Consider the following 144179-nt stretch of genomic DNA (forward strand, 5'->3'; position numbering starts at 1 on the left):
AGGAGCCTCCGTCCTTGAATAAATGAACACCAGAATCCTGGACCTGTCCCTCCCCCTGCACGGTTCACATCACTGGAAATGAGACCATCTCCCATCTGAGCGCTGAGACCCCGATTCTAGTGTGGGGGTCACTTACTTTTCTCTTGGAGACATTTACATTTAATCCCTGGTTATCCTCCACGTTCTTGAGATGCTGCTGTGGTTGTTTGCGATTTTCCTCCATTGATCAGCGGGCGACGCTGCTGCTCATGACTACAGTGCAGCGGTGATACACAGGGGTTAATGAAAACTGCAAGAAAAACAATAAGTAAGTGACCCCGCGCCAGACCCGGGATCCGGCACTATTCAGATCGGGAGCAAGGACCTGGTGACAGGATCCCTAATTAATGAACATGCAGGAAAGTGAGCGCTGCCGGGAAGATCCGGCAAAATCCACAATCTGCACTGAACGTGGACGATGGTTAGATCCCAGCCCCCAGCTGACGGTTTCCATGGACTCACAGTAAGCAGAGATTTTGGAAATTCGTTATATTCGTGGATGAGGTTCATTACATTCCACAATGTGTTATCCTCCAGAGTGGCATTCACAATTCTGCTGTTACATTATACTCCCGCCAGATCACAGAACAAGTGACATGAGTTGGGGGGCTACAAACAATATGGCTGCTGCTGCCCCTGTTTTGTGCAGTGTTCATAGGTGAGTGACAGGAGGGGAGCAGTAGTGGCAGAACACGGATTGCTGCTCCTGTTACAATGTAGTGTTCACTATAAAGTCTGTGCATCCAGTGCAGCAGAAATCCCTCATGATGGATCAGATGCAGTCAATGTAATTGTCCCTGCGGAGGCTCCGCTGCTTGGCTTTTGGTGCGGGGTCCGTGCGGAGGCTCTGCTGCTTGGCTTTTGGCGCGGGGTCCGGGCACATGAGGATGCCACTGGATGGAGGCTGCACTTCTTTGATGGCGGCGGTCTCTGCGGCGTCAGTATGTGGGGGAGCTCAGGATGAACAGTTTCTCCTCCTCTTTGCGGATCCAGCGCAGGAGACGGGATACGCCATTCACAGCGGACGTCTTGCTTCCCAGGGGGCTGAAACAGGCGTAGAGTTCAAAGGCTTCGGTCACCTGCAGAGAGACGTGAGCGTGAGACAGAGGCGCTGCGGGAGTGAGTCAGAGGCGCTGCGGGAGCGAGTCAGAGGCGCTGCTGGAGCCAGACAGAGGCGCTGCGGGAGCGAGTCAGAGGCGCTGCCGGAGCCAGACAGAGGCGCTGCGGGAGCGAGTCAGAGGCGCTGCCGGAGCCAGTCAGAGGCGCTGCCGGAGCCAGACAGAGGCGCTGCCGGAGCCAGACAGAGGCGCTGCCGGAGCCAGACAGAGGCGCTGCCGGAGCCAGACAGAGGCGCTGCAGGAGCGTGGCAGGAGTCACAGCGACCACTGTCAGCAGCCGTGGATATTTTTCAGGTCAGAGCCTGCAGCCGCAGAGTCCGGCACTCGGGTCGTGCAATGCATGAAGCTTCACCATGGTCAGTGTCTCTACTTGCAGTGAGTGGGTGGGCACGATCCTGGTTACGGGGTCTCCGCGTCTCTTGCAGCAGGTGGACACAGCCAGGACACGGTTTTCAACCTCAATGCTCAAATGTACTGACAGCAAGCAGAGGTCTAACATGGTGAGAAGGCGACATAACTCGTCCTCTGAGGCTGCAGCAGTGGAGGCTCAGCCGGAGCGGCCCCGGGCCCCTGCTACTCACCCAGACCAGGACGTTCTCTCGGGGCCCCACGTGGTAGATGGTGGTGAGCGGGCGGGAGCTGCGGTGGGCGCGCCCGTGCAGGTGCTGGTACAGCGACACCAGGCGCTTCTGTTCTCCCTCCGTGTCGTACGGAGCGGCCATCGCCGGACTGCGGAGACATCAGGAACATTTACCCCGGTGTGGAGCCCTCTGACCCGTCTGTCTCTCCGCCGCGGCTCCTGACACTTTGTGCTTCGCCTCTGCTGCTGTCAGTGACCTGGAATATTTCCCTCCAGCGGCAGAAGCCAGTCCTGTGCACGGCTAGCCTGGATCCACCGCAGCGGCACAGGTCTGACGATAGCTTGTTACAATGTATCACTGCAATGTAGCCTCACAGAGGATAGCCTAGACTGATACAGTGTAACAAACCCCCAGCAGAGGGAAGAACGAGGACTGGACGGGTTCACAGCAAGCAGAGATCTTGACTCACAATGTATCAGAAAGCTGAGGATGATGAAGATTCAGAACATCCTGCCGAGTGCGGAGCTGCGGCTGCCGCCTTACACTGGGCGCCGCTGATCTCCGTCCTTCTCACCTGGTGAACAGCCCGGAGCTCTTGGATTTGTAGAGGAAGTGTCGGAGTTCTGGGATCCCGACTTGGGCGGCGTGGTACGGCGAGTTGGTCAGCGCCTCCGTCAGTGGCGCCCAGGTCCCGCGCTTCTCCAGCCGCTCCACGATCTTCCTCTTGCAGTCGGAGGCGGTGAAGAAGTCCTCGCGGTCGGTGGACACCATCAGGAGCAGCAGCTCCGGCTCGTGGCTCAGGTAGGAGATGTGAGTGTGGAAGAAGCCGGACGGGTTGAACTTTGGGAGACACACGGGCGTCCAGGCCTCGCCCTCCCGGAAGGAGCTGGAGGAGGTGACCAGGTTGAAGAGCAGGTGGATGTCGATGGGGTGCAGGTACTGCTCCTTCCTCCGGACCAGGGTGACCAGCTGCTGCTGGGACATCAGGATGGAGAACAGCAGGCTCCGGGCCTTGGCCTGCTGCAGACAGTAGGTGGCAGAGTCCCGCAGGGCGGGGGTCAGAGGAAGGCAGCGGACGGCGGCCAGGAGGAAGCTGGGGTCCGTGTCCATGGCGGCCAGCAGGTTGTCCGTGATGCGCTCGGAGCCGGAGAGCAGCCGCCGCAGGTCGTAGCTGGGTCTCTGCTGGAACAGGTGGTGGAGCTGCGTCCCGGTCACCAGGCTGACGACCTGGTAGTAAACGTAGAGCAGCTCCTGCGCCATCTCCTGCTCCGACTGCTGCGCGTGCGACACAGAGACCAGCACAAGCGGGGAGCGCCGCACAAACACCACCGCGTAGCCATCTGCGGGAGGAAAGCGGCACGTAACACAGGTACAATGCGGACCCCAGGATGTCAGAGCCCCTCCCCCACACACCTGCATGGATGGACCGGATGGCGTTCTTCTCAGTCTCCAGAAAGGATACGAGCGCCATCATGACCCCGGCCGTGCTGGACAGCGCCTCCTCTGACCGGAAGCGGGAATACACCGGCTTCCCTGCTTCGCTCAGCACAAACACGTGCTTCTGCTGCCGGTACCAGTCCTCCGCCGGCCGCGCTCCTCCGTCCCCCTCGTGGCTCATAGGCGGTGCGGAGTCCCCGGCGGTGTCGTCACTGACGCTCAGCTGCGTGCTCAGCTTACTGAAGTCATGCGTGATCTCCTCCATGCTCTCAGTGTCCCCCTCAGGCCCCGACCTCGCCTCCACCTCTCCGGTCAGGTCCTCGTAGGACTGAGCGTGGACAAACATGGCCTGGTCCTGGCCGGCCCCTGCGGAGAAAGTGCAGCCGTCAGAAAGGGCCGTCCACACTGCAGGCCCCACCCCCACGGAGCAGACACTCCCCCGCCCCACAGAGCAGACACTCCCCGCCCCCACGGAGCAGACACTCCCCGGCCTCGCCCCCGTGGAGCAGACACTCACCCGGCCCCGACCCCACAGAGCAGACACTCCCCCGCCCCACAGAGCAGACACTCCCCCGCCCCACAGAGCAGACACTCCCCGCCCCCACGGAGCAGACACTCCCCGGCCTCGCCCCCGTGGAGCAGACACTCACCCGGCCCCGACCCCACAGAGCAGACACTCCCCCGGCCTCGCCCCCACGGAGCAGACACTTCCCCGGCCCCACCCCCGCGGAGCAGACACTCACCTGGCCCCCGCCCCACAGAGCAGACATTCCCTGGCCTCACCCCCACGGAGCAGACACTTCCCCGGCCCCACCCCCGCGGAGCAGACACTCACCTGGCCCCCGCCCCACAGAGCAGACATTCCCTGGCCTCACCCCCACGGAGCAGACACTCACCCGGCCCCGACCCCACGGAGCAGACACTCACCCGGCCCCGACCCCACGGAGCAGACACTCACCAGGCCCCCGCCCCCACGGAGCAGACACTCACCAGGCCCCACGGAGCAGACACTCCCCGGCCTCGCCCTCACGGAGCAGACACTCACCCGGCCCCGACCCCACGGAGCAGACACTCACCCGGCCCCGACCCCACGGAGCAGACACTCACCCGGCCCCGACCCCACGGAGCAGACACTCACCCGGCCCCGCCCGCACAGAGCAGACACTCACCCGGCCCCGCCCCCACAGAGCAGACACTCACCCGGCCCCGCCCCCACGGAGCAGACACTCACCCGCCCCCACGGAGCAGACACTCACCCGCCCCCACGGAGCAGACACTCACCCGCCCCCACGGAGCAGACACTCACCCGGCCCCACGGAGCAGACACTCACCCGGCCCCACGGAGCAGACACTCACCCGGCCCCACGGAGCAGACACTCACCCGGCCCCGACCCCACGGAGCAGACACTCACCCGGCCCCCGCCCCCACGGAGCAGACACTCACCAGGCCCCCGCCCCCACGGAGCAGACACTCACCAGGCCCCACGGAGCAGACACTCACCAGGCCCCACGGAGCAGACACTCCCCGGCCTCGCCCCCACGGAGCAGACACTTCCCCGGCCCCACCCCCGCGGAGCAGACACTCACCTGGCCCCCGCCCCACAGAGCAGACATTCCCCGGCCTCGCCCCCATGGAGCAGACACTCACCCGGCCCCGACCCCACGGAGCAGACACTCACCCGGCCCCGCCCCCACAGAGCAGACACTCACCCGGCCCCGACCCCACGGAGCAGACACTCACCCGGCCCCACGGAGCAGACACTCACCCGGCCCCGACCCCACGGAGCAAACACTCACCCGGCCCCACGGAGCAGACACTCACCCGGCCCCACGGAGCAGACACTCACCCGGCCCCACGGAGCAGACACTCACCCGGCCCCCGCCCCCACGGAGCAGACACTCCCCACCCCCACGGAGCAGACATTCCCCGGCCTCGCCCCCGCGGAGCAGACACTCCCCGGCCCCGCCCCCGCGGAGCAGACACTCACCCGGCCCCGCCCCCGCGGAGCAGACACTCACCCGGCCCCGACCCCGCGGAGCAGACACTCACCCGGCCCCGACCCCGCGGAGCAGACACTCACCCGGCCCCGACCCCGCGGAGCAGACACTCACCCGGCCCCCGCCCCCACGGAGCAGACACTCACCCGGCCCCCGCCCCCACGGAGCAGACACTCACCCGGCCCCCGCCCCCACGGAGCAGACACTCACCCGGCCCCCGCCCCCCCGGAGCAGACACTCACCCGGCCCCCGCCCCCACGGAGCAGACACTCACCCGGCCCCCGCCCCCACGGAGCAGACACTCACCCGGCCCCCGCCCCCACGGAGCAGACACTCCCCGCCCCCACGGAGCAGACACTCCCCGCCCCCACGGAGCAGACACTCCCCGCCCCCACGGAGCAGACACTCACCCGGCCCCACGGAGCAGACACTCACCCGGCCCCACGGAGCAGACACTCACCCGGCCCCACGGAGCAGACACTCACCCGGCCCCACGGAGCAGACACTCACCCGGCCCCACGGAGCAGACACTCACCCGGCCCCACGGAGCAGACACTCACCCGCCCCCACGGAGCAGACACTCACCCGCCCCCACGGAGCAGACACTCCCCCGGCCCCCGCCCCCACGGAGCAGACACTCCCCCGGCCCCCGCCCCCACGGAGCAGACACTCCCCCGGCCCCCGCCCCCACGGAGCAGACACTCCCCCGGCCCCCGCCCCCACGGAGCAGACACTCCCCCGGCCCCCGCCCCCACGGAGCAGACACTCCCCCGGCCCCCGCCCCACGGAGCAGACACTCACCAGGCCCCACGGAGCAGACACTCACCCGGCCCCGACCCCACGGAGCAGACACTCACCCGGCCCCGCCCCCACGGAGCAGACACTCACCCGGCCCCGCCCCCACGGAGCAGACACTCCCCCGCCCCCACGGAGCAGACACTCCCCCGCCCCCACGGAGCAGACACTCCCCCGCCCCCACGGAGCAGACACTCACCCGGCCCCCGCCCCCACGGAGCAGACACTCACCCGGCCCCCGCCCCCACGGAGCAGACACTCACCCGGCCCCGCCCCCGCGGAGCAGACACTCACCCGGCCCCCGCGGAGCAGACACTCACCCGGCCCCCGCCCCCGTGGAGCAGACACTCACCCGGCCCCCGCCCCCGTGGAGCAGACACTCACCCGGCCCCCGCCCCCGTGGAGCAGACACTCACCCGGCCCCCGCGGAGCAGACATTCACCCGGCCCCCGCCCCCGTGGAGCAGACATTCACCCGGCCCCGGCCCCCGTGGAGCAGACATTCCCCGGCCTCGCCCCCGTGGAGCAGACATTCCCCGGCCTCGCCCCCGTGGAGCAGACACTCACCCGGCCCCACAGAGCAGACACTCACCCGGCCCCGCCCCCACGGAGCAGACACTCACCCGCCCCCACGGAGCAGACACTCACCCGGCCCCACGGAGCAGACACTCACCCGGCCCCACGGAGCAGACACTCACCCGGCCCCACGGAGCAGACACTCACCCGGCCCCACGGAGCAGACACTCACCCGGCCCCACGGAGCAGACACTCACCCGGCCCCCGCCCCCACGGAGCAGACACTCACCAGGCCCCCGCCCCCACGGAGCAGACACTCACCAGGCCCCACGGAGCAGACACTCACCAGGCCCCACGGAGCAGACACTCCCCGGCCTCGCCCCCACGGAGCAGACACTTCCCCGGCCCCACCCCCGCGGAGCAGACACTCACCTGGCCCCCGCCCCACAGAGCAGACATTCCCCGGCCTCGCCCCCATGGAGCAGACACTCACCCGGCCCCGACCCCACGGAGCACTCACCCGGCCCCGACCCCACGGAGCAGACACTCACCCGGCCCCGCCCCCACAGAGCAGACACTCACCCGGCCCCGACCCCACGGAGCAGACACTCACCCGGCCCCACGGAGCAGACACTCACCCGGCCCCGACCCCACGGAGCAAACACTCACCCGGCCCCACGGAGCAGACACTCACCCGGCCCCACGGAGCAGACACTCACCCGGCCCCACGGAGCAGACACTCACCCGGCCCCCGCCCCCACGGAGCAGACACTCCCCACCCCCACGGAGCAGACATTCCCCGGCCTCGCCCCCGCGGAGCAGACACTTCCCCGGCCCCGCCCCCGCGGAGCAGACACTCACCCGGCCCCGCCCCCGCGGAGCAGACACTCACCCGGCCCCGACCCCGCGGAGCAGACACTCACCCGGCCCCGACCCCGCGGAGCAGACACTCACCCGGCCCCGACCCCACGGAGCAGACACTCACCCGGCCCCGACCCCACGGAGCAGACACTCACCCGGCCCCCGACCCCACGGAGCAGACACTCACCCGGCCCCCGACCCCACGGAGCAGACACTCACCCGGCCCCCGCCCCCACGGAGCAGACACTCACCCGGCCCCCGCCCCCACGGAGCAGACACTCACCCGGCCCCCGCCCCCACGGAGCAGACACTCACCCGGCCCCCGCCCCCACGGAGCAGACACTCACCCGGCCCCGCCCCCACGGAGCAGACACTCACCCGGCCCCGACCCCACGGAGCAGACACTCACCCGGCCCCCGCCCCCACGGAGCAGACACTCACCCGGCCCCCGCCCCCACGGAGCAGACACTCACCCGGCCCCCGCCCCCACGGAGCAGACACTCCCCGCCCCCACGGAGCAGACACTCCCCGCCCCCACGGAGCAGACACTCCCCGCCCCCACGGAGCAGACACTCCCCCGGCCCCCGCGGAGCAGACACTCCCCGCCCCCACGGAGCAGACACTCCCCGCCCCCACGGAGCAGACACTCACCCGGCCCCCGACCCCACGGAGCAGACACTCCCCGCCCCCACGGAGCAGACACTCACCCGGCCCCGACCCCACGGAGCAGACACTCACCCGGCCCCCGACCCCACGGAGCAGACACTCACCCGGCCCCCGACCCCACGGAGCAGACACTCACCCGGCCCCCGACCCCACGGAGCAGACACTCACCCGGCCCCCGCCCCCACGGAGCAGACAGTCACCCGGCCCCCGCCCCCACGGAGCAGACACTCACCCGGCCCCCGCCCCCACGGAGCAGACACTCACCCGGCCCCCGCCCCCACGGAGCAGACACTCACCCGGCCCCCGCCCCCACGGAGCAGACACTCACCCGGCCCCCGCCCCCACGGAGCAGACACTCACCCGGCCCCGACCCCACGGAGCAGACACTCACCCGGCCCCGACCCCACGGAGCAGACACTCACCCGGCCCCGACCCCACGGAGCAGACACTCACCCGGCCCCGACCCCACGGAGCAGACACTCACCCGGCCCCCGCCCCCACGGAGCAGACACTCCCCGCCCCCACGGAGCAGACACTCCCCGCCCCCACGGAGCAGACACTCACCCGGCCCCACGGAGCAGACACTCACCTGGCCCCACGGAGCAGACACTCACCCGGCCCCACGGAGCAGACACTCACCCGCCCCCACGGAGCAGACACTCACCCGGCCCCCGCCCCCACGGAGCAGACACTCACCCGGCCCCCGCCCCCACGGAGCAGACACTCACCCGGCCCCGACCCCACGGAGCACTCACCCGGCCCCGACCCCACGGAGCAGACACTCACCCGGCCCCGCCCCCACAGAGCAGACACTCACCCGGCCCCGACCCCACGGAGCAGACACTCACCCGGCCCCACGGAGCAGACACTCACCCGGCCCCGACCCCACGGAGCAAACACTCACCCGGCCCCACGGAGCAGACACTCACCCGGCCCCACGGAGCAGACACTCACCCGGCCCCACGGAGCAGACACTCACCCGGCCCCCGCCCCCACGGAGCAGACACTCCCCACCCCCACGGAGCAGACATTCCCCGGCCTCGCCCCCGCGGAGCAGACACTCCCCGGCCCCGCCCCCGCGGAGCAGACACTCACCCGGCCCCGCCCCCGCGGAGCAGACACTCACCCGGCCCCGACCCCGCGGAGCAGACACTCACCCGGCCCCGACCCCACGGAGCAGACACTCACCCGGCCCCGACCCCACGGAGCAGACACTCACCCGGCCCCCGACCCCACGGAGCAGACACTCACCCGGCCCCCGACCCCACGGAGCAGACACTCACCCGGCCCCACGGAGCAGACACTCACCCGGCCCCACGGAGCAGACACTCACCCGGCCCCACGGAGCAGACACTCACCCGCCCCCACGGAGCAGACACTCACCCGCCCCCACGGAGCAGACACTCACCCGCCCCCACGGAGCAGACACTCCCCCGGCCCCCGCCCCCACGGAGCAGACACTCCCCCGGCCCCCGCCCCCACGGAGCAGACACTCCCCCGGCCCCCGCCCCCACGGAGCAGACACTCCCCCGGCCCCCGCCCCCACGGAGCAGACACTCCCCCGGCCCCCGCCCCCACGGAGCAGACACTCACCAGGCCCCACGGAGCAGACACTCACCCGGCCCCGACCCCACGGAGCAGACACTCACCCGGCCCCGCCCCCACGGAGCAGACACTCACCCGGCCCCGCCCCCACGGAGCAGACACTCCCCCGGCCCCGCCCCCACGGAGCAGACACTCCCCCGCCCCCACGGAGCAGACACTCCCCCGCCCCCACGGAGCAGACACTCCCCCGCCCCCACGGAGCAGACACTCACCCGGCCCCCGCCCCCACGGAGCAGACACTCACCCGGCCCCCGCCCCCACGGAGCAGACACTCACCCGGCCCCGCCCCCGCGGAGCAGACACTCACCCGGCCCCCGCGGAGCAGACACTCACCCGGCCCCCGCCCCCGTGGAGCAGACACTCACCCGGCCCCCGCCCCCGTGGAGCAGACACTCACCCGGCCCCCGCCCCCGTGGAGCAGACACTCACCCGGCCCCCGCGGAGCAGACATTCACCCGGCCCCCGCCCCCGTGGAGCAGACATTCACCCGGCCCCGGCCCCCGTGGAGCAGACATTCCCCGGCCTCGCCCCCGTGGAGCAGACATTCCCCGGCCTCGCCCCCGTGGAGCAGACACTCACCCGGCCCCACAGAGCAGACACTCACCCGGCCCCGCCCCCACGGAGCAGACACTCACCCGCCCCCACGGAGCAGACACTCACCCGGCCCCACGGAGCAGACACTCACCCGGCCCCACGGAGCAGACACTCACCCGGCCCCACGGAGCAGACACTCACCCGGCCCCACGGAGCAGACACTCACCCGGCCCCACGGAGCAGACACTCACCCGGCCCCCGCCCCCACGGAGCAGACACTCACCAGGCCCCCGCCCCCACGGAGCAGACACTCACCAGGCCCCACGGAGCAGACACTCACCAGGCCCCACGGAGCAGACACTCCCCGGCCTCGCCCCCACGGAGCAGACACTTCCCCGGCCCCACCCCCGCGGAGCAGACACTCACCTGGCCCCCGCCCCACAGAGCAGACATTCCCCGGCCTCGCCCCCATGGAGCAGACACTCACCCGGCCCCGACCCCACGGAGCACTCACCCGGCCCCGACCCCACGGAGCAGACACTCACCCGGCCCCGCCCCCACAGAGCAGACACTCACCCGGCCCCGACCCCACGGAGCAGACACTCACCCGGCCCCACGGAGCAGACACTCACCCGGCCCCGACCCCACGGAGCAAACACTCACCCGGCCCCACGGAGCAGACACTCACCCGGCCCCACGGAGCAGACACTCACCCGGCCCCACGGAGCAGACACTCACCCGGCCCCCGCCCCCACGGAGCAGACACTCCCCACCCCCACGGAGCAGACATTCCCCGGCCTCGCCCCCGCGGAGCAGACACTTCCCCGGCCCCGCCCCCGCGGAGCAGACACTCACCCGGCCCCGCCCCCGCGGAGCAGACACTCACCCGGCCCCGACCCCGCGGAGCAGACACTCACCCGGCCCCGACCCCGCGGAGCAGACACTCACCCGGCCCCGACCCCACGGAGCAGACACTCACCCGGCCCCGACCCCACGGAGCAGACACTCACCCGGCCCCCGACCCCACGGAGCAGACACTCACCCGGCCCCCGACCCCACGGAGCAGACACTCACCCGGCCCCCGCCCCCACGGAGCAGACACTCACCCGGCCCCCGCCCCCACGGAGCAGACACTCACCCGGCCCCCGCCCCCACGGAGCAGACACTCACCCGGCCCCCGCCCCCACGGAGCAGACACTCACCCGGCCCCGCCCCCACGGAGCAGACACTCACCCGGCCCCGACCCCACGGAGCAGACACTCACCCGGCCCCCGCCCCCACGGAGCAGACACTCACCCGGCCCCCGCCCCCACGGAGCAGACACTCACCCGGCCCCCGCCCCCACGGAGCAGACACTCCCCGCCCCCACGGAGCAGACACTCCCCGCCCCCACGGAGCAGACACTCCCCCGGCCCCCGCGGAGCAGACACTCCCCGCCCCCACGGAGCAGACACTCCCCGCCCCCACGGAGCAGACACTCACCCGGCCCCCGACCCCACGGAGCAGACACTCCCCGCCCCCACGGAGCAGACACTCACCCGGCCCCGACCCCACGGAGCAGACACTCACCCGGCCCCCGACCCCACGGAGCAGACACTCACCCGGCCCCCGACCCCACGGAGCAGACACTCACCCGGCCCCCGACCCCACGGAGCAGACACTCACCCGGCCCCCGCCCCCACGGAGCAGACAGTCACCCGGCCCCCGCCCCCACGGAGCAGACACTCACCCGGCCCCCGCCCCCACGGAGCAGACACTCACCCGGCCCCCGCCCCCACGGAGCAGACACTCACCCGGCCCCCGCCCCCACGGAGCAGACACTCACCCGGCCCCCGCCCCCACGGAGCAGACACTCACCCGGCCCCGACCCCACGGAGCAGACACTCACCCGGCCCCGACCCCACGGAGCAGACACTCACCCGGCCCCGACCCCACGGAGCAGACACTCACCCGGCCCCGACCCCACGGAGCAGACACTCACCCGGCCCCCGCCCCCACGGAGCAGACACTCCCCGCCCCCACGGAGCAGACACTCCCCGCCCCCACGGAGCAGACACTCACCCGGCCCCACGGAGCAGACACTCACCTGGCCCCACGGAGCAGACACTCACCCGGCCCCACGGAGCAGACACTCACCCGCCCCCACGGAGCAGACACTCACCCGGCCCCCGCCCCCACGGAGCAGACACTCACCCGGCCCCCGCCCCCACGGAGCAGACACTCACCCGGCCCCGACCCCACGGAGCACTCACCCGGCCCCGACCCCACGGAGCAGACACTCACCCGGCCCCGCCCCCACAGAGCAGACACTCACCCGGCCCCGACCCCACGGAGCAGACACTCACCCGGCCCCACGGAGCAGACACTCACCCGGCCCCGACCCCACGGAGCAAACACTCACCCGGCCCCACGGAGCAGACACTCACCCGGCCCCACGGAGCAGACACTCACCCGGCCCCACGGAGCAGACACTCACCCGGCCCCCGCCCCCACGGAGCAGACACTCCCCACCCCCACGGAGCAGACATTCCCCGGCCTCGCCCCCGCGGAGCAGACACTCCCCGGCCCCGCCCCCGCGGAGCAGACACTCACCCGGCCCCGCCCCCGCGGAGCAGACACTCACCCGGCCCCGACCCCGCGGAGCAGACACTCACCCGGCCCCGACCCCACGGAGCAGACACTCACCCGGCCCCGACCCCACGGAGCAGACACTCACCCGGCCCCCGACCCCACGGAGCAGACACTCACCCGGCCCCCGACCCCACGGAGCAGACACTCACCCGGCCCCACGGAGCAGACACTCACCCGGCCCCACGGAGCAGACACTCACCCGGCCCCACGGAGCAGACACTCACCCGCCCCCACGGAGCAGACACTCACCCGCCCCCACGGAGCAGACACTCACCCGCCCCCACGGAGCAGACACTCCCCCGGCCCCCGCCCCCACGGAGCAGACACTCCCCCGGCCCCCGCCCCCACGGAGCAGACACTCCCCCGGCCCCCGCCCCCACGGAGCAGACACTCACCCGCCCCCACGGAGCAGACACTCACCCGCCCCCACGGAGCAGACACTCCCCCGGCCCCCGCCCCCACGGAGCAGACACTCCCCCGGCCCCCGCCCCCACGGAGCAGACACTCACCCGGCCCCGACCCCACGGAGCAGACACTCACCCGGCCCCGACCCCACGGAGCAGACACTCACCCGGCCCCGACCCCACGGAGCAGACACTCACCCGGCCCCGACCCCACGGAGCAGACACTCACCCGGCCCCCGCCCCCACGGAGCAGACACTCCCCGCCCCCACGGAGCAGACACTCCCCGCCCCCACGGAGCAGACACTCACCCGGCCCCACGGAGCAGACACTCACCTGGCCCCACGGAGCAGACACTCACCCGGCCCCACGGAGCAGACACTCACCCGCCCCCACGGAGCAGACACTCACCCGGCCCCCGCCCCCACGGAGCAGACACTCACCCGGCCCCCGCCCCCACGGAGCAGACACTCACCCGGCCCCGACCCCACGGAGCACTCACCCGGCCCCGACCCCACGGAGCAGACACTCACCCGGCCCCGCCCCCACAGAGCAGACACTCACCCGGCCCCGACCCCACGGAGCAGACACTCACCCGGCCCCACGGAGCAGACACTCACCCGGCCCCGACCCCACGGAGCAAACACTCACCCGGCCCCACGGAGCAGACACTCACCCGGCCCCACGGAGCAGACACTCACCCGGCCCCACGGAGCAGACACTCACCCGGCCCCCGCCCCCACGGAGCAGACACTCCCCACCCCCACGGAGCAGACATTCCCCGGCCTCGCCCCCGCGGAGCAGACACTCCCCGGCCCCGCCCCCGCGGAGCAGACACTCACCCGGCCCCGCCCCCGCGGAGCAGACACTCACCCGGCCCCGACCCCGCGGAGCAGACACTCACCCGGCCCCGACCCCACGGAGCAGACACTCACCCGGCCCCGACCCCACGGAGCAGACACTCACCCGGCCCCCGACCCCACGGAGCAGACACTCACCCGGCCCCCGACCCCACGGAGCAGACACTCACCCGGCCCCACGGAGCAGACACTCACCCGGCCCCACGGAGCAGACACTCACCCGGCCCCACGGAGCAGACACTCACCCGCCCCCACGGAGCAGACACTCACCCGCCCCCACGGAGCAGACACTCCCCCGGCCCCCGCCCCCACGGAGCAGACACTCCCCCGGCCCCCGCCCCCACGGAGCAGACACTCCCCCGGCCCCCGCCCCCACGGAGCAGACACTCCCCCGGCCCCCGCCCCCACGGAGCAGACACTCACCAGGCCCCACGGAGCAGACACTCACCCGGCCCCGACCCCACGGAGCAGACACTCACCCGGCCCCGCCCCCACGGAGCAGACACTCACCCGGCCCCGCCCCCACGGAGCAGACACTCCCCCGGCCCCGCCCCCACGGAGCAGACACTCCCCCGCCCCCACGGAGCAGACACTCCCCCGCCCCCACGGAGCAGACACTCCCCCGCCCCCACGGAGCAGACACTCACCCGGCCCCCGCCCCCACGGAGCAGACACTCACCCGGCCCCCGCCCCCACGGAGCAGACACTCACCCGGCCCCCGCCCCCACGGAGCAGACACTCACCCGGCCCCCGCCCCCACGGAGCAGACACTCACCCGGCCCCCGCCCCCACGGAGCAGACACTCACCCGGCCCCGACCCCACGGAGCAGACACTCACCCGGCCCCGACCCCACGGAGCAGACACTCACCCGGCCCCCGCCCCCACGGAGCAGACACTCACCCGGCCCCCGCCCCCACGGAGCAGACACTCACCCGGCCCCCGCCCCCACGGAGCAGACACTCACCTGGCCCCACGGAGCAGACACTCCCCGCCCCCACGGAGCAGACACTCCCCCGGCCCCCGCCCCCACGGAGCAGACACTCCCCGCCCCCACGGAGCAGACACTCCCCGCCCCCACGGAGCAGACACTCACCCGGCCCCCGACCCCACGGAGCAGACACTCACCGCCCCCACGGAGCAGACACTCACCCGGCCCCGACCCCACGGAGCAGACACTCACCCGGCCCCCGACCCCACGGAGCAGACACTCACCCGGCCCCCGACCCCACGGAGCAGACACTCACCCGGCCCCCGCCCCCACGGAGCAGACACTCACCCGGCCCCCGCCCCCACGGAGCAGACACTCACCCGGCCCCCGCCCCCACGGAGCAGACACTCACCCGGCCCCCGCCCCCACGGAGCAGACACTCACCCGGCCCCCGCCCCCACGGAGCAGACACTCACCCGGCCCCCGCCCCCACGGAGCAGACACTCACCCGGCCCCGACCCCACGGAGCAGACACTCACCCGGCCCCGACCCCACGGAGCAGACACTCACCCGGCCCCGACCCCACGGAGCAGACACTCACCCGGCCCCGACCCCACGGAGCAGACACTCACCCGGCCCCCGCCCCCACGGAGCAGACACTCACCCGGCCCCCGCCCCCACGGAGCAGACACTCCCCGCCCCCACGGAGCAGACACTCCCCGCCCCCACGGAGCAGACACTCACCCGGCCCCACGGAGCAGACACTCACCCGGCCCCACGGAGCAGACACTCACCCGGCCCCACGGAGCAGACACTCACCCGGCCCCACGGAGCAGACACTCACCCGGCCCCACGGAGCAGACACTCACCCGGCCCCACGGAGCAGACACTCACCCGGCCCCACGGAGCAGACACTCCCCCGGCCCCCGCCCCCACGGAGCAGACACTCCCCCGGCCCCCGCCCCCACGGAGCAGACACTCACCCGGCCCCGACCCCACGGAGCAGACACTCCCCCGGCCCCCGCCCCCACGGAGCAGACACTCCCCCGGCCCCCGCCCCCACGGAGCAGACACTCCCCCGGCCCCCGCCCCCACGGAGCAGACACTCCCCCGGCCCCCACGGAGCAGACACTCCCCCGGCCCCGCCCCCACGGAGCAGACACTCACCAGGCCCCCGCCCCCACGGAGCAGACACTCACCAGGCCCCACGGAGCAGACACTCACCCGGCCCCGACCCCACGGAGCAGACACTCACCCGGCCCCGCCCCCACGGAGCAGACACTCACCCGGCCCCGCCCCCACAGAGCAGACACTCACCCGGCCCCGCCCCCACGGAGCAGACACTCCCCCGGCCCCCGCCCCCACGGAGCAGACACTCCCCCGGCCCCCGCCCCCACGGAGCAGACACTCCCCGCCCCCACGGAGCAGACACTCACCCGGCCCCGCCCCCGCGGAGCAGACACTTCCCCGGCCCCGCCCCCGCGGAGCAGACACTCACCCGGCCCCCGCGGAGCAGACACTCACCCGGCCCCCGCCCCCGTGGAGCAGACACTCACCCGGCCCCCGCGGAGCAGACACTCACCCGGCCCCCGCCCCCGTGGAGCAGACATTCACCCGGCCCCCGCCCCCGTGGAGCAGACATTCACCCGGCCCCCGCCCCCGTGGAGCAGACATTCACCCGGCCCCCGCCCCCGTGGAGCAGACATTCCCCGGCCTCGCCCCCGTGGAGCAGACATTCCCCGGCCTCGCCCCCGTGGAGCAGACACTCACCCGGCCCCACAGAGCAGACACTCACCCGCCCCTGCCCCACAGAGCAGACATTCCCCGGCCCCACCCCCACAGAGCAGACAGTCACCCGGCCCCCGCGGAGCAGACATTCCCCGGCCACACCCCCACAGAGCAGACAGTCACCCGGCCCCCACCCCCAGAGAGCAGACACTCACCCGGCTCCGCCCCCTGGATCAGACACTCACCCGGCGCCGCCCCCACAGAGCAGACACTCACCCTGCCTCCGCGGAGCAGACACTCACCCGGTCCCCGCCCCCACGGAGCAGACACTCCCCGGCCTCGCCTCCACGGAGCAGACACTTCCCCGGCCACACCCCCACAGAGCAGACAGTCACCCGGCCCCCACCCCCACAGAGCAGACACTCACCCGGCTCCGCCCCCTGGAGCAGACACTCACCCGGCGCCGCCCCCACAGAGCAGACACTCACCCTGCCTCCGCGGAGCAGACACTCACCCGGCCCCCGCCCCCACGGAGCAGACACTCCCCGGCCTCGCCCCCGCGGAGCAGACACTTCCCCGGCCCCTCCCCCGCGGAGCAGACACTCACACAGCCCCTGCGGAGCAGACATTCCCCGGCCCCCGCCCCCGTGGAGCAGACATTCCCCGGCCTCGCCCCCGTGGAGCAGACATTCCCCGGCCTCGCCCCCGTGGAGCAGACATTCCCCGGCCTCGCCCCCGTGGAGCAGACACTTACCCGCCCCTGCCCCACAGAGCAGACATTCCCCGGCCCCCGCGGAGCAGACATTCCCCGGCCCCGCCCCCGCAGAGCAGACACTCACGCAGCCCCCGCCCCCGTGGAGCAGACATTCCCCGGCCTCGCCCCCGTGGAGCAGACAGTCCCCGGCCTCGCCCCCGTGGAGCAGACAGTCCCCGGCCTCGCCCCCGTGGAGCAGACATTCCCCGGCCTCGCCCCCGTGGAGCAGACATTCCCCGGCCTCGCCCCCGTGGAGCAGACACTTACCCGCCCCTGCCCCACAGAGCAGACATTCCCCGGCCCCCGCGGAGCAGACATTCCCCGGCCCCGCCCCCGCAGAGCAGACACTCACGCAGCCCCCGCCCCCGTGGAGCAGACATTCCCCGGCCTCGCCCCCGTGGAGCAGACATTCCCCGGCCTCGCCCCCGTGGAGCAGACAGTCCCCGGCCTCGCCCCCGTGGAGCAGACAGTCCCCGGCCTCGCCCCCGTGGAGCAGACACTTACCCGCCCCTGCCCCACAGAGCAGACATTCCCCGGCCCCCGCGGAGCAGACATTCCCCGGCCCCGCCCCCGCAGAGCAGACACTCACGCAGCCCCCGCCCCCGTGGAGCAGACATTCCCCGGCCTCGCCCCCGTGGAGCAGACATTCCCCGGCCTCGCCCCCGTGGAGCAGACACTCACCCGCCCCTGCCCCACAGAGCAGACAGTCACCCGGCCCCCGCGGAGCAGACAGTCACCCGGCCCCCGCGGAGCAGACATTCCCCGGCCCCGCCCCCGCGGAGCAGACACTCACCCAGCCCCCGCCCCCGTGGAGCAGACATTCCCCGGCCTCGCCCCCGTGGAGCAGACATTCCCCGGCCTCGCCCCCGTGGAGCAGACAGTCCCCGGCCTCGCCCCCGTGGAGCAGACAGTCCCCGGCCTCGCCGCCGTGGAGCAGACAGTCCCCGGCCTCGCCGCCATGGAGCAGACAGTCCCCGGCCTCGCCCCCGTGGAGCAGACATTCCCCGGCCTCGCCCCCGCGGAGCAGACACTCACCCGGCCCCCGCGGAGCAGACATTCCCCGGCCCCACCCCCACAGAGCAGACAGTCACCCGGCCCCCGCGGAGCAGACATTCCCCGGCCACACCCCCACAGAGCAGACACTCACCCGGCTCCGCCTCCTGGAGCAGACACTCCCTGGCCCCGCCCCCACAGAGCAGACACTCACCCGGCCCCCACCCCCACAGAGCAGACACTCACCCGGCCCCCACAGAGCAGACACTCACCCAGCTCCGCCCCCTGGTGCAGACACTCACCCAGCCCCACCCCCCACAGAGCAGACACTCACCCAGCTCCGCCCCCTGGAGTAGTGCGGGGGCTGGGCTGTCGCTCCGCTCGCGGCCTCGCTCTGCCGTCCTCTCGCCATCCCAGCTCTTCTTCACATCAGAGGCCATAAACTCTGCACCAGAGACAGACGCCATTACTGCCGCGCCGGGGAGACGCTGTGCGCCGGACTACAACTCCCAGCAGCAGCAGCACCGCCTCCCCAGGGCCAGAACCAAGCACCCCGGGCTCCGCAGAGAGCACCACAAGTCCCAGCACATCCCCAGTTGTGGCTACTCAGGTGGGGACTTGTGGCGCCCCCACTGCCTGACATGCAGGACCCACAGACCCCTTATGACCGCAGCACATACACTGTACGGCCGCCCGGCGCCGCAGGGGCACTACTACTCCCAGCATGACGCGCACGGCCCTCACATCCTCCGGCTTCCGCCTCTCCTCCGCGGGACTACGCTTCCCGGCATCCCCCGCTCTTCCCCGCGCGCTGCATTTCGGGACTTGTAGTCCACACCGCGCCGCTTCCGTTGTTTTTGAAGCGTGAACACTGCAGTACCCGTGATGCATCGCGGAAGAAGCGAGTGACGTATTTCCGCTCCACAGCGGAAGTGTCTGTTGTCTGCTTGAGAGAGAGGGACGGAGAGGAGCGGAGGCGCCGCGGCGTGGACGGGTGATCGCTGCGTGTGCGGGGCCGCTGGGGCTTGTAGTTCTACCATCCAGGTGAAGCTGGCAGCGCCGCCACCGCCCGTATATCGTGGGTCAGGAGCAGAGGATGCTGGGAGCGCTCCCTTGCGTTGCTGGGACTTGCTGTCCTGTCACACATTACTTCTGGCTCCGCCCCTCGTCTGCCGCCATCTTTGTATTTGCTCCTCTCGTTCTCGCGGGTTTTATTATTTTTCTGTCGGTTTCAGCAGAATTCGGGGCTGGCAGCAGAGGCCTCCTTGGAGGGAGCCGCCCCCTTGGCGATTGTTGGGCTCCGCCTTCTTGTCTAGCGCTTGTGGGTGGGGGCTGATGTGGCTCCTCCCACTGTGTGGTGATGAGGGTGGTCATGTTGGTTGTCCGTGACGCGGCTCCGGTGATTCTGATTGGCTGCTGATCTGTCCGTGTTTTCTCCGCAGATTCACCTTCAGGACCCTCAGACCCGAGGATGTGGGACGAGCCGCGACCGCCGCCCGGATACCGGTGAGAGTCGGTGTCATAGGTGGTCAGTACAAGGAGCGGGGCCCTGAAATCCCACCAAGGGCCCAAACGCTGGGGTCCGGCATTAATACCGCATCTCCCCCGGCTCACTGCGGGGGTCTCTGGTGAAGCGATGACTTCCTGTGATTGCCTGCAGTGGTCAGGTGACCATAGAGCAGGAAGTCAACGCTTCCACCTGAGCGTCCTTTGCTGCCGCTCATCCAGTCACAGCCAGAGGGCGCCATTCTCTAATGTACTCGTAGGGGTCCGATCTCCCCGCCTGCAGCAGGACACGAGGCGGGAGCGGGGGACCCGTAGTGATATGATATCTCATGGATTGTCACATGCTGACAAATGTCTGATCAGAGTGGCCTGTGTGATCGGGGGGCAGTAGTGAGCCAGTGTCCAATGCTTCGTTCACACAGGGCACCTAGCAGCCCCCGGTCATGGGTTAGTTGGGCCCCCAGTGACCATAAAGTTAGTACATATCCCGTGGAGAGGTAATCTGTTTGTGGGACAACTCTTAAAGGAGCTGCTGACTTCTACAGTAGATAACGTTTCCCGATAAGTACAGTTTAACGAAAACCTGTGTTCTGTTCTCTGCAGGGCTGTGGAGCCGGTAACCAAACCGCCGGCTCCGACATTTCCATGACTCCGACCCCCTCATACACGGCTCCACGACCCCCTCATACACGGCTCCACGACCCCCTCATACACGGCTCCACGACCCCCTCATACACGGCTCCACGACCCCCTCATACACGGCTCCACGACCCCCTCATACACGGCTCCACGACCCCCTCATACACGGCTCCACGACCCCCTCATACACGGCTCCACGACCCCCTCATACACGGCTCCACGACCCCCTCATACACGGCTCCACGACCCCCTCATACACGGCTCCACGACCCCCTCATACACGGCTCATGTTTATGTGATGAATTTACTGCAGCCCAGATTCATCTCAGCTAAAGGTCCAGACCCTGAGATCAGGAATAGGAGGGACATTTATAGGACAGTTCAGAACTTTCCCCAATTCTTATGGAAAAAATATTCCCCACAAACTGCATTGATCTACTACACCCAATTTATTATATATGTTAGGAGTTGGAGTCGGTCCATTTTATACCGACTCCACAGCCCTGTTTCTCTTCCGCTGCCCCGATGTCCGTTACTTGGCTGCAGCAATGACGTCATGTCAACAGCGTGTTCAGTGATTGGCTGCAGCGGTGACGTCATGTCAACAGCGGGCTCACTGATTGGCTGCAGTGGTGACGTCATGTCAACAGCGGGCTCACTGATTGGCTGCAGCTGTGTCAATGTGACATGACACAGAGTAACAGAGAAAGGGGCTGGACCCAGGAGGTGGAGTAAAGCAAAGTTTGGGTTGTGTTTCTACAGTAAGCTGTGCAGATCAGGAAACGTCTTGTGCTCCGTGGTCGCCCCGTTGGCCACACGGTGCGATGGTGAAGGTGCTGTCTGCAGGCCCCGGGGCAGCTCCGCCATGTGGGCTGCAGAACTGATCCGGAGGACGTCTCGAGCGCCTCCTATCGAGCTCCCCGACACGTGATCTGAGGCAACAACTCCACTATCAACCCCCTAATATAATAAGGGTCTGCTCTTATGTACAGGTGACTGCGCCGCTCCCCGAAAATACTATTTTTTTTTAATGCAATTTTTGGCATTTTTTATTTTTTATACAGGGGGCACTTCGGAGAACCCATTCCACCCCTAATACCTCCAGGCTCCCAACCGAGAATGCGAGGACGCCCCCCGTTCCACTTCCAGGGTGGCTCCAGGATTTCTAATACTCGCTTTGATAACCCGGGAGCTGCAGTCATGCACAGAGACATGGACGGGCGCTGGGAAGAGGACACGATGGCGGAAGAGGAGCCGCATCTCTGGAGGGCGAGACCTAACATGGGCTACAGGGGCGAACACTTACAGAGGAGAGGAGGACGTGCGCTACAGGAGATGGGCGAGCCAGAGAATGAGTTCAGGGGCCATTTAGCCCCCGATATGGACTATAGAGAGAGGGACCAGAGAGGGCTTCCTGATGTGGACTACAGATGTGAGGAAGGACCCGCCGTCGCCTACAGAGACAGACATCAACCCCCTCCTCTATTTAGAGAGCGAGACAACATGGAGCACAGGAGGCGAGTGCTGGAAGAGATCGAGCATCGAAAGCAGGAGACGCTGGAGCACAACCGGAAGAGAGTCACGTCTGTGCTGGACATCTTACTACAGCAGCAAGAGAGAGAAGAGATGGTCCAGAGAGCGCGCCGGGACAGGGAGACCACTGACATGGCAATGAGGGAGAGGTCTGCGATGGAGTACAGCCAGAGGGGGGCTCCTTCACTTTACCAAGAGTCTGCGGACCGGGACTTACGGTTCAGGAATCCTGATGTGGATATGAGCTACATGGACCAAGAACGAGGCGTGGACTACAGAGAGCGAGTGGTCATCGACTACTCACGTGCCGAGGTGGCGGGGGATTATAATACCAGCCAGAATTCACAGCGCGCTCCTCCGGTCCTGCAGGAGACAGCCGGCGTGGCACGCAGGGGCCTGCAGACCACCGGGGCATCGCAGGCCGCCTATGATAATAGACACCTGGAGATCCCAGGGATAAGGAGAGACACCGACTACCGGGAGACAGAGAAATCCGATTCTGACTACCGAGGCCGGGAGAACACCGACTCAGATTACAGAGATGTGGAGACTGTGGACTCAGATTACCGGGGCAAGAAGAGCGCCGATTCAGACTACCGGGACCAAGAGAGTGCAGCGGCCGAGACCTCTGTGAAAAAGAGCGCAGCTGCAATGAAGACACAAGACCTGCCCAAGACGGCGAAAAATCCCAAGCCGCTCCAGAGTGTAATGGCCGCTCCAGCTCTCACCCCTCTCCCCAGCACCAGGCCGATGATGCCATTCTTGTCTTATGACAAACCACAGATGCCACCTCTGCGCAAGGTCAATGAGGCTCAGCAGCGGGCGCAGTCTGCCCCTAAGAGGGAGGTGCCGAGCGAGGAAAACAAGGGCAGCTTCCCCGGGAAACTGGACGTAGACTTCAGAGATCGGCCCAAGCCAGAAGCTCCGGCCCAAGAAAGCAAAGCGAGGCCGAGCAAGGTGATGAGATTCTCCGCAGACAGCAAGGAGCCCTGTCCTAGTGACCAAGACCTCCGCAGTAAGGAAGCCCCTCAGGGGGAGCGGATCAAGACTTCCGTACAGGTAAATACGTGCAGAAGGACGAGGACCTCCGGGCTGAGAAAAACCCCACCTCAGCGGACGACCTGCAGAACGCCCTACTCTTTGACTTCCTAAGACTGGCAGCCATGGAGTTAAAGCAGCAGCAAGAGAAAAGTCATGTGAGTGATGAGACCAAGGGGCGAGCGGCCGCCCATGAACCCCAGAAACCACCGGCGGCCAGAACATCTAACCCGGCTGCCAGCAGCGTTAAGTCAGCAGGAGCTGCGTCCTCCGTGGTGGATTTTCTGGGCCGGCTGGACGCGGACTACAGGAACAAGGACTTCAATGATGTCGACCTACGAGTTGGTCATGGCTCCAACAAAAAAACTCGTGAGGATCCACAGCCTGGAAGTAAGGTACGGACCCAAGGGTCACAGGGCGGGTATATATATGGAGAGGCTGGGGAGGGAACGATGGGTGTAGTAGTGTAACGTGCCGATGTGTTGGTTACAGTGGAAATATTGTGACACCGAACAGTGGGCTAGTATGGTAATGAGAGATGTAGAAAGGTTCAGCATGGTGGATGGAGTAGTAATGGCTGACTCTGGAGTTTCATCTAGTGCATTGTTTCCCTCCACAGGATAAAGACTACAGGCGGACGGCTGTCCCTGACGGCGCTACCCGGATAATTTGGCTGGACGGTCTTCCAACCGGAGCGTCTAGAGAAGATGTAAGTCTGGGTGATGGGGGGCAGGGTAATGTCCGAGATGTGGGTGACCTGTTCATGATGAGCCGGGTGTGCGGGGGTCTCCATCACGGCTTATGCCTGAGGAAGGACCCCGCTAGTGAGAACGAGGTAGGTACAATGGATGGGTCTGGCCCTAGTGCAGCAATGTCGTAGTCACCCGCAGTGAGCGACGATCCTGGGGGCACATGTGTAATCGTGAGGTCGTGGTAGCTTGTGCCGGGGATGTTGTGGGTTTTCTGGGGTCACTTGAGCCCCCAGTCACATCTGCACTCGCTGCTTCACGTTTTGCATCCGAGGCGCGGATCTCCATAAATGAGAGGTGTGACAGGGGGCAGGGATCTCCATAAATGAGAGGTGTGACGGGGGCGCGGATCTCCATAAATGAGAGGTGTGACGGGGGCGCGGATCTCCATAAATGAGAGGTGTGACGGGGGCAGGGATCTCCATAAATGAGGTGTGACGGGGGGCAGGGATCTCCATAAATGAGAGGTGTGACGGGGGGCAGGGATCTCCATAAATGAGAGGTGTGACGGGGGGCAGGGATCTCCATAAATGAGAGGTGTGACGGGGGGCAGGGATCTCCATAAATGAGAGGTGTGACGGGGGGCAGGGATCTCCATAAATGAGAGGTGTGATGGGGGGCAGGGATCTCCATAAATGAGAGTTGTGACGGGGGCGCGGATCTCCATAAATGAGAGGTGTGACGGGGGGCAGGGATCTCCATAAATGAGAGGTGTGACGGGGGCGCGGATCTCCATAAATGAGAGGTGTGACGGGGGGCAGGGATCTCCATAAATGAGAGGTGTGACGGGGGGCAGGGATCTCCATAAATGAGAGGTGTGACGGGGGGCAGGGATCTCCATAAATGAGAGGTGTGACAGGGGGCAGGGATCTCCATAAATGAGAGGTGTGACGGGGGGCAGGGATCTCCATAAATGAGAGGTGTGACAGGGGGCAGGGATCTCCATAAATGAGAGGTGTGACGGGGGGCAGGGATCTCCATAAATGAGAGGTGTGACGGGGGGCAGGGATCTCCATAAATGAGAGGTGTGACGGGGGGCAGGGATCTCCATAAATGAGAGGTGTGACGGGGGGCAGGGATCTCCATAAATGAGAGGTGTGACGGGGGGCAGGGATCTCCATAAATGAGGTGTGACGGGGGCGCGGATCTCCATAAATGAGAGGTGTGACGGGGGCAGGGATCTCCATAAATGAGAGGTGTGACGGGGGCGCGGATCTCCATAAATGAGAGGTGTGACGGGGGGCAGGGATCTCCATAAATGAGGTGTGACGGGGGGCAGGGATCTCCATAGATGAGAGGTGTGACGGGGGGCAGGGATCTCCATAAATGAGAGGTGTGACGGGGGGCAGGGATCTCCATAAATGAGAGGTGTGACGGGGGGCAGGGATCTCCATAGATGAGAGGTGTGACGGGGGGCAGGGATCTCCATAAATGAGAGGTGTGACGGGGGGCAGGGATCTCCATAAATGAGAGGTGTGATGGGGGGCAGGGATCTCCATAAATGAGAAGTGTGATGGGGGGCAGGGATCTCCATAAATGAGAAGTGTGACAGGGGGGGCAGGGATCTGCATAAATGAGAGGTGTGACAGGGGGGGCAGGGATCTGCATAAATGAGAGGTGTGACGGGGGGCAGGGATCTCCATAAATGAGAGGTGTGACGGGGGGCAGGGATCTCCATAAATGAGAGGTGTGATGGGGGGCAGGGATCTCCATAAATGAGAAGTGTGACAGGGGGGGCAGGGATCTCCATAAATGAGAGGTGTGACGGGGGGCAGGGATCTCCATAAATGAGAGGTGTGACGGGGGGCAGGGATCTCCATAAATGAGAGGTATGACGGGGGGCAGGGATCTCCATAAATGAGAGGTGTGACGGGGGGCAGGGATCTCCATAAATGAGAGGTATGACGGGGGGGCAGGGATCTGCATAAATGAGAGGTGTGACGGGGGGGCAGGGATCTGCATAAATGAGAGGTATGACGGGGGGGCAGGGATCTGCATAAATGAGAGGTATGACGGGGGGCAGGGATCTGCATAAATGAGAGGTGTGACGGGGGGGCAGGGATCTGCATAAATGAGAGGTGTGACGGGGGGCAGGGATCTCCATAAATGAGAGGTATGACGGGGGGCAGGGATCTGCATAAATGAGAGGTGTGACGGGGGGCAGGGATCTCCATAAATGAGAGGTGTGACGGGGGGGCAGGGATCTGCATAAATGAGAGGTGTGACGGGGGGCAGGGATCTCCATAAATGAGAGGTATGACGGGGGGCAGGGATCGCCATAAATGAGAGGTGTGACGGGGGGGCAGGGATCTCCATAAATGAGAGGTGTGACGGGGGGCAGGGATCTCCATAAATGAGAGGTATGACGGGGGGCAGGGATCGCCATAAATGAGAGGTGTGACGGGGGGCAGGGATCTCCATAAATGAGAGGTGTGACGGGGGGCAGGGATCGCTATAGGGGAAGGGTGTGACGGGGGGGCAGGGATCTCCATAAATGAGAGGTGTGACGGGGGGCAGGGATCGCTATAGGGAGGGGTGTGACGGGGGGCAGGGATCGCTATAGGGGAGGGGTGTGATGGGGGCAGGGATCTGCATAAATGAGAGGTGTGACGGGGGGCAGGGATCGCTATAGGGAGGGGTGTGACGGGGGGCAGGGATCGCTATAGGGGAGGGGTGTGACGGGGGGCAGGGATCGCTATAGGGGAGGGGTGTGACGAGGGGGCAGGGATCGCTATAGGGGAGGGGTGTGACGGGGGGAAGGGATCGCTATAGGGGAGGGGTGTGACGGGGGGAAGGGATCGCTATAGGGGAGGGGTGTGACGGGGGGCAGGGATCGCTATAGGGGAGGGGTGTGACGGGGGCAGGGATCGCTATAGGGGAGGGGTGTGATGGGGGGCAGGGATCTCTATAAATGAGAGGTATGACGGGGGGCAGGGATCTGCATAAATGAGAGGTGTGACGGGGGGCAGGAATCTCCATAAATGAGAGATATGATGGGGGGCAGGGATCTCTATAAATGAGAGGTATGACGGGGGGCAGGGATCTGCATAAATGAGAGGTGTGACGGGGGGCAGGGATCTCCATAAATGAGAGGTGTGACGGGGGGCAGGGATCTCCATAAATGAGAGGTGTGACGGGGGGCAGGGATCTCCATAAATGAGAGGTATGACGGGGGGCAGGGATCGCTATAGGGGAAGGGTGTGACGGGGGGGCAGGGATCTGCATAAATGAGGTATGACGGGGGGCAGGGATCTCCATAAATGAGAGGTGTGACGGGGGGCAGGGATCTCCATATATGAGAGGTATGACGGGGGGCAGGGATCGCTATAGGGGAAGGGTGTGACGGGGGGCAGGGATCTGCATAAATGAGGTATGACGGGGGGCAGGGATCTCCATAAATGAGAGGTGTGACGGGGGGCAGGGATCGCTATAGGGGAGGGGTGTGACGGGGGGGCAGGGATCGCTATAGGGGAAGGGTGTGACGGGGGGGCAGGGATCTGCATAAATGAGGTATGATGGGGGGCAAGGATCTCCATAAATGAGAGGTGTGACGGGGGGCAGGGATCGCTATAGGGGAGGGGTGTGACGGGGGGGCAGGGATCGCTATAGGGGAGGGGTGTGACGGGGGGGCAGGGATCGCTATAGGGGAGGGGTGTGACGGGGGGGCAGGGATCGCTATAGGGGAGGGGTGTGACGGGGGGGCAGGGATCGCTATAGGGGAGGGGTGTGATGGGGGGGCAGGGATCGCTATAGGGGAGGGGTGTGACGGGGGGGCAGGGATCGCTATAGGGGAGGGGTGTGACGGGGGGGCAGGGATCGCTATAGGGGAGGGGTGTGACGGGGGGGCAGGGATCGCTATAGGGGAGGGGTGTGATGGGGGGGCAGGGATCGCTATAGGGGAGGGGTGTGATGGGGGGGCAGGGATCGCTATAGGGGAGGGGTGTGATGGGGGGGCAGGGATCGCTATAGGGGAGGGGTATGATGGGGGGGCAGGGATCGCTATAGGGGAGGGGTGTGACGGGGGGCAGGGATCTCCATAAATGAGAGGTGTGACGGGGGGCAGGGATCGCTATAGGGGAGGGGTGTGACGGGGGGGGCAGGGATCGCTATAGGGGAGGGGTGTGACGGGGGGCAGGGATCTCCATAAATGAGATGTGTGACGGGGGGCAGGGATCGCTATAGGGGAGGGGTGTGACGGGGGGGCAGGGATCGCTATAGGGGAGGGGTGTGATGGGGGGGGCAGGGATCGCTATAGGGGAGGGGTGTGATGGGGGGGCAGGGATCGCTATAGGGGAGGGGTGTGATGGGGGGGCAGGGATCGCTATAGGGGAGGGGTATGATGGGGGGGCAGGGATCGCTATAGGGGAGGGGTATGATGGGGGGGCAGGGATCGCTATAGGGGAGGGGTGTGATGGGGGGGCAGGGATCGCTATAGGGGAGGGGTGTGATGGGGGGGGGCAGGGATCGCTATAGGGGAGGGGTATGATGGGGGGGCAGGGATCGCTATAGGGGAGGGGTGTGACGGGGGGCAGGGATCGCTATAGGGGAGGGGTGTGACGGGGGGCAGGGATCGCTATAGGGGAGGGGTGTGACGGGGGGCAGGGATCGCTATAGGGGAGGGGTGTGACGGGGGGGCAGGGATCGCTATAGGGGAGGGGTGTGATGGGGGGGCAGGGATCTCTATAAATGAGAGGTATGATGGGGGGCAGGGATCTGCATAAATGAGAGGTGTGACGGGGGGCAGGGATCTCCATAAATGAGAGGTGTGACGGGGGGCAGGGATCTCCATAAATGAGAGGTATGACGGGGGGCAGGGATCTCTATAAATGAGAGGTGTGACGGGGGGCAGGGATCTGCATAAATGAGAGGTGTGACGGGGGGCAGGGATCTCCATAAATGAGAGGTGTGACGGGGGGCAGGGATCTGCATAAATGAGAGGTGTGACGGGGGGCAGGGATCTCCATAGATGAGAGGTGTGACGGGGGGCAGGGATCTCCATAAATGAGAGGTGTGACGGGGGGCAGGGATCTCCATAAATGAGAGGTGTGACGGGGGGCAGGGATCTCCATAAATGAGAGGTGTGACGGGGGGCAGGGATCGCTATAGGGGAAGGGTGTGACGGGGGGGCAGGGATCTCTATAAATGAGAGGTATGACGGGGGGCAGGGATCTGCATAAATGAGGTATGACGGGGGGCAGGGATCTGCATAAATGAGGTATGACGGGGGGCAGGGATCTGCATAAATGAGGTATGACGGGGGGCAGGGATCTGCATAAATGAGAGGTGTGACGGGGGGCAGGGATCTCCATAAATGAGAGGTGTGACGGGGGGCAGGGATCTCCATAAATGAAAGGTGTGACGGGGGGCAGGGATCTCCATAAATGAAAGGTGTGATGGGGGGCAGGGATCTCCATAAATGAGAGGTGTGACGGGGGGCAGGGATCTGCATAAATGAGGTATGACGGGGGGCAGGGATCTCCATAAATGAGGTGTGACGGGGGGGCAGGGATCTCCATAAATGAGAGGTGTGACAGGGGGCAGGGATCTGCATAAATGAGAGGTGTGACGGGGGGCAGGGATCTGCATAAATGAGAGGTGTGACGGGGGGCAGGGATCTCCATAAATGAGAGGTGTGACGGGGGGCAGGGATCTCCATAAATGAGAGGTATGACGGGGGGCAGGGATCTCCATAAATGAGAGGTATGACGGGGGGCAGGGATCGCTATAGGGGAAGGGTGTGACGGGGGGGCAGGGATCTCTATAAATGAGAGGTATGACGGGGGGCAGGGATCTGCATAAATGAGAGGTGTGACGGGGGGCAGGGATCTCCATAAATGAGAGGTGTGACGGGGGGCAGGGATCTCCATAAATGAGAGGTGTGACGGGGGGGCAGGGATCTCCATAAATGAGAGGTGTGACGGGGGGGCAGGGATCTCCATATATGAGAGGTATGACGGGGGGCAGGGATCGCTATAGGGGAAGGGTGTGACGGGGGGGCAGGGATCTCTATAAATGAGAGGTATGACGGGGGGCAGGGATCTGCATAAATGAGGTATGACGGGGGGCAGGGATCTGCATAAATGAGGTATGACGGGGGGCAGGGATCTGCATAAATGAGGTATGACGGGGGGCAGGGATCTGCATAAATGAGGTATGACGGGGGGCAGGGATCTGCATAAATGAGGTATGACGGGGGGCAGGGATCTCCATAAATGAGAGGTATGACGGGGGGCAGGGATCTCCATAAATGAGAGGTGTGACGGGGGCAGGGATCGCTATAGGGGAGGGGTGTGACAGGGGGCAGGGATCGCTATAGGGGAGGGGTGTGACGGGGGGCAGGGATCGCTATAGGGGAGGGGTGTGACGGGGGGCAGGGATCGCTATAGGGGAGGGGTGTGACGGGGGGCAGGGATCGCTATAGGGGAGGGGTGTGACGGGGGGCAGGGATCGCTATAGGGGAGGGGTGTGATGGGGGGGCAGGGATCGCTATAGGGGAGGGGTGTGATGGGGGGCAGGGATCGCTATAGGGGAGGGGTGTGACGGGGGGCAGGGATCGCTATAGGGGAGGGGTGTGACGGGGGGCAGGGATCGCTATAGGGGAGGGGTGTGATGGGGGGGCAGGGATCGCTATAGGGGAGGGGTGTGACGGGGGGCAGGGATCGCTATAGGGGAGGGGTGTGACGGGGGGCAGGGATCGCTATAGGGGAGGGGTGTGACGGGGGGCAGGGATCGCTATAGGGGAGGGGTGTGACGGGGGGCAGGGATCGCTATAGGGGAGGGGTGTGACGGGGGGCAGGGATCGCTATAGGGGAAGGGTGTGACGGGGGGGCAGGGATCTCTATAAATGAGAGGTATGACGGGGGGCAGGGATCTCCATAAATGAGAGGTGTGACGGGGGGCAGGGATCGCTATAGGGGAGGGGTGTGACAGGGGGCAGGGATCGCTATAGGGGAGGGGTGTGACGGGGGGGCAGGGATCGCTATAGGGGAGGGGTGTGACGGGGGGCAGGGATCGCTATAGGGGAGGGGTGTGATGGGGGGGCAGGGATCGCTATAGGGGAGGGGTGTGATGGGGGGCAGGGATCGCTATAGGGGAGGGGTGTGACGGGGGGCAGGGATCGCTATAGGGGAGGGGTGTGACGGGGGGGCAGGGATCGCTATAGGGGAAGGGTGTGACGGGGGGCAGGGATCTGCATAAATGAGGTATGACGGGGGGCAGGGATCTGCATAAATGAGGTATGACGGGGGGCAGGGATCTGCATAAATGAGAGGTGTGACGGGGGGCAGGGATCTCCATAAATGAGAGGTGTGACGGGGGGCAGGGATCTCCATAAATGAGGTGTGACGGGGGGGCAGGGATCTCCATAAATGAGAGGTATGACGGGGGGCAGGGATCTGCATAAATGAGGTATGACGGGGGGCAGGGATCTCCATAAATGAGAGGTATGACGGGGGGCAGGGATCTCCATAAATGAGAGGTGTGACGGGGGGCAGGGATCGCTATAGGGGAGGGGTGTGACGGGGGGCAGGGATCGCTATAGGGGAGGGGTGTGACGGGGGGGCAGGGATCGCTATAGGGGAGGGGTGTGACGGGGGGCAGGGATCGCTATAGGGGAGGGGTGTGACGGGGGCAGGGATCGCTATAGGGGAGGGGTGTGATGGGGGGGCAGGGATCGCTATAGGGGCGGGGTGTGATGGGGGGGCAGGGATCGCTATAGGGGAGGGGTGTGATGGGGGGGCAGGGATCGCTATAGGGGAGGGGTGTGACGGGGGGCAGGGATCGCTATAGGGGAGGGGTGTGACGGGGGGCAGGGATCGCTATAGGGGAGGGGTGTGACGGGGGGCAGGGATCGCTATAGGGGAGGGGTGTGACGGGGGGCAGGGATCGCTATAGGGGAGGGGTGTGACGGGGGGGCAGGGATCGCTATAGGGGAAGGGTGTGACGGGGGGGCAGGGATCTCTATAAATGAGAGGTATGACGGGGGGCAGGGATCTCCATAAATGAGAGGTGTGACGGGGGGCAGGGATCGCTATAGGGGAGGGGTGTGACGGGGGGGGCAGGGATCGCTATAGGGGAGGGGTGTCCCGGGGGGCAGGGATCGCTATAGGGGAGGGGTGTGATGGGGGGCAGGGATCGCTATAGGGGAGGGGTGTGACGGGGGGCAGGGATCGCTATAGGGGAGGGGTGTGACGGGGGGAAGGGATCGCTATAGGGGAGGGGTGTGATGGGGGGGCAGGGATCGCTATAGGGGAGGGGTGTGATGGGGGGGCAGGGATCGCTATAGGGGAGGGGTGTGACGGGGGGCAGGGATCGCTATAGGGGAGGGGTGTGACGGGGGGCAGGGATCGCTATAGGGGAAGGGTGTGACGGGGGGGCAGGGATCTCTATAAATGAGAGGTATGACGGGGGGCAGGGATCTCCATAAATGAGAGGTATGACGGGGGGCAGGGATCGCTATAGGGGAGGGGTGTGACGGGGGGCAGGGATCGCTATAGGGGAGGGGTATGACGGGGGGCAGGGATCTGCATAAATGAGGTATGACGGGGGCAGGGATCTGCATAAATGAGGTATGACGGGGGGCAGGGATCTCCATAAATGAGAGGTATGACGGGGGGCAGGGATCGCTATAGGGGAGGGGTGTGACGGGGGGGCAGGGATCTCCATAAATGAGAGGTATGACGGGGGGCAGGGATCGCTATAGGGGAGGGGTGTGACGGGGGGCAGGGATCGCTATAGGGGAGGGGTATGACGGGGGGCAGGGATCTCCATAAATGAGGTATGACGGGGGGCAGGGATCGCTATAGGGGAGGGGTGTGATGGGGGGCAGGGATCGCTATAGGGGAAGGGTGTGACGGGGGGGCAGGGATCTCTATAAATGAGAGGTATGACGGGGGGCAGGGATCTGCATAAATGAGGTATGACGGGGGGCAGGGATCTGCATAAATGAGGTATGACGGGGGGCAGGGATCTGCATAAATGAGGTATGACGGGGGGCAGGGATCTCCATAAATGAGAGGTGTGACGGGGGGCAGGGATCGCTATAGGGGAGGGGTGTGACGGGGGGGCAGGGATCGCTATAGGGGAGGGGTGTGATGGGGGGGCAGGGATCGCTATAGGGGAGGGGTGTGATGGGGGGGCAGGGATCGCTATAGGGGAGGGGTGTGATGGGGGGGCAGGGATCGCTATAGGGGAGGGGTGTGATGGGGGGGCAGGGATCGCTATAGGGGAGGGGTGTGATGGGGCAGAGATCGCTATGGGGGAGGTGTGTGATGGGGGGCAGGGATCGCTATAGGGGAGGGGTGTGACGGGGGGCAGGGATCGCTATAGGGGAGGGGTGTGACGGGGGGCAGGGATCGCTATAGGGGAGGGGTGTGACGGGGGGCAGGGATCGCTATAGGGGAGGGGTGTGACGGGGGGCAGGGATCGCTATAGGGGAGGGGTGTGACGGGGGGGCAGGGATCGCTATAGGGGAGGGGTGTGACGGGGGGGCAGGGATCGCTATAGGGGAGGGGTGTGACGGGGGGGCAGGGATCGCTATAGGGGAGGGGTGTGACGGGGGGGCAGGGATCGCTATAGGGGAGGGGTGTGACGGGGGGGCAGGGATCGCTATAGGGGAGGGGTGTGACGGGGGGCAGGGATCGCTATAGGGGAGGGGTGTGATGGGGGGGCAGGGATCGCTATAGGGGAGGGGTGTGATGGGGGGCAGGGATCGCTATAGGGGAGGGGTGTGACGGGGGGCAGGGATCGCTATAGGGGAGGGGTGTGACGGGGGGCAGGGATCGCTATAGGGGAGGGGTGTGATGGGGGGGCAGGGATCGCTATAGGGGAGGGGTGTGACGGGGGGGCAGGGATCGCTATAGGGGAGGGGTGTGACGGGGGGGCAGGGATCGCTATAGGGGAGGGGTGTGACGGGGGGCAGGGATCGCTATAGGGGAGGGGTGTGACGGGGGGCAGGGATCGCTATAGGGGAGGGGTGTGACGGGGGGCAGGGATCGCTATAGGGGAGGGGTGTGACGGGGGGCAGGGATCGCTATAGGGGAGGGGTGTGACGGGGGGCAGGGATCGCTATAGGGGAGGGGTGTGACGGGGGGCAGGGATCGCTATAGGGGAGGGGTGTGATGGGGGGCAGGGATCGCTATAGGGGAGGGGTGTGACGGGGGCAGGGATCGCTATAGGGGAGGGGTGTGATGGGGGGCAGGGATCGCTATAGGGGAGGGGTGTGATGGGGGGCAGGGATCGCTATAGGGGAGGGGTGTGATGGGGGGCAGGGATCGCTATAGGGGAGGGGTGTGACGGGGGGCAGGGATCGCTATAGGGGAGGGGTGTGACGGGGGGCAGGGATCGCTATAGGGGAGGAGTGTGATGGGGGGCAGGGATCGCTATAGGGGAGGGGTGTGACGGGGGGCAGGGATCGCTATAGGGGAGGGGTGTGACGGGGGGCAGGGATCGCTATAGGGGAGGGGTGTGATGGGGGGCAGGGATCGCTATAGGGGAGGAGTGTGATGGGGGGCAGGGATCGCTATAGGGGAGGAGTGTGATGGGGGGCAGGGATCGCTATAGGGGAGGGGTGTGATGGGGGGCAGGGATCGCTATAGGGGAGGGGTGACGGGGGCAGGGATCGCTATAGGGGAGGGGTGTGATGGGGGGCAGGGATCGCTATAGGGGAGAGGTATAATGGGTTTCTGTGTGTCCTCTCATGGTTTCTCCTCTTCACAGATCCTCCATGCCCTGTCCGGCTCGCAGCCTCTGCCCGAGGACGGAGTGAACCTCATCGGATACATGCCCGGTGAGTGATGTCTGCATGTCACGATTCACCCACAAGTTCTGTGTCCTGACAGCCGGCAGCTCCATAGAAATAAAGGGACCTCCGGCCGACGGGAAATCATCGCTGTCGGCCCTGGATTTACACTGGACCTGAATAGGCTCGGGGGTCCGCCCGGCTCCTCCCCAGGCGGGCTGGCCTCCTGGCTGCACTTATCTGACCAGTCTACCAAGTAATCACAGGGGTCTTCAGATACCCACACCGCATCCTTTGTACCCTTTTACAATGACATCTGAGCCTGACATTTTGTATGACTTTGAAAGGGGTCTCTCGCCGCCTAATTAAAAATGGTTTGTAATGGTGTAAAATGCCAGTGGTAGTAACACTTCACTCCGTGCTGACGCTTTCCTGGTCCTCACCGCTATCCGTTCTTCCGGGGTCAAGAGATGATATGACCCCATCAATACATCATTGGTCCCAGTGCTGTCCACACGTGGTCTCTGCTGCCTGGGGAGGGGTCGGCACAGGACCCCCCCCCCCCCCCCCCCTACTAGCTGCATTATAAGCTCCAAGAATTAACTTTGGTCGTCCTGGGAGGTCGTCCTCTGCAGACGCTGGAGGTCCGGCTGCCTGTGCCGGTCATACTCCTTGGCTGCCGGCTGAGCCAGCGTCCCCCACATGCAGGCAGCTACATTTTCTTTATGGAGAGAGCAGAGTAAGCAGCTGCCCCCAGTGCTGGATTGCCCAATGCTTATCCTTACAGATGACGAGACCCCCATGTACCTTAGATGGTGGTCTGGCCAGGAGCTCACTATAATCTCCATAGAAATATCTTGAGTCTATGCTGCCCATATACATCATATCTGTGACGTCTGCAGAGCCCAGTGTCAGGGCAGCAGACGAGGACTGTGCGTACGCTGCCCCTTGTGTAGGTCCCCTCCCCTGGTGCCGACTGGCGGGGGTCCCCTCCCCTGGTGCCGGCTGGCGGGGGTCCCCTCCCCTGGTGCCGGCTGGCGGGGGTCCCCTCCCCTGGTGCCGGCTGGCGGGGGTCCCCTCCCCTGGTGCTGGCTGGCGAGGGTCCCTCTGATCTCGTGTAACTGATTACGGAGAAACAGATTATTCCTTGTGCAGATTCTGAGCACACATCTGTGTATATTCCCTGTGTCACCACGGTTGCAGGAAAAATAATAAATATATATATACAGATCAAAAGTTTGGACACACCTCATTGAAAGATTTTTCTGTATTTTCATGACTATGAAAATTGTACATTCACACTGAAGGCATCAAAACTATGAATTACCACATGTGGAATTATATACTTACCAAAAAAGTGTGAAACAACTGAAAATATGTCTTATATTCTAGGGTCTTCACAGTAGCCACCTTTTGCTTTGATGACTGCTTTGCACACTCTTGGCATTCTCTTCATGAGCTTCAAGAGGTAGTCACCGGAAATGGTCTTCCAACAATCTTGAAGGAGTTCCCAGAGATGCTTAGCACTTGTTGGCCCTTTTGCCTTCACTCTGAGGTCCAGCTCACCCCAAACCATCTCGATAGGGTTCAGGTCTGGTGACTGTGGAGGCCAGGTCATCTGGCGTAGCCCCCCATCACTCTCCTTCTTGGTCAAATAGCCCTTACACAGCCTGGAGGTGTTTGGGGTCATTGTCCTGTTGAAAAATAAATGATGGTCCAACTAAACGCAAACCGGATGGAATAGCATGCCGCTACAAGATGCTGTGGTAGCCATGCTGGTTCAGTATGCCTTCAATTTTGAATAAATCCCCAACAGTGTCACCAGTAAAGCCCCCCCACACCATCACACCTCCTCCTCCATGCTTCACGGTGGGAACCAGGCATGTAGAGTCCATCCGTTCACCTTTTCTGCGTCGCACAAAGACACGGTGGTTGGAACCAAAGATCTCAAATTTGGACTCATCAGACCAAAGCACAGATTTCCACTGGTCTAACGTCCATTCCTTGTGTTCTTTAGCCCAAACAAGTCTCTTCCGCTTGTTGCCTGTCCTTAGCAGTGGTTTCCTAGCAGCTATTTTACCATGAAGGCCGGCTGCACAAAGTCTCCTCTTAACAGTTGTTGTAGAGATGTGTCTGCTGCTAGAACTCTGTGTGGCATTGACCTGGTCTCTAATCTGAGCTGCTGTTAACCTGCGATTTCTGAGGCTGGTGACTCGGATAAACTTATCCTCAGAAGCAGAGGTGACTCTTGGTCTTCCTTTCCTGGGGCGGTCCTCATGTGAGCCAGTTTCTTTGTAGCGCTTGATGGTTTTTGCAACTGCACTTGGGGACACTTTCAAAGTTTGCCCAATTTTTCGCACTGACTGACCTTCATTTCTTAAAGTAATGATGGCCACTCGTTTTTCTTTACTTAGAATTTGTATTATGGCAAGAAAAAAGCAGCTAACAGTCTATTCAGTAGGACTATCAGCTGTGTATCCACCTGACTTCTGCACAACACAACTGATGGTCCCAACCCCATTTATAAGGCAAGAAATCCCACTTATTAATCCTGACAGGGCACACCTGTGAAGTGAAGACCATTTCCGGTGACTACCTCTAGAAACTCATCAAGAGAATGCCAAGAGTGTGCAAAGCAGTCATCAAAGCAAAAGGGGGCTACTGTGAAGACCCTAGAATATAAGACATATTTTCAGTTGTTTCACACTTTTTTGTTCAGTATATAATTCCACATGTGGTAATTCATAGTTTTGATGCCTTCAGTGTGAATGTACAATTTTCATAGTCAGGAAAGTACAGAAAAATCTGTACAGTCATGGCTGATAGTGTTGTCACCCTTGAAATCTAGTCCAGAAAATGCAGTATTTCACTCAGAATATTATTACAATTCCACTCGCTTTATTATACACGGGTTTATTTCCTTTGTGTGTTTTGGAACAACTCAGAAAAAAAGACCAATTAGAGATAATTTCACACAAAACCCTAAAAATGTTCCGGACACAATTGTTTCCCCCCCTTATTATTTGGTTGCGCCCTTTGGAATAAATCCCTGCGATCAGTCGCTTCCTATAACCATCAGCTTCTTCCTCCTCAGCTGGGGTCTTGGACTCTTCTTCTCATATGTGAAGACGTCTTCTCCCCACAGTAATTGTAAGATCTCTCCACAGGGGATCAATGGGGTTTAGATCCGGACACATCGCTGCCACTTCAGAACTCTCCAGCGCTTTGTTTTAATCTATTTCTGGGGGCTTCTTGAAGTATGTTTGGGGTCATTGTCCTGCTGGAAGAACCATGACTTAGGACGCACACCCAGCTTTCTGACAATGGGAACTACATTGTGACCCAAAATCCTTTTGGTAATCTTCAGATTTCATGATGACTTGCACACGGTCAGGGCACCCAGTGCCAGAGGCCGCAAGACAACTTCAAAACATTTGTGATCCTCCACCATATCTGACTGTAGGTAGTGTGTTCTTTTCTTTGTAGGCCTCATTCCATTTTCAGTAAACAGTAGAGTGATGTGCTTTACCAAAAAGCTCTGTCTGGGTCTCATTTGTCCACAAGACTCTTTCCCAGAAGGATTTTGGCTACTCACGTACACTTTGGCAAACTACAGTTTAGCTTTTTTATGTTGCTGTGTCAGCAGTGGGGTCCTCCGGGGTCTCCTGCCATAGCGTTTCATCTCATTCACATGTAGATGGATAGTTTGCACCGACACTGATGCATACTGAGCCTGGAGGACAACTTGGATTTCTTTGGGGCTTATCCACCATCCAGACTATCCTGCGAGCAACCTTTCATCAGTACCATGGGCTGTAAACTTTTTAATCATGTTGTGCCCTGTGAACAAAGGAACATCAAGATCTCTGGAGATGGACTTGTAATCCTGAGATTGTTGATATTGTTCAACAATTTTGGTCCTCAGACCGTTCTCTTCTCCTCTTTCTGTCCTCCGTGCTTAGTGTGGCTCACACACAGACAGACAATGCAGAGATTGAGGCAACTTCTCCCCTTTTTATCTGGTTTCAGGAGTGATTTTCACATTGTCCACACCTGTTACTTGCCACAGGTGATTCTGAACGAGCATCACATGCTGGAAACAAAGCTGTGGAAAAGTGCCAACAATTTTGTCCTGTCAGGTTTTGGGGTTTTGTGTGAATTTATGGCTAATTTGCCTTTTTTTTCCCTCTTGTTTTTTTGTGTTGTGGCAATTCACACAATGGAAATAAACCTGAGTATAACAAACCGTGGACTTGTGATAATGTTCTGGGAAAAATACCTCATTTTTTTTTTTAGCAATTTCAAGGTTGCCAACACTTTCAGCCATGACGGCCTATCTATGGACTGGGCCCCTGACAGGTCGTGTCCACAGTCCTGTCAGGTGACCCCACCGCTGCCGGGGGCCGATGCTATGGCCCGTGCTCCTCGGGGCGGAGTTATTATGGGGGGACGCTGAGACTCGTGTGGTGGGTGAATGTCGCCCCCTTGTCCTCTGTGTACAGTATTGTCTATGTGTATTTTGGGGGGAGGGGGGCTGGAGGTAAATACCATTTCTCTGGATGTAATACTGACTGACATCCCGTCTATCACATGCTGTCCCCAGGTTACAGCTCCGGCTCTGTCTGCGTGGAGTTTTCCCTCGTGGAAGAGGCCGTCGGATGCATGGAAGCCAACAAGGTTACTTCACCTGTGCAGCGGTGCCCTGGAAAGATGGAGGGAAAACGCGGGGTCTCCTATGGCTCCAGCAGACGTTCCACTAGTCTGTAGGGTGCAGCCGTTTACCTGCCCCTGACACACTATGGGAACATGTGCGCGGTATATAACGTGTGTGTATATAGCCCGGCGGAGGATGCGGTATACAACCTCTGTGTATATAGCCTGGCGGAGGATGCGGTATACAACCTCTGTGTATATAGCCTGGCGGAGGATGCGGTATACAACCTCTGTGTATATAGCCCAGCGGAGGATGCGGTATACAACCTCTGTGTATATAGCCCAGCGGAGGATGCGGTATACAACCTCTGTGTATATAGCCTGGCGGAGGATGCGGTATACAACCTCTGTGTATATAGCCCGGCGGAGGACGCGGTATGCAACCTCTGTGTATATAGCCCAGCGGAGGATGCGGTATACAACCTCTGTGTATATAGCCCGGCGGAGGATGCGGTATACAACCTCTGTGTATATAGCCCGGCGGAGGATGCGGTATACAGCCTCTGTGTATATAGCCCGGCGGAGGATGCGGTATACAACCTCTGTGTATATAGCCCGGCGGAGGATGCGGTATACAACCTCTGTGTATATAGCCCGGCGGAGGATGCGGTATACAACCTCTGTGTATATAGCCCAGCGGAGGATGCGGTATACAACCTCTGTGTATATAGCCCAGCGGAGGATGCGGTATACAACCTCTGTGTATATAGCCCGGCGGAGGATGCGGTATACAGCCTCTGTGTATATAGCCCGGCGGAGGATGCGGTATACAACCTCTGTGTATATAGCCCAGCGGAGGATGCGGTATACAACCTCTGTGTATATAGCCCAGCGGAGGATGCGGTATACAACCTCTGTGTATATAGCCTGGCGGAGGATGCGGTATACAACCTCTGTGTATATAGCCTGGCGGAGGACGCGGTATACAACCTCTGTGTATATAGCCCGGCGGAGGATGCGGTATACAACCTCTGTGTATATAGCCTGGCGGAGGATGCGGTATACAACCTCTGTGTATATAGCCCGGCGGAGGATGCGGTATACAACCTCTGTGTATATAGCCCGGCGGAGGATGCAGTATACAACCTCTGTGTATATAGCCTGGCGGAGGACGCGGTATATAACATGTGTGTGTATATAGCCTGGAGGAGGATGCGGTATACAACCTCTGTGTATATAGCCCGGCGCAGGATGCGGTATACAGCCTCTGTGTATATAGCCCGGCGGAGGATGCTTTATACAACCTCTGTGTATATAGCCCGGCGGAGGATGCAGTATACAACCTCTGTGTATATAGCCCGGCGGAGGATGCTTTATACAACCTCTGTGTATATAGCCCGGCGCAGGATGCAGTATACAACCTCTGTGTATATAGCCCGGAGGAGGATGCGGTATACAACCTCTGTGTATATTGCCCGGAGGAGGATGCAGTATACAACCTCTGTGTATATAGCCTGGCGGAGGACGCGGTATACAACCTCTGTGTATATAGCCCGGCGGAGGATGCGGTATACAACCTCTGTGTATATAGCCCGGCGGAGGACGCGGTATACAACCTCTGTGTATATAGCCTGGCGGAGGACGCGGTATATAACGTGTGTATGTAGCCCAAGAAGGGGGTGCAGTGTCTCCAGGTTATGTAGCGTCCCCTCCCCGTGGCAGCGGCGGCGAGCCTGTTGTCCCCTCCCCGTGGCAGCGGCGGCGAGCCTGTTGTCCCTCCCCGTGGCAGCGGCGGCGAGCCTGTTGTCCCCTCCCCGTGGCAGCGGCGGCGAGCCTGTTGTCCCCTCCCCGTGGCAGCGACGAGTCTGTTGGGAAAATTTTTAGCGGCGGGGACGCAGAATCAAGTTACTTAGAATGAGTAGAGGAAAGTCCTTGAATATGTAATGCTGCGCACACTGAGGGATCTCCTGCCGCTGCTGCTGCCAGGGCTGTGGAGTCTGAGTCCATTTTGGTGGAGTCGGTATAAAATGGACCAACTCCAACTCCTAACATATATAATACATTGGGTGCAGTCGTTCAATGCAGTTTGTGGGGAATATTTTTCCATAAGAATTGGGGAAAGTTCTGAACTGTCCTATAAATGTCCCTCCTATTCCTGATCTCAGGGTCTGGACCTTTATCTGAGATGAATCTGGGCTGCAGTAAATTTATCACTTACACATCCGCCGTGTATGAGGGGGTCGGAGCCGTGTATGAGGGGGTCGGAGTCGGTGTAATGGAAATTGAGGAGTCGGAGGTTTGGTTACCGACCCCACAGCCCTGGTTGCTACCATTGTAGTGAGTGCTGAGATCTGCCCCCCGAGAGCCTTAGATGGGGCCTGCACTTAGGGGGGCTCCAGCAGCCTCTAGATTTGGTGTCTGAAGACAGATTGTGGCGTTTAGATGGGGCATGGTCTCCTGGGATGTGATCCCTGCCGGTAGAGATGGTCTGGGGAAGGAGTTATCTCTGGTGGGTCCATTGGATGGAGCTGCTGAGGTGCTGTCGGGGCGTGGGCGCCGTGTGATGTCATCGGAGGGGCTCTTGCGTCTTAGATCTGCTGCTCTGGGCTTTGTAGTGCCGCACACTGGTGCTAGGGCCCCGCTGCGCACAGCTCTTATTATCAGTCGGTGGTCCTGCGCCTTCTCTGCATTTTTGGCCTCCTTTCTTTTGGCGCATTACTAGGTCGGTCGGTCATGGCGCTCTGCGGTGTAATCCGAGCACAGATGTTTTACAGATTAGTGACTGAGCAGCTGTAAACCTGCGGCAACCGTACTGCGAAATTTATGGGGCAAGAATCCTAGAGGTGATGATCCCCACAGTCCATCCATGATGGCGGGTGAGTGGCCTGATGGCGCCTGGGTCATTGTACCTGGCTGAGCGGCCTGATGGCGCCAGGGTCTCCTCCGTCCCTGGCTGAGCGGCCTGATGGCGCCGGGGTCTCCTCCGTCCCTGGCTGAGCGGCCTGATGGCTCCGGGGTCTCCTCCGTCCCTGGCTGAGCGGCCTGATGGCTCCGGGGTCTCCTCCGTCCCTGGCTGAGCGGCCTGATGGCTCCGGGGTCTCCTCCGTCCCTGGCTGAGCGGCCTGATGGCGCCGGGGTCTCCTCCGTCCCTGGCTGAGCGGCCTGATGGCGCCGGGGTCTCCTCCGTCCCTGGCTGAGCGGCCTGATGGCGCCGGGGTCATTGTCCCTGGCTGAGCGGCCTGATGGCGCCTGTGTCTCCTCCGTCCCTGGCTGAGCTGCCGGATGGCGCCGGCGTCTCCTCCGTCCCTGGCTGAGCGGCCTGATGGCGCCGGCGTCTCCTCCGTCCCTGGCTGAGCGGCCTGATGGCGCCGGCGTCTCCTCCGTCCCTGGCTGAGCGGCCTGATGGCGCCCGCGTCTCCTCCGTCCCTGGCTGAGCGGCCTGATGGCGCCCGCGTCTCCTCCGTCCCTGGCTGAGCGGCCTGATGGCGCCCGCGTCTCCTCCGTCCCTGGCTGAGCGGCCTGATGGCGCCCGCGTCTCCTCCGTCCCTGGCTGAGCGGCCTGATGGCGCCCGCGTCTCCTCCGTCCCTGGCTGAGCGGCCTGATGGCGCCCGCGTCTCCTCCGTCCCTGGCTAAGCGGCCTGATGGCGCCCGCGTCTCCTCCGTCCCTGGCTGAGCGGCCTGATGGCGCCCGCGTCTCCTCCGTCCCTGGCTGAGCGGCCTGATGGCGCCCGCGTCTCCTCCGTCCCTGGCTGAGCGGCCTGATGGCGCCCGCGTCTCCTCCGTCCCTGGCTGAGCGGCCTGATGGCGCCCGCGTCTCCTCCGTCCCTGGCTGAGCGGCCTGATGGCGCCCGCGTCTCCTCCGTCCCTGGCTGAGCGGCCTGATGGCGCCCGCGTCTCCTCCGTCCCTGGCTGAGCGGCCTGATGGCGCCCGCGTCTCCTCCGTCCCTGGCTGAGCGGCCTGATGGCGCCCGCGTCTCCTCCGTCCCTGGCTGAGCGGCCTGATGGCGCCCGCGTCTCCTCCGTCCCTGGCTGAGCGGCCTGATGGCGCCCGCGTCTCCTCCGTCCCTGGCTGAGCGGCCTGATGGCGCCCGCGTCTCCTCCGTCCCTGGCTGAGCGGCCTGATGGCGCCCGCGTCTCCTCCGTCCCTGGCTGAGCGGCCTGATGGCGCCCGCGTCTCCTCCGTCCCTGGCTGAGCGGCCTGATGGCGCCCGTGTCTCCTCCGTCCCTGGCTGAGCGGCCTGATGGCGCCCGCGTCTCCTCCGTCCCTGGCTGAGCGGCCTGATGGCGCCCGCGTCTCCTCCGTCCCTGGCTGAGCGGCCTGATGGCGCCCGCGTCTCCTCTGTCCCTGGCTGAGCGGCCTGATGGCGCCCGCGTCTCCTCTGTCCCTGGCTGAGCGGCCTGATGGCGCCCGCGTCTCCTCCGTCCCTGGCTGAGCGGCCTGATGGCGCCCGCGTCTCCTCTGTCCCTGGCTGAGCGGCCTGATGGCGCCGGTGTCTCCTCCGTCCCTGGCTGAGCGGCCTGATGGCGCCGGTGTCTCCTCCGTCCCTGGCTGAGCTGCCGGATGGCGCCGGGGTCATTGTCCCTGGCTGAGCGGCCTGATGGCGCCGGCGTCTCCTCTGTCCCTGGCTGAGCGGCCTGATGGCGCCGGCGTCTCCTCTGTCCCTGGCTGAGCGGCCTGATGGCCCCGGCGTCTCCTCTGTCCCTGGCTGAGCGGCCTGATGGCCCCGGCGTCTCCTCTGTCCCTGGCTGAGCGGCCTGATGGTGCTGGCGTCTCCTCCGTCCCTGGCTGAGCGGCCTGATGGCGCTGGCGTCTCCTCCGTCCCTGGCTGAGTGGCCTGATGGCACCGGCGTCTCCTCCGTCCCTGGCTGAGCGGCCTGATGGCGCTGGCGTCTCCTCCGTCCCTGGCTGAGCGGCCTGATGGCGCCGGCGTCTCCTCCGTCCCTGGCTGAGCTTCCGGATGGCGCCGGCGTCTCCTCTGTCCCTGGCTGAGCGGCCTGATGGCGCCGGTGTCTCCTCCGTCCCTGGCTGAGCTGCCGGATGGCGCCGGTGTCTCCTCCGTCCCTGGCTGAGCGGCCTGATGGCGCCGGGGTCATTGTCCCTGGCTGAGCGGCCTGATGGCGCCGGGGTCATTGTCCCTGGCTGAGCGGCCTGATGGCGCCGGGGTCATTGTCCCTGGCTGAGCGGCCTGATGGCGCCGGCGTCTCCTCTGTCCCTGGCTGAGCGGCCTGATGGCGCCGGCGTCTCCTCTGTCCCTGGCTGAGCGGCCTGATGGCGCCGGCGTCTCCTCTGTCCCTGGCTGAGCGGCCTGATGGCGCTGGCGTCTCCTCTGTCCCTGGCTGAGCGGCCTGATGGCGCCGGCGTCTCCTCTGTCCCTGGCTGAGCGGCCTGATGGCGCCGGCGTCTCCTCTGTCCCTGGCTGAGCGGCCTGATGGCCCCGGCGTCTCCTCTGTCCCTGGCTGAGCGGCCTGATGGCCCCGGCGTCTCCTCCGTCCCTGGCTGAGCGGCCTGATGGCGCTGGCGTCTCCTCCGTCCCTGGCTGAGTGGCCTGTTAGCGCCGGCGTCTCCTCTGTCCCTGGCTGAGCGGCCTGATGGCGCTGGCGTCTCCTCTGTCCCTGGCTGAGCGGCCTGATGGCGCTGGCGTCTCCTCCGTCCCTGGCTGAGCGGCCTGATGGCGCTGGCGTCTCCTCCGTCCCTGGCTGAGCGGCCTGATGGCGCTGGCGTCTCCTCCGTCCCTGGCTGAGCGGCCTGATGGCGCTGGCGTCTCCTCCGTCCCTGGCTGAGCGGCCTGATGGCGCTGGCGTCTCCTCCGTCCCTGGCTGAGCGGCCTGATGGCACCGGCGTCTCCTCCGTCCCTGGCTGAGCGGCCTGATGGCGCCGGCGTCTCCTCTGTCCCTGGCTGAGCGGCCTGATGGCGCCGGCGTCTCCTCCGTCCCTGGCTGAGCGGCCTGATGGCGCCGGCGTCTCCTCTGTCCCTGGCTGAGCTGCCGGATGGCGCCGGCGTCTCCTCTGTCCCTGGCTGAGCGGCCTGATGGCGCCGGTGTCTCCTCCGTCCCTGGCTGAGCTGCCGGATGGCGCCGGTGTCTCCTCCGTCCCTGGCTGAGCGGCCTGATGGCGCCGGGGTCATTGTCCCTGGCTGAGCGGCCTGATGGCGCCAGCGTCTCCTCTGTCCCTGGCTGAGCGGCCTGATGGCGCCGGCGTCTCCTCTGTCCCTGGCTGAGCGGCCTGATGGCCCCGGCGTCTCCTCTGTCCCTGGCTGAGCGGCCTGATGGCCCCGGCGTCTCCTCTGTCCCTGGCTGAGCGGCCTGATGGCCCCGGCGTCTCCTCTGTCCCTGGCTGAGCGGCCTGATGGCCCCGGCGTCTCCTCTGTCCCTGGCTGAGCGGCCTGATGGCGCCGGCGTCTCCTCCGTCCCTGGCTGAGCGGCCTGATAATACCGTATGTACAGACCTGCTTACTTCGGCTCTCTGCAGGAGAGGTCTGTACCCGAGTGCTTGTGGCTGAGCCTATATGGCGGCTTTATGTCACCGTAGACTGTGCTTCTATGGCAGAATATCTGATATTACATGGTGCAATCACCGGAGATTGTGTGTTACCGGGGCAGAGCTGATGTGTTGGGGGGCGGCTGTGCACAGGGGGGTCGTCTGCAGTGCTGTACATATCTGGAGATAGGCGAGGCTGCACCTCGGGGTGTACTTCTAGCTGTACAGCCACTCTCCGCTCCGGAGGCTGAGGTTGTGTGTGAGGAGGATCAGACCCAGTATTGGGGGTCCGGGGGGGTCTGATGGGTATGGCGGCTCCTGTACTCACGCAGTTGTACGCGGCGTCTCCTCGTCCTTGAATCTGTCGGTGGATGTGAGGAGGATGGCGGCTGCTGAGGAGATGAAGTCCGTCCTGTGACAAGAGATGGAGAGATCTGATCACGAGGGTCTCCGGGATGAGTCGTCCCCTCATGCTGGAGGCAGCGGCCGCTGGGACACGTCCTCTGGGTTCTGCAGACGGGTCGTAGACTTTCTATCCTCCTTCCAGAGAGCAGCGGCGCCGAGCGGCATCAGATTTGCTATCACCCGGAGAAGGTGATTGCCAGCGACTCCGGCCCGTGTACAATAAGACACGATCGGCCTCGTTTTTTCTTAAAGGGCCGGTCCAATCCTTGCACATTGGTCACTGTGTAATGCACGGTTCTCCAGTACAATTCCTCTCCATTTAGGAGATTGTGGTCTGTGAATTTTACACCAAAATCTGATCCTTGCACAACTCTGGGGTTGTTACAGTGTATCAGTGTAGGTGAGACCTTCCGCCTGTGTGCCAGGTCAGGGGAGAGGACGCTGTGCTGTGTCTTGTCTACACTGACCCATTGTAACGCGGTCAGGACCGAGGGTCCGCAGAGATCTTAGCGGTGAGAAGCTGAAGGCTCCAGAACTGCTCAGTACACAGTGATGGACGGCAGACGCCCCCGCGCGGACGCGTCCCTGGCGAGGGGCGCTGCACACCGTATATGCTGGGGGTCACTTAGTTTTTCTGACGCTTTTCGGTCAGTTTCTGCACAAGGAATATGTTGTCACCGCCTGTTCTGTGCTCGCTTCCCGCCTTCGTTGTTGTTTGCGGTTTTATATATTTGTTTCGGTTTTTAGGGCGTCCTGCATTTTAAAGGAAAGAAAGTCAATCTGAAGTATAAGCCCAATTCAGACCGGTGGGACTGTCAGCAGGTGAGCTGTGTGGCCCCGGGGCCGGCGGGACGTGCGGGCCCCGCTCCTCCTCTCATCTCCTCTGTTCTCTCCCGCAGTGCAAGGCAGTGAACGTCTTATCTAAGGAAAGGTGCTGGCAGTGCAGCGCGCTCCGGGCAGGTAGGTCACAGGCCGGACTATACTCCTCATTATCCTCATCTGCTGCTCTCCTACACTCTAGTAACATCCAGAGCTGCGCTCCTGTATACCACAGTTCAGTCCACAATGCACAGCAGCCGACAGCAGAGGTCCTGCAGCCTGAGAGGACCAGAAGCAGCTCTGGAAGTGACCGGAGTATAAGGGGTTATCCAGCGCGTCATACTGTATCGCAGCGGGTGGTGACCGGCGGGTGTGGCGCGTGGCCGGCAGGCGCGGGTGTGGCGCGTGGCCGGCAGGCGCGGGTGTGGCGCGTGGCCGGCAGGCGATGAGTGCTACATCAGCCGTGCCTCCCGATCCCAGAAGTGAAGGCCACCGGAGGCCTCAAAGTAGCTAAATATCATGTAAACCCTCCTCTTATCTAGGGTCCGACCACCTGCCTCTCCGAGATGCCCAGAAAGATGCTAAAGTGTCACCTCCTACTTCTCAGCGTGCCAAGAAGCGCGTTGCTAAACAGAATCGCTCTGACCACAGTCCTGATGATGAGAGAGGCTCCCCTGAGACCATGAATGAACAAACGGTCTCCAAGTCGTGCAAAAGTGAGTAACAGGCGGGGGCTGGGGAACACTGGAAGGAACGGGCAGGGGCTGGGGAGCTGTGGGAGGAACGGGCAGGGGCTGGGGAGCTGTGGGAGGAACGGGCAGGAGAGGAGCGGTGGGAGGAACGGGCAGGAGAGGAGCGCTGGGAGGAACGGGCAGGAGAGGAGCGCTGGGAGGAACGGGCAGGAGAGGAGCGCTGGGAGGAACGGGCAGGGGCTGGGGAGCGGTGGGAGGAACGGGCAGGGGCTGGGGAGCGATGGGAGGAACGGCAGGGGCTGGGGAGCGGTGGGAGGAACGGGCAGGAGAGGAGCGCTGGGAGGAACGGCAGGGGCTGGGGAGCGGTGGGAGGAACGGGCAGGAGAGGAGCGGTGGGAGGAACGGGCAGGAGAGGAGCGGTGGGAGGAACGGGCAGGAGAGGAGCGCTGGGAGGAACGGGCAGGAGAGGAGCGCTGGGAGGAACGGGATGAGGAAGTAAAGGTGGCTGGGAATTTAGGAGGCAGCGATCATGCTAGCCTCGAATTTTGGATAACTAGAGGAGGAAGAAGTTCGAGGACTCAGACTTTGAGGTTGGACTTCAGAAAGGCAGATTTTAATGGACTCAAAGAGGGTAAAAAAGGTCCAATGTCTGGATGTTCTAAAGCAGGGTTCTAAGGATTTCCTTCGTATTGCCCAGGTGATTGGATTATTGCCTGTGCAGGTTCTGCAATTATCACCTGTCCAATACTAAGGAAATCCTGAAAACATGACCTGTTGGTGGGCCTTCAGGACTGGAGTTGGGGGAACACTGCTCTAAAGGACAGAAATGTCCAAGAAGGATGGGAGATTTTGCTAAATGAAATTCTCACTGCACAATCAGTAACAATCCCAAAAAGAGGAAAGAACTAGAAGCATTTAAAGATACCAGGATGGAGGAACACAGAACTTAAACACTTGCTAAAAAGGAAAAAAGAAATGTATATCAAATAGAAAGAAAGCATATCTAAAGAAGAATATAATGCTGTCTGCAGGGAATACGGGGCAAGCGTTAGAAAAGCTAAAGCCAGTAATGAAGTGAAGCTTGCAAGGGAGACCAAAAGCAAAAAAGATTTTTGGAATCTGTCAAAAGTAAAAGAAAAGTCACAGATGCTATAGGATTTTTACAGGATGATAAGGGTGAAGTGGTCAAAAATGTTGAGAAGGTCGAACTTTTAAATTCCTATTTTGCATCTGTTCTCTAAGAAAGCAAATGGAACATCAACTGATCTATCGAAGGAATAAAAGAATCCACACTATCTATAAACAGATGGTGAGGGAATGCTTACAGTGGGGGAAATAAGTATTTGATCCCTTGCTGTTTTTGTAAGTTTGCCCACTGACAAAGACATGAACAGTCTATAATTTTAAGGGTAGGTTAATTTTAACATTGAGAGATAGAATATCCAAAAAAAATCAAGAAAATCACATTGTATAAATTATATAAATTTATTTGCATTTTGCAGTGAAAAATAAGTATTTGATCCCCTACAAACCATTGAGTTCTGGCTCCTACAGACCAGTTAGACGCTCCTAATCAACTCGATACCTGCATTATAGACGGCTGTCTTACATAGTCACCTGTATAAAAGACTCCTGTCCACAGACTCAATCAGTCAGACTCTAACCTCTACAACATGGGCAAGACCAAAGGGCTTTCTAAGTATGTCAGGGACAAGATCATAGACCTGCACAAAGCTGGAATGGGCTACAAAACCATAAGTAAGACGCTGGGTGAGAAGGAGACAACGGTTGGTGCTATAGTAAAAAAATGGAAGAAATACAAAATGACTGTCAGTCGACATCGATCTGGGGCACCATGCAAAATCTCACCTCATGGGGGTGTCCTTGATCATGAGGAAGGTGAGAGGTCAGCCTAAAACTACACGGGGGGAACTTGTTAATGATCTCCAGGCAGCTGGGACCACAGTCACCAAGAAAACCATTGGTAACACATTACGCCTTAAAGGTTTAAAATCCTGCAGTGCCCACAAGGTTCCCCTGCTCCAGAAGGCACATGGGCAGGCCGTCTGAAGTTTACCAATGAACATCTGGATGATTCTGTGAGTTATTGGGAGAAGGTGCTGTGGTCAGATGAGACAAAAATTGAGCTCTGTGGCATTAACGCAACTCGCAGTGTTTAGAGGATGAAGAAGGATGAGTACAAACCAAAGAACATCGTCCCAACCATGAAGCATGGTGGGGGAAACATTATACTTTGGGGGTTCTTTTCTACAAAGGGGACATGACGACTGCACCGTACTGAAGGGAAGATGGATGGGGTCATGTATCGCGAGATTTTAGCCAACAACCTCCTTCCCTCAGTAAGAGCATTGAAGTTGGGTCGTGGCTGAGTCTTCCAGCAAGACAATGACCCAAAACATACAGCCAAGGCAACAAAGGAGTGGCACAAAAAGAAGCACAGTAAGGTCATAGAGTGGCCTAGCCAGTCTCCAGACCTTAATCCCATAGAAAACTTATGGAGGGAGTTGAAGCTCCGAGTTGCCAAACGACAGCCTCAAAATGTGAATGATTTAGAGATGATCTGCAAAGAGGAGTGGACCAAAACTCCTCCTGACATATGCACAACCCTCATCATCAACTACAAACAACCTCTGACTGCTGTGCTTGACAACAAGGGTTTTGCCAGTATTAAGTGTTGTTTGCCAGAGGGATCAAATACTTATTTCTCTCTGCAAAATGCAAAAAAAAAATTATCTAATTTATACAATGTGATTTTCTTGATTTTTTTTTTTTTCTTTTGGGATATTCTAAATTGCAATGTTAAAATTAACCTACCCTTAAAATTATAGACTGTTCATGTCTTTGTCAGTGGGCAAAATTACAAAAACCGCAAGGGATCAAATACTTATTTCCCCCACTGTAGCTAATTTACATTGATTTTAAATCTCCTGGTCCAGATTACATCCCAGGGTACTGAAGGAGACGGCAGAGGAAATTGCAGAACCACTAGCCAGAATCTTTGAAAATTCCTGGAGAACAGGAGAAGTCACAGAAAGACAAATATTGTCCCTATCTTCAAAATAAGAAAAAAGATGGCGCCAGGAAATTATAGGCCAGTGAGTCTTGCTTCTATACCTGGAAAGATCTTTGAACAAATTATTAAACAGCATGAATATAAGTACTTGGATATGAATACAGTAACCAGAGCCTGCATGGATTTGTAGCAAACAAGTCATGTCATACTAATCTAATTTCCTTCTATGATGGAATCACTGACTGGGTGGATCAGGGAAACGCAGTAGATATAGTATATCTCGACTTCAGCAAAGCATTTAATAAAGTATCTCGTACGATCCTTATTGAAAAACTGATCAAGTATGGGATTGACAAGGCAACTGTTAGGTGGATTCATCACTGGCTCATTGATCGGACCCAAAGAGTGGTCCTAAATGAGGGCACATACAGTTGGAAGAGTGTTTCCAGTGGGGCACCACAAGGCTCTGTCCTGGGCCCAGTGTTCATGTTTATAAATTATCTAGATAAGGGAACTGAAGGTAAACTAATCATATCTGCAGATGAAGCAAAGCTAGAAGCGGACTGCAGACTGTCCTGCGAGGAACGGTTAGAGGATTTGGGAATGTTTAGCTTGGGGAAAAAAGAAGACTAAGAGGAGACTTAAAGGGAACCTGTCACGTCCTAGCTACTGTCTACACCGCCCCCATAGCGTTGTTAGTGATGAAATCTGCAATGTGCAGCACTACAAGCTTTTTTCATTAAAAAGCGGACGGACTTGTACAAATGCGCCTGCGCCCCACAATATTAGCGCTTGCTGGGAGCAATATTCAAATACATGGACGACGCCAGCAGTGACTGAATGTGAGGATCACACCCCTATGACTGAATACGAGCAGATAGGACAAAGTATATCAAAGGTTATAAAATCATTATACTACCAACAAATTTAATAAAAAAAAAAAAAGCTTGTAGTGCTGCACATTGCACCACTAACAACGCTATGGGGGCAGTGTAGATAGTAGCTAGGACGTGACAGGTTCCCTTTAGTAGCTGTCTACAAATATCTGAAGGGCTGTCACAGTGTAGAGGGATCAGCTCTATTCTCATTTGCACATGGAAAGACGAGAAGCAATGGGATGAAACTAAATGGGAGAAGACACAGATTAGATATTAGAAAAAAAAATTTGAGCGTGAACAATGAGTGGAACAGGCGGCCACAAGAGGTGTCGAGTTCTCCTTCAATGAAAGTTTTCAAACAGAGGCTGGACAGACATCTGAAATGGTTTAGTGATTCCTGCATTGAGCAGGGGGCTGGACACGAGGACCCCGGAGGTCCCCTCCAACTCTAACTTTCTATGATTTTAAGAGCATCGGGAGGATCTGGCAGGGGTGGGATGAAGAGCGCTAGGAGGATCGGGCATGGTTGGGGTGAAGAGCGCCGGGAGGATCGGGCATGGTTGGGGGTGAAGAGCGCCTGGAGGATCGGGCATGGTTGGGGGTGAAGAGCGCCGGGAGGATTGGGCATGGTTGGGGGTGAAGAGCGCCAGGAGGATCGGGCATGGTTGGGGGTGAAGAGCGCCGGGAGGATCGGGCATGGTTGGGGGTGAAGAGCGCCTGGAGGATCGGGCATGGTTGGGGGTGAAGAGCGCCTGGAGGATCGGGCAGGGTTGGGGGTGAAGAGCGCCTGGAGGATCGGGCAGGGTTGGGGGTGAAGAGCGCCTGGAGGATCGGGCAGGGTTGGGGGTGAAGAGCGCCTGGAGGATCGGGCAGGGTTGGGGGTGAAGAGCGCCTGGAGGATCGGGCAGGGTTGGGGGTGAAGAGCGCCGGGAGGATCGGGCAGGGTTGGGGGTGAAGAGCGCCTGGAGGATCGGGCAGGGTTGGGGGTGAAGAGCGCCGGGAGGATCGGGCATGGTTGGGGGTGAAAAGCGCCGGGAGGATCGGGCATGGTTGGGGGTGAAGAGCGCCGGGAGGATCGGGCATGGTTGGGGGTGAAGAGCGCCGGGAGGATCGGGCATGGTTGGGGGTGAAGAGCGCCTGGAGGATCGGGCATGGTTGGGGGTGAAGAGCGCCGGGAGGAACGGGCATGGTTGGGGGTGAAGAGCGCCGGGAGGATCGGGCATGGTTGGGGTGAAGAGCCATGGGCTCTCTGATGGTCAATGGAGCAGATCCGAATCTTTCCAGTCAGGGCCATATACTCTTAGGCTGGAATCATGTAGAATCCAAATCTGTGTCTCTTTGGTTAAAGCCTTGCTTCCAAGCTGATGGTCTGAGAGAGTCTCTTTGATTCTCCATATAAAGTCGGTTTCAATTCTCTGTTTTAAATCTTTTTGCAGTAGGATAGAAAAACCCTTTTTTATATTTACATATGTGGCGAAGGTCATCAGTCACAGGTCAGAGGTAAAGGTGCAGGGCTCAGGTCTCGTTGTTTAAGCTAATCAATTTACATAGTTGGTATAGCAGGGGGCACGCTTGTAAATAAAAATCTAGCTGGCCTTAGTATAATATGCAATTAGCATAGTAACAAACATCATTGTTTCACAAGCAAGAGAAGACAACTGGTTTGTCCTTCTTGACCAGCCATAGAAATACACATACATTTACAAGTCAACACAAAGATAATAGTGTATTTTCCTTAGATTTGCAAATCTAAAATGTCTCGCTGATTAAGGTGAAGAGTGCCGGGAGGATCAGGGAGATTGGGGGTGATGAGCGCCGGGAGAATTGGGTGTGTGGCGGGGGGGGGGTGATGAGCGCCAGGAGGATTGGGTGGAACACATCCATCTATCTCATGGTGATGGCCTTGTCAGCCAAAAAAAAAATGTTTCCCTGAGAAGACTGCGAGGTGAGACCAGGTCTCCTCATCAAGGATTCCTAATAAGCACACTGAGGGCAGAGGGGTACAGGGGGTTGTATGATCTCGGTGCAGATGATTATTATTTATATAGCGCCATTGATTCCATGGCGCTGTACATGAGAAGGGGTTACATACAAAATACTGATATCACTTCCAGTAACAATGATAGACTGGTACAGGGGGAGGAGGACCCTGCACTTGCCGGCTTACATTCTACACGATGATGGGGAAGGAGACAGGTGGGAGGTTGCAGCAGCTCCTGTGTTGGTGAGGCTCAGGTCCGATGTTGTTGAGGCTCAGGTCCGGTGTTGGTAAGGCAGCAGCTTCAGTGTTGGTGAGGCTCAGGTCCGGTGTTGGTAAGGCAGCAGCTCCAGTGTTGGTGAGGCTCAGGTCCGGTGTTGGTAAGGCAGCATCTCCAGTGTTGGTGAGGCTCAGGTCCGGTGTTGGTGAGGCAGCAGCTTCAGTGTTGGTGAGGCTCAGCTCCGGTGTTGGTAAGGCAGCAGCTCCAGTGTTGGTGAGGCTCAGGTCCGGTGTTGGTAAGGCAGCAGCTCCAGTGGTGGTGAGGATGCAGCGGGGTCATGGCAGGCTGTAGGCTTTCTTGAAGAGATGGGTTTTTAGGTCCCGTCTGAAGGATCCGGATGTGGTGGATAATCGGACGTGCTGAGGCACCGAATTCCAGAGGACGGGGGTTATTCGGGAGAAGTCTTGGAGGCGATTGGGTGAGGAACAATAAGTGTGGAGGAGAGAAGGAGGTCTTGGGAGGAACGGAGGTTACATGAGGGAATATATTGGGAGATTAGTTCAGAGATGTACGGAGGAGGGAGGTTGTGGACGGCTTTGTAGGTCAGTGTTAGTAGTTTGAACTGGATACGCTGGGGGAATGGTATCCAGTGAAGGGATCTGCAAAGGAGGATAGCAGAGGAGTAGCGAGGAGAGAGATGAACCAGTCGGGCAGCAGAGTTGAGGATGGACTGGAGGGGTGAGAGTGTTAGCAGGGAGGCCACAGAGGAGGATGTTGCAGTAGTCCAGGCGGGAGATGATGAGGGCATGCACAAGCAGTTTAGTAGATTGAGGGTTGAGGAAAGGACGGATCCTGGAAATATTTTTGAGCTGGAGGCGACAGGAGGTGGCGAGAGCTTGGATGTGTGGTTTGAAGGACAGGGCAGAGTCAAGGGTTACTCCGAGGCAGTGGATTGTCGGTACAGCGGAAAGAGTGATGTCGTTTATTGTGATAGAAAGATCAGGTGGGGAAGATATGCGAGATGGGGGGGGAAAGATGAGGAGTTCAGTTTTGTCCACATTGAGCTTGAGATAGCGGGAGGAGGAGAAGGAGGATATGGCTGATAGACATGCTGGGATTCTGGACAGCAGAGAGGTGACGTCTGGGCCAGAGAGGTAGATCTGGGTGTCATCAGCGTATAGGTGGTCCTGAAAGACATGGGAATTTGAGTTGTCCAAGGCCAAGGGTATAGATTGAGAAGAGTAGCACTCTGCTATGCACAAGAGGGGCGACTGCATCAATAGCTGATGCGAGAGTAGCAGATAGCCATGACCTCTTTCCAAAAGTCTCCAGTAAGAGGGCGATACCACATCGGGTGTATAAAATCTACCGCCTCCTTCCGGGTCCTCTGAAGAGCGGTCAGTCTGAGCCCACCATGAAGGATGCCAGATGGGCGTTGATGGTGGCAAAGACCTTCTGTAGGACCGGAGGCTGAACGTTCTAGAACATACAGGAATTCAGGGAGGACTATATCATTTTAATTACACGGACTCTCCCAGCTACTGACAGAGGGTCCCGTTGTACTAGTTTATTGAAGACTTTTCATCTTTTCAATCCACAGTCGTCATCATCAAGGGACTCAACGTATGTACGACACCGATGAATGTGGTGAAAGCTCTGCGGCCGTTCGTGCCATACCTGTTGGTGCGTAAGGTTGAAGTCGTGAAAAAAAAACGCCGGAAAAATCCGAATAAGATGGCCTTCGTTGAACTCAAGAGTCACAAGGTAGTGATCCCGGAGGGTGGCAGATGGGCGACTGGGATTATGGCCATCCTCCATGTGAATCCTGGATGTGGTCGGTGTGGACACGCGTGCTGGCCCACAGTCCATACCGTGGGTGTAAGCGGTGCCTTGTGCTCCAGTATGACCCAAGAGCTTGCATTTTACACCCCATTCCTCTCTCAACCAGTGTCACGGTCACACTGATATTCACCGCACCCCACCCTGATTATATGGTGTATGTAAATCAATCCTACCAAGAAGAATTATATTTCAGAACATTTTTTTTTTCCGCCCTTTAAAGTCGCTCATAATTTCTACATAATCCATTGAGAGACTGAAATCTAAAATAATGCAGTTGCATAAATCTGCACACCCGTACACTAATACTTTTAGTGCAGTCCCCTGTGAGTATTGGGCAGAGTCCATTCTTTTTGGGTCGGGGTCTTTCAGCCCGGCTCATCTAGGATTGGCCATCTTTTGCCGGCTCCACATCTGTCAGATTGCTGGGGCATGTACTGTGTACAGCGCCCTCTTCAGGTCACCACAGATTGCCCCTTGGGTTCAGGTCTGGGCTCGGCTGCTCCAGAACTTTCCTTCTTCTGGTGAAGCCGTTCTCTTGGTGATTTTGGAGGTCCTCAGAATCGTTGTCGGCTGAAAGGTGAAATTCCTCCTCCTCTTCTTCAGCTTTTGGATTTATGGCCATAAAGTTCCCCCTCGGTCTCATCAGACAGAACACGTTTCCTGCTTCTGGCCGACGTGATGGAGGTTCTGGCAGAACATCGCCGGGCTTAGCTCTTTGTAAGAAAAGGCTTCAAACTCCCCTTCCCTCCCCTCTTCTCCCCCGATCTCACAGGCCGGACATGCAGAATACAGGAGATTGTCACATGCAGCTCCTTTAATGTTGCTGTCGGCCTCTTGCAGCCTCCAGCTCCATTTTTCTTCTTGTCGTTTTCATAAATTTCTGAGGGACCGTACTCTGTAATGTTGTTCTGCCAGATTTCAGCCCCTTCTTGATGATGTTTTCACAGTGTCCATAGTAGATCTTATGCCTGTGAAATGTTTTTGTTTCTTCTCCTGACTGATAACTTTCTGCAGTGAGATTCCTTTGCTGTGTTGTCAGCTGTTTACAGACCAAAAAAATGTCAGGAAAATCCTCCTAGAGCAGCGACGCTTTCTATGAGAATCGCTGTAAATGATGGCGGCCGAGCGCTGACTACTATGTAACATGGGGGGAATGTGATCGGCTGACTGAGCACAGCCGCAGCCCCAGTAAGAGGGTGCTCACACTTATGCAACCATATTGTTGTAGTTATTTTTATTTTCCCTCCGAAATTATTTGTTTTTCTCGGTGGATTCGTGCACATTATGGGCGACAGTAAAGGAGGAAAAGTCCTGAAATGTTTCTTCCTAGTAGGATTCTTTTCCATGACAAATACCTGGGATTGATCAGGGGCGTGCAGACTTTTTATATCCCAAGTCCAGGCCAGTTTCTTGAGTTGTTTTTTTTACATTTTTTCTGAGCCCCATCACACAAGCAAAGTCTGATTCTCGATATTCAGTGAATTGACATGGCACATCACTTGTGTCGGTCTCGTTATTTCGGTGACCGCGGTGGGGTTTTCTTACTTTGTCGGTGTGTGTATATACCGTATACTCCTCTCTTGTAGGAAGCCGTCCGTCTCACTAGGTTGATGCGTGACCGGATACCTCCGCTCTCAATTGAAGGGATGCCGGTGACCGTGGATTTCGCTTATAGCGATAGGATGTGAGTGTTCGATAATAAGGGTCCGAGATCAGGAGAGCCACAAAACGTGGAGGATATTGGAGGGCGCCGGTCACGCGCCGCCCTCCATACACAACGCGCTGGCATCTGGCGGCACAGTAGTAAATATTCACCTCCTTTCCACCTCTCCACAGGGTCAATAAAAAGAAGAGCATTACACCTGCGACGTTGAGGGTGAGTACATGCCAACCCCCCCCCCCCCATCACCTGCGAACACCCTCGCAGCGGACCACCATAACCGCTTGTCTGTCTGCAGAGCTGGAAACGCGGAGCGCAGAAGAGACCTGCCGCTTACCCAGGATCCAAGGCGCACAGTAAGATCGGAGCGGGGAGGATTCCGGGGGGTGCTGATCCTTGCCGGATCCCAGCAGGAGGGGGCCGTTCTTAATTTTGACTTTGGGTAAGATTTTGACTTGGTTTGTTAATTATTCTTTTATTTTGCATCAACAGACCGTCGGAATTTTGAAGCCAGAACTGGCAGATATGTGAACCCCCAGATCAGTAACCTCAAAAAACAGGTACGCCTTGCACCCATCTTAGTCTAGGGGTACGTATTCTTCCACCTCAAGAGCGGCAGTCCCAATTCAAAACTGAAAGTCTCTGCACCAAAAGAGGGAGATAAACGGTCGTCCTACCCCCTGAAGGCATTCTAGTATCCCAGCTACACTGCCGGGGGTGGTCTGTCCACAAGCTTACTGACTGTTTCCAATAGCAGCAGAGTCGTGAGTGCAGCTCTGGAGTGTAAGATCTACGTGGGGCGTTTGTGAAGATCCGGGGTCTTCCGTGGGTGTAACGCTACTCAGACAACACAGGGTGCGGGTAAAACAGTGTGGCAATACTTTACTGAATCACAAAGCGGACAATAAACACATAGAACAGTCCCAGCAAATGCCCAAGATGGTGCAACATTACTCACTCACCCTTCCTTCTCCGCCCGCCTGGGATAGAACAGCTGCGACTTTGGGACTTCCAGGGCCGACTTCCTCAACCAGTGGCCCCCCGCTTCTGGCGGGCCCCCACAGAGAGAAGGTAGCGGCAAGCTTAGGAAGCTAGCAGTCCATCAAGGCACAAGGCCAGGAGACCCGAGGATCCCACTCTGGCCTCTCCGAGAGTTTCCATGGGGCCAGGTCACTGGTGGGTCCCTCCTGGTAACTCCAAATGTCTCCATGGGTTCTAGGCGACTGGTGAGCCCCCCCCCTAGCAACCCCAAAACAACATCTCCATGGGGCCAGGTGACTTCTTTGTCTTCTCCTGGATTCCCCAAAATGTATCCATGGTCTCTCTGATGGTCAGTGGAGCAGATCCAAATCTTTCCAGTCAGGGCCAATACCCTTAGACTAGAATCATATAGAATACAAATCTGTGTCTCTTTGGGTAATGCCATGCAATCCATCTGCTGTCCTAAAGGATGTCTCTCATTCTCCTTGTAAAGTCTTTCTGATGTTCATTGATTCTCTGTCCCAAGTCTCTCTGCTACAGAAGCACATGTCCTTTCTGCTTCTCTGGGCTCAGCCCCCTGAATGGCAGAACTGCTCTCACCCTCCCCCAAAGCTCAGTGTGCATTAGTGGAGGTATCTCTCTCAGGTGGAGTCTCATCATCTGGAAAATGCTTGCCCTTCAAAAATAACTTCATTGTTGGAAAGAGGTGGAAGAGGTCCGATGGTGGGAGGTCGGGTGAAAAAGGGAAGGGGGATGCGGTAGAATTTCAGCGCCACAGGAGCAGCTTCCATTTGGGCAACATGTGAGTTGTGAACTGGTGCATTGTCTCGCAGAAGGTGGAAGCCTTGGGGGAGCATGCCACGTCTCTTGGTTTTGATGGCCTCCCGCAATTTACGCAGCAGTGAAGCATAGTATGCCCCAATGATCATGGTACCCTCTGCTCGGAAATCCATCAATACTACTCCCTGCTGGTCCCAAAATACTGTGAGCATGACCTTACCTGCCGAGCGTTGGGTGCCTTCTTTGGAGGCGGTGAGTCTTGCTGCTTCCATTGCATCGACTGGACTTTAGTCTCTGGATCACAGTGATGGACCCCGCTTTCATCCGGTGTGATCAGTCTGTCGAAAGAGTCCTCCTGGTTTCACATAGTCAATAGACCCTGAGAGCATTCGACTCGTTCCTGCTTCTGGAAAGGTGCGAGCAGCCGGGGAACCCAGCGAGCGGATACCTTATGCATGTGAAGATGGTCTTGGATGATTTTTTCCATGGACCCCACACTAATCTTGACATTTTGGGCTAGGGGGCGAATGGTTATGTGGCGATTTTCCAAAATGGCGACCTCCACCTGCTGGATGGTGTGGAGCGGGGTCGCCCTGGAATTGGAGCGGTTTGCACCGAAGTGCGACCACATTTGACAACGCCAGTGCTTGACGACATCATATGATGGGGAACCATCACCGTAAACCTCTTTCATCTCATCGAACGTCTCCCTTGGTGTGCGACCTTTCAACAAAAGGAACTTGATGACTGCTCTGTATTCCACTGGGTCCATTATCCAACCTTGCACCACTTCAGCACCTGTAAAATCAAGACGGTTATCAGTTCTGAGCTGCAAATTGGCACAAAACCTATCGAGACCTATATCCTTACACATGTGACGTCTCAGCCATCTGTGATAAATAGAAGTGGGTCAGGGGAAATCTTTAATGAAAGCCCCTCGTACCTTTTGTAGTCACTCTGCTGCCCATGTAGATTTGGGCATCAGCTGTGGTGAATATACAGTACAGACCAAAAGTTTGGACACACCTTCTCATTTAAAGATTTTCCTGTATTTTCCTGACTATGATAATTGTACATTCACACTGAAGGCATCAAAACTATGAATTACCACATGTGGAATTATATACTTAACAAAAAAGTGTGAAACAACTGAAAATATGTCTTATATTCTAGGGTCTTCACAGTAGCCACCTTTTGCTTTGATGACTGCTTTGCACACTCTTGGCATTCTCTTGATGAGCTTCAAGAGGTAGTCACCGGAAATGGTCTTCCAACAATCTTGAAGGAGTTCCCAGAGATGCTTAGCACTTGTTGGCCCTTTTACCTTCATTCTGCGATCCAGCTCACCCCAAACCATCTCGATTGGGTTCAGGTCTGGTGACTGTGGAGGCCAGGTCATCTGGCGTAGCCCCCCATCACTCTCCTGCTTGGTCAAATAGCCCTTACACAGCCTGGAGGTGACTCTTGTTCTTCCTTTCCTGGAGCGGTCCTCATGTGAGCCAGTTTCTTTGTAGCGCTTGATGGTTTTTGCAACTGCACTTGGGGACACTTTCAAAGTTTGCCCAATTTTTCGCACTGACTGACCTTCATTTCTTAAAGTAATGATGGCCACTCATTTTTCTTTACTTAGAATTTGTATTATGGCAAGAAAAAAGCAGCTAACAGTCTATTCAGTAGGACTATCAGCTGTGTATCCACCAGACTTCTGCACAACACAACTGATGGTCCCAACCCCATTTATAAGGCAAGAAATCACACTTATTAAACCCGACAGGGCACACCTGTGAAGTGAAGACCATTTCCGGTGACTACCTCTTGAAGCTCATCAAGAGAATGCCAAGAGTGTGCAAAGCCGTCATCAAAGCAAAAGGTGGCTACTGTGAAGACCCTAGAATATAAGACATATTTTCAGTTGTTTCACACTTTTTTGTTAAGTATATAATTCCACATGTGGTAATTCATAGTTTTGATGCCTTCAGTGTGAATGTACAATTATCATAGTCAGGAAAATACAGGAAAATCTTTAAATGAGAAGGTGTGTCCAAACTTTTGGTCTGTACTGTATGTTGAGTCGGTCCATTTTATACCGACTCCACCAAAAATGGGCTCCGACTTCACAGCCCTGGTACCAGGTAACACCCTGTCCTGTCTGCGTCTCTGATAGTCCGCCATGTCTCCTCAGCATAAAAAGGACAATCGTAAGCAAACTCCAGGCACCAGCAGAAAGGAGCCAGCGAGCCGCCCGCCGAGGAGAGGCTTCACCGAGGAGACGGTGAGCGGGAGATGGAGTGCTTCCTTTCCGCCGCCTTGGGCTGCATGTCCTCCCCTCCGCCGCCCTATACCTCGCACTCTGCCTCCCCTCCCACGCTCTAGCTGCCTCCCCCTCGCCCTCCCTTCTGCCTCCTCTTCTGCGCGCTCGCCCTCCCCTCCACCGCTCTCCCTGCCGCCCCCTCGCCCTCCGCCGCCTCCTCTTCTGCGCGCTCGCCCTCCCCTCCACCGCTCTCCCTGCCGCCCCCTCGCCCTCTGCCGCCTCCTCTTCTGCGCGCTCGCCCTCCCCTCCACCGCTCTCCCTGCCGCCCCCTCGCCCTCCGCCGCCTCCTCTTCTGCGCGCTCGCCCTCCCCTCCACCGCTCTCCCTGCCGCCCCCTCGCCCTCTGCCGCCTCCTCTTCTGCGCGCTCGCCCTCCCCTCCACCGCTCTCCCTGCCGCCCCCTCGCCCTCCGCCGCCTCCTCTTCTGCGCGCTCGCCCTCCCCTCCACCGCTCTCCCTGCCGCCCCCTCGCCCTCTGCCCCCTCCCCTCCACCGCTCTCCCTGCCGCCCCCTCGCCCTCTGCCGCCTCCTCTTCTGCGCGCTCGCCCTCCCCTCCACCGCTCTCCCTGCCACCCCCTCGCTCTTCGCCGCCTCCTCTTCTGCGCGCTCGCCCTCCCCTCCACCGCTCTCCCTGCCGCCCCCTTGCCCTCCGCCGCCTCCTCTTCTGCGCGCTCGCCCTCCCCTCCACCGCTCTCCCTGCCGCCCCCTCGCCCTCCGCCGCCCCCTCTTCTGCGCGCTCTCCCTGCCGCCCTCCGCCGCCGCCTCTTCTGCGCGCTCGCCCTCCCCTCCACCGCTCTCCCTGCCGCCCCCTCGCCCTCCGCCGCCTCCTCTTCTGCGCGCTCGCCCTCCCCTCCCCTCCACCGCTCTCCCTGCCGCCCCCTCACCCTCCGCCGCCTCCTCTTCTGCGCGCTCGCCCTCCCCTCCACCGCTCTCCCTGCCGCCCCTTCGCCCTCCGCCGCCCCCTCTTCTGCGCGCTCTCCCTGCCGCCCCCTCGCCCTCCGCCGCCTCCTCTTCTGCTCGCTCGCCCTCCCCTCCACCGCTCTCCCTGCCGCCCCCTCGCCCTCCGCCGCCCCCTCTTCTGCGCGCTCTCCCTGCCGCCCTCCGCCGCCTCCTCTTCTGCGCGCTCGCCCTCCCCTCCACCGCTCTCCCTGCCGCCCCCTCGCCCTCCGCCGCCCCCTCTTCTGCGCGCTCTCCCTGCCGCCCCCTCGCCCTCCGCCGCCTCCTCTTCTGCTCGCTCGCCCTCCCCTCCACCGCTCTCCCTGCCGCCCCCTAGCCCTCCGCCGCCTCCTCTTCTGCGCGCTCGCCCTCCCCTCCACCGCTCTCCCTGCCGCCCCCTCGCCCTCCGCCGCCTCCTCTTCTGCGCGCTCGCCCTCCCCTCCACCGCTCTCCCTGCCGCCCCCTCGCCCTCCGCCGCCTCCTCTTCTGCGCGCTCGCCCTCCCCTCCACCGCTCTCCCTGCCGCCCCCTCGCCCTCCGCCGCCTCCTCTTCTGCGCGCTCGCCCTCCCCTTTGGCTCCCTGGGTCTTTGTACTCCTCCTCACTGCTGGTTTTTATTTTCAGGATTTGGGAACAGATCCATTTAAGATGCCGCTGCCCCCTCCAGTGACAAAGAAGGTGGAGCCGCCTCCAGAGGTAATTTCTGGCCACGTGTAATTCCTGGCGGTGCCTCGGCCGACCGATATCATCTCCTCATACTTTCTCTGCAGCCAATGGACAATCCTCTAATAAAGCTTCTGGGGGAATACGGTAATGACAGCGAGGAAGAGGAGGAAGAGCAGCCGCCTCCCCCACCGTCTCCAGTCCTCACTCCAAAGCCTGCCCCAAAGCCCGCTGCCCCGAAGCCCGCCGCCCTGAAGCCTGCTGCCCCCAGTCCCGCGGTCGCCCGTGACCAGGTGACAGATTGGAAGAAGATGGCTTGTCTGTTATGTCTCCGGCAGTTTCCCAATAAGGAGGCATTAATCCGGCATCAGAAGTTATCGGATCTGCACAAGGTAGGACCCCGCACGGCACAGTGTAACGCCACCGCCCCTCTACATATTGTGTGTAATGCTGTCCCCTCTCCACAGAAAAATCTCGCCGTCCAAAGGACCAGAAAGTCCCAGAACCAGCGGGCCTACCTGGAGCAGAAGGTAGGGGGCGCTCACAACACCTGCTGCTTGTTACGTACTAGACTTCTGCCTACATGTTGTTTCCTATTTCTCAACCAACATTGGCCCCCATGGAGGAGATTACTTCCCCCGATGTTGGCCCCCATGGAGGAGATTACTTCCCCCGACACTGGCCCCCGTGGAGGAGGTTGTTTCCCCCGACACTGGCCCCCGTGGAGGAGGTTGTTTCCCCCGACACTGGCCCCCGTGGAGGAGGTTGTTTCCCCCGACACTGGCCCCCGTGGAGGAGGTTGTTTCACCCCGACACTGGCCCCCGTGGAGGAGGTTGTTTCCCCCCGACACTGGCCCCCCGTGGAGGAGGTTGTTTCCCCCCGACACTGGCCCCCCGTGGAGGAGGTTGTTTCACCCCGACACTGGCCCCCGTGGAGGAGGTTGTTTCCCCCCGACACTGGCCCCCCGTGGAGGAGGTTGTTTCCCCCCGACACTGGCCCCCCGTGGAGGAGGTTGTTTCCCCCCGACACTGGCCCCCCGTGGAGGAGGTTGTTTCCCCCCGACACTGGCCCCCCGTGGAGGAGGTTGTTTCCCCCGACACTGGCCCCCCGTGGAGGAGGTTGTTTCCCCCGACACTGGCCCCCCGTGGAGGAGGTTGTTTCCCCCCGACACTGGCCCCCCGTGGAGGAGGTTGTTTCCCCCGATATTCTGGAGGATTTCGGGGTCACTGACCCTGTGTGTGGCCAGGGCTAGCAGAATTAAAGGCTCCATTGTTTACACTGAAAGCTGCTTTGAGAAATCTAGAAGACCCTTCACAATGAATGTTACAAAGTGATGACAGATCAGCTGTACATACAACCCCCATTAGAGCTGTAAGGATCCAGTAGCTGCTGTACCCCGTTGTGCATGTTTGGGGGCCACACATTGAATGTGGATGTTATTGGCAGGAGGATCAGGCCATACAGAGGAGGCTGCTGCAGGCCCGGAGAGAGCTGGAGAGGCTGGAGCGAGCGGAGGAAGGCGCGCAGCAGGTGACTACTCTGCGCACACTCCGGCTGCATGTCTCGTCCCTCCGGCTGCATGTCTCGTCCATCCGGCTGCATGTCTCGCCCCCTGTCATTGTGCCGCCCTCTGCAGATACAAGCAGGTCATGTGTTCTGGCAGAGCAGTGCGGTGTGCGCTCCGGTATATGGCGTCACCCCGGCCAGAACTTCCAGGGATTCATTTCTGGTCCTCTCTGGTGCAATGCCTTGCCAATACCAAGATCTCTGCTTACGGTCAGGGAATGGGAACGTTCCTGGTGCGTCCTCCTGTGCATCAGGAGTGGATTTCCCAGCCATGTCCTTCATGTCAGGCTGATAGTGAGGAGCGGTTGGCTGTGATCCTGAGGCTGGACATCTACTGTCCCCTGTTATCAGCCGCATATCAGTGTGTGAAGCATAGCGGGGAGACCCAGGATTAACTCCGCCTTTCCTAATTGGACATGGGTCTTCTGAGTTGGCGCTATGCAGTGGCGTCATGGCGCAGCGCCCCCTCTGTTTTCACTTGTGTGTCCCTCACTCCACCTGTCACTGCGTTCCTCACCATCTCCTCTGCTTCCATTACAGTGAACAGAAAGCGAAGAGCGCGTCTGGCGGGAGAAACGTACCGGGAGAACATGGCGGAATGGATCCCGGAGCGGTACAAGCCGCTGGAGTGAGCCCCTCCCCCGCCGCCCGGGTGTACCGCTGTCTGCGTACGCCGCAGCCGCCCGGGTGCACCGCTGTCTGCGTGCACCGCTGTCTGCGTATGCCGCAGCCGCCCGGGTGCACCGCTGTCTGCGTACGCCGCAGCCGCCCGGGTGCAGCGCTGTCTGCGTACGCCGCAGCCGCCCGGGTGCACCGCTGTCTGCGTACGCCGCAGCCGCCCGGGTGCACCGCTGTCTCTTTGTTGCTGTTATGTTTTTATAATAAAATGCAAAAATTATTGTTGTGAAACATCATTGTCCTTCAGTCACCAGCGCGGAGGGCGGATCACGCCGATGGCTCCTCCCACAGCATGGCAGCGTACCCTATGGCGTAACGTTGGGGTGTGACCGGATACATTGATATAATGGGGGGGGGGTGACTACATCGTGTTGGAGGGTGGGGGTGTATATTTGAGGTGTAGGTGAAGTTTTGTTGTACTCATGGACACTAGGGCTGTGTGCACACTGTGGTGAGGCCAGGGACTGGAAATTCATATTCCCAGTTATGAAGGTCTCAGCAGGAATGCTAGTCTGTCTGACTTCAAAGGACCTCAGGGGAAATGGTGTATTCCCCACAGTCAGGATATGACTTAATTACCATTACGTTACTATGCCGTCTCCAAAAGGCCATTACCAAAAGGATGCTATTGCCCAGGAGAGAATTGAATACTGGTCAGCTAGGATATATACCTTTGTAGTGCAAACGCCTATTCCTGACAAGAGTATGGGGGAGCTAATTGAATCATGGCAATGAGGAATAGCTAATTGAATTACCTCTGAAGTCAGGGGAAGCTCCTGTGTTAGATCAATTACCATGCGCACCTTACAATGAGAATATTGCTGGGAAATGGATTATGAAATGTCTGATAGAAGGGAAGAGGAGATTACATGTAAATCGCCTATTTTCTGCCCTGCCCAAGTTACGTATAAATGTGTCCCTCTGTGAGAGAGGAGGGGTCTTCTGTTGAGGGTCACCTGTCGCTACAGATGGGCAGAAAGACACAAGGAACCGCCCTGGGCCCATGACAGCAACCCTCCTGTCGTGTCCAGAGACCTTTGATGAAAGTGTGGTATATTCACTTTTATTCCTTTTAATTTTACTGTATCGTATTACTGCTTCCTTACTGCATTTGTCTGACTACTGTATATATATATATGTCTTGTAACCGCTTGTATATATTGTACCTAGCATCGCTCTTTTGAGTAAATAAATATATAAAATTTATAAGCTCGCTTCACATTATCCTAAACCCGGAACTCACGGAAGTTGTGAGGAAGGATCAGGGGCACGTGGCAGCGGTGGGATCTGGATATCTATGAACTGAGCTCGGTGCTAGTTAGTAGATCAGACATAGTATACAGTGAAAGCGTGTGTGCGATACTGTGCCCTTCCCCCTCTTAGTTTTCTGTCCCATCTTTTATTTGGCTACGGTCTGGTGGATGGCATACTGCCTCAGAAGCAAAGGTTCCCAGATGAGTGCTACCAGAGGGGACGCTGAGCAGATGGAAGGTGGCAGTGTGGTGCCAGTTGCTGACGAGACTGGGGTGTCAGAGGAGGGTGGAAGTGCCCTCGACACCCACGAAAATCCTGGACATTCTGTTATGCAATCCACAGCTCCAGCTGGAGGGGCCAGTAACCCGGCAATGGACGCTCTTATGCAGGCCTACCTCCAGGCTCTGAGAGATGGACAGCAGGAGCAGAGCGAGGCCGTGCTCCACATGTGGCAAGCTGAGCGAGATGCCCAGGAAAGAAAGGAGCAAGCTGAGCGAGATGCCCAGGAAAGAAAGGAGCAAGCTGAGCGAGATGCCCAGGAAAGAAAGGAGCAAGCTGAGCGAGATGCCCAGGAAAGAAAGGAGCAAGCTGAGCGAGACGCCCAGGAAAGAAAGGAGCAAGCTGAGCGAGATGCCCAGGAAAGAAAGGAGCAAGCTGAGCGAGATGCCCAGGAAAGAAAGGAGCAAGCTGAGCGAGACGCCCAGGAAAGAAAGGAGCAAGCTGAGCGAGATGCCCAGGAAAGAAAGGAGCAAGCTGAGCGAGATGCCCAGGAAAGAAAGGAGCAAGCTGAGCGAGATGCCCAGGAAAGAAAGGAGCAAGCTGAGCGAGATGCCCAGGAAAGAAAGGAGCAAGCTGAGCGAGATGCCCAGGAAAGAAAGGAGCAAGCTGAGCGAGACGCGTGGCAAGCTGAACGAGATGCCCGGGAAAGAAAGGAGGAGAGGCAGTACCAGCTACAGTTAGCCCAGCTGCGGAGCCGGCAGGACCCACCGGCTCAAACAGCACAGACTCCAGCAGCCCCAAAAGCTAAGCTGCGCTCAGAGGATCTGCCTGTCCTGGAATCGGACGGAGACCTGGACCCTTTCCTGAAAGGGTTTGAACAGGTGTGTCTCCAGTACCAGGTACCCAAGGCAGACTGGGCACGCACCCTGTCCACCCGGCTAAGAAGGAGAGATGAGAAGGCGTCCAGGGCTCCCCCTCTTAGCCTGGTGGACGGTGCGTGCCCTGGACGCTTTCTCGTCTCTCCCTGCAGCCCAGCACCAGGACTATGACCTCATTAAAGCTGCGCTGATCCTGAGGTACCGTCTCACGCCTGAGGTGTACAGAGTGAAATTCCGCAGCCTGAGGAAACGACCGACCGAGAGCCACCTAGAGACTCTGCTCCAGATGCGTGTCCAGCTTCACAGATGGGCAGAGGGAGAGATAGACAATCCCGACGAAGCAACCTTGGATCTGTTCCTCAAGGAGCAATTCTTAAACATTTGCTCGGAGGAAGTGCAACAATATGTCCTGGACCGGAAACCCCAAGATGTCAGAACTGCTGCGGAGCTAGCGGATGAGTACGTTGCCAACCGGACGTCGCGGAGACCCGTCAGCACCGGCTGGAGGGGGGGTAAGACCAATCCTGTTGAGGGTAACCCTGCAGTTTCCCCTGAGACTACCCCCGCCCGAAAACCTATGGGCTCCATTGTTCCCCCTTCCAAGCCCCAGGGAGGACCCCCTTGATGTCACGCCTGCAATCAGCCGGGACATTACAAGGCGAACTGCCCTAGACGGACGAGGAGCCCCCCTACTTCCCAAACCCCAGCAGCGGGTCCAACAGTTTATGTGGTGGGGAGGGGTGGGGCCAGGCCCAATGACAATCTCCAGCAAGTGACTGTGGGGAATAGTGGTTATGGGGCTAAGGGACACGGGGGCCGATGTGACCCTAGTACAGCCTGAACTGGTACCCCCGGAGAGTATCATCCCTGGAAAGACGCTGACCGTCAGCGGGGTGGGCACGGAGAAGATAACTCTACCCATGGCTTGTGGGCATCTGGATTGGGGTGCGGACAAGGGGCTGGTAGAGGTCGGGGCTACATCTCGTCTTCCTGCTAATGTCTTGTTGGGGACAGACTTGGGGCCTCTCACCTCTCAGTATGGGAAGAGAGCAACCCCACAGCCCCGTGGTAATGTATCTGTGATATTATACTTGGTGGTACTGTACATGCTGATCCTTGTAGTGATGTGCCAGCTGACAGGAGTGCAGCTGGGGGGGATTTAGCCCCCTTCCTGCTCTCTCAGCTGACATGTCCAGCTCTGAACTTTTCAGTGAGAATGCTAATGTAACTCATTGTCGGGCTAATGAACTCTCTGGCTTGGCTGAGGAGCTGGTGGGGGCCTTGCTTGCCCCTCCCAACTGTCAGCTTGCACATGATCCCTCCAGCAGCTCAAAACCTAGTGAACCTGTCAAGTGTGTATCACATGTTGGGGCAACCCACAGTGACCCCACAACCCATCCAGGTGAGAGAAGGGGACCTGGACTCCCTGAGGGGACCCCGGGCATTGCTGTGGTCACCCGCAGCAGGAGGGCTCAGAAGACAGAGGCCGCTTTGCACCCTGACTCCTCCACCCCATCACCTGGGACTGGGCCCACTGGTGTTAACCCCCCAGCGCCGTTCCCGGAGGGTTCCGGCGAGAGTGCGGCCTTCAGGTCCCTGTTAGCGGGCTCCAGCCAGGAGTTCCAGGCGGCTGTCCAAGCCGACAGCAGCCTTGAAGGAACGCGCAGGTAAGCCCCCCTTGGAGACAGACAAGGACCGCTTGTTCTGGGACCAAGGGAGGATGTATAGGGAAACACTGCCCACAGTTGGACGGGAAGGATGGCGCGGCGAGAGTCACCTAGTGGTACCTCAGCCGTACCGGGCTGAGTTGTTAACGGCTCGCGCATGAGATTCCGTTGGCTGGTCACCTAGGGGTCGCTAAGACCAAGGCTCGGCTAGCCCACTTGTTCTATTGGCCTAAGATGGGGACTGCAGTAGCTGCCTACTGCCGTGCGTGTGTCGCCTGTCAGAGGATGGGGAAGGCAGGGCCAGGCCCTAAAGCCCCATTGATACCTCTGCCCATAATAGGTGAGCCTTTCCAGCGGATTGCTGTGGACCTCATTGGGCAGCTGCCCATTCCCAGCAGCTCCAGGAAATGCTACATACTAACGGTAGTGGACTACGCTACTAGGTACCCAGAAGCTGTTGTGCTGTCCTCCATCCGGGCAGACGTAGTGGCCAAAGCCCTGCTGGAAATCTTCACCCGTGTTGGTTTCCCCCAGGAGATGCTCACGGACCGAGGGACCCAGTTCATGTCTGACTTGATGCAGAGCCTGTGTAAGCAAACAGGGGTGCAACATCTGGTGTCCAGCCCGTATCACCCACAGACCAATGGCCTGTGTGAACGGTTCAATGGCACGTTGAAACAGATGATCCGAATGTTGGTCGAGTCCCAGGGACGCGACTGGGAGTGACGCCTCCCACATCTGTTGTTTGCTTACCGAGAAGTGCTTCAAGCCTCGACGGGGTTCTCCCCCTTCGAGCTCCTGTATGGAAGACTGGTACGGGGACCCATCGCTCTCGTGAGGGAATCCTGGGAGGAAGAAGCAGCCACCCTGGGCGTTTCAGTCGTGGAATTTGTCTTGCGATTCCGTGACAGAATGCAGGCTCTGACGCAGCTGGTGCATGACAACATGGTCCAGGCCCAGGCAGAGCAGAAGCGCTGGTATGACCAGAATGCTCGGGAGAGGACATACCAGGAAGGGCAGAAAGTATGGGTCCTAGTCCCTGTGCCCCAGGACAAGCTTCAGGCAAGATGGGAGGGCCCTTATGACGTGCACCAGCAGCTCAGCAAGGTCAATTACCTGGTCACAATTGACCCGGTCCGGAACAGGCAGAAGGTCTTCCATGTCAACATGATGAAAGCGCATAATGACAGGGAAGCCTGTGCGTTTCCGGTGTGCAGTCTGCCGGAGGAAGGTGAGGAGGAGGACCTCATGGATCTGCTCGCACAGGTCCGTGCGGGAGGGTCCATGGAGGATGCCCCCATGAACATCCTTCTGTCTGAGGACCAGCAGTCCCAGCTGAAGGAGGTCATGCGCCCTTTCCCTGGCCTCCTCTCGGGAAAGCCCGGGCGGACAAAGCTGGCAGTCCACCGAGTGGACACGGGGAATTACGCCCCTATCCGGCAAACGGCATATCGCGTCTCCTTGGAGGTACAGGAGCAAATGCGGAAGGAGATTGCCGAGATGCTGGAGCTGGGGGTGATCCGCCCGTCCACCAGCGCATGGGCCTCACCTGTAGTCCTCGTACCCAAAAAGGAACGGACGACCCGGTTCTGTGTGGATTACAGGGGGCTCAATGCCATTACCGCCGATGACGCGTTCCCCATGCCGCGCATCGACGACCTGCTTGACCGGTTGGGCAAGGCTCAGTACTTGACCATCATGGACTTGAGCCGAGGATACTGGCAGATTCCTCTGTCCCAGGCACAGGAGAAATCAGCCTTTATCACTCCTTTTGGACTGTATGAGCCCACCGTCATGCCATTTGGCATGAAGAATGCCCCCGCCACTTTCCAGCGGATGGTCAACACCTTGCTGTCGGGGTGCGAAGGGTTCGCAGCTGCGTACCTGGATGACATTGCCGTCTTCAGCCCCACTTGGGAGGAACACCTTCGGCACCTGTCAGAGGTGCTGGGGCGGATCCACCGGGCAGGCTTGACCATCAAGCCGGGAAAGTGTCAGATGGGCATGACCGAGGTCCAATACCTGGGACACCGGGTAGGTGGGGGGGAAACTGAGACCAGAACCTGGGAAGGTGGATGCAATCACGACCTGGCCCACCCCAAGGACCAAGAAACAGGTGATGTCTTTCTTGGGTACGGCCGGGTACTATAGGAAGTTCGTACAGGACTATAGTGCCCTGGCCAAGCCCCTGACAGACCTTACCAAGAAGAAGCTGCCGCAAGCTGTCAACTGGACAGCGGACTGCGAGCGCTCCTTCCAGGCCTTGAAAGCTGCCCTGGCGGCAGCCCCTGTACTCCAGGCGTACGACGACTCCCGGCCGCTTGTAGTACAGACTGGCGCCAGCACCTACGGACTCGGTGCGGTGCTGAGCCAACCTGACTCAGCAGGTCAAGAGCACCCTGTTCAATACCTCAGTCGGAAACTTCTACCGAGGGAAGTGGCCTACTCTACTTTGGAGAAGGAATGCCTGGCGATCGTGTGGGTTCTGCAGCATCTGCAGCCATACGTGTACGGGCGCCATTTCACCGTGGTGACGGACAACAACCCCCTCACTTGGCTATCTCGAGTAGCCGGTGAGAACGGAAGGTTGTTGCGTTGGAGCCTAGCTCTCCAACACTACAACTTTGATGTTCGGTATAAGTCCGGCCAGGCCCCCGGTAATGCAGATGGGTTATCCAGCCAAGGGGAGGCAGCTGAAGTGCTTGCGGACGATGACCGACGAGGTCATCCTCCTGGCGCACTCTAAAAGGGGGAGGTGTGGTGAGGCCAGGGACTGGAAATTCATATTCCCAGTTATGAAGGTCTCAGCAGGAATGCTAGTCTGTCTGACTTCAAAGGACCCCAGGGGAAATGTGTATTCCCCACAGTCAGGATATGACTTAATTACCATTACGTTACTATGCCGGCTCCAAAAGGCCATTACCAAAAGGATGCTATTGCCCAGGAGAGAATTGAATACTGGTCAGCTAGGATATATACCTTTGTAGTGCAAACGCCTATTCCTGACAAGAGTATGGGGGAGCTAATTGAATCATGGCAATGAGGAATAGCTAATTGAATTACCTCTGAAGTCAGGGGAAGCTCCTGTGTTAGATCAATTACCATGCGCACCTTACAATGAGAATATTGCTGGGAAATGGATTATGAAATGTCTGATAGAAGGGAAGAGGAGATTACATGTAAATCGCCTATTTTCTGCCCTGCCCAAGTTACGTATAAATGTGTCCCTCTGTGAGAGAGGAGGGGTCTTCTGTTGAGGGTCACCTGTCGCTACAGATGGGCAGAAAGACACAAGGAACCGCCCTGGGCCCATGACAGCAACCCTCCTGCCGTGTCCAGAGACCTTTGATGAAAGTGTGGTATATTCACTTTTATTCCTTTTAATTTTACTGTATCGTATTACTGCTTCCTTACTGTATTTGTCTGACTACTGTATATATATATGTCTCGTAACCGTTTGTATATATTGTACCTAGCATCGCTCTTTTGAGTAAATAAATATATAAAATTTATAAGCTCGCTTCACATTATCCTAAACCCGGAACTCACGGAAGTTGTGAGGAAGGATCAGGGGCACGTGGCTCCGATCGGTAGTGTGACACACACGTTCAGGATTTGCAGCAGAAAAAGCCACAAATACAAGAAATGGTGTTGGCAGGAAAAGCGATGTGGAAAATACTTGCGGTTTTAATATTTTTTCCCTGTTTATTTGAATGGATGAAAAAGGCTGATAACGGAGGCCGCTGATGGGAGACCACAAAGAAAAAATGAGCATGAACGGCAGGAATCCCATTATGAAGACCCGGGGTCTCCAGTGGGCGTAATACTACTCAGACAACACAGGGTGGGGGTAATACAGTGTGACAATACTTTACTGACCCACAAAGCGGACAATAAACACATAGAACAGTCCCAGCTAATACCCAAGATGGGACAACATTACACAGTCTCACCCTTCCTTCTCCACCCGCCTGGGATAGAGCAGCTACGACTTTGGGACTTCCAGGACCGACTACCTCAACCAGTGGCCCCCCGCTTCTGGCAGGCCCCCATAGAAGGTAGCGGCAAGCTTAGGAAGCTGACAGTCCATCGAGGTACAAGACCAGAAGACCCAAGGGTCCCACCCTGGCCTCGCCAAGAGTTTCCATGGGGCCAGATGACCGGCTGGTCCCAATCTGGCTTCTCCGAATGTCTCCTTGAGTTCCAGGCAACTGAAGGATCCCACCTGGCAACCCCAAACAACATATCCATGGGGCCAGGTGACTTCATTGTCCCAACCTGGTCTCCCTAAAATCTATCCATGTCTCGCTCATGGTCCATGGAGCAGATCCGAATCTTTCCAGCCAGGGCCGTACCCTTAGGCCGGAATCAGGTAGAATCCAAATCTGTGTCTCTTTAGGTAAAGCCATGCTACCAAGCTGCTCATGTAAGAGAGTCTGAACCTTCACTCTCCCTGTAAAGTCTCTTTCCAATTTCTCTTTCAAGTTTGACTGCTACAGAAGCACATGCCCCTTAAAAAATAGTTATAGTTGTCCTTGCACGTACACATTTACAGACAGGTAAGGGGTTAGGGAGGGCATTACTCCCAGGGCTCAGCTATCATTGTTTGAGCTAATCTATTTACATAGTTGGTATAGTAGGGGGCTCTTTAAATCAGCATAATTGTTTCAGAATCAAAGAGGAGACAAGAATCAGGGTTATACAAATACTGGTCTGTGCTTGATCAGCCACATAAATACACATACACTATTATGTTTGTGTTGACTTGTAAATGTATTTCTCTTGGATTAACAAATCTAAACGTCTTGATTATTAAGATTATAGGCTTTATCGTCACACCTATTCACTGTGCTGGGACAGGAGAAATTTTTCATGGCAAAAACACAACATTATTTAGGTGTGAACATAACCTAAGGGACACGGCTAAATTTGTGAAGAGAAACTTGGGGATTGTTCATAGTAATTAAAAACAGCCCACCGCAGAGAGCCATCAACCAATCAAGTGTTTGGAGGCGTCTCCTTTCTTTGCAGCATTTCAAGTCTGTTGCTAGGGGTGGCTCCTTTCTTTACAGCACTTCAGGTCTGGTTGCTAGGGGTGGCTCCTTTCTTTGCAGCACTTCAGGTCTTTTTGCTAGGGGTGGCTCCTTTCTTTGCAGCACTTTAGGTCTGGTTGCTAGGGGTGGCTTCTTTCTTTGCAGCACTTCAGGTCTGGTTGCTAGGGGCGGCTCCTTTGCAGCACTCTAGGTGTGGTTGCTAGGGATGGCTCCTTTCTTTCCAGCACTTCAGGTCTGGTTGCTAGGGGCGGCTCCTTTGCAGCACTTCAGGTCTGGTTGCTAGGGGTGGCTCCTTTCTTTGCAGCACTTCAGGTCTGGTTGCTAGGGGCGGCTCCTTTCTTTGCAGCACTTCAGGTCTGGTTGCTAGGGGTGGCTCCTTTGCAGCACTTTAGGTGTGGTTGCTAGGGGTGGCTCCTTTCTTTGCAGCACTTTAGGTCTAGTTGCTAGGGGCAGCTCCTTTGCAGCACTTCAGGTTTGGTTGCTAGGGGTGGCTCCTTTCTTTGCAGCACTTCAGGTCTGGTTGCTAGGGACTTCTCCTTTCTTTGCAGCACTTCAGGTCTGGTTGCTAGGGACGGCTCCTTTGCAGCACTTCAGGTCTGGTTGCTAGGGACGGCTCCTTTCTTTGCCGTGTACTGCGCTTCTCTAATTATATATCAGTAATAGACACTCGGGGGCTGTGCGGCTGCCTGTTGTGGTCTATGGCTTCTTACGTGCAGTATATGCGTCTTTAAACTTGTATTAACATATACAGTCCTGGCCAAAAGTGTGAAATTGATCCAGAAAATGCAGTATTTCTCCCAGGACATTATTGCACTTCTAGATGTTTTGTTATACTCCGGTTTATTTCCTTTGTGTGTATTGGAACAACACAAAAAAAAAAACTGAAGGGCAAATTGGACATAATTTCACACACAGCCCCAAAAATGGACCAGACATAATTGTTGGCGCCTTTCCAAAATTGTGGGTTAACAACTTTGTTTAAAGCATATGATGCTCGTTCAGAATCACCTGTGGCAAGTAACACATGTGGGCAATATGAAAATCCTACCTGAAACCAGATAAATAGGAGAGAAGTTGCTGTATTCTTTGCATTCTGTGTCTGTGTGTGCCACACTAAGCATGGAGAACAGAAAGAGGAGAAGAGAACTGTCTGAGGACTTGAGAACCAAAATTGTTGAAAAATATCAACAGTCTTAAGGTTACAAGTCCATCTCCAGAGATCTTGATGTTCCTTTGTCCACGATGCACAACACAATCAAGATGTTTACAGCCCAAGGCACTGCAGCTACTCTCCCTAAACGAGGGCGGCAGAGAAAAATTGATGAAAGGTTGCAACGCAGGATAGTCCAGATGGTGGGTAAGCCGCCCCAATCAAGTCCCAAAGAAATCTAAGCTGTCTGCAGGCTCAGGGTGCATCAGTGTCAGCGCAAACTATCTGTCCACATGTGAATAAAATTAAACGCTATGGCAGGAGACCCCAGAGGACCCCACTGCTGACAGACATAAAGCTAGACTGCAGTTTGCCAAAATCCTTCTGGGAAAGTGTCTTGTGGACAGATGAGACCAAGATAGAACTTTTTGGTAAAGCACATCATTCTACTGTTTACCGAAAATGGAATGAGGCCTACAAAAGGTAAGAACACAGTACCTACAGTCAGATATGGTGGAGGATCACAGATGTTGTGGGGTTGTTTTGCTGCCTCTGGCACTGTGTGCAAGGCATCATGAAATCAGAAGATTCCCAAAGGATTTTGGGTGGCAATGTAGTGCCCAGTGTCAGAAAGCTGGGTGTGCGTCCTAAGTCATGGTTCTTCCAACAGGACAATGACCCCAAACATACTTCAAGAAGCCCCCAAGAAATGGATGGAAACAAAGCGCTGGAGAGTTCTGAAGTGGCAGCGATGTGTCCGGATCTAAACCCCATTGATCACCTGTGGAGAGATCTTACAATTACTGGTGGGAGAAGACGTCTTCACATATGAGACCTGGAGATGATTGTAAGAAGAGTCCAAGATCCCGGCTGAGAGGTGGAAGAAGCCGATGGTTATAGGAAGCGACTGATCGCAGGGATTTATTCCAAAGGGGGTGCACCAAATATTAAGTTCAGGGTGCCAATATTTTGGTCCAGACCATTTTTGGGGTTTTGTGTGAAATTACGTCCAATTTGCCTTTTCTCTCTTTTTTTTGTGTTTTTCTAATACACACAAAGGAAATAAACCTGTAACATAAGGTGTAATTGCAGTAATTGTCAGGTAGAAATACTTCTTTTTCTGGAACAATTTAAAGGGTGCCAACACTTTCGGCCACAACAGTATCAGTAATAGATGCTTGGGGGCTCTGCGGCTGCATGTTGTGGGCTATGGCTCCTTACATACTTAGTGTTCAAAAACATAAGTTAAGCACAACATTTTTCTGCTAGTTGTTATTTCCAGCATTGGGGACATCGCTCGCTGTTCTCTAATTCACAACATGAAGAGAAATGTAGATAATTAACTACTTAACATAAATAACAAAAAATGACCATTGTTCTGTTCTACAATACAGCAGTGTCCGCATTTGTCTTTACAATCTCACAATATGTCCTCTTCTCTCTTTTTTTTGAGTATTTTGCATTCCTGTGAATCACTAACCTAATAATTAGTTATATATCGTAGTTGTTTAGAACTGCTTCACATCTATGTTGCATAGAGTCAACCAACTTCTGGCCCCTGTCAGCTGTTATTCCAGCCCAGGATGCTTTCACTACATCCCACAATGTTTTGCCATTTGTTGGCTTTGCCTCAGAAACCTTTTTTTGATGTCACCCCACAAGTGTTCTATCTGATTTAAGGGCCCGGGATTGGGCTGGCCACTCCAGAACCTCAAGATTTTGCTCGTTTACTAGTGTGTTTAGGGTCCTTGACTTGTTGAAACACCCATTTCAAGGGCCCATCCTCTTCAGTGTAAGGCAACACATGACCTCTTTAAGTATTTTAATATATACAAACTGGTCAATGATCCCTGGTGTGCGGTAAATAGGTCTGACACCATAGTAAGAGAAACATGCCCATATCATGATGCTTCCACCATGCTTCACAGTCTGCAGGGTGTATTATGGCTGAATGCAGAGTTTGGGGGTCGTCAGATGAACTGTCTGCGGCCCTTGGGACCAAAAAGAACAATTTTACTTTCATCAGTCCACAAAATGTTTCTCTTTAGGCCAGTTGATGTGTTTTTTGGCAGATTGTATCCGCTTCAGTACATGTCTTTTTTGTAACAGTGGGACTTTGCGGGGATTTCTTGGTAAGAGATTAGTTTCACACAGGTGTCTTCTAACAGTCACAGTCCTCACAGGTAACTGGAGACGGTCTGTGATCATCCTGGAGCTGATCAGTGGCTGAGCCTTTGCCATTCTGGCTATTCTTCCATCCATTCGGATAGTGGTCTTCTGTTTTCTTCCACGTCTCTCTGGTTTTGCTTTCCATTATAAAGCATTGGAGATCATTTTAGCTGATCAGCCGATCATTGTCTGCGCTTCTTTATAAGTTTTACCCTCTCCAGTCAACTTTTTAATCAAAGTCCGCTGTTCTTCTGAACAATGTTTGGAACGACCCATATTTCAGGCTTTCAAGGAGAAATGCAGGTACGGGGCCTGGCCTGCTGCTGAGGAAGAGAGTCGCTCCCTGAATTAGGCTGAATTTAGCCCATTTAAAGGCTTTTTTTCTTTCCCATCTCAACTGCCCAGGGTCATATTAGAGGTCCCTGGACCCCTTGGTTGCAGACCGGTGCATAGGGGAGGCCGCCTCACTACCCGGTGAACCCTGGCTTACCTGGAGGCCTGAATCCGCAGTCTCTCCTCCCTGTGGGATCCGCGGCGTGCCCTGCTGTGACGATGGAGGAGCGCTTGTGGCCAACTGCGGCGGTCCCGACTTGCTGCTGCGGACTAAGACGGAGGCGTAGAGGCACACGGTGTGAGTCACCACCACCCCCGTGCCATGGAGACCGGCAACTACGGAGATCCAGGTACTGGTGCGGCAGAGTGACAGGCCAGTCGTGGTCACGCACAATCACAAAGAACTTACCGGACTGGACTCTGTGCTCACCGCCTGTTGCTTCTGCTGGCAGAACCGCGGTCTTCTCTGGGGGGGTGTCGCGGTGGTCCTGGGGGGGCGCTGGGCCCGTGATGTGGAGAGTCCTGCTGGAGCCGCCTCGGCCGCCCTGTCCCTGCCATCGGGGGCTTTCCCGCCACGGGGACAGCCGCCATCTTGCTGAACCTTCGCTTCTCATGTGGAGACACTGAAGCAGGAGCTTCAATCTGACTACGTCTCTACTAAATCTATTAAAAATCAGATAAAAATGCCGAGGAAGGGAGAAGTGTTTATCTAACACCTACTGAGAGCCGCAGATCTCTCACCCCGTAGAAAATCACCTGTTTTTCCACTGATTCACAGTAAATGACAAAATTCTCCAGTCTACGAACTATGAATCTTCCGGTTCAGGCGCCGACCGTGTGAGCTCTGATTAACCGTTCATGTTCACCCCCCCTGTACATCTACTCCGGGCTCCTGATTCTTGCAGCTCAGCGATTCTTCAAAACTTTCACGCAGCTGAAGGCCGTCTTCAAACAATATCATTGGCCTATATGGAGCGCTACCTTCTCCGTAGCCGGCAAAAAACAATCTACCTTTTCCAACCACTCTGACTTCTCCCATCTTCATAATATGGCTCCTACTTTTGACCAAGAGGAACATCCCGCCCAATCTGAGGGTGGAGAGGATTTGCGTCAACCCCCCTTCCTCCCCAAAATGCCCCGAAATTCTACTTCAAGGAAAGGGGAGACACAAGTAGACCCTTCAGAACTAGCGGCTGAGGTCACGGCTAGGTTATTACCCGAAATCAAAACCATAATACAATTCACACTAAACACTGCCCTGCTGGATCTACGAACCAGACGAGATGAACGAGCCGAACAGCTTACCGAATTAGGATCATGAATAACGAACATCGAGGATGATTCAAAAGAAAACCATTCCGAAATATCTGCTATCGCTCGTGAAAACATGATTTTGAGAGACCGTATAGATGACCTTGAGAATCGCTCTCGTAGAAGCAATCTGCGTTTGGTGGGTCTATCTGAATCGTATCTTCAGAACACCCTGAAACCCCTATACGAAAATGAAGTCCCAAAAGCCCTAAAACTACCTAAAGGTGGAAAGAGTTCACAGAATCGGTCCTCCACCTCCTATCTCTGGGGCCCAGGGTACAATCAGACCAAGACAGGTCATCATGAAATTTCTGGACTTCAATGATAAAGTGGACATTATCCGAGCATACAAACAGCTAAACCACCCATTGATCATTCAAGGCCATAAAATCTTGCTTTTCGAAGACTACTCCTTCGAAGTAACCAGGAAAAGGAAGTCCTTCAGCTTTCAGCTCCACTACCCGGCTACTCTACGCTTGAAGGACACGGATGGCTCTTTCCAGGAATTTATCTCATCTGTTAAAGCAGATACATTTGTCAGTAGTCTCCTGGGCCCAAAGGCTAGCCCTGAACAGATCCACCATGAGGATACTCCTTGCTCACGGTCCCCTAAGGGATCTACGAGGCGAGGAGACAGAGGAGGCCGGAGCTATAATAACCATTGATTCAGTGAGTTTCTCCTTTCATACACCTGGAGACACCGTAGTAAAGGTATTATGGAGGCAACTGCTTCCGACCGTCTCCCCTCTCAAACTTTTACAACTTTGACTAAAGTTATTATTTGCCATAATTGTGGCGGGAGGGGAGAATGGAATCAATAAGGGATCAAAATGGAAGAAAAATTTTGATGAAAAACAACATAGTAAAAGGGGGTTAAACATTAATTTGTAATGTTAGGGCAGAAGTGAAGCCCAGTGGAAAGTTTTTTTCCTAGCGAGCAGATACAAAGTGTCTACGCTCTTGCTAGGTCAGTGTAGCGCCAGCGTCCCTGCCCTCTGCTAGGCAGGGACGCTGTTCCCCTCACCTCCCTGCTCCGTGCCCGGCGTCCTCCTCCCGCTCTGCTGGCAGCGCGCGCTCCTTCCCGTCCACTGTGCTTAGGGCGCGCGCGCTCTCCCTCCCTCTTAAAGGGGCCGCGCGCGCCGTCCTAAGGAGTCCCCGGCCAATGGCCAGAGGACTTCACCATATATAAGGCACCTCCTCCAAAATGGAGGTGCCCGAGCAATGTTGTTGCACTGTTTACTACTCTGCTTCAGCCCTCAGGTCCCGTTGCCAGTTACCTACCAGATTCCTGCCTGATTATCTGCTACCTGCCTGCTAGTCTGAGGTCCGACGGTCTGCCTTACTACTCCTGTCAGTCTGTCTAAGGACCAGTCTGCCCGCTCACCTGGGAGCGCACATCAGCCACCTGCCTGCTTGCCCGAGGTCCGACGGTCTGCCTTCCAACTTCTGTCAGTCTGTCTATGGACCAGCTTGCCCGCTCACCTGGGAGCACACACCTGCTACCTGCCTGCTAGTCTACCTGGAGGCTCCGCCGTCACGTGCTGTGACCACCTGCCTGTCCAGTGACTCCTGCTCGCTCACCTGGGAGCGCTCATCTGTTGCCTGTCTGCTAGCCTACCTGGAGGCTCTGCCGTCACGTGCTGTGACCACCCGCCTGTCCAGAGACTTCTGCCCGCTCACCTGGGAGCGCTCATCTGCCGCCTGTCTGTTGGTCTTCCTGGAGGCTCCGCCGTCACATGCTGTGACCACCCGTTCATCCAGAGACTCTCGCCTGCTCACCTGGGAGCCCACGTCTATCATCAGCCGCCACAGGTCGTACCAACCCTTTACCTAGAGACTGCCCCGGTCACTTGCCGTGACCATCTGCCCGTTCATTCAGAGACTGCCCCGGTCACTTGCCGTGACCATCTGCCCGTTCACTCAGAGACTGTCCCGGTCACCTGCTGTGACCTCCTGCCCGTGTTCCCTGGTCGCCACCCGCTCCCTTACAAGGACTGCCCCCTTGTATAGTAGCTCAGAGGTTCCGCCTCCCAGACCCGTTACAGTTTGCTCGGGCCATGGAACCCGGTGGCACCGAAGCTCCCTCGCTCTCGGACCTGTGTCATGAACTGTCCCGTCAAAGGTCCCAACAGGAGTCCATCCTGGGTCACCTGCGGAATGTCAATACTCGCCTGGACACTCTGACTGCTCCACCAGCAACCTCCGCCAGTGCCATGTCTCGCAATCCGGCAGCTCCGCTGCCCACTAATACCATGGTATCCTACCCCGGACCCCGGCTTTCTGCACCTCCTCGCTTCGGAGGCGACTCCGCCCAGGCTCGGGGCTTCATAAATCAGTGCACCCTGCACTTTGAGCTATTGTCCTACCAGTTTAACTCCGACCGGGCCAAAATTGCATTCATCATGTCCCATCTCACCGGGGAGGCCCTGGCCTGGCTAAATCCTCTATGGGAGAGAGGAGACCCCCTGGTGTCCAACTTGCCTGCTTTTCTCACGGCTTTCCGGAAAGTCTTCGACGAACCCGGACGGAAGACCTCATCCGCATCATCACTGCTACGCCTCCGTCAGGGAAGTCTCACCGTGGGCCAATATGCCATACGGTTCCGTACCCTTGCCTCGGAGCTGGCCTGGGATAACGACGCTCTGGTATCCGTCTTCTGGGAGGGTCTGTCCGGCCGTATTAAAGATGAACTTGCCGGTCGGGACATTCCTACCACTCTCGATGACCTAATAACTCTTGCCACCCGGATTGACCTACGGTTCCAGGAGCGTGCCAAAGAGGTCACCCGTGAGAGGAGGTTTCCATGTCTAGCTCCTACTTTTCAGAAACCCGTCACTCCCTCCGTCTCTACCCAGGTACACTCTCCTGAGTCTATGCAGGTTGACCAGACCAAGATGGTCAAAACCCGTCAGGACTTACGCCGTGCCGAAGGGAGCTGCTTCTACTGTGGCAGTAAGGAGCACCGGATCCGTGCCTGCCCGGAGAGGTCGGGAAACGCCTGTGTCTAGGTTCGCTCAGAGAGGTCAACCTAGACAAGAATAAATCCTCTCCATCTCTGCTGCTGTCAGTCTCAATCGTCTGCGGGGAGAACAGTTATTTCGAACTAGCCCAACTTGACTCTGGAGCAGCCGGGAATCTTATTTCACAGTCCCTGGTAGAGAAATACCGCATCCCCACCAAACCTCTGGCTGAACCCTTGTCTGTTGCTGCCGTGGATGGGGGCCTCTTACCACGCCCCATCCAACTCATCACCGAATCCATTACTCTGCAGGTGGGAATGCTGCATTCTGAAAGTATCTCCTTTCATGTGCTGCCTGCACTCTCTCACGCCCTCTTGCTAGGCCTACCTTGGCTCCAGAGACATGCACCCGTGCTTGACTGGCAGACCGGAGAAGTCCTTCGCTGGGGACAGGACTGCCATAAGACCTGTCTGGTTCCCGTCCATCCCGTCCGTCCTTCTCCTACCCCAGCTAATCTACCTGGACTTCCGATTCCTTATTGGTCTTATGCTGATGTCTTTAATAAAAAGGAAGCAGAGACACTACCTCCTCATAGACCATACGACTGTCCTATCGACCTGTTACCTGGTACTACTCCTCCCCGTGGGCGTATTTATCCTTTATCCGCTGCTGAGACCCGGTCGATGTCCGAATATATTGAGGAGAATCTGGCCAGGGGATTCATCCGGAAATCTACCTCCCCGGCGGGAGCAGGCTTCTTTTTCGTCAAAAAGAAGGACGGCTCTCTCCGTCCCTGTATAGACTATAGAGGCCTTAACCAGATCACGGTGAAGAATAAGTACCCCCTTCCGCTCATTCCGGAGTTATTTGATCGTCTGAGGGGGGCTAGAATCTTCACCAAACTGGACCTCCGTGGGGCGTACAACCTGGTTCGTATCCGTCAGGGGGATGAATGGAAGACGGCATTCAACACCCGGGACGGCCACTATGAATATCTGGTAATGCCCTTTGGTCTCTGTAACGCTCCTGCCGTCTTTCAAGAGTTGGTCAATGACATCTTCCGGGACCTTCTCTACTCCTGCGTAGTGGTGTACCTGGACGACATCTTGGTCTTCTCTCCGGATATCCAGACTCACCGGAGGGACGTTCGTCAGGTCCTGCTCAGGCTCAGGCAGAATCACCTCTTCGCTAAATACGAGAAGTGCCTCTTTGAGCAGACCTCGCTTCCGTTTTTGGGCTACATTATTTCTCAGACCAGCCTACGAATGGATCCAGAGAAACTGTCTGCCATCGAGAAATGGCCTCGACCGGAGGGGTTGAAGGCCATTCAGCGATTCCTGGGCTTCGCCAACTACTACCGCCTCTTCATACCACACTTCTCTTCCCGGACTGCCCCAATTTCCGCGCTCACCCGTAAGGGTACTAATCCCAAAGAGTGGCCGCCCGAAGCAGAGGAGGCCTTTCTTTCCCTAAAACAGGCCTTCTCTTCCGCCCCGGTGCTGCATCGCCCGGACGGCAACAAGCAATTCTTCCTGGAAGTTGACGCCTCCTCCTCTGGAGCCGGAGCGGTACTTACCCAAAAATCATCTTCCGGGAGAATGGTAACTTGTGGCTTCTTCTCCAAACTCTTCTCCTCTTCTGAGCGCAACTATTCCATAGGAGACCAAGAGTTATTGGCCATCAAACTGGCATTGGAGGAGTGGCGTTACCTACTCAAGGGGGCTCTTCACCCGGTAATAATTTACACTGACCACAAGAACTTGGCTTACCTCCAGCATGCCCAGAGACTTAACCCGCGCCAAGCCCGGTGGTCCTTGTTCTTTGCTCGCTTTGATTTTGTTCTTCATTTTCGCCCGGCTGACAAAAACGTCAAAGCCGATGCCTTGTCCCGATCCTTTCTGGTGTCCGATCTCGAGGAAGAACCTAAACATATCATCGATCCCGCCAGAGTAATACAGGTGGCTCCCGTGAGCCTAAATCGTCTCCCTCCCGGTAAGACGTTCGTATCAGTACCTGATCGGGAGAAGATCCTACACTGGGGTCACTCGTCTAAACTAGCTGGCCACGCCGGTCAGAAAAAGACCCTCCAGCTTATTGCCCGGCACTACTGGTGGCCTACCCTGCACAAGGACGTAATAGACTTTGTTTCTGCCTGTGTGTCCTGCGCCCGCAACAAAGTCCCGAGACACCTGCCAGCCGGTCGCCTTCTTCCGCTTCCTGTGCCTGCTGCCCCCTGGCAGCATATTGCTATGGACTTCATAACTGATCTCCCCGTCTCTGCCGGTTGTACGGTCATTTGGGTGGTCGCTGACCGCTTTTCCAAGATGGCTCACTTTATTCCCCTGCCTGGTCTCCCGTCTGCACCCGAGCTAGCTAAAGACTTTATCTGCCACATCTTCCGTCTTCATGGCCTGCCTCTCCACATCGTGTCGGATCGTGGGGTACAGTTCACCTCACGTTTCTGGAGAGCCACTTGTAAACTGCTAGACGTCACCCTGGACTTCTCTTCCGCTTACCACCCACAGTCTAATGGTCAAGTGGAGCGGATCAATCAGAACCTGACCAGTTACCTCCGGCACTTCGTTAATACTCATCATTCTGACTGGGTGGATCTCCTACCATGGGCCGAGTTCTCCTATAACAATCACGAGAGCGAATCCTCCTCCAAATCCCCGTTTTTTGTAGTCTTTGGTCAGCATCCTCGGATTCCTTTTCCTGTCTCCACCTCTGTGGACAACCCGGCTGCGGAATCTCTCGTTAACAAATTTTCCTCCATTTGGGAGAGTACCCGATCCGCACTCCTCCAGTCGTCCGAACGGATGAAAAGACACGCTGACAAAAAACGCCTGGATCCTCCACAATTTCGTCCTGGAGATAAAGTCTGGCTCTCGTCTAAATATGTCCGACTCAAGATACCTTCTTACAAGTTAGGGCCTCGGTTCATCGGTCCTCTGGAGGTCATCAGTCAGATCAACCCGGTGGCCTATAAATTAAAACTCCCGGCCAACTTACGGATCCCCAACTCCTTCCATGTATCTCTCCTCAAACCTGTGGTACTTAACTCTTTTTCCAAGTCTACAGGTACGCCTCCTGCTCCGGTTTCTGCTGAGGACGAGTTTGAGGTAGAGAACATTCTTGCCACCAAAAGGGTAAGAGGAAAGACCTTTTTTCTAGTAGATTGGAGGGGGTTTGGTCCTGAGGAGAGAACGTGGGAGCCCCGGGAGAACATCCATGCCCCTCTTATCCTAGCTAAATTTTTGTCTGGCCTAAAAAAGGGGGGGCCTAAAGGGGGGGGGTACTGTAGCGCCGGCGTCCCTGCCCTCTGCTAGGCAGGGACGCTGTTCCCCTCACCTCCCTGCTCCGTGCCCGGCGTCCTCCTCCCGCTCTGCTGGCAGCGCGCGCTCCTTCCCGTCCACTGTGCTTAGGGCGCGCGCGCGCGCTCTCCCTCCCTCTTAAAGGGGCCGCGCGCGCCGTCCTAAGGAGTCCCCGGCCAATGGCCGGAGGACTTCACCATATATAAGGCACCTCCTCCAAAATGGAGGTGCCCGAGCAATGTTGTTGCACTGTTTACTACTCTGCTTCAGCCCTCAGGTCCCGTTGCCAGTTACCTGCCAGATTCCTGCCTGATTATCTGCTACCTGCCTGCTAGTCTGAGGTCCGACGGTCTGCCTTACTACTCCTGTCAGTCTGTCTAAAGGACCAGCCTGCCCGCTCACCTGGGAGCGCACATCAGCCACCTGCCTGCTTGCCCGAGGTCCGACGGTCTGCCTTCCAACTTCTGTCAGTCTGTCTATGGACCAGCTTGCCCGCTCACCTGGGAGCACACACCTGCTACCTGCCTGCTAGTCTACCTGGAGGCTCCGCCGTCACGTGCTGTGACCACCTGCCTGTCCAGTGACTCCTGCTCGCTCACCTGGGAGCGCTCATCTGCTGCCTGTCTGCTAGCCTACCTGGAGGCTCTGCCGTCACGTGCTGTGACCACCCGCCTGTCCAGAGACTTCTGCCCGCTCACCTGGGAGCGCTCATCTGCCGCCTGTCTGTTGGTCTTCCTGGAGGCTCCGCCGTCACATGCTGTGACCACCCGTTCATCCAGAGACTCTCGCCTGCTCACCTGGGAGCCCACGTCTATCATCAGCCGCCACAGGTCGTACCAACCCTTTACCTAGAGACTGCCCCGGTCACTTGCCGTGACCATCTGCCCGTTCATCCAGAGACTGCCCCGGTCACTTGCCGTGACCATCTGCCCGTTCATCCAGAGACTGCCCCGGTCACTTGCCGTGACCATCTGCCCGTTCATTCAGAGACTGCCCCGGTCACTTGCCGTGACCTCCTGCCCGTTCACTCAGACTGCCCCGGTCACCTGCTGTGACCTCCTGCCCGTCTTCCCTGGTCGCCACCCGCTCCCTTACAAGGACTGCCCCCTTGTATAGTAGCTCAGAGGTTCCGCCTCCCAGACCCGTTACAGTCAGTTTTCTAAAATTTTGGTTTATTGTTACTTAAATTTGTTACACATGTTTGAGCATTGTTCCTTTATTGTACAATCCAGTTACATGTCATCATTGTCTTGTAAGTATTTCACCAGTCATGCTTATTCTTACAGTCCCTGACTGTTTATCGTGTCATGGAATGTTAAAGGTTTGGGGTTTCCCCCAAAAACGAATGAAAGTCCTTAGACATTTAAAACGTTTAAAGCCCGACATAGCCCTCCTACAGGAAACGCATCTACCGGAGGCAGATTTCCCCCGGATGAAAAAATTATGGGTGGGTGGTGTCTATGGCTCATCGTCCGTGGATAGAAAAGCTGGGGTCTTAATCCTTATCAATAAACAATTCATACACCGGATCATAAGCCAACAACAGGATGGAGAGGGAAGATTGGTACAATTAACATTAACCACATCTTGTGGAACCTTCTCTATCTATAATGTATATGCCCCTAATATAGGAAACCAAATCCTTTTTCAAACAATTGGAGACGAGACTTTTGCTCGACTCCAATCCCAACAAAATAATAGGTGGAGATTTTAATTCGGTGGTTTCAGTCCATGAGGAAAACACTGCTGGTACTCCGCGATCAATGACCTCGCATGACAAAGCGCTGGCCCCTCTTATGTCCACCGGCCATTTAATCGATTCATGGAGGTTCCTGAACCCCAGTAATAGAGAATTCACGCGTTTCTCACACGCCAACGACTCGTGGTCTCGAATCGATTATATTCTTGTCTCTTTTTCTCTGTTGGCTAAATTGATATCTCTACACATTGATAACATTGTTATTTCAGACCATGCTCCAGTTAATTTGGAAGTATCGAAGAAATTCCCTCGGGGGCTCTGATTTCTTATGGAGATTTCCAGATTATTTTTGCAAAGACGATTCATTTATTTCCCCTCTCAAATTATCATGGCAGGAATTCTTGTCGGACAACTCGGCAAAAAACCAAAACGATCACACACTGCTATGGGAATCGGCCAAGGCGGTACTTACAGGGGAAATTTTGGCACATAGGTTTTCTCACAAAAAAAAATGAAACAAGTCGACACTACGTTTCTTCTTGACCCTTCCCCTTTAAATAAAACACTTTGGTCCCAAAAACTGTCTGAATTCAACCAATCCGCAGATATGAGAGAAAAGTTCCACTTATCCCAAACAGAAGAATATTTTTATAAGTTTGGCAACAAATCGGGGAGGATGATGGCCAATTTAGCAAAAGGTCTGAAAAAGCCTCAGGGAATTTTCCAACTAAGAAATATCAACGGGGAAATTCACACGAACCCTAAATCTATTAATGAGATCCTAGGCTCTTTTTATAAGGACTTATATAAAAATCCAAATCAAGTCTTGCCCCTCTCCGATACACTCTTAGATAGGGTCAAATTACCTTTATTCTCAGATGAACACAAATCAACATTAAATAAACCTCTCTCATTGGCAGAGATTACTAATACAGTCATGGCCAAAAGTATTGAGAATGAGACAAATAGTAATTTTTCCAAAGTTTACTGCTTCATTTTTTGTAATGGCAATTTGCATATACTCCTGAATGTCAAAGAGTGCTTAGCTTAACAGCAATTACTGTACTTGCAAAGTCAATATTTGCCCAGAAAATGAACTTTAACCCCCAAAACACATTTCTACACCATTGCAGTCCTGCCTTAAAAGGAGCAGCTAACATCGTTTTAGTGATTGATCCATTAACACAGGTGTGGGTGTTGATGAGGACAGGGCTGGCGATCAATCAGTCATGATTAAGTAAGAATGACATCACTGGACACTTTAAAAGGAGGCTGGTTCTTGGTATCATTGTTTCTCTTCAGTTAACCATGGTTATCTCTAAAGAAACACGTGCAGCCATCATTGCACTGCACAAAAATAGCCTAACAGGGAAGAGTATCGCAGCTACAAAGATTGCACCTCAGTCAACAATCTATCGCATCATCAAGAACTTCAAGGAGAGAGCTTCCATTGTTGTCAAAAAGGCTCCAGGGCGCCCAAGAAAGACCAGCAAGTGCCAGGACCGTATCTTAAAACTGTTTCAGCTGCGGGATCGGACTACCAGCAGTGCTGAGCTTGCTCAGGAATGGCAGCAGGCTGGTGTGAGTGCTTCTGCACGCACTGTGAGGCGGAGACTCTTTGAGCAAGGGCTGGTTTCAAGGAGGGCAGCAAAGAAGCCACTTCTCTCCAGAAAAAACATCAGGGACCGACTGATATTCTGCAAAAGGTACAGGGAGTGGACTGCTGAGGACTTGGGCAAAGTCATTTTCTCTGATGAATCCCCTTTTCGATTGTTTGGGACATCTGGAAAACAGCTTATTCGGAGAAGAAGAGGTGAGCGCTACCACCAGTCTTGTCTCATGCCAACTGTAAAGCATCCTGAAACCATTCATGTGTGGGGTTGCTTCTCAGCCAAGGGAATCGGCTCACTCACAGTCTTGCCTAAAAACACAGCCATGAATAAAGAATGGTACCAGAATGTCCTCCAAGAGCAACTTCTCCCAACCGTCCAAGAGCAGTTTGGCACCCAACAATGCCTTTTCCAGCATGATGGAGCACCTTGCCATAAAGCAAAGGTGATAACAAAATGGCTCATGGAACAAAACATAGAGATTTTGGGTCCATGGCCTGGAAACTCCCCAGATCTTAATCCCATTGAGAACTTGTGGTCAATCATCAAGAGATGGGTGGACAAACAAAAACCAACAAATTCTGGCAAAATGCAAGCATTGATTATGCAAGAATGGACTGCTATCAGTCAGGATTTGGTCCAAAAGTTGATTGAGAGCATGCCAGGGAGAATTACAGAGGTCTTGAAGAAGAAGGGGCAACACTGCAAATATTGACTTGCTGCATTAACTCATTCTAACTGTCAATATAACCTATTGGTCCTCATAATATGATTGCAATTATATTTCTGTATGTGATATAAACATCAGACAAACACTAATAAAAACCAGAGACCAGCAGATCATGTGAAAATATAATTTTGGTGTCATTCTCAAAACTTTTGGCCATGACTGTACAATTAGAAATTAGAAACCAAGCAAAGCCCCCGGACCTGATGGATACACTTCTGATTTCTTGAAATCCTTAAGGGAAGAGGTTTCCCCGTTTATTAGTTTCGATCTTTAACAAAATAACTAATGGCGATCCCATTTTCCCTTCCGCAAATATGGCTTACGTCAAATTATTACTAAAACCAGACAAAGATCCATTATCCCCCAATTCATGCAGACAAATTTCCCTCATAAATATCGACATTAAGCTATTGTCCAAAATAATGGCTGACAGACTGGCCTCCATTCTACCCCACCTTATATCCCATATACAAGCAGGCTTTAAGGGTCGCTCAGCCAGGCTAAATATTAGGAAAGTACTGTTGGCGCTGGATAAAATCCACTCTACACCTAATTTAAAAGGTTCCCCGGCGATTGTCTCCCTAGACGCCGAAAAGGCCTTTGATAACATTAGCTGGGATTGGCTATATAAGGTCTTAACCAAGATGTCGTTGGCCCCTTCTTAAATTATATAAGCAATTTATATATGTCTCCAAAAGCTCAGGTGTATACCCCAGGTTTTGTATCTACTCCCTCTTGAGAAAGGAACGAGACAAGGATGTCCTTTATCCCCCCTACTTTTTAACATAGCACTAGAACCCTTAGTCCGTATTCTATCGGACCCTAAAACTTTCTCAGGCCTCCAATTTAATAAGAAATCAATCCAGGCGGCTTTTTTTGCAGATGATATCATTCCGTTTGTCGGACCCCCATCCTGCATTTACCTCTGGTTATGGATTTACTTAAAGACTTTGATACTTACTCTGGGTTTAAAATAAATGCTAAAAAATGTGAATTACAACTATTAACTGAAAAAGGAATAAAACTTTACCCCAAAAGGATCTTTTAACGATATTACTATAGCTCCCTCTCATATCACCTATTTGGGCATCGCCCGCCATCCTCTTTGTACACGTTAAATTATCCCACCCTCATTAAAAAAAAATCACTAATCAATTGCAGTCATGGCAGGATTTGCCCCGGTATTTTTTGGGTCAAGATGATCAGTACTTCTAAAATTATGTATCAACTCCAAACTCTCCCATTACTACCGAAACACTGACGGGACTTCACTCAACAGGGTCTTCAGTCATTTTATATGGAGGGGAAAACGTCCCAGGATTAATCTAGACAAACGTATGTCACCCAAAGACGATGGAGGCATCAATTCTCCAAGTATCAGGAATTATAACCGCGCCTACCTCTTTCGCTACATAATAGACATACGTACTCCGATTACTCTCTGGAATCAGACTACGCGTACCCCTTAAATTTAACCACACTTCTACACTCTCGCTATACTCCCCTATTCCTACAAATCAAAAAATCAGTAACTTTTAAAGACCCCATTTCCGCATGGGAAGCGGTTAGGAAGTAATATGGCCGCTCAGTGTTTCTAAGCACCGGCCGCTATGGCGGAATCCAGAATTTCGAAAACAAATTACTTTTCAAATGGGAGCAAGCGGGTATAGATATATCTCACCTCCTCCACCCTGCCGATCAGAGATGGTTGACGTACCTAGGGTGTATGGGTAAGTATGCTCTACCTCTCCAATACGAACAAATCAGACTTTCCGTTATGTCAAACTTAAGGGGTGTTCCTTTCGAGACCTCCCAAAATGAATTGGACGTCATTCTACTATCCCCAACGGGCCCCCCTCAATATCTAGTCTGTATTCGGGTTATGAAATCTAATTTGTTATAGATACAACCTGACGTTTTCTTTAAATATTGGAAGCAACAATTGGAAGGAGTTGAAATTCCCATTAAGATCCGATTAGGCTGGAAGGTATTTAGAAAATTCATTTATAATGTAACATGGAGAGAAACTCGATATAAAATAATACACGCGGCCATATACGCCTTTAATATACCGAAAAAAGATCCATTATCGAATAGACTAATTGCATGCCCTAAATGCCGTCACCCCTACTCTGACCTCATGCATGGTCTATGGTCCTGCACCGATTCAACTGTGTATTGGGAACAGGTCTCAGATACGAGTCACACTATATGGGGTCCAGGGTTCACCCCCTCTCCATACTTAGCCCTACTACATTATTGGAGGAACCCAGAGAACCCCTACAAAATACCAAAAAGCAGATCATGAATGCGGGGTCTGGGGGTTTCTTACAATCTACTGCGCCAACTGGTAAATTGTGTGACATGCGGTGATAGAATTTATACCAAAACCAGCGATTAATCCGGTCAGTCATATTGGCTGCTGGTATTCTGAACACTATTGTACATAGGTTTAAAAAATAAATAAATACAATACTCACCTCTCCTCATTCCCCCGCTGCTGCGGCCTCTGCAGCGCCCGGACATCTCAGGGCAGAGGGCGCCATGTAGTGACGTCATCGCACTGATGGGAGAGGCAGCATCAGCTGATTCTCCCTCTCTTGTTACTTTCAACTGTAACCGGCGTCCGGGATGACGATACATTTGAACATGTGATGACAGGCGGGGTTCCCCCGGCTCACGGACCCTCATAGATGATTTAGTGACACAAAATTTTTATAATTGGTGGAGAAAGGGAGAACTTGATGGACCGAGGTCTTTTTCATCAGTGAGTACGTTGTGGTGACCATAATACTGTATGGAGGACAATGGGGAGTGTATTATACTATATGGAGGACTATGGGGTGCAGTATACTGTATTGGAGGTGCATTATACTATACGGAGGACTATGGGGTGCATGATACTGTATGGACTATGGATGACTGCAGTCCATTATATTGTGTTGAGCACTATGGGGTGCATTATACTGTATGGAGGAATATGGAGTGAATTATACTATATGGAGAACTATGGGGTGCATTATACTATGGGGTGCATTATACTGTAAGCAGGACTATGGCGAGTGCATTATACTGTATGCTGAGTTATAGGGAGAGAATTATACTATATAGAGTATTATGGAAAGTGCATTATACTGTATGGAGGACTATGTGGAGTGTACTATACTGTATGCAGGACTATGTGGGGCCATTATACTGTATGGAGGACTGTGGGCCCATTATACTGTATGCAGGACTATGTGGGGGCCATTATACTGTATGGAGGACTCTGTGGGCCCATTATATTGTATGGAGCACTGTGGGGCCATTATACTGTATGGAGGACTATGTGGGGCCATTATACTGTATGGAGGACTATGTGGGGCCCATTATACTGTATGGAGCACTGTGGGGCCATTATACTGTATAGAGGACTATGTGGGGCCATTATACTGTATGGAGCACTGTGGGGCCATTATACTGTATGGAGGACTGTGTGGGGCCATTATACTGTATGCAGGGCTATGTGGGGCCATTATATTGTATGGAGCACTGTGGGGCCATTATACTGTATGGAGGACTATGTGGGGCCATTATACTGTATGGAGGACTATGTGGGGCCCATTATACTGTATGGAGCACTGTGGGGCCATTATACTGTATGGAGGACTATGTGGGGCCATTATACTGTATGGAGCACTGTGGGGCCATTATACTGTATGGAGGACTATGTGGGGCCATTATAATGTATACATGGCTATGTGGGGCCATTATACTGTATGGAGCACTGTGGGGCCATTATACTGTATGGAGGACTATGTGGGGCCATTATACTGTATGGAGGGCTATGTGGGGCCATTATACTGTATGGAGCACTGTGGGGCCATTATACTGTATGGAGGACTATGTGGGGCCATTATACTGTATGGAGGACTATGTGGGGCTATTATACTGTATGGAGGACTATGTGGGGCCCATTATACTGTATGGAGGACTATGTGGGGCCCATTATACTGTATGGAGGACTATGTGGGGCCCATTATACTGTATGGAGGACTATGTGAGCCCATTATACTGTATGGAGGACTATGTGGGGCCATTATACTGTATGGAGGACTATGTGGGGCCATTATACTGTATGGAGGACTATGTGGGGCCACTATACTGTATGGAGGACTTTTTGGGGCCATTATATTGTATGGAGGACTATGTGGGCCCATTATATTGTATGGAGGACTATGTGGGCCCATTATATTGTATGGAGGACTATGTGGGCCCATTATACTGTATGGAGGCCTATGTGGGGCCCATTATACTGTATGGAGGCCTATGTGGGGCCCATTATACTGTATGGAGGCCTATGTGGGGCCCATTATACTGTATGGAGGCCTATGTGGGGCCCATTATACTGTATGGAGGCCTATGTGGGGCCCATTATACTGTATGGAGGACTATGTTGGGCCATTATATTGTATGGAGCACTATGTGGGCCCATTATACTGTGTGGAGGCCTATGTGGGGCCCATTATACTGTATGGAGGCCTATGTGGGCCCATTATACTGTGTGGAGGCCTATGTGGGGCCCATTATACTGTGTGGAGGCCTATGTGGGCCCATTATACTGTATGGAGGCCTATGTGGGCCCATTATACTGTATGGAGGACTATGTGAGGCCATTATACTGTATGGAGGACTATGTGAGGCCATTATACTGTATGGAGGACTATGTGGGGCCATTATACTGTATGGAGGGCTATGTGGGGCCATTATACTGTATGGAGCGCTATGTGGGGCCATTATACTGTATGGAGGACTATGTGAGGCCATTATACTGTATGGAGGACTATGTGGGGCCATTATACTGTATGGAGGACTATGTGGGGCCATTATACTGTATGGAGGGCTATGTGGGGCCATTATACTGTATGGAGCGCTATGTGGGGCCATTATACTGTATGGAGGACTATGTGAGGCCATTATACTGTATGGAGGACTATGTGGGGCCATTATACTGTATGGAGGACTATGTGGGGCCATTATACTGTATGGAGGGCTATGTGGGGCCATTATACTGTATGGAGGGCTATGTGGGGCCATTATACTGTATGGAGGACTATGTGGGGCTATTATACTGTATGGAGGACTATGTGGGGCCCATTATACTGTATGGAGGACTATGTGGGCCCATCATACTGTATGGCGGACTATGTGGGGCCATTATACTGTATGCAGGGCTATGTGGGGCCATTATACTGTATGCAGGGCTATGTGGGGCCATTATACTGTACGGAGGGCTATGTGGGGCCATTATACTGTATGGAGGACTATGTGGGGCCACTATACTGTATGGAGGACTTTTTGGGGCCATTATATTGTATGGAGGACTATGTGGGCCCATTATATTGTATGGAGGACTATGTGGGCCCATTATATTGTATGGAGGACTATGTGGGCCCATTATACTGTATGGAGGCCTATGTGGGGCCCATTATACTGTATGGAGGACTATGGGGAGTGTATTATACTATATGGAGGACTATGGGGTGCAGTATACTGTATTGGAGGTGCATTATACTATACGGAGGACTATGGGGTGCATGATACTGTATGGACTATGGATGACTGCAGTCCATTATATTGTGTTGAGCACTATGGGGTGCATTATACTGTATGGAGGAATATGGAGTGAATTATACTATATGGAGAACTATGGGGTGCATTATACTATGGGGTGCATTATACTGTAAGCAGGACTATGGCGAGTGCATTATACTGTATGCTGAGTTATAGGGAGAGAATTATACTATATAGAGTATTATGGAAAGTGCATTATACTGTATGGAGGACTATGTGGAGTGTACTATACTGTATGCAGGACTATGTGGGGCCATTATACTGTATGGAGGACTGTGGGCCCATTATACTGTATGCAGGACTATGTGGGGGCCATTATACTGTATGGAGGACTCTGTGGGCCCATTATATTGTATGGAGCACTGTGGGGCCATTATACTGTATGGAGGACTATGTGGGGCCATTATACTGTATGGAGGACTATGTGGGGCCCATTATACTGTATGGAGCACTGTGGGGCCATTATACTGTATAGAGGACTATGTGGGGCCATTATACTGTATGGAGCACTGTGGGGCCATTATACTGTATGGAGGACTGTGTGGGGCCATTATACTGTATGCAGGGCTATGTGGGGCCATTATATTGTATGGAGCACTGTGGGGCCATTATACTGTATGGAGGACTATGTGGGGCCATTATACTGTATGGAGGACTATGTGGGGCCCATTATACTGTATGGAGCACTGTGGGGCCATTATACTGTATGGAGGACTATGTGGGGCCATTATACTGTATGGAGCACTGTGGGGCCATTATACTGTATGGAGGACTATGTGGGGCCATTATAATGTATACATGGCTATGTGGGGCCATTATACTGTATGGAGCACTGTGGGGCCATTATACTGTATGGAGGACTATGTGGGGCCATTATACTGTATGGAGGGCTATGTGGGGCCATTATACTGTATGGAGCACTGTGGGGCCATTATACTGTATGGAGGACTATGTGGGGCCATTATACTGTATGGAGGACTATGTGGGGCTATTATACTGTATGGAGGACTATGTGGGGCCCATTATACTGTATGGAGGACTATGTGGGGCCCATTATACTGTATGGAGGACTATGTGGGGCCCATTATACTGTATGGAGGACTATGTGAGCCCATTATACTGTATGGAGGACTATGTGGGGCCATTATACTGTATGGAGGACTATGTGGGGCCATTATACTGTATGGAGGACTATGTGGGGCCACTATACTGTATGGAGGACTTTTTGGGGCCATTATATTGTATGGAGGACTATGTGGGCCCATTATATTGTATGGAGGACTATGTGGGCCCATTATATTGTATGGAGGACTATGTGGGCCCATTATACTGTATGGAGGCCTATGTGGGGCCCATTATACTGTATGGAGGCCTATGTGGGGCCCATTATACTGTATGGAGGCCTATGTGGGGCCCATTATACTGTATGGAGGCCTATGTGGGGCCCATTATACTGTATGGAGGACTATGTTGGGCCATTATATTGTATGGAGCACTATGTGGGCCCATTATACTGTGTGGAGGCCTATGTGGGGCCCATTATACTGTATGGAGGCCTATGTGGGCCCATTATACTGTGTGGAGGCCTATGTGGGGCCCATTATACTGTGTGGAGGCCTATGTGGGCCCATTATACTGTATGGAGGCCTATGTGGGCCCATTATACTGTATGGAGGACTATGTGAGGCCATTATACTGTATGGAGGACTATGTGAGGCCATTATACTGTATGGAGGACTATGTGGGGCCATTATACTGTATGGAGGGCTATGTGGGGCCATTATACTGTATGGAGCGCTATGTGGGGCCATTATACTGTATGGAGGACTATGTGAGGCCATTATACTGTATGGAGGACTATGTGGGGCCATTATACTGTATGGAGGACTATGTGGGGCCATTATACTGTATGGAGGGCTATGTGGGGCCATTATACTGTATGGAGCGCTATGTGGGGCCATTATACTGTATGGAGGGCTATGTGAGGCCATTATACTGTATGGAGGACTATGTGGGGCCATTATACTGTATGGAGGACTATGTGGGGCCATTATACTGTATGGAGGGCTATGTGGGGCCATTATACTGTATGGAGGACTATGTGGGGCCATTATACTGTATGGAGGACTATGTGGGGCTATTATACTGTATGGAGGACTATGTGGGGCCCATTATACTGTATGGAGGACTATGTGGGCCCATTATACTGTATGGCGGACTATGTGGGGCCATTATACTGTATGCAGGGCTATGTGGGGCCATTATACTGTATGCAGGGCTATGTGGGGCCATTATACTGTACGGAGGGCTATGTGGGGCCATTATACTGTATGGAGGACTATGTGGGGCCACTATACTGTATGGAGGACTTTTTGGGGCCATTATATTGTATGGAGGACTATGTGGGCCCATTATATTGTATGGAGGACTATGTGGGCCCATTATACTGTATGGAGGCCTATGTGGGGCCCATTATACTGTATGGAGGACTATGTGGGGCCCATTATACTGTATGGAGGCCTATGTGGGGCCCATTATACTGTATGGAGGCCTATGTGGGGCCCATTATACTGTATGGAGGACTATGTTGGGCCATTATATTGTATGGAGCACTATGTGGGCCCATTATACTGTGTGGAGGCCTATGTGGGGCCCATTATACTGTATGGAGGCCTATGTGGGCCCATTATACTGTGTGGAGGCCTATGTGGGGCCCATTATACTGTGTGGAGGCCTATGTGGGCCCATTATACTGTATGGAGGCCTATGTGGGCCCATTATACTGTATGGAGGACTATGTGAGGCCATTATACTGTATGGAGGACTATGTGAGGCCATTATACTGTATGGAGGACTATGTGGGGCCATTATACTGTATGGAGGGCTATGTGGGGCCATTATACTGTATGGAGCGCTATGTGGGGCCATTATACTGTATGGAGGACTATGTGAGGCCATTATACTGTATGGAGGACTATGTGGGGCCATTATACTGTATGGAGGACTATGTGGGGCCATTATACTGTATGGAGGGCTATGTGGGGCCATTATACTGTATGGAGCGCTATGTGGGGCCATTATACTGTATGGAGGACTATGTGAGGCCATTATACTGTATGGAGGACTATGTGGGGCCATTATACTGTATGGAGGACTATGTGGGGCCATTATACTGTATGGAGGGCTATGTGGGGCCATTATACTGTATGGAGGACTATGTGGGGCCATTATACTGTATGGAGGACTATGTGGGGCTATTATACTGTATGGAGGACTATGTGGGGCCCATTATACTGTATGGAGGACTATGTGGGGCCATTATACTGTATGGCGGACTATGTGGGGCCATTATACTGTATGCAGGGCTATGTGGGGCCATTATACTGTATGCAGGGCTATGTGGGGCCATTATACTGTACGGAGGGCTATGTGGGGCCATTATACTGTATGGAGGACTATGTGGGGCCACTATACTGTATGGAGGACTTTTTGGGGCCATTATATTGTATGGAGGACTATGTGGGCCCATTATATTGTATGGAGGACTATGTGGGCCCATTATACTGTGTGGAGGCCTATGTGGGGCCCATTATACTGTATGGAGGCCTATGTGGGGCCCATTATACTGTATGGAGGCCTATGTGGGGCCCATTATACTGTATGGAGGCCTATGTGGGGCCCATTATACTGTATGGAGGACTATGTTGGGCCATTATATTGTATGGATGACTATGTGGGCCCATTATACTGTGTGGAGGCCTATGTGGGGCCCATTATACTGTATGGAGGCCTATGTGGGGCCCATTATACTGTATGGAGGCCTATGTGGGCCCATTATACTGTGTGGAGGCCTATGTGGGGCCCATTATACTGTGTGGAGGCCTATGTGGGCCCATTATACTGTATGGAGGACTATGTGAGGCCATTATACTGTATGGAGGGCTATGTGGGGCCATTATACTGTATGGAGCACTGTGGGGCCATTATACTGTATGGAGGACTATGTGGGGCCATTATACTGTATGGAGGACTATGTGGGGCTATTATACTGTATGGAGGACTATGTGGGGCCCATTATACTGTATGGAGGACTATGTGGGGCCCATTATACTGTATGGAGGACTATGTGAGCCCATTATACTGTATGGAGGACTATGTGGGGCCATTATACTGTATGGAGGACTATGTGGGGCCATTATACTGTATGGAGGACTATGTGGGGCCACTATACTGTATGGAGGACTTTTTGGGGCCATTATATTGTATGGAGGACTATGTGGGCCCATTATATTGTATGGAGGACTATGTGGGCCCATTATACTGTATGGAGGCCTATGTGGGGCCCATTATACTGTATGGAGGCCTATGTGGGGCCCATTATACTGTATGGAGGCCTATGTGGGGCCCATTATACTGTATGGAGGCCTATGTGGGGCCCATTATACTGTATGGAGGACTATGTTGGGCCATTATATTGTATGGAGCACTATGTGGGCCCATTATACTGTGTGGAGGCCTATGTGGGGCCCATTATACTGTATGGAGGCCTAAGTGGGCCCATTATACTGTGTGGAGGCCTATGTGGGGCCCATTATACTGTGTGGAGGCCTATGTGGGCCCATTATACTGTATGGAGGCCTATGTGGGCCCATTATACTGTATGGAGGACTATGTGAGGCCATTATACTGTATGGAGGACTAGGTGAGGCCATTATACTGTATGGAGGACTATGTGGGGCCATTATACTGTATGGAGGGCTATGTGGGGCCATTATACTGTATGGAGCGCTATGTAGGGCCATTATACTGTATGGAGGACTATGTGAGGCCACTATACTGTATGGAGGACTATGTGGGGCCATTATACTGTATGGAGGACTATGTGGGGCCATTATACTGTATGGAGGGCTATGTGGGGCCATTATACTGTATGGAGCACTGTGGGGCCATTATACTGTATGGAGGACTATGTGGGTCCATTATACTGTATGGAGGACTATGTGGGGCTATTATACTGTATGGAGGACTATGTGGGGCCACTATACTGTATGGAGGACTTTTTGGGGCCATTATATTGTATGGAGGACTATGTGGGCCCATTATATTGTATGGAGGACTATGTGGGCCCATTATACTGTATGGAGGCCTATGTGGGGCCCATTATACTGTATGGAGGCCTATGTGGGGCCCATTATACTGTATGGAGGCCTATGTGGGGCCCATTATACTGTATGGAGGCCTATGTGGGGCCCATTATACTGTATGGAGGACTATGTTGGGCCATTATATTGTATGGAGGACTATGTGGGCCCATTATACTGTGTGGAGGCCTATGTGGGGCCCATTATACTGTATGGAGGCCTATGTGGGCCCATTATACTGTGTGGAGGCCTAGGTGGGGCCCATTATACTGTGTGGAGGCCTATGTGGGCCCATTATACTGTATGGAGGACTATGTGAGGCCATTATACTGTATGGAGGGCTATGTGGGGCCATTATACTGTATGGAGCGCTATGTGGGGCCATTATACTGTATGGAGCGCTATGTGGGGCCATTATACTATATGGAGGGCTATGTGAGGCCATTATACTATATGGAGGGCTATGTGGGGCCATTATACTGTATGGAGGGCTATGTGGGGCCATTATACTGTATGGAGGGCTATGTGAGGCCATTATACTGTATGGAGGGCTATGTGAGGCCATTATACTGTATGGAGGGCTATGTGAGGCCATTATACTGTATGGAGGACTATGTGGGGCCGTTATACTGTATGGAGGACTATGTGGGGCCGTTATACTGTATGGAGGACTATGTGGGCCGTTATACTGTATGGAGGACTATGTGGGGCCATTATACTGTATGGAGGACTATGTGGGGCCATTATACTGTATGGAGGAGTATGTGGGGCCATTATACTGTATGAAGGACTATGTGGGGCCATTATACTGTATGGAGGAGTATGTGGGACCATTATACTGTATGGAGGACTATGTGGGGCCATTATACTGTATGGAGGACTATGTGGGGCCATTATACTGTAAGGAGGCCTATGTGGGGTCATTATACTATATGGAGCACTATGTGGGGCCATTATACTGTATGGAGGCCTATGTGGGGCCATTATACTGTATGCAGGGCTATGTGGGGCCATTATACTGTATGCAGGGCTATGTGGGGCCATTATACTGTATGGAGGACTATGTGGGGCCACTATACTGTATGGAGGACTATGTGGGGCCATTATACTGTATGGAGGACTATGTGGGGCCATTATACTGTATGGAGGACTATGTGGGGCCATTATACTGTATGGAGGACTATGTGGGGCCATTATTCTGTATGGAGGACTATGTGGGCCCATTATTCTGTATGGAGGACTATGTGGGGCCATTATACTGTATGGAGGACTATGTGGGGCCATTATACTGTATGGAGGACTATGTGGGGTCATTATGCTATATGGAGCACTATGTGGGGCCATTATACTGTATGGAGGACTATGTGGGACCATTATACTGTATGGAGGACTATGTGGGCCCATTATACTGTATGGAGGACTATGTGGGGCCATTATACTGTATGGAGGACTATGTGGGCCCATTATACTGTATGGAGGACTATGTGGGCCCATTATACTGTATGGAGCACTATGTGGGGCCATTATACTGTATGGAGGCCTATGTGGGGCCATTATACTGTATGGAAGCCTATGTGGGGCCATTATACTGTATGGAGGACTATGTGGGGCCATTATACTGTATGGAGCACTATGTGGGGCCCATTATACTGTATGGAGGACTATGTGGGGCCATTATACTGTATGGACGCCTATGTGGGGCCATTATACTGTATGGAGCACTATGTGGGGCCATTATACTGTATGGAGGCCTATGTGGGGCCATTATACTGTATGGAGGCCTATGTGGGGCCATTATACTGTATGGAGGCCTATGTGGGGCCATTATACTGTATGGAGGCCTATGTGGGGCTATTATACTGTATGGAGGACTATGTGGGGCCATTATACTGTATGGAGCACTATGTGGGGCCATTATACTGTATGGAGGCCTATGTGGGGCCATTATACTGTATGGAGGCCTATGTGGGGCCATTATACTGTATGGAGCACTATGTGGGGCCATTATACTGTATGGAGGCCTATGTGGGGCCATTATACTGTATGGAGGCCTATGTGGGGCCATTATACTGTATGGAGCACTATGTGGGGCCATTATACTGTATGGAGGCCTATGTGGGGCCATTATACTGTATGGAGGCCTATGTGGGGCCATTATACTACAAGCCTTTTCTTCTGCTCTGAGCTGCTCGAGGTGTGAGATCTGTCACTCACGGCCTTTTGACTCTTGCCTGCCCCCTGCTGCTGCTAGCTGTTCTGTTACAATTGCTCACTGTAGAGGTTTTTATAATCCCATTTCAAATAGGACAGAAATGATTGACATGGAACTATATCTCCAATATTCTTCAGACACTGACTCTGAGACTCTCCACAGCCCTGATTATACTGCATGCAAGCAGTTATACAGTGTATAGGTTTATGTGGGGCCCATTATACTGTTTAGAGAGCTAGTGGCGGCCGTAATACAGTGTGGAGAGCTGTGGGGCCATTATACTGTATGGAGGACTCTTTGTAGCCATTATACTGTATGAAGGACTATGTGAGGTCATTATACTGTATGGAGGACTATGTGGGGCCATTATACTGTATGGAGGACTATGTGGGGCCATTATACTGTATGGAGGACTATGTGGGGCCATTACACTGTATGGAGGACTATGTGGGGCCATTATACTGTATGGAGCACTATGTGGATCCATTATACTGTATGGAGGACTATGTGGGGCTATTATACTGTATAGAGGACTATGTGGAGCCATTATACTGTATAGAGGACTATGTGGGGCCATTATACTGTACGGAGGACTATGTGGAGCCATTATACTGTATGGAGGACTCTGTGTAGCCATTATACTGTATGGAGGACTCTGTGGGGCCATTACACTGTATGGAGGACTCTGTGGGGCCATTATACTGTATGGAGCACTATGTGGATCCATTATACTGTATGGAGCACTATGTGGATCCATTATACTGTATAGAGGACTATGTGGAGCCATTATACTGTATGGAGGACTATGTGGGGCTATTATACTGTATGGAGCACTATGTGGGTCCCATTACACTGTATGGAGGACTATGTGGGGCCATTATACTGTATGGAGCACTATGTGGATCCATTATACTGTATGGAGGACTATCTGGGGCCCATTATTCTGTATGGAGGACTATGTGGGGCCATTATACTGTATGGAGGACTATGTGGGGCCATTATACTGTATGGAGGACTATGTGGGGCCATTATACTGTATGGAGGGCTATGTGGGGCCATTTTACTGTATGGAGGACTATGTGGGGCTATTATACTGTATAGAGGACTATGTGGAGCCATTATACTGTATAGAGGACTATGTGGGGCCATTATACTGTATAGAGGACTATGTGGGGCTATTATACTGTATGGAGGACTATGTGGGGCCATTATACTGTATGGAGGACTATGTGGGGCCATTATACTGTATGGAGGGCTATGTGGGGCTATTATACTGTATAGAGGACTATGTGGAGCCATTATACTGTATGGAGCACTATGTGGGGCCATTATACTGTATGGAGCACTATGTGGGGCCATTATACTGTATGGAGGCCTATGTGGGGCCATTATACTGTATGGAGGCCTATGTGGGGCCATTATACTGTATGGAGGCCTATGTGGGGCCATTATACTGTATGGAGGCCTATGTGGGGCCATTATACTGTATGGAGCACTATGTGGGGCCATTATACTGTATGGAGGCCTATGTGGGGCCATTATACTGTATGGAGGCCTATGTGGGGCCATTATACTGTATGGAGCACTATGTGGGGCCATTATACTGTATGGAGGCCTATGTGGGGCCATTATACTGTATGGAGGCCTATGTGGGGCCATTATACTGTATGGAGCACTATGTGGGGCCATTATACTGTATGGAGGCCTATGTGGGGCCATTATACTGTATAGAGGACTATGTTGGGCTATTATACTGTATGGAGGACTATGTGGGGCCATTATACTGTATGGAGGACTATGTGGGGCCATTATACTGTATGGAGCACTATGTGGGGCCATTATACTGTATGGAGGCCTATGTGGGGCCATTATACTGTATGGAGGCCTATGTGGGGCCATTATACTACAAGCCTTTTCTTCTGCTCTGAGCTGCTCGAGGTGTGAGATCTGTCACTCACGGCCTTTTGACTCTTGCCTGCCCCCTGCTGCTGCTAGCTGTTCTGTTACAATTGCTCACTGTAGGGGTTTTTATAATCCCATTTCAAATAGGACAGAAATGATTGACATGGAACTATATCTCCAATATTCTTCAGACACTGACTCTGAGACTCTCCACAGCCCTGATTATACTGCATGCAAGCAGTTATACAGTGTATAGGTTTATGTGGGGCCCATTATACAGTTTAGAGAGCTAGTGGCGGCCGTAATACAGTGTGGAGAGCTGTGGGGCCATTATACTGTATGGAGGACTCTTTGCAGCCATTATACTGTATGGAGGACTATGTGGGGCCATTATACTGTATGGAGGACTCTTTGTAGCCATTATACTGTATGGAGGACTATGTGGGGCCATTACACTGTATGGAGGACTATGTGGGGCCATTATACTGTATGGAGCACTATGTGGATCCATTATACTGTATGGAGGACTATGAGCAGGCTATTATACTGTATGGAGGACTATGTGGGGCTATTATACTGTATGGAGCACTATGTGGGTCCCATTACACTGTATGGAGGACTATGTGGGGCCATTATACTGAATGGAGCACTATGTGGATCCATTATACTGTATGGAGGACTATGTGGGGCCCATTATTCTGTATGGAGGACTATGTGGGGCCATTATACTGTATGGAGGACTATGTGGGGCCATTATACTGTATGGAGGACTATGTGGGGCCATTTTACTGTATGGAGGACTATGTGGGGCTATTATACTGTATAGAGGACTATGTGGAGCCATTATACTGTATAGAGGACTATGTGGGGCCATTATACTGTATAGAGGACTATGTGGGGCCATTATACTGTATAGAGGACTATGTGGGGCTATTATACTGTATGGAGGACTATGTGGGGCCATTATACTGTATGGAGGACTATGTGGGGCCATTATACTGTATGGAGGGCTATGTGGGGCCATTATACTGTATGGAGGACTATGTGGGGCCATTATACTGTATGGAGGCCTATGTGGGGCCATTATACTGTATGGAGGCCTATGTGGGGCCATTATACTGTATGGAGGACTATGTGGGCCCATTATACTGTATGGAGGACTATGTGGGGCCATTATACTGTATGGAGAACTATGTGGGCCCATTATACTGTATGGAGGACTATGTGGGGCCATTATACTGTATGGAGCACTATGTGGGGCCATTATACTGTATGGAGCACTATGTGGGGCCATTATACTGTATGGAGGCCTATGTGGGACCATTATACTGTATGGAGCACTATGTGGGGCCATTATACTGTATGGAGGGCTATGTGGGGCCATTATACTGTATGGAGGACTATGTGGGGCCATTATACTGTATGGAGCACTATGTGGGGCCATTATACTGTATAGAGGACTATGTGAGGCCATTATACTGTATGGAGGACTATGTGGGGCCCATTATACTGTATGGAGGCCTATGTGGGGCCATTATACTGTATGGAGCACTATGTGGGGCCCATTATACTGTATGGAGGCCTATGTGGGGCCATTATACTGTATGGAGCACTATGTGGGGCCATTATACTGTATGGAGCACTATGTGGGGCCATTATACTGTATGGAGGCCTATGTGGGGCCATTATACTGTATGGAGGCCTATGTGGGGCCATTATACTGTATGGAGCACTATGTGGGGCCATTATACTGTATGGAGCACTATGTGGGGCCATTATACTGTATGGAGGCCTATGTGGGGCCATTATACTGTATGGAGGCCTATGTGGGGCCATTATACTACAAGCCTTTTCTTCTGCTCTGAGCTGCTCGAGGTGTGAGATCTGTCACTCATGGCCTTTTGACTCTTGCCTGCCCCCTGCTGCTGCTAGCTGTTCTGTTACAATTGCTCACTGTAGGGGTTTTTATAATCCCATTTCAAATAGGACAGAAATGATTGACATGGAACTATATCTCCAATATTCTTCAGACACTGACTCTGAGACTCTCCACAGCCCTGATTATACTGCATGCAAGCAGTTATACAGTGTATAGGTTTATGTGGGGCCCATTATACAGTTTAGAGAGCTAGTGGCGGCCGTAATACAGTGTGGAGAGCTGTGGGGCCATTATACTGTATGGAGGACTCTTTGCAGCCATTATACTGTATGGAGGACTATGTGGGGCCATTACACTGTATGGAGGACTCTTTGCAGCCATTATACTGTATGGAGGACTCTTTGCAGCCATTATACTGTATGGAGGACTATGTGGGGCCATTATACTGTATGGAGGACTCTTTGCAGCCATTATACTGTATGGAGGACTATGTGGGGCCATTATACTGTATGGAGGACTCTTTGTAGCCATTATACTGTATGGAGGACTATGTGGGGCCATTACACTGTATGGAGGACTATGTGGATCCATTATACTGTATGGAGGACTATGTGGGGCTATTATACTGTATAGAGGACTATGTGGAGCCATTATACTGTATAGAGGACTATGTGGGGCCATTATACTGTATGGAGGACTATGTGGGGCTATTATACTGTATGGAGGACTATGTGGGGCTATTATACTGTATGGAGCACTATGTGGGTCCCATTACACTGTATGGAGGACTATGTGGGGCCATTATACTGTATGGAGCACTATGTGGATCCATTATACTGTATGGAGGACTATGTGGGGCCCATTATTCTGTATGGAGGGCTATGTGGGGCCATTTTACTGTATGGAGGACTATGTGGGGCCATTATACTGTATAGAGGACTATGTGGGGCCATTATACTGTATGGAGGACTATGTAGGGCTATTATACTGTATGGAGGACTATGTAGGGCTATTATACTGTATGGAGGACTATGTGGGGCCATTATACTGTATGGAGGGCTATGTGGGGCCATTATACTGTATGGAGGGCTATGTGGGGCCATTATACTATATGAAGGACTATGTGGGGCCATTATACTATATGGAGGACTATGTGGGGCCATTATACTGTATGGAGGAGTATGTGGGGCCATTATACTGTATGAAGGACTATGTGGGGCCATTATACTGTATGGAGGACTATGTGGGGCCATTATACTGTATGGAGGACTATGTGGGGCCATTATACTGTGTGGAGGACTATGTGGGGCCATTATACTGTATGGAGGACTATGTGGGGCCATTATACTATATGGAGGACTATGTGGGGCCATTATACTGTATGGAGGGCTATGTGGGGCCCATTCTGTATGGAGGGCTATGTGGGGCCCATTATTCTGTATGGAGGACTATGTGGGGCCCATTATTCTGTATGGAGGGCTATGTGGGGCCCATTATTCTGTATGGAGGGCTATGTGGGGCCCATTATTCTGTATGGAGGGCTATGTGGGGCCCATTATTCTGTATGGAGGACTATGTGGGGCCCATTTTTCTGTATGGAGGACTATGTGGGGCCCATTTTTCTGTATGGAGGACTATGTGGGGCCCATTATTCTGTATGGAGGACTATGTGGGGCCCATTATTCTGTATGGAGGACTATGTGGGGCCATTATACTGTATGGAGGACTATGTGGGGCCCATTATTCTGTATGGAGGACTATGTGGGGCCCATTATACTGTATGGAGGACTATGTGGGGCCCATTATACTGTATGGAGGACTATGTGGGGCCATTATACTGTATGGAGGACTATGTGGGGCCATTATACTGTATGGAGGACTATGCGGGGCCCATTATACTGTATGGAGGACTATGTGGGGCCCATTATACTGTATGGAGATCTATGTGAGGTCATTATACTGTATGGAGGACTATGTGGGGCAATTATACTGTATGGATCACTATATGGGGCCCATTATACTGTATGGATATGGAGGACTATGTGGGGCCCATTATTCTGTATGGAGGACTATGTGGGGCCATTATACTGTATGGAGGTCTATGTGAGGTCATTATACTGTATGGAGGACTATGTGGGGTCATTATACAGTATGGAGGACTATGTGAGGCCCATTATTCTGTATGGAGGACCATGTGGGGCCATTATACTGTATGGAGGACTATGTGGGGCCATTATACAGTATGGAGGACTATGTGAGGCCCATTATTCTGTATGGAGCACTATGTGGGGCCATTATACTGTATGGAGGACTATGTGGGGCCATTATACAGTATGGAGGACTATGTGAGGCCCATTATTCTGTATGGAGGACTATCTGGGACCATTATACTGTATGGAGGATTATGTGGGGCCATTATACTGTATGGAGGACTATGTGGTGTCATTATACTGTATGAAGGACTATGTGGGGCCATTATACTGTATGAATGACTATGTGGGGCCATTATACTGTATGGAGGTCTATGTGAGGTGATTATACTGTATGGAGGACTATGTGGGGCCATTATACAGTATGGAGGACTATGTGAGGCCCATTATTCTGTATGGAGGACCATGTGGGGCCATTATACTGTATGGAGGACTATGTGGGGCCATTATACAGTATGGAGGACTATGTGAGGCCGATTATTCTGTATGGAGCACTATGTGGGGCCATTATACTGTATGGAGGACTATGTGGGGCCATTATACAGTATGGGGGACTATGTGAGGCCCATTATTCTGTATGGAGGACTATCTGGGACCATTATACTGTATGGAGGATTATGTGGGGCCATTATACTGTATGGAGGGCTTTGTGGAGGTCACAGATGGGGCATCATACTGTGTTGGGGTCACAATTCTTTGTTGGGGGGATTGAGTGAGGGGGGTACAGTAGGGTCATCATACTGTGCTTGTGGAAGAATTCACTGTGGGGGCATCATACAGTCTTCGTGGGGCACTTTTGTTGGCATCATACTTTATTGGGGCAATGCAAAGGAATTTAAGACTTCAGTAGGAGGGAAAATTACTTTGTAAGGACTGCAAAGTTGTGAGATCTGCTCTTCTGTGACCAATTAAAACTTCTGCTATGGGACCCTATGATTTCTATGTACGCTCCCATTCCACAATGTTATTTCTGCTGAGGCAATCAACCCTTGTATAAAAGCTGTTATAGTGTCGGCCATTACTACCGCTTGACATTGGGGATTCTGTTACAAGTAAGTTGAGCAGCAACACTCAAAGTACAGATCCCTGCAGCTCCCCGCTGCTCCCGGTACAGATCCCTGCGACCCCCCACTGCTCATAGTACAGATCCCTGCGCCCCCCCCCCCCTGCTGCTCCCGGTACAGGTCCCTGCGGTCCCCCGCTGCTCCCGGTACAGATCCCTGCGGTCCCCCGCTGCTCCCAGTGGAGATCCCCGCAGCCCCCCGCTGCTCCTGGTACAGATCCCCGCGGCCCCCCGCTGCTCCCCATACAGAACCCCGCGGCCCCCCCACTGCTCCCGGTACAGATCCCCGCGGCCCCCCGCAGCTCCCCGTAGCCCCCAGCTGCTCCTCGTACAGATCCCCGCTGCTCCCAGTACCGGCCCCCACTGCTCCCCGTACAGATCCCGGCGGACACCCGCTGCTCCCGATACAGAACCCCGCTGCTCCCGGTACAGATCCCCGCGGCCCCCCGCAGCACGTGGTACAGATCCCTCCGGCCCCCCACTGCTCCCGGTACAGATCCCCGTGGCCCCCCGCAGCTCCCGATACAGAACCCTGCGGCACCCCGCTGCTCCCGGTACAGATCCCCGCGGCCCCCCGCTGCACGTGGTACAGATCCCTCCGGCCCCCCGCTGCACGTGGTACAGATCCCTCCGGCCCCCCGCTGCTTCCGGTAGAGATCCCCGCTGCTCCCGGTAGAGATCCCCGCGGCACCCCCCCGCTGCTCCCGGTAGAGATCCCCGCGGCCCCCCACTGCTCCCGGTAGAGATCCCCGCGGCCCCCCGCTGCTCCCGGTAGAGATCCCTGCGGCCCCCACTGCTGACTTTATCCCATTTACAGAATGTACCATTTATGACCATTTTGTTTCCTGTCTTTTAGCCAGTTCCTCACCCAACTGCATATAGTCCCCCCCCAGTCCCGGCTTCTGGAGCTTCAGTATAAGGCTGTTATGTGGTGCAGGATCAGAGTCCAGGTAAATCACATCCGCTGCATCCACCATCCAGATCTGCACTCACCTCCTCACAGACCCAACTGTTGTGTAGCAACTCACTCGGGAAAAATAGGTAACACACTAAAAACTGCAACTGACTCTGCCGGTTCCTGTACAGGCTAGAGATCCTAACCATGCAGTGGTTCCTGCGAGAGCTGAGATAGCCCTAACCACAGACTAGAAGATGGCAACTTGGACCAATGCTGCCTGAAAGGCTGTCGAGCGCTTCACGTTCCTCCTACAGAACCGGAGGGCAGAGCAGAGTATAAATTACCTACAGAAGAGTGTGCTGAAATAGAAAGAGATCCCAGAGTGAGTAAAACAAACCACGAAATACAAAATAAAGGATTAAGTACGTACTGTTAGAGAATATGCTGCCTACTTCCTAAAACAGAAGATAGGTGCAGGGAAAAGAACATAAACAGCAAAGAGATAAACCCTAGCTGGTCTTTCACTGACTGGCTGTAAACACCACTCAAGCTGTTTCTTTTTTTCAGCGCTGGAGTGGAGCTTTAAATTTAATTCCCCTGCCCCCGGTCACATACTCACCCTCTGGCGTCTTCACAGTTTTTTGGAACCGCTCCGCCCCCCCCCCCCCCCCGCACCATCTTGTGACAGTAGACGGAAGCTTAGTCATAAGCTCACAATACAAGTCTATGAGAGTGAAACACTGGAGCTTCCACCAGGTCACTTGTCGCTGGAGGCCGAAGATGAAAACGCCGGAACGTGAGTATCAGATAGGGAACTTACATTTAAAGCACCACTCCAGCGGTGCAATAAAAAAAAAAGCATCCAAATGAGACTATCACCTCCAAGAATTACCAGCAGGGGGAAGATACACTGCTCAAAAAAATGAAGGGAACACCTAAACAACACAATGTAACTCCACGTCAATCACACTCCTGTGAAATCTACCTGTCCTGTTATGAAGCGACGCTGATTGTGAATCAATGTCTCCTGCTGTTGTGCAAATGGAACAGACAACTGGTAGAAATGATTGGCAATTAGCAAGATACCCCCTATAAAGGAGCTGTTCTGCAGGTGGTGACCACAGACCATTTCTCTGTTCTCATCCTTTTTGGGCTGTTTTGGTCACTTTTGCATCCTGTCATTGCTCTCACCCCTATAGGTACAGGAGCATAAGATGGTGTCTACAACCCACAGAAGTTGCTCAGGTAGTGCAGCTCATCCAGGATGGCACATCAATGCGAGTTGTGGCAAGAAGGTTTGCTGTGTCTGTCAGCGTAGTGTCCAGAGGCTGGAGGTGCTACCAGGAGACAGGCCAGTACACCAGGAGACGTGGAGGGGGCCGTAGGAGGACAACAACCCAGCAGCAGGACCGCTACCACCGCCTATGTGCAAGGAGGAACAGGAGGAGCACTGCCAGAGCCCTGCAAAATGACCTCCAGCAGGCCACAAATGTGCATGTGTCTGCACAAACGGTTAGAAACAGACTCCATGAGGGTGGTATAAGGGCCCGATGTCCACAAGTAGGTATTCTGCTTACAGTCCAACATAGTGCAGAGCGATTGGCATGTGCCGGAGAACATTAAGATTGGCAGATTCCACACTGGCGCCCTGTGCTCTTCACGGATGAGAGCAAGTTCACACTGAGCACATGTGACAGACGTGACAGAGTCTGGAGACGCCGTGGAGAGCGATCTGCTGCCTGCAACGTTTGGCATAACAGACACCTTCTTAGATGCTGCCTCTAGGACCCAGCGGCTACCTTCCTCTGGCTAATTAACACCCTCACATGAGTGTATAAATACCTGGTGTGTCTTAGAGGGAGGTGCCAGCGATATTCATTACTACTTGTGAGGCTTTGCAGGAGCAGTACTTCATCCTCTCTGGAGCTTGAGGACGTGTGCGCATTTGTCTGGAGTCATCTAAAGCTAAGCAATTTCCCCGTTTGTCCTCCCTTGTCTTTAGTTTTCAGTGGGGATCGACTAGTGCTCATCTCCTGCCTTCCCTAGCCTTAGCCATGCGCCAGGGAAAGACAAAGCGAGGCACGCGTGCGGCGATTGGTGAAGTGCCAATATAGGGTTGTTATGGGCGGCGTGGCGATGCCGAGGAGCTGAGAGGGCGCAGGAGGTCTGAGCTCCCGCTATCCGGCTCATAATCCTCTACTCACCGGACCCTGAACTCCACTTCTGTGCCCTGCAGCACAGCTCCGGTGAAGCGGGGAGCGGCTGGGCTTCTGAGGAACTGCTACGGTGAGGGCTCCGGTCCGGCGCGCTCTGTGGACCCCGGCAGAGAAAACTATCGATTGAAGAAGGGGCCAGCATCCTTATCAAACAAAACAACGGATCAATGTAAGAGTCCATGTATCTGATGAGGAGGAGGGGGAGGGACACGAAGAAATGACCTTGAATCAAGTTGCTGACCAACTTCTACAAGATATCCACTTACAAGAACTCTCCGACTGGAAAGATAGAGGAGGTTGATTCAGATGTGGGTCTACTTCACCAAGACATGCAAACCATGAGGAAACGCGTCACTGAGGCTGAGACCAGGGTATCAGACCTGGAAGATGAACTGCCGCCTATTGTTAACACGTTGACCAAAGCGACTGGACCCATAAACGCCCGGCGCCAAAAAAGCTGACGACCTAGAAAATCGGATGTGAAGAAACAATATACGAATTATTGGTGTACCAGAAAGAACAGAGGGTCAGCATCCTGAAATCTATCTGGAAAACTGGCTGAAATCCACCCTAGGAGATGAATACACCCCGGTCTTTGCTGTGGAAAGGGCCCACAGAGTTCCAGCCCAACCATCCTGCTCGTCTCCGAATTGTTTCTGGAAACTCCTCTACTTTCTTTGCTGCCCCGGAGGAGGCGTTGGAGGGGCTCCAATTACACCCAGAGCCTGGAAAAGGGGAGACCGACACCTTTGTGCCGCCGTTCCTATATTGATTATTGGGTTTGGGGTGGTTTGACGCTCCTTTTCCATATGCGGGAGTTCAGACTTTGCATCGTCAGAGACAACATAATACCTCACACTGGGGTCACGTCTTGTCCTGGTCGAGTCTCGGGTCGTTGGTTAGAAGTTGAGCGCTGTCACAGTGATCAGCCCTGTTTGCTTTGTCTCCATGCAGTATAATCTGTTGGGTCCTATAGGGGCGATAGATCGACCCGCTGAGCCCCATAAATATATAAAATGGTGGAAATGATTGGATACGGCAAGCGGGAAATAACGACTATGAGCAGTAATGGTGTAATGGCCGCTTGTTTCTACCCCTCATATTTATTCCCATCTTCTTATATTAGGTAAATGGCGTCATAACTGAAATGTATGACAGGGAATATAAGAGGCCTCAAATCCCCGAAGAAGAGGGTTAAAGGATGCTCACAAATCAAAAATTACCAGGCGCATATCCTGGCTTTACTCGAAACTCAACTCACTAGAGATTCAGCCAGGAGGTTAAATAACCCTGGGGTCAATGGTCAATACACTCCTACCATACAAGAGGGAGGATAGGGAGGCCGCAGAGATTCAGCCAGGTGGCTAAATAAACCCTGGGGTCAATGGTCAATACACTCTTACCATACAAGAGGGAGGATAGGGAGGACGCAGAGATTCAGCCAGGTGGCTAAATAAACCCTGGGGTCAATGGTCAATACACTCTTATCATACAAGAGGGAGGATAGGGAGGACGCAGAGATTCAGCCAGGTGGCTAAATAAACCCTGGGGTCAATGGTCAATACACACTTACCATACAAGAGGGAGGATAGGGGGGCCGCAGAGATTCAGCCAGGTGGCTAAATAAACCCTGGGGTCAATGCTCAATACACTCATACCATACAAGAGGGAGGATAGGGAGGACGCAGAGATTCAGCCAGGTGGCTAAATAAACCCTGGGGTCAATGGTCAATACACTCTTACCATACAAGAGGGAGGATAGGGGGGCCGCAGAGATTCAGCCAGGAGGCTAAATAAACACAGGTCATTGGTCAATACACTCTTACCATACAAGAGGGAGGATAGGGAGGCCGCAGAGATTCAGCCAGGAGGCTAAATAAACACTGGGGTCATTGGTCAATACACCCTCACCATACATGAGGGAGGATAGGGAGGCCGCAGAGATTCATCCAGGTGGCTAAATAAACCCTGGGGTCAATAGTCAATACACTCTTACCATACAAGAGGGAGGATAGGGAGGCTGCAGAGATTCAGCTAGGAGGCTAAATAAACCCTGGGGTCAATGGTCAATACACTCTCACCATACAAGAGAGAGGATAGGGAGGCCGCAGAGATTCAGCTAGGTGGCTAAATAAACCCTGGGGTCAATGGTCAATACACTCTCACCATACAAGAGGGAGGATAGGGAGGCCGCAGAGATTCAGCTAGGTGGCTAAATAAACCCTGGGGTCAATGGTCAATACACTCCTACCATACAAGAGGGAGGATAGGGAGGCCGCAGAGATTCAGCCAGGTGGCTAAATAAACCCTGGGTGCAATGGTCAATACACTCCTACCATACAAGAGGGAGGATAGGGAGGCCGCAGAGATTCAGCCAGGAGGCTAAATAAACACTGGGGTCAATGGTCAATACACTCTTACCATACATGAGGGAGGCCGCAGAGATTCAGCCAGGAGGCTAAATAAACCCTGGGTGCAATGGTCAATACACTCTTACCATACAAGAGGGAGGTTAGGGAGGCCGCAGAGATTCAGCCAGGTGGGTAAATAAACCCAGGGGTCAAAGGTCAATACACTCCTACCATACAATAGGGAGGCCGCAGAAATTCAGCCAGGTGGCTAAATAAACCCTGAGGTCAATGGTCAATACACTCCTAACATACAAGAGGGAGGCCGCAGAGATTCATCCAGGTGGCTAATTAAACCCTAGGTGCAATGGTCAATACACTCCTACCATACAAGAGGGAGGATAGGGAGGCCGCAGAGATTCAGCTAGGAGGCTAAATAAACCCTTGGGTCAATGGTCAATACACTCTTACCATACAAGAGGGAGGATAGGGAGGCCGCAGAGATTCAGCTAGGAGGCTAAATAAACCCTGGGTGCAATGGTCAATACACTCCTACCATACAAGAGGGAGGATAGGGAGGCCGCAGAGATTCAGCTAGGTGGGTAAATAAACCCAGGTTGCAATGGTCAATACACTCCTACCATACAAGAGGGAGGATAGGGAGGCCGCAGAGATTCAGCTAGGAGGCTAAATAAACCCTTGGGTCAATGGTCAATACACTCTTACCATACAAGAGGGAGGTTAGGGAGGCCGCAGAGATTCATCCGGGAAGCTAAATAAACACTGGGGTCAATGGTCAATACACTCTTACCATACAAGAGGGAGGATAGGGAGGCCGCAGAGATTCAGCCAGGAGGCTAAATAAACACTGGGGTCAATGGTCAATACACTCTTACCATACAAGAGGGAGGTTAGGGAGGCCGCAGAGATTCAGCCAGGTGGGTAAATAAACCCAGGTTGCAATGGTCAATACACTCCTACCATACAAGAGGGAGGTTAGGGAGGCCGCAGAGATTGAGCCAGGTGGGTAAATAAACCCAGGGTGCAATGGTCAATACACTCTCACCATACAAGAGGGAGGATAGGGAGGCCGCAGAGATTCAGCTAGGTGGCTAAATAAACCCTGGGGTCAAAGGTCAATACACTCCTACCATACAAGAGGGAGGATAGGGAGGCTGCAGAGATTCAGCCAGGTGGCTAAATAAACCCTGGGGTCAAAGGTCAATACACTCCTACCATACAAGAGGGAGGATAGGGAGGCCGCTGAGATTCAGCCAGGTGGCTAAATAAACCCTGGGTGCAATGGTCAATACACTCTTACCATACAAGAGGGAGGATAGGGAGGCCGCAGAGATTCAGCCATGTGGCTAAATAAACCCTGGGTGCAATGGGCAATACACTCCTACCATACAAGAGGGAGGATAGGGAGGCCGCTGAGATTCAGGTAGGAGGCTAAATAAACCCTGGGGTCAATGGTCAATACACTCTCACCATACAAGAGGGAGGATAGGGAGGCTGCAGAGATTCAGGTAGGTGGCTAAATAAACCCTTGGGTCAATGGTCAATACACTCCTACCATACAAGAGGGAGGATAGAGAGGCCGCAGAGATTCAGTCAGGTGGCTAAATAAACCCTGGGTGCAATGGTCAATACACTCTTACCATACAAGAGGGAGGATAGGGAGGCCGCAGAGATTCAGCCAGGTGGCTAAATAAACCCTGGGTGCAATGGTCAATACACTCCTACCATACAAGAGGGAGGATAGGGAGGCCGCAGAGATTCAGCCAGGTGGCTAAATAAACCCTGGGGTCAATGGTCAATACACTCCTACCATACAAGAGGGAGGATAGGGAGGCCGCAGAGATTCAGCCAGGTGGCTAAATAAACCCTGGGGTCAATGGTCAATACACTCCTACCATACAAGAGGGAGAATAGGGAGGCCGCTGAGATTCAGCTAGGTGGCTAAATAAACCTGGGTGCAATGGTCAATACACTCCTACCATACAAGAGGGAGGATAGGGAGGCCGCTGAGATTCAGCCAGGTGGCTAAATAAACCCTGGGTGCAATGGTCAATACACTCCTACCATACAAGAGGGAGGTTAGGGAGGCCGCAGAGATTCAGCCAGGTGGGTAAATAAACCCAGGTTGCAATGGTCAATACAGTCCTACCATACAAGAGGGAGGTTAGGGAGGCCGCAGAGATTCAGCCAGGTGGGTAAATAAACCCAGGTTGCAATGGTCAATACAGTCCTACCATACAATAGGGAGGTTAGGGAGGCCGCAGAGATTCAGCCAGGTGGCTAAATAAACCCTGGGGTCAATGGTCAATACACTCTCACCATACAAGAGGGAGGATAGGGAGGCCGCAGAGATTCAGCCAGGAGGCTAAATAAACATTGGGTGCAATGGTCAATACACTCTTACCATACAAGAGGGAGGATAGGGAGGCTGCAGAGATTCAGCCAGGAGGCTAAATAAACCCTGGGTGCAATGGTCAATACACTCCTACCATACAAGAGGGAGGATAGGGAGGCCGCAGAGATTCAGTCAGGTGGCTAAATAAACCCTGGGTGCAATGGTCAATACACTCCTACCATACAAGAGGGAGGATAGGGAGGCCACAGAGATTCAGCCAGGTGGCTAAATAAACCCTGGGGTCAATGGTCAATACACTCCTACCATACAAGAGGGAGGATAGGGAGGCCGCAGAGATTCAGTCAGGAGGCTAAATAAACCCTGGGTGCAATGGTCAATACACTCCTACCATACAATAGGGAGGATAGGGAGGCTGCAGAGATTCAGCCAGGTGGGTAAATAAACCCAGGGTGCAATGGTCAATACACTCCTACCATACAAGAGGGAGGATAGGGAGGCTGCAGAGATTCAGCTAGGTGGCTAAATAAACCCTGGGGTCAAAGGTCAATACACTCCTACCATACAATAGGGAGGCGGCAGAAATTCAGCCAGGTGGCTAAATAAACCCTGAGGTCAATGGTCAATACACTCCTACCATACAAGAGGGAGGATAGGGAGGCCACAGAGATTCAGCTAGGAGGCTAAATAAACCCTGGGTGCAATGGTCAATACACTCCTACCATACAAGAGGGAGGATAGGGAGGCCACAGAGATAAAGCCAGGTGGCTAAATAAACCCTGGGTGCAATGGTCAATACACTCCTACCATACAAGAGGGAGGATAGGGAGGCCGCAGAGATTCAGCTAGGTGGCTAAATAAACCCTGGGGTCAAAGGTCAATACACTCCTACCATACAAGAGGGAGGATAGGGAGGCTGCAGAGATTCAGCCAGGTGGCTAAATAAACCCTGGGGTCAAAGGTCAATACACTCCTACCATACAAGAGGGAGGATAGGGAGGCCGCAGAGATTCAGCCAGGTGGCTAAATAAACCCTGGGTGCAATGGTCAATACACTCCTACCATACAAGAGGGAGGATAGGGAGGCTGCAGAGATTCAGCCAGGTGGCTAAATAAACCCTGGGTGTAATGGTCAATACACTCTTACCATACAAGAGGGAGGTTAGGGAGGCCGCAGAGATTCAGCCAGGTGGCTAAATAAACCCTGGGTGCAATGGTCAATACACTCTTACCATACAAGAGGGAGGATAGGGAGGCCGCTGAGATTCAGGTAGGTGGCTAAATAAACCCTGGGGTCAATGGTCAATACACTCCTACCATACAAAAGGGAGGATAGGGAGGCCGCAGAGATTCAGCCAGGTGGCTAAATAACCCTGGGGTCAATGGGCAATACACTCCTACCATACAAAAGGGAGGATAGGGAGGCCGCTGAGATTCAGCTAGGAGGCTAAATAAACCCTGGGTGCAATGGTCAATACACTCCTACCATACAAGAGGGAGGATAGGGAGGCCGCAGAGATTCAGCCAGGTGGCTAAATAAACCCTGGGTGCAATGGTCAATACACTCCTACCATAAAAGAGGGAGGATAGGGAGGCCGCAGAGATTCAGTCAGGTGGCTAAATAAACCCTGGGGTCAATGGTCAATACACTCTTACCATACAAGAGGGAGGATAGGGAGGCCGCAGAGATTCAGCTAGGAGGCTAAATAAACCCTGGGTGCAATGGTCAATACACTCCTACCATACAAGAGGGAGGATAGGGAGGCCGCAGAGATTCAGCCAGGTGGCTAAATAAACCCTGGGTGCAATGGTCAATACACTCCTACCATAAAAGAGGGAGGATAGGGAGGCTGCAGAGATTCAGCCAAGTGGCTAAATAAACCCTGGGTGCAATGGTCAATACACTCTTACCATACAAGAAGGAGGATAGGGAGGCCGCTGAGATTCAGGTAGGTGGCTAAATAAACCCTTGGGTCAATGGTCAATACACTCTTACCATACAAGAGGGAGGTTAGGGAGGCCGCAGAGATTCAGCCAGGTGGCTAAATAAACCCTGGGTGCAATGGTCAATACACTCCTACCATACAAGAGGGAGGATAGGGAGGCCGCAGAGATTCAGCCAGGTGGCTAATTATACCCTGGGTGCAAAGGTGAATACATTCCTCCCATACAAGAGGGAGGATAGGGAGGCCGCAGAGATTCAGTCAGGTGGCTAAATAAACCCTGGGTGCAATGGTCAATACACTCCTACCATACAAGAGGGAGGATAGGGAGGCCGCAGAGATTCAGCCAGGTGGCTAATTATACCCTGGGTGCAAAGGTGAATACATTCCTCCCATACAAGAGGGAGGATAGGGAGGCCACAGAGATTCAGCCAGGTGGCTAAATAAACCCTGGGGTCAATGGTCAATACACTCTTACCATACAAGAGGGAGGATAGGGAGGCCGCAGAGATTCAGCTAGGTGGCTAAATAAACCCTGGGTGCAATGGTCAATACACTCTTACCATACAAGAGGGAGGATAGGGAGGCTGCAGAGATTCAGCCAGGAGGCTAAATAAACCCTGGGTGCAATGGTCAATACACTCCTACCATACAAGAGGGAGGATAGGGAGGCCGCAGAGATTCAGTCAGGTGGCTAAATAAACCCTGGGTGCAATGGTCAATACACTCCTACCATACAAGAGGGAGGATAGGGAGGCCACAGAGATTCAGCCAGGTGGCTAAATAAACCCTGGGTGCAATGGTCAATACACTCCTACCATACAAGAGGGAGGATAGGGAGGCTGCAGAGATTCAGCCAGGAGGCTAAATAAACCCTGAGTGCAATGGTCAATACACTCCTACCATACAAGAGGGAGGATAGGGAGGCCGCAGAGATTCAGTCAGGAGGCTAAATAAACCCTGGGTGCAATGGTCAATACACTCTTATCATACAAGAGGGAGGATAGGGAGGCCGCAGAGATTCAGGTAAGTGGCTAAATAAACCCTGGGGTCAATGGTCAATACACTCTTACCATACAAGAGGGAGGATAGGGAGGCCGCAGAGATTCAGCTAGGTGGCTAAATAAACCCTGGGTGCAATGGTCAATACACTCTTACCATACAAGAGGGAGGATAGGGAGGCCGCAGAGATTCAGGTAGGTGGCTAAATAAACCCTGGGTGCAATGGTCAATACATGCTTACCATACAAGAGGGAGGTTAGGGAGGCCGCAGAGATTAAGCCAGGTGGCTAAATAAACCCTGGGTGCAATGGTCAATACACGCTTACCATACAAGAGGGAGGATAGGGAGGCCGCAGAGATTCAGCCAGGTGGCTAAATAAACCCTGGGTGCAATGGTCAATACACTCCTACCATACAAGAGGGAGGATAGGGAGGCCGCAGAGATTCAGCCAGGTGGCTAAATAAACCCTGGGTGCAATGGTCAATACACTCCTACCATACAAGAGGGAGGATAGGGAGGCTGCAGAGATTCAGCCAGGTGGCTAAATAAACCCTGGGTGTAATGGTCAATACACTCTTACCATACAAGAGGGAGGTTAGGGAGGCCGCAGAGATTCAGCCAGGTGGCTAAATAAACCCTGGGTGCAATGGTCAATACACTCTTACCATACAAGAGGGAGGATAGGGAGGCCGCAGAGATTCAGCCAGGTGGCTAAATAAACCCTGGGTGCAATGGGCAATACACTCCTACCATACAAGAGGGAGGATAGGGAGGCCGCAGAGATTCAGCCAGGTGGCTAAATAAACCCTGGGTGCAATGGTCAATACACTCCTACCATACAAGAGGGAGGATAGGGAGGCCGCTGAGATTCAGGTAGGTGGCTAAATAAACCCTGGGGTCAATGGTCAATACACTCCTACCATACAAAAGGGAGGATAGGGAGGCCGCAGAGATTCAGCCAGGTGGCTAAATAACCCTGGGGTCAATGGGCAATACACTCCTACCATACAAAAGGGAGGATAGGGAGGCCGCTGAGATTCAGCTAGGAGGCTAAATAAACCCTGGGTGCAATGGTCAATACACTCCTACCATACAAGAGGGAGGATAGGGAGGCCGCAGAGATTCAGCCAGGTGGCTAAATAAACCCTGGGTGCAATGGTCAATACACTCCTACCATAAAAGAGGGAGGATAGGGAGGCCGCAGAGATTCAGTCAGGTGGCTAAATAAACCCTGGGGTCAATGGTCAATACACTCTTACCATACAAGAGGGAGGATAGGGAGGCCGCAGAGATTCAGCTAGGAGGCTAAATAAACCCTGGGTGCAATGGTCAATACACTCCTACCATACAAGAGGGAGGATAGGGAGGCCGCAGAGATTCAGCCAGGTGGCTAAATAAACCCTGGGTGCAATGGTCAATACACTCCTACCATAAAAGAGGGAGGATAGGGAGGCCGCAGAGATTCAGGTAGGTGGCTAAATAAACCCTTGGGTCAATGGTCAATACACTCCTACCATACAAGAGGGAATATAGGGAGGCCGCAGAGATTCAGTCAGGTGGCTAAATAAACCCTGGGTGCAATGGTCAATACACTCCTACCATACAAGAGGGAGGATAGGGAGGCCGCAGAGATTCAGCCAGGTGGCTAATTATACCCTGGGTGCAAAGGTGAATACATTCCTCCCATACAAGAGGGAGGATAGGGAGGCCACAGAGATTCAGCCAGGTGGCTAAATAAACCCTGGGGTCAATGGTCAATACACTCTTACCATACAAGAGGGAGGATAGGGAGGCCGCAGAGATTCAGCTAGGTGGCTAAATAAACCCTGGGTGCAATGGTCAATACACTCTTACCATACAAGAGGGAGGATAGGGAGGCTGCAGAGATTCAGCCAGGAGGCTAAATAAACCCTGGGTGCAATGGTCAATACACTCCTACCATACAAGAGGGAGGATAGGGAGGCCGAAGAGATTCAGCCAGGTGGCTAAATAAACCCTGGGTGCAATGGTCAATACACTCCTACCATACAAGAGGGAGGATAGGGAGGCCGCAGAGATTCAGTCAGGTGGCTAAATAAACCCTGGGTGCAATGGGCAATACACTCCTACCATACAAGAGGGAGGATAGGGAGGCCGCAGAGATTCAGCCAGGTGGCTAAATAAACCCTGGGTGCAATGGTCAATACACTCCTACCATACAAGAGGGAGGATAGGGAGGCCGCAGAGATTCAGGTAAGTGGCTAAATAAACCCTGGGTGCAATGGTCAATACACTCTTACCATACAAGAGGGAGGATAGGGAGGCCGCAGAGATTCAGGTAAGTGGCTAAATAAACCCTGGGTGCAATGGTCAATACACTCTTACCATACAAGAGGGAAGATAGGGAGGCCGCAGAGATTCAGCTAGGTGGCTAAATAAACCCTGGGTGCAATGGTCAATACACTCTTACCATACAAGAGGGAGGATAGGGAGGCCGCAGAGATTCAGGTAAGTGGCTAAATAAACCCTGGGTGCAATGGTCAATACACTCTTACCATACAAGAGGGAGGATAGGGAGGCCGCAGAGATTCAGCTAGGTGGCTAAATAAACCCTGGGTGCAATGGTCAATACACTCTTACCATACAAGAGGGAGGATAGGGAGGCCGCAGAGATTCAGCCAGGTGGCTAAATAAACCCTGGGTGCAATGGTCAATACACTCCTACCATACAAGAGGGAGGATAGGGAGGCCGCAGAGATTCAGCCAGGTGGCTAAATAAACCCTGGGTGCAATGGTCAATACACTCCTACCATACAAGAGGGAGGATAGGGAGGCCGAAGAGATTCAGCCAGGTGGCTAAATAAACCCTGGGTGCAATGGTCAATACACTCCTACCATACAAGAGGGAGGATAGGGAGGCCGCAGAGATTCAGTCAGGTGGCTAAATAAACCCTGGGTGCAATGGGCAATACACTCCTACCATACAAGAGGGAGGATAGGGAGGCCGCAGAGATTCAGCCAGGTGGCTAAATAAACCCTGGGTGCAATGGTCAATACACTCTTACCATACAAGAGGGAGGATAGGGAGGCCGCAGAGATTCAGCCAGGTGGCTAAATAAACCCTGGGAGCAATGGTCAATACACTCCTACCATACAATAGGGAGGCCGCAGAGATTCAGCCAGGTGGCTAAATAAACCCTGGGGTCAATGGTCAATACACTCTCACCATACAAGAGGGAGGATAGGGAGGCCGCAGAGATTCAGCCAGGAGGCTAAATAAACCCTGGGGTCAATGGTCAATACACTCTCACCATACAAGAGGGAGGATAGGGAGGCCGCAGAGATTCAGTCAGGTGGCTAAATAAACCCTGGGTGCAATGGTCAATACACTCCTACCATACAAGAGGGAGGATAGGGAGGCCACAGAGATTCAGCCAGGTGGCTAAATAAACCCTGGGGTCAATGGTCAATACACTCCTACCATACAAGAGGGAGGATAGGGAGGCCGCAGAGATTCAGTCAGGAGGCTAAATAAACCCTGGGTGCAATGGTCAATACACTCCTACCATACAAGAGGGAGGTTAGGGAGGCCGCAGAGATTCAGGTAAGTGGCTAAATAAACCCTGGGGTCAATGGTCAATACACTCTTACCATACAATAGGGAGGTTAGGGAGGCCGCAGAGATTCAGCCAGGTGGGTAAATAAACCCAGGGTGCAATGGTCAATACACTCCTACCATACAAGAGGGAGGATAGGGAGGCTGCAGAGATTCAGCTAGGTGGCTAAATAAACCCTGGGGTCAAAGGTCAATACACTCCTACCATACAATAGGGAGGCGGCAGAAATTCAGCCAGGTGGCTAAATAAACCCTGAGGTCAATGGTCAATACACTCCTACCATACAAGAGGGAGGATAGGGAGGCCACAGAGATTCAGCTAGGAGGCTAAATAAACCCTGGGTGCAATGGTCAATACACTCCTACCATACAAGAGGGAGGATAGGGAGGCCGCAGAGATTCAGCTAGGTGGCTAAATAAACCCTGGGGTCAAAGGTCAATACACTCCTACCATACAAGAGGGAGGATAGGGAGGCTGCAGAGATTCAGCCAGGTGGCTAAATAAACCCTGGGGTCAAAGGTCAATACACTCCTACCATACAAGAGGGAGGATAGGGAGGCCGCAGAGATTCAGCCAGGTGGCTAAATAAACCCTGGGTGCAATGGTCAATACACTCCTACCATACAAGAGGGAGGATAGGGAGGCTGCAGAGATTCAGCCAGGTGGCTAAATAAACCCTGGGTGTAATGGTCAATACACTCTTACCATACAAGAGGGAGGTTAGGGAGGCCGCAGAGATTCAGCCAGGTGGCTAAATAAACCCTGGGTGCAATGGTCAATACACTCTTACCATACAAGAGGGAGGATAGGGAGGCCGCAGAGATTCAGCCAGGTGGCTAAATAAACCCTGGGTGCAATGGGCAATACACTCCTACCATACAAGAGGGAGGATAGGGAGGCCGCAGAGATTCAGCCAGGTGGCTAAATAAACCCTGGGTGCAATGGTCAATACACTCCTACCATACAAGAGGGAGGATAGGGAGGCCGCTGAGATTCAGGTAGGTGGCTAAATAAACCCTGGGGTCAATGGTCAATACACTCCTACCATACAAAAGGGAGGATAGGGAGGCCGCAGAGATTCAGCCAGGTGGCTAAATAACCCTGGGGTCAATGGGCAATACACTCCTACCATACAAAAGGGAGGATAGGGAGGCCGCTGAGATTCAGCTAGGAGGCTAAATAAACCCTGGGTGCAATGGTCAATACACTCCTACCATACAAGAGGGAGGATAGGGAGGCCGCAGAGATTCAGCCAGGTGGCTAAATAAACCCTGGGTGCAATGGTCAATACACTCCTACCATAAAAGAGGGAGGATAGGGAGGCCGCAGAGATTCAGTCAGGTGGCTAAATAAACCCTGGGGTCAATGGTCAATACACTCTTACCATACAAGAGGGAGGATAGGGAGGCCGCAGAGATTCAGCTAGGAGGCTAAATAAACCCTGGGTGCAATGGTCAATACACTCCTACCATACAAGAGGGAGGATAGGGAGGCCGCAGAGATTCAGGTAGGTGGCTAAATAAACCCTGGGTGCAATGGTCAATACACTCCTACCATAAAAGAGGGAGGATAGGGAGGCTGCAGAGATTCAGCCAAGTGGCTAAATAAACCCTGGGTGCAATGGTCAATACACTCTTACCATACAAGAAGGAGGATAGGGAGGCCGCTGAGATTCAGGTAGGTGGCTAAATAAACCCTTGGGTCAATGGTCAATACACTCCTACCATACAAGAGGGAGGTTAGGGAGGCCGCAGAGATTCAGGTAGGTGGCTAAATAAACCCTTGGGTCAATGGTCAATACACTCCTACCATACAAGAGGGAGGATAGGGAGGCCGCAGAGATTCAGTCAGGTGGCTAAATAAACCCTGGGTGCAATGGTCAATACACTCCTACCATACAAGAGGGAGGATAGGGAGGCCGCAGAGATTCAGTCAGGAGGCTAAATAAACCCTGGGTGCAATGGTCAATACACTCTTATCATACAAGAGGGAGGATAGGGAGGCCGCAGAGATTCAGGTAAGTGGCTAAATAAACCCTGGGTGCAATGGTCAATACACTCTTACCATACAAGAGGGAGGATAGGGAGGCCGCAGAGATTCAGGTAAGTGGCTAAATAAACCCTGGGTGCAATGGTCAATACACTCTTACCATACAAGAGGGAGGTTAGGGAGGCCGCAGAGATTAAGCCAGGTGGCTAAATAAACCCTGGGTGCAATGGTCAATACACTCTTACCATACAAGAGGGAGGATAGGGAGGCCGCAGAGATTCAGCCAGGTGGCTAAATAAACCCTGGGTGCAATGGTCAATACACTCCTACCATACAAGAGGGAGGATAGGGAGGCCGCAGAGATTCAGCCAGGTGGCTAAATAAACCCTGGGTGCAATGGTCAATACACTCCTACCATACAAGAGGGAGGATAGGGAGGCCGAAGAGATTCAGCCAGGTGGCTAAATAAACCCTGGGTGCAATGGTCAATACACTCCTACCATACAAGAGGGAGGATAGGGAGGCCGCAGAGATTCAGTCAGGTGGCTAAATAAACCCTGGGTGCAATGGGCAATACACTCCTACCATACAAGAGGGAGGATAGGGAGGCCGCAGAGATTCAGCCAGGTGGCTAAATAAACCCTGGGTGCAATGGTCAATACACTCCTACCATACAAGAGGGAGGATAGGGAGGCCGCAGAGATTCAGCCAGGTGGCTAAATAAACCCTGGGAGCAATGGTCAATACACTCCTACCATACAATAGGGAGGCCGCAGAGATTCAGCCAGGTGGCTAAATAAACCCTGGGGTCAATGGTCAATACACTCTCACCATACAAGAGGGAGGATAGGGAGGCCGCAGAGATTCAGCCAGGAGGCTAAATAAACCCTGGGGTCAATGGTCAATACACTCTCACCATACAAGAGGGAGGATAGGGAGGCCGCAGAGATTCAGTCAGGTGGCTAAATAAACCCTGGGTGCAATGGTCAATACACTCCTACCATACAAGAGGGAGGATAGGGAGGCCACAGAGATTCAGCCAGGTGGCTAAATAAACCCTGGGGTCAATGGTCAATACACTCCTACCATACAAGAGGGAGGATAGGGAGGCCGCAGAGATTCAGTCAGGAGGCTAAATAAACCCTGGGTGCAATGGTCAATACACTCCTACCATACAAGAGGGAGGTTAGGGAGGCCGCAGAGATTCAGGTAAGTGGCTAAATAAACCCTGGGGTCAATGGTCAATACACTCTTACCATACAATAGGGAGGTTAGGGAGGCCGCAGAGATTCAGCCAGGTGGGTAAATAAACCCAGGGTGCAATGGTCAATACACTCCTACCATACAAGAGGGAGGATAGGGAGGCTGCAGAGATTCAGCTAGGTGGCTAAATAAACCCTGGGGTCAAAGGTCAATACACTCCTACCATACAATAGGGAGGCGGCAGAAATTCAGCCAGGTGGCTAAATAAACCCTGAGGTCAATGGTCAATACACTCCTACCATACAAGAGGGAGGATAGGGAGGCCACAGAGATTCAGCTAGGAGGCTAAATAAACCCTGGGTGCAATGGTCAATACACTCCTACCATACAAGAGGGAGGATAGGGAGGCCGCAGAGATTCAGCTAGGTGGCTAAATAAACCCTGGGGTCAAAGGTCAATACACTCCTACCATACAAGAGGGAGGATAGGGAGGCTGCAGAGATTCAGCCAGGTGGCTAAATAAACCCTGGGGTCAAAGGTCAATACACTCCTACCATACAAGAGGGAGGATAGGGAGGCCGCAGAGATTCAGCCAGGTGGCTAAATAAACCCTGGGTGCAATGGTCAATACACTCCTACCATACAAGAGGGAGGATAGGGAGGCTGCAGAGATTCAGCCAGGTGGCTAAATAAACCCTGGGTGTAATGGTCAATACACTCTTACCATACAAGAGGGAGGTTAGGGAGGCCGCAGAGATTCAGCCAGGTGGCTAAATAAACCCTGGGTGCAATGGTCAATACACTCTTACCATACAAGAGGGAGGATAGGGAGGCCACAGAGATTCAGCCAGGTGGCTAAATAAACCCTGGGTGCAATGGGCAATACACTCCTACCATACAAGAGGGAGGATAGGGAGGCCGCTGAGATTCAGGTAGGTGGCTAAATAAACCCTGGGGTCAATGGTCAATACACTCCTACCATACAAAAGGGAGGATAGGGAGGCCGCAGAGATTCAGCCAGGTGGCTAAATAACCCTGGGGTCAATGGGCAATACACTCCTACCATACAAAAGGGAGGATAGGGAGGCCGCTGAGATTCAGCTAGGAGGCTAAATAAACCCTGGGTGCAATGGTCAATACACTCCTACCATACAAGAGGGAGGATAGGGAGGCCGCAGAGATTCAGCCAGGTGGCTAAATAAACCCTGGGTGCAATGGTCAATACACTCCTACCATAAAAGAGGGAGGATAGGGAGGCCGCAGAGATTCAGTCAGGTGGCTAAATAAACCCTGGGGTCAATGGTCAATACACTCTTACCATACAAGAGGGAGGATAGGGAGGCCGCAGAGATTCAGCTAGGAGGCTAAATAAACCCTGGGTGCAATGGTCAATACACTCCTACCATACAAGAGGGAGGATAGGGAGGCCGCAGAGATTCAGCCAGGTGGCTAAATAAACCCTGGGTGCAATGGTCAATACACTCCTACCATAAAAGAGGGAGGATAGGGAGGCTGCAGAGATTCAGCCAAGTGGCTAAATAAACCCTGGGTGCAATGGTCAATACACTCTTACCATACAAGAAGGAGGATAGGGAGGCCGCTGAGATTCAGGTAGGTGGCTAAATAAACCCTTGGGTCAATGGTCAATACACTCCTACCATACAAGAGGGAGGTTAGGGAGGCCGCAGAGATTCAGGTAGGTGGCTAAATAAACCCTTGGGTCAATGGTCAATACACTCCTACCATACAAGAGGGAGGATAGGGAGGCCGCAGAGATTCAGTCAGGTGGCTAAATAAACCCTGGGTGCAATGGTCAATACACTCCTACCATACAAGAGGGAGGATAGGGAGGCCGCAGAGATTCAGCCAGGTGGCTAATTATACCCTGGGTGCAAAGGTGAATACATTCCTCCCATACAAGAGGGAGGATAGGGAGGCCACAGAGATTCAGCCAGGTGGCTAAATAAACCCTGGGGTCAATGGTCAATACACTCTTACCATACAAGAGGGAGGATAGGGAGGCCGCAGAGATTCAGCTAGGTGGCTAAATAAACCCTGGGTGCAATGGTCAATACACTCTTACCATACAAGAGGGAGGATAGGGAGGCTGCAGAGATTCAGCCAGGAGGCTAAATAAACCCTGGGTGCAATGGTCAATACACTCCTACCATACAAGAGGGAGGATAGGGAGGCCGCAGAGATTCAGTCAGGTGGCTAAATAAACCCTGGGTGCAATGGTCAATACACTCCTACCATACAAGAGGGAGGATAGGGAGGCCACAGAGATTCAGCCAGGTGGCTAAATAAACCCTGGGTGCAATGGTCAATACACTCCTACCATACAAGAGGGAGGATAGGGAGGCTGCAGAGATTCAGCCAGGAGGCTAAATAAACCCTGGGTGCAATGGTCAATACACTCCTACCATACAAGAGGGAGGATAGGGAGGCCGCAGAGATTCAGTCAGGAGGCTAAATAAACCCTGGGTGCAATGGTCAATACACTCTTATCATACAAGAGGGAGGATAGGGAGGCCGCAGAGATTCAGGTAAGTGGCTAAATAAACCCTGGGGTCAATGGTCAATACACTCTTACCATACAAGAGGAAGGATAGGGAGGCCGCAGAGATTCAGCTAGGTGGCTAAATAAACCCTGGGTGCAATGGTCAATACACTCTTACCATACAAGAGGGAGGATAGGGAGGCCGCAGAGATTCAGGTAGGTGGCTAAATAAACCCTGGGTGCAATGGTCAATACATGCTTACCATACAAGAGGGAGGTTAGGGAGGCCGCAGAGATTAAGCCAGGTGGCTAAATAAACCCTGGGTGCAATGGTCAATACACTCTTACCATACAAGAGGGAGGATAGGGAGGCCGCAGAGATTCAGCCAGGTGGCTAAATAAACCCTGGGTGCAATGGTCAATACACTCCTACCATACAAGAGGGTGGATAGGGAGGCCGAAGAGATTCAGCCAGGTGGCTAAATAAACCCTGGGTGCAATGGTCAATACACTCCTACCATACAAGAGGGAGGATAGGGAGGCCGCAGAGATTCAGCCAGGTGGCTAAATAAACCCTGGGTGCAATGGTCAATACACTCCTACCATACAAGAGGGAGGATAGGGAGGCCGCAGAGATTCAGCCAGGTGGCTAAATAAACCCTGGGTGCAATGGTCAATACACTCTTACCATACAAGAGGGAGGATAGGGAGGCCGCAGAGATTCAGTCAGGTGGCTAAATAAACCCTGGGTGCAATGGGCAATACACTCCTACCATACAAGAGGGAGGATAGGGAGGCCGCAGAGATTCAGCCAGGTGGCTAAATAAACCCTGGGTGCAATGGTCAATACACTCCTACCATACAAGAGGGAGGATAGGGAGGCCGCAGAGATTCAGCCAGGTGGCTAAATAAACCCTGGGTGCAATGGTCAATACACTCTTACCATACAAGAGGGAGGATAGGGAGGCCGCAGAGATTCAGCCAGGTGGCTAAATAAACCCTGGGAGCAATGGTCAATACACTCCTACCATACAATAGGGAGGCCGCAGAGATTCAGCCAGGTGGCTAAATAAACCCTGGGGTCAATGGTCAATACACTCTCACCATACAAGAGGGAGGATAGGGAGGCCGCAGAGATTCAGCCAGGAGGCTAAATAAACCCTGGGGTCAATGGTCAATACACTCTCACCATACAAGAGGGAGGATAGGGAGGCCGCAGAGATTCAGTCAGGTGGCTAAATAAACCCTGGGGTCAATGGGCAATACACTCCTACCATACAAGAGGGAGGTTAGGGAGGCCGCAGAGATTCAGTCAGAAGGCTAAATAAACCCTGGGTGCAATGGTCAATACACTCTTATCATACAAGAGGGAGGATAGGGAGGCCGCAGAGATTCAGGTAAGTGGCTAAATAAACCCTGGGGTCAATGGTCAATACACTCCTACCATACAAGAGGGAGGATAGGGAGGCCGCAGAGATTCAGCTAGGTGGCTAAATAAACCCTGGGTGCAATGGTCAATACACTCTTACCATACAAGAGGGAGGATAGGGAGGCCGCAGAGATTCAGGTAGGTGGCTAAATAAACCCTGGGTGCAATGGTCAATACATGCTTACCATACAAGAGGGAGGTTAGGGAGGCCGCAGATATTCAGCCAGGTGGCTAAATAAACATTGGGGTCAATGGTCAATACACTCTCACCATACAAGAGGGAGGATAGGGAGGCCGCAGAGATTCAGCCAGGTGGCTAAATAAACCCTGGGGTCAATGGTCAATACACTCTCACCATACAAGAGGGAGGATAGGGAGGCCGCAGAGATTCAGCTAGGTGGCTAAATAAACCCTGGGTGCAATTGTCAATACACTCTTACCATACAAGAGGGAGAATAGGGAGGCCGCAGAGATTCAGCCAGGTGGCTAAATAAACCCTGGGGTCAATGGTCAATACACTCTCACCATACAAGAGGGAGGATAGGGAGGCCGCAGAGATTCAGCTAGGTGGCTAAATAAACCCTGGGTGCAATGGTCAATACACTCTTACCATACAAGAGGGAGGATAGGAAGGCCGCAGAGATTCAGCCAGGAGGCTAAATAAACCCTGGGTGCAATGGTCCATACACTCCTACCATACAAGAGGGAGGATAGGGAGGCCGCAGAGATTCAGCTAGGTGGCTAAATAAACCCTAGGGTCAAAGTTCAATACACTCCTACCATACAAGAGGGAGGATAGGGAGGCTGCAGAGATTCAGCCAGGTGGCTAAATAAACCCTGGGTGTAATGGTCAATACACTCTTACCATACAAGAGGGAGGATAGGGAGGCCGCTGAGATTCAGCCAGGTGGCTAAATAAACCCTGGGTGCAATGGTCAATACACTCCTACCATACAAGAGGGAGGATAGGGAGGCCGCAGAGATTCAGCTAGGTGGCTAAATAAACCCTAGGGTCAAAGTTCAATACACTCCTACCATACAAGAGGGAGGATAGGGAGGCCGCAGAGATTCAGCCAGGTGGCTAAATAAACCCTGGGGTCAAAGGTCAATACACTCCTACCATACAAGAGGGAGGATAGGGAGGCCGCTGAGATTCAGCCAGGTGGCTAAATAAACCCTGGGTGCAATGGTCAATACACTCCTACCATACAAGAGGGAGGATATGGAGGCTGCAGAGATTCAGCCAGGTGGCTAAATAATCCTGGGGTCAATGGTCAATACACTCCTACCATACAAGAGGGAGGGTAGGGAGGCCGCAGAGATTCAGCCAGGTGGCTATATAAACCCTGGGGTCATTGGTCAATACACTCCTACCATACAAGAGGGAGGATAGGGAGGCCGCAGAGATTCAGCCAGGTGGCTAAATAAACCCTGGTGCAATGGTCAATACACTTCAACCATACAAGAGGGAGGATAGGGAGGCCGCTGAGATTCAGCCAGGTGGCTAAATAAATCCTGGGTGCAATGGTCAATACACTCCTACCATACAAGAGGGAGGTTAGGGAGGCCGCAGAGATTCAGCCAGGTGGCTAAATAAATCCTGGGTGCAATGGTCAATACACTTCAACCATACAAGAGGGAGGATAGGGAGGCCGCTGAGATTCAGCCAGGTGGCTAAATAAACCCTGGGTGCAATGGTCAATACACTCCTACCATACAAGAGGGAGGATATGGAGGCTGCAGAGATTCAGCCAGGTGGCTAAATAAACCCTGGGGTCAATGGTCAATACACTCCTACCATACAAGAGGGAGGATAGGGAGGCCGCAGAGATTCAGCCAGGTGGCTAAATAACCCTGGGGTCAATGGTCAATACACTCCTACCATACAAGATGGAGGATAGGGAGGCCGCAGAGATTCAGCCAGGTGGCTAAATAAACCCTGGGTGCAATGGTCAATACACTCCTACCATACAAGAGGGAGGATAGGGAGGCCGCAGAGATTCAGCTAGGAGGCTAAATAAACCCTGGGTGCAATCGTGAATGCACTCCTACCATACAAGAGGGAGGATAGGGAGGCTGCAGAGATTCAGCTAGGTGGCTAAATAAACCCTGGGTGCAATGGGCAATACACTCCTACCATACAAGAGGGAGGATAGGGAGGCCACAGAGATTCAGCCAGGTGGCTAAATAAACCCTGGGTGCAATGGTCAATACACTCCTACCATACAAGAGGGAGGATAGGGAGGCCGCTGAGATTCAGCCAGGTGGCTAAATAAACCCTGGGTGCAATGGTCAATACACTCCTACCATACAAGAGGGAGGATAGGGAGGCCGCAGAGATTCAGCTAGGAGGCTAAATAAACCCTGGGTGCAATCGTGAATGCACTCCTACCATACAAGAGGGAGGAAAGGGAGGCCACAGAGATTCAGCTAGGTGGCCAAATAAACCCTGGGTGCAATGGGCAATACACTCCTACCATACAAGAGGGAGGATAGGGAGGCCACAGAGATTCAGCTAGGTGGCCAAATAAACCCTGGGTGCAATGGGCAATACACTCCTACCATACAAGAGGGAGGATAGGGAGGCCACAGAGATTCAGCTAGGTGGCTAAATAAACCCTGGGTGCAATGGGCAATACACTCCTACCATACAAGAGGGAGGAAAGGGAGGCCACAGAGATTCAGCTAGGTGGCCAAATAAACCCTGGGTGTAATGGGCAATACACTCCTACCATACAAGAGGGAGGAAAGGGAGGCCACAGAGATTCAGCTAGGTGGCCAAATAAACCCTGGGTGCAATGGGCAATACACTCCTACCATACAAGAGGGAGGATAGGGAGGCCGCAGAGATTCAGCCAGGTGGCCAAATAAACCCTGGGTGCAATGGTCAATACACTCCTACCATACAATAGGGAGGCCGCAGAGATTCAGCTAGGAGGCTAAATAAACCCTGGGTGCAATGGTCAATACACTCCTACCATACAAGAGGGAGGTTAGGGAGGCCGCAGAGATTCAGGTAGGTGGCTAAATAAACCCTTGGGTCAATGGTCAATACACTCCTACCATACAAGAGGGAGGATAGGGAGGCCGCAGAGATTCAGTCAGGTGGCTAAATAAACCCTGGGGTCAATGGTCAATACACTCTTACCATACAAGAGGGAGGATAGGGAGGCCGCAGAGATTCAGCTAGGAGGCTAAATAAACCCTGGGTGCAATGGTCAATACACTCCTACCATACAAGAGGGAGGATAGGGAGGCCGCAGAGATTCAGCCAGGTGGCTAAATAAACCCTGGGTGCAATGGTCAATACACTCCTACCATAAAAGAGGGAGGATAGGGAGGCCGCAGAGATTCAGGTAGGTGGCTAAATAAACCCTTGGGTCAATGGTCAATACACTCCTACCATACAAGAGGGAATATAGGGAGGCCGCAGAGATTCAGTCAGGTGGCTAAATAAACCCTGGGTGCAATGGTCAATACACTCCTACCATACAAGAGGGAGGATAGGGAGGCCGCAGAGATTCAGCCAGGTGGCTAATTATACCCTGGGTGCAAAGGTGAATACATTCCTCCCATACAAGAGGGAGGATAGGGAGGCCACAGAGATTCAGCCAGGTGGCTAAATAAACCCTGGGGTCAATGGTCAATACACTCTTACCATACAAGAGGGAGGATAGGGAGGCCGCAGAGATTCAGCTAGGTGGCTAAATAAACCCTGGGTGCAATGGTCAATACACTCTTACCATACAAGAGGGAGGATAGGGAGGCTGCAGAGATTCAGCCAGGAGGCTAAATAAACCCTGGGTGCAATGGTCAATACACTCCTACCATACAAGAGGGAGGATAGGGAGGCCGAAGAGATTCAGCCAGGTGGCTAAATAAACCCTGGGTGCAATGGTCAATACACTCCTACCATACAAGAGGGAGGATAGGGAGGCCGCAGAGATTCAGTCAGGTGGCTAAATAAACCCTGGGTGCAATGGGCAATACACTCCTACCATACAAGAGGGAGGATAGGGAGGCCGCAGAGATTCAGCCAGGTGGCTAAATAAACCCTGGGTGCAATGGTCAATACACTCCTACCATACAAGAGGGAGGATAGGGAGGCCGCAGAGATTCAGGTAAGTGGCTAAATAAACCCTGGGTGCAATGGTCAATACACTCTTACCATACAAGAGGGAGGATAGGGAGGCCGCAGAGATTCAGGTAAGTGGCTAAATAAACCCTGGGTGCAATGGTCAATACACTCTTACCATACAAGAGGGAAGATAGGGAGGCCGCAGAGATTCAGCTAGGTGGCTAAATAAACCCTGGGTGCAATGGTCAATACACTCTTACCATACAAGAGGGAGGATAGGGAGGCCGCAGAGATTCAGGTAAGTGGCTAAATAAACCCTGGGTGCAATGGTCAATACACTCTTACCATACAAGAGGGAGGATAGGGAGGCCGCAGAGATTCAGCTAGGTGGCTAAATAAACCCTGGGTGCAATGGTCAATACACTCTTACCATACAAGAGGGAGGATAGGGAGGCCGCAGAGATTCAGCCAGGTGGCTAAATAAACCCTGGGTGCAATGGTCAATACACTCCTACCATACAAGAGGGAGGATAGGGAGGCCGCAGAGATTCAGCCAGGTGGCTAAATAAACCCTGGGTGCAATGGTCAATACACTCCTACCATACAAGAGGGAGGATAGGGAGGCCGAAGAGATTCAGCCAGGTGGCTAAATAAACCCTGGGTGCAATGGTCAATACACTCCTACCATACAAGAGGGAGGATAGGGAGGCCGCAGAGATTCAGTCAGGTGGCTAAATAAACCCTGGGTGCAATGGGCAATACACTCCTACCATACAAGAGGGAGGATAGGGAGGCCGCAGAGATTCAGCCAGGTGGCTAAATAAACCCTGGGTGCAATGGTCAATACACTCTTACCATACAAGAGGGAGGATAGGGAGGCCGCAGAGATTCAGCCAGGTGGCTAAATAAACCCTGGGAGCAATGGTCAATACACTCCTACCATACAATAGGGAGGCCGCAGAGATTCAGCCAGGTGGCTAAATAAACCCTGGGGTCAATGGTCAATACACTCTCACCATACAAGAGGGAGGATAGGGAGGCCGCAGAGATTCAGCCAGGAGGCTAAATAAACCCTGGGGTCAATGGTCAATACACTCTCACCATACAAGAGGGAGGATAGGGAGGCCGCAGAGATTCAGTCAGGTGGCTAAATAAACCCTGGGTGCAATGGTCAATACACTCCTACCATACAAGAGGGAGGATAGGGAGGCCACAGAGATTCAGCCAGGTGGCTAAATAAACCCTGGGGTCAATGGTCAATACACTCCTACCATACAAGAGGGAGGATAGGGAGGCCGCAGAGATTCAGTCAGGAGGCTAAATAAACCCTGGGTGCAATGGTCAATACACTCCTACCATACAAGAGGGAGGTTAGGGAGGCCGCAGAGATTCAGGTAAGTGGCTAAATAAACCCTGGGGTCAATGGTCAATACACTCTTACCATACAATAGGGAGGTTAGGGAGGCCGCAGAGATTCAGCCAGGTGGGTAAATAAACCCAGGGTGCAATGGTCAATACACTCCTACCATACAAGAGGGAGGATAGGGAGGCTGCAGAGATTCAGCTAGGTGGCTAAATAAACCCTGGGGTCAAAGGTCAATACACTCCTACCATACAATAGGGAGGCGGCAGAAATTCAGCCAGGTGGCTAAATAAACCCTGAGGTCAATGGTCAATACACTCCTACCATACAAGAGGGAGGATAGGGAGGCCACAGAGATTCAGCTAGGAGGCTAAATAAACCCTGGGTGCAATGGTCAATACACTCCTACCATACAAGAGGGAGGATAGGGAGGCCGCAGAGATTCAGCTAGGTGGCTAAATAAACCCTGGGGTCAAAGGTCAATACACTCCTACCATACAAGAGGGAGGATAGGGAGGCTGCAGAGATTCAGCCAGGTGGCTAAATAAACCCTGGGGTCAAAGGTCAATACACTCCTACCATACAAGAGGGAGGATAGGGAGGCCGCAGAGATTCAGCCAGGTGGCTAAATAAACCCTGGGTGCAATGGTCAATACACTCCTACCATACAAGAGGGAGGATAGGGAGGCTGCAGAGATTCAGCCAGGTGGCTAAATAAACCCTGGGTGTAATGGTCAATACACTCTTACCATACAAGAGGGAGGTTAGGGAGGCCGCAGAGATTCAGCCAGGTGGCTAAATAAACCCTGGGTGCAATGGTCAATACACTCTTACCATACAAGAGGGAGGATAGGGAGGCCGCAGAGATTCAGCCAGGTGGCTAAATAAACCCTGGGTGCAATGGGCAATACACTCCTACCATACAAGAGGGAGGATAGGGAGGCCGCAGAGATTCAGCCAGGTGGCTAAATAAACCCTGGGTGCAATGGTCAATACACTCCTACCATACAAGAGGGAGGATAGGGAGGCCGCTGAGATTCAGGTAGGTGGCTAAATAAACCCTGGGGTCAATGGTCAATACACTCCTACCATACAAAAGGGAGGATAGGGAGGCCGCAGAGATTCAGCCAGGTGGCTAAATAACCCTGGGGTCAATGGGCAATACACTCCTACCATACAAAAGGGAGGATAGGGAGGCCGCTGAGATTCAGCTAGGAGGCTAAATAAACCCTGGGTGCAATGGTCAATACACTCCTACCATACAAGAGGGAGGATAGGGAGGCCGCAGAGATTCAGCCAGGTGGCTAAATAAACCCTGGGTGCAATGGTCAATACACTCCTACCATAAAAGAGGGAGGATAGGGAGGCCGCAGAGATTCAGTCAGGTGGCTAAATAAACCCTGGGGTCAATGGTCAATACACTCTTACCATACAAGAGGGAGGATAGGGAGGCCGCAGAGATTCAGCTAGGAGGCTAAATAAACCCTGGGTGCAATGGTCAATACACTCCTACCATACAAGAGGGAGGATAGGGAGGCCGCAGAGATTCAGGTAGGTGGCTAAATAAACCCTGGGTGCAATGGTCAATACACTCCTACCATAAAAGAGGGAGGATAGGGAGGCTGCAGAGATTCAGCCAAGTGGCTAAATAAACCCTGGGTGCAATGGTCAATACACTCTTACCATACAAGAAGGAGGATAGGGAGGCCGCTGAGATTCAGGTAGGTGGCTAAATAAACCCTTGGGTCAATGGTCAATACACTCCTACCATACAAGAGGGAGGTTAGGGAGGCCGCAGAGATTCAGGTAGGTGGCTAAATAAACCCTTGGGTCAATGGTCAATACACTCCTACCATACAAGAGGGAGGATAGGGAGGCCGCAGAGATTCAGTCAGGTGGCTAAATAAACCCTGGGTGCAATGGTCAATACACTCCTACCATACAAGAGGGAGGATAGGGAGGCCGCAGAGATTCAGTCAGGAGGCTAAATAAACCCTGGGTGCAATGGTCAATACACTCTTATCATACAAGAGGGAGGATAGGGAGGCCGCAGAGATTCAGGTAAGTGGCTAAATAAACCCTGGGTGCAATGGTCAATACACTCTTACCATACAAGAGGGAGGATAGGGAGGCCGCAGAGATTCAGGTAAGTGGCTAAATAAACCCTGGGTGCAATGGTCAATACACTCTTACCATACAAGAGGGAGGTTAGGGAGGCCGCAGAGATTAAGCCAGGTGGCTAAATAAACCCTGGGTGCAATGGTCAATACACTCTTACCATACAAGAGGGAGGATAGGGAGGCCGCAGAGATTCAGCCAGGTGGCTAAATAAACCCTGGGTGCAATGGTCAATACACTCCTACCATACAAGAGGGAGGATAGGGAGGCCGCAGAGATTCAGCCAGGTGGCTAAATAAACCCTGGGTGCAATGGTCAATACACTCCTACCATACAAGAGGGAGGATAGGGAGGCCGAAGAGATTCAGCCAGGTGGCTAAATAAACCCTGGGTGCAATGGTCAATACACTCCTACCATACAAGAGGGAGGATAGGGAGGCCGCAGAGATTCAGTCAGGTGGCTAAATAAACCCTGGGTGCAATGGGCAATACACTCCTACCATACAAGAGGGAGGATAGGGAGGCCGCAGAGATTCAGCCAGGTGGCTAAATAAACCCTGGGTGCAATGGTCAATACACTCCTACCATACAAGAGGGAGGATAGGGAGGCCGCAGAGATTCAGCCAGGTGGCTAAATAAACCCTGGGAGCAATGGTCAATACACTCCTACCATACAATAGGGAGGCCGCAGAGATTCAGCCAGGTGGCTAAATAAACCCTGGGGTCAATGGTCAATACACTCTCACCATACAAGAGGGAGGATAGGGAGGCCGCAGAGATTCAGCCAGGAGGCTAAATAAACCCTGGGGTCAATGGTCAATACACTCTCACCATACAAGAGGGAGGATAGGGAGGCCGCAGAGATTCAGTCAGGTGGCTAAATAAACCCTGGGTGCAATGGTCAATACACTCCTACCATACAAGAGGGAGGATAGGGAGGCCACAGAGATTCAGCCAGGTGGCTAAATAAACCCTGGGGTCAATGGTCAATACACTCCTACCATACAAGAGGGAGGATAGGGAGGCCGCAGAGATTCAGTCAGGAGGCTAAATAAACCCTGGGTGCAATGGTCAATACACTCCTACCATACAAGAGGGAGGTTAGGGAGGCCGCAGAGATTCAGGTAAGTGGCTAAATAAACCCTGGGGTCAATGGTCAATACACTCTTACCATACAATAGGGAGGTTAGGGAGGCCGCAGAGATTCAGCCAGGTGGGTAAATAAACCCAGGGTGCAATGGTCAATACACTCCTACCATACAAGAGGGAGGATAGGGAGGCTGCAGAGATTCAGCTAGGTGGCTAAATAAACCCTGGGGTCAAAGGTCAATACACTCCTACCATACAATAGGGAGGCGGCAGAAATTCAGCCAGGTGGCTAAATAAACCCTGAGGTCAATGGTCAATACACTCCTACCATACAAGAGGGAGGATAGGGAGGCCACAGAGATTCAGCTAGGAGGCTAAATAAACCCTGGGTGCAATGGTCAATACACTCCTACCATACAAGAGGGAGGATAGGGAGGCCGCAGAGATTCAGCTAGGTGGCTAAATAAACCCTGGGGTCAAAGGTCAATACACTCCTACCATACAAGAGGGAGGATAGGGAGGCTGCAGAGATTCAGCCAGGTGGCTAAATAAACCCTGGGGTCAAAGGTCAATACACTCCTACCATACAAGAGGGAGGATAGGGAGGCCGCAGAGATTCAGCCAGGTGGCTAAATAAACCCTGGGTGCAATGGTCAATACACTCCTACCATACAAGAGGGAGGATAGGGAGGCTGCAGAGATTCAGCCAGGTGGCTAAATAAACCCTGGGTGTAATGGTCAATACACTCTTACCATACAAGAGGGAGGTTAGGGAGGCCGCAGAGATTCAGCCAGGTGGCTAAATAAACCCTGGGTGCAATGGTCAATACACTCTTACCATACAAGAGGGAGGATAGGGAGGCCACAGAGATTCAGCCAGGTGGCTAAATAAACCCTGGGTGCAATGGGCAATACACTCCTACCATACAAGAGGGAGGATAGGGAGGCCGCTGAGATTCAGGTAGGTGGCTAAATAAACCCTGGGGTCAATGGTCAATACACTCCTACCATACAAAAGGGAGGATAGGGAGGCCGCAGAGATTCAGCCAGGTGGCTAAATAACCCTGGGGTCAATGGGCAATACACTCCTACCATACAAAAGGGAGGATAGGGAGGCCGCTGAGATTCAGCTAGGAGGCTAAATAAACCCTGGGTGCAATGGTCAATACACTCCTACCATACAAGAGGGAGGATAGGGAGGCCGCAGAGATTCAGCCAGGTGGCTAAATAAACCCTGGGTGCAATGGTCAATACACTCCTACCATAAAAGAGGGAGGATAGGGAGGCCGCAGAGATTCAGTCAGGTGGCTAAATAAACCCTGGGGTCAATGGTCAATACACTCTTACCATACAAGAGGGAGGATAGGGAGGCCGCAGAGATTCAGCTAGGAGGCTAAATAAACCCTGGGTGCAATGGTCAATACACTCCTACCATACAAGAGGGAGGATAGGGAGGCCGCAGAGATTCAGCCAGGTGGCTAAATAAACCCTGGGTGCAATGGTCAATACACTCCTACCATAAAAGAGGGAGGATAGGGAGGCTGCAGAGATTCAGCCAAGTGGCTAAATAAACCCTGGGTGCAATGGTCAATACACTCTTACCATACAAGAAGGAGGATAGGGAGGCCGCTGAGATTCAGGTAGGTGGCTAAATAAACCCTTGGGTCAATGGTCAATACACTCCTACCATACAAGAGGGAGGTTAGGGAGGCCGCAGAGATTCAGGTAGGTGGCTAAATAAACCCTTGGGTCAATGGTCAATACACTCCTACCATACAAGAGGGAGGATAGGGAGGCCGCAGAGATTCAGTCAGGTGGCTAAATAAACCCTGGGTGCAATGGTCAATACACTCCTACCATACAAGAGGGAGGATAGGGAGGCCGCAGAGATTCAGCCAGGTGGCTAATTATACCCTGGGTGCAAAGGTGAATACATTCCTCCCATACAAGAGGGAGGATAGGGAGGCCACAGAGATTCAGCCAGGTGGCTAAATAAACCCTGGGGTCAATGGTCAATACACTCTTACCATACAAGAGGGAGGATAGGGAGGCCGCAGAGATTCAGCTAGGTGGCTAAATAAACCCTGGGTGCAATGGTCAATACACTCTTACCATACAAGAGGGAGGATAGGGAGGCTGCAGAGATTCAGCCAGGAGGCTAAATAAACCCTGGGTGCAATGGTCAATACACTCCTACCATACAAGAGGGAGGATAGGGAGGCCGCAGAGATTCAGTCAGGTGGCTAAATAAACCCTGGGTGCAATGGTCAATACACTCCTACCATACAAGAGGGAGGATAGGGAGGCCACAGAGATTCAGCCAGGTGGCTAAATAAACCCTGGGTGCAATGGTCAATACACTCCTACCATACAAGAGGGAGGATAGGGAGGCTGCAGAGATTCAGCCAGGAGGCTAAATAAACCCTGGGTGCAATGGTCAATACACTCCTACCATACAAGAGGGAGGATAGGGAGGCCGCAGAGATTCAGTCAGGAGGCTAAATAAACCCTGGGTGCAATGGTCAATACACTCTTATCATACAAGAGGGAGGATAGGGAGGCCGCAGAGATTCAGGTAAGTGGCTAAATAAACCCTGGGGTCAATGGTCAATACACTCTTACCATACAAGAGGAAGGATAGGGAGGCCGCAGAGATTCAGCTAGGTGGCTAAATAAACCCTGGGTGCAATGGTCAATACACTCTTACCATACAAGAGGGAGGATAGGGAGGCCGCAGAGATTCAGGTAGGTGGCTAAATAAACCCTGGGTGCAATGGTCAATACATGCTTACCATACAAGAGGGAGGTTAGGGAGGCCGCAGAGATTAAGCCAGGTGGCTAAATAAACCCTGGGTGCAATGGTCAATACACTCTTACCATACAAGAGGGAGGATAGGGAGGCCGCAGAGATTCAGCCAGGTGGCTAAATAAACCCTGGGTGCAATGGTCAATACACTCCTACCATACAAGAGGGTGGATAGGGAGGCCGAAGAGATTCAGCCAGGTGGCTAAATAAACCCTGGGTGCAATGGTCAATACACTCCTACCATACAAGAGGGAGGATAGGGAGGCCGCAGAGATTCAGCCAGGTGGCTAAATAAACCCTGGGTGCAATGGTCAATACACTCCTACCATACAAGAGGGAGGATAGGGAGGCCGCAGAGATTCAGCCAGGTGGCTAAATAAACCCTGGGTGCAATGGTCAATACACTCTTACCATACAAGAGGGAGGATAGGGAGGCCGCAGAGATTCAGTCAGGTGGCTAAATAAACCCTGGGTGCAATGGGCAATACACTCCTACCATACAAGAGGGAGGATAGGGAGGCCGCAGAGATTCAGCCAGGTGGCTAAATAAACCCTGGGTGCAATGGTCAATACACTCCTACCATACAAGAGGGAGGATAGGGAGGCCGCAGAGATTCAGCCAGGTGGCTAAATAAACCCTGGGTGCAATGGTCAATACACTCTTACCATACAAGAGGGAGGATAGGGAGGCCGCAGAGATTCAGCCAGGTGGCTAAATAAACCCTGGGAGCAATGGTCAATACACTCCTACCATACAATAGGGAGGCCGCAGAGATTCAGCCAGGTGGCTAAATAAACCCTGGGGTCAATGGTCAATACACTCTCACCATACAAGAGGGAGGATAGGGAGGCCGCAGAGATTCAGCCAGGAGGCTAAATAAACCCTGGGGTCAATGGTCAATACACTCTCACCATACAAGAGGGAGGATAGGGAGGCCGCAGAGATTCAGTCAGGTGGCTAAATAAACCCTGGGGTCAATGGGCAATACACTCCTACCATACAAGAGGGAGGTTAGGGAGGCCGCAGAGATTCAGTCAGAAGGCTAAATAAACCCTGGGTGCAATGGTCAATACACTCTTATCATACAAGAGGGAGGATAGGGAGGCCGCAGAGATTCAGGTAAGTGGCTAAATAAACCCTGGGGTCAATGGTCAATACACTCCTACCATACAAGAGGGAGGATAGGGAGGCCGCAGAGATTCAGCTAGGTGGCTAAATAAACCCTGGGTGCAATGGTCAATACACTCTTACCATACAAGAGGGAGGATAGGGAGGCCGCAGAGATTCAGGTAGGTGGCTAAATAAACCCTGGGTGCAATGGTCAATACATGCTTACCATACAAGAGGGAGGTTAGGGAGGCCGCAGATATTCAGCCAGGTGGCTAAATAAACATTGGGGTCAATGGTCAATACACTCTCACCATACAAGAGGGAGGATAGGGAGGCCGCAGAGATTCAGCCAGGTGGCTAAATAAACCCTGGGGTCAATGGTCAATACACTCTCACCATACAAGAGGGAGGATAGGGAGGCCGCAGAGATTCAGCTAGGTGGCTAAATAAACCCTGGGTGCAATTGTCAATACACTCTTACCATACAAGAGGGAGAATAGGGAGGCCGCAGAGATTCAGCCAGGTGG

At 54.8% G+C, this 144179-nt stretch overlaps 1 protein-coding gene and 1 pseudogene across 4 annotated transcripts; one reads left to right on the forward strand and one right to left on the reverse strand.

Moving 5' to 3' along the window:
- Positions 1-542: 542 nt before the first annotated feature.
- Positions 543-19366, reverse strand: MON1A (MON1 homolog A, secretory trafficking associated). Of its 4 annotated transcripts, none has more exons than XM_073645206.1 (6): positions 19191-19366; positions 18781-18891; positions 3152-3541; positions 2313-3078; positions 1739-1886; positions 543-1118 (listed from the first exon to the last, which is right to left on the reverse strand). In XM_073645206.1, exons 2-6 carry the CDS (start codon positions 18884-18886, stop codon positions 978-980), a joined length of 1551 nt encoding a protein of 516 aa, XP_073501307.1. In that variant the 5' UTR covers positions 18887-18891; positions 19191-19366; the 3' UTR covers positions 543-977. The 4 variants fall into 4 exon arrangements, with proteins under 4 accessions (XP_073501307.1, XP_073501306.1, XP_073501305.1 ...); XM_073645205.1 differs by having other exon boundaries at positions 19127-19366; XM_073645204.1 differs by having other exon boundaries at positions 18781-19366.
- LOC141157665 (uncharacterized) lies at positions 19331-65440 on the forward strand (annotated as a pseudogene).
- The last annotated feature ends 78739 nt before the right edge of the window (positions 65441-144179 follow it).

Source organism: Phyllobates terribilis, unplaced genomic scaffold (assembly GCF_046119375.1).
Source record: "Phyllobates terribilis strain yellow unplaced genomic scaffold, ASM4611937v1 Scaffold_8__6_contigs__length_399053987, whole genome shotgun sequence".
Taxonomy (NCBI): domain Eukaryota; kingdom Metazoa; phylum Chordata; class Amphibia; order Anura; family Dendrobatidae; genus Phyllobates; species Phyllobates terribilis.

What these genes read in the sequence shown, in the direction of transcription:
- MON1A (XM_073645204.1), bottom strand. Translation starts at nt 18,913, where the DNA reads ATGGCGTCTGTCTCTGGTGCAGAGTTTATGGCCTCTGATGTGAAGAAG. An exon ending in AGCTCCGGGCTGTTCACCAG is followed by an intron (nt 1,887 to 2,312) that starts GTGAGAAGGACG and finishes ATGTCTCCGCAG; the next exon opens with TCCGGCGATGGCCGCTCCGT. An exon ending in GAGAGAACGTCCTGGTCTGG is followed by an intron (nt 1,119 to 1,738) that starts GTGAGTAGCAGG and finishes GTCTCTCTGCAG; the next exon opens with GTGACCGAAGCCTTTGAACT.